The following is a 144,179-nucleotide window of genomic DNA, read 5'->3' as shown; positions in this document are numbered from 1 at the left end:
GGCATTCAATTGAAAAGTACCCACATCAAAAAAATCCCGTCCCTGGATTGATTTTCCTCAGGTTTTTGCCTGCCATATCAGTTCTGTTATACCCACAGACATTATTTTAACCGTTTTGGAAACTTTAGAGTGTTTTCTATCCAAATCTACCAGTTATATGCATATCCTAGCTTCTAGGCATCTTCCAGATGTCGAAATACTGCCCCCAAGCCATAAGAAGTTTTAAGGCAGTTTATACAATTTTAAAATCATACAATACATTCACATATTTCACAACACACTGTGTGCCCTCAGGCCCCTACTCCACCACTATCACATATCTACAGTACTAAATCCATGTGTATGTATTGTGTGCGTGTGTGTGTGTGTGTGTGTGTGTGTGTGTGTGTGTGTGTGTGTGTGTGTGTGTGTGTGTGTGTGTGTGTGTGTGTGTGTGTGTGTGTGTGTGTGTGTGTTGCTTCACAGTCCCCGCTGTTCAACAATGTGTTTTTTAATCTGTTTTTTAAATGCGTCAGTTACTTGATGTGGAATAGAGTTCCATGTAGTCATGGCTCTATGTAGTACTGTGTGCCTCCCATAGTCTGTTCTGGACTTGGGGACTGTGAAGAGACCTCTTGTGGCATGTCTTGTGGGGTATGCATGGGTGTCCGAGCTGTGTGCCAGTAGTTTAGACAGACAGCTCGGTGAATTCAAAATGTTAATACCTCTCATAAATAAAAGTAGTAATGAAGTCAATATCTCCTCCACTTTCAGCCAGGAGAGATTGACATGTATATTATTAATATTAGCTCTCTGTGTACATCCAGGGGCCAGGCGTGCTGCCCTGTTCTGAGCCAATTGCAATTTCCTTAAGTTCTTCTTTGTGGCACCTGACCACACGACTGAACAGTAGTCAAGGTGCGACAAAACTAGGGCCTGTAGGACCTGCCTTGTTGATAGTGTTGTTAAGAAGGCAGAGCATCACTTTATTATAGACAGGTTATAAATACCTAGCAGCACTTTATACTCCACCCACTCCAATGGTCCCAATGCAATACACCCCTTAAGTGATAATTCCCGTCGGTGTTAGGAGGATATATTGGCACGGGTGTTGTTAGGCCCGAGACGAAGTCGATGGCCAGCTAACCTTGCCAATATATCCTCCAAACACTTGCTTTGAGGGCATTATCATTTTTATACAACGGTTTATCAACAATTCCAAATAATTGACATATTTTAATTAAAAATGTTATTTTGATGAATTTACTCATACTATTTCATCCTTCCAAAAGACATAGTCCCGACACAAATCTAGGGTTACTACCCAAGCCGGCTGGTTGTTCTATTGGTTCGGTTGCTAGAGACGTGACTCAGTTGTTCAGTCTTTTTGTTCTGCATCTATGCAGTCGTTCGTTCTAAATGTTTCATTGCCATACTAGCTGGCAACATTCTTATCCCTTGCTTGCTAGCTAGCCAACTACGGCTAATTTACAGTCACGTCAAAAGTGCAGCCAGAATAACACCAAAGTAGCTGCATTTGTGTAATGCATACTCAGGGAGAACAAGGTGTAGATTCACGTGCCGCGATCGGCAGATGTTTCTTAAGCCTTCGCAGAAGGCAGGAATTGTGGTCTCAGGCAGGCAATGGTCAGCCACAGGTAGGCAGTCAAAAACAAACAATACCTCACAACCATACAAACAGAAAGAACTGAACTAAATAGGAAGCTGATGAGACGAGGTGAGAAGAGAACACAGGTGAAATCAATGAACAAAAATTAAAGACAGAGTTACGTTCCAGAACACAAAGAAAAAGAACACAAGGTTAACTAAGAAAAGAAAAGCAGAACCTTGCAGTTCCCCTCCCAAGCGAGGCTCCTGACGACCCAACGGCAACGGAGGGTGGGGCGGGCGGGGAAGCAGAGGTGGATGCCTACATCGGGGTCGAGGTTTGACAGGCTGGTTCAACGAGGTCGTGGACTGACCCAACATTCTGCATCAAGGCTGATGTCCAGTGGGTCTGTTCGGGGGTCGACCCTGAGGTCGGGGAGTGGGACGAACCGGACGGTTATGGTGAAATGCCTGAATCATCTCTGGGTCAAGGATGTCTTGGTCGGGGACCCAGGACCGGTCTTCAGGCCCATAACCTTCCCGGTCCAATAGGTAGTGGATGCGACCTCTCAGGCGTTTGGAATCAAGGATGAGGGGTGGAACCCGGAGGAGAGGCTGAGGGAGACCGACAGGGCGACCCCCAGTCGGTTACAGAAGGCTCGCCACACCCAGGAGACAAACTGGGGCCCGCGGTCAGAGACGATGTACTCCGGAATCCCATATAGACAGAACACTTGTTGAAACATACATTCCGCCAATTCCACGTGTTGGATAGATGAGGAAGAGGAACCAGATGACACATTTTTGAAAAACGGTCTACTATGACAAGGAAGGTGGTGTTAGAGGATTCAGGAAAGTCTGTGATGAAGTCAACAGCTATGTGGAACCAGGGTCTGTGAGGGATTGGCAGAGGTTGAAGCTTCGCGGAAGGGAGATGGAGGGCTTTTGGTTTGGGCGCAGACTGGACAGGAGAGTACGTAAATCCCTTACGTCAGATGCCAGTGAGGACCACCAAACTTCTAGCCCGGAAGTTCTGGTGGTCCTCACTGGCATCTGACGTAAGGGATTTACGTAATGCCCGGATGTCCTGACCCCAAGTGCGTGTGACACCATTGCAACAGTTGGGGTGTAGGGTCTGAGTTACTGGTTGGAAGGTCAAACTGGTGGGAGAGAGCGTCAGCTAATAGATTTTTCTTTCCAGGGATGTAAGTAATATGAAAATGGAAGCATGGTGCCAGTGGTGCCACTCCTCGAGGTCCAGCTTGATGGCGAGGAGTTCTGTTCCCCACATCGTAATTCCTCTCAGCAGGGGATAACTTCCTGGAGAACAGGGATGTGATTCTGGATGTGTTCCCACCCGCTGAGAGAGTATGGCTCCTACTCCTACTTCGGAGGCATCCACCTCCAGGGTAAAAGGAAGGGTTGGATCATGTTAGCGAAGGGCAAGAGCTGAGGTGAAGAGGTATTTCAAGTTGTTGAACACAGTCACGGCGGTATCAGTCCATTGAAGGGTCCGGGTATTTTGTCTGGTAAGGGCAGTGAGGGAAGCGGCAGTAGAACTGAAGTTCCGAATGAACCAGCGATAGAAGTTGGAGAACTCAATGAAACGTTGGAGTTCCTTAAAACCAGTTGCGACGAGCAAACCCGTATCCGGGAGCGTAATCATATTCTCAAATGCATTAGCATAACGCAACGGACATAAATACACCTAGAAACTTTTCCTATTCATGAAAATCGCAAATGAAATGACATAAATATATTCAAACACAAGCTTAGCCTTTTGTTAACAACACTGTCATCTCAGATTTTCAAAATATACGTTACAGCCAACGCTAGACAAGCATTTGTGTAAGTTTATCATGGCATAATGCTATGCTAGGCTCTGCTGGCAGCAGGCAACATTTTCACGAAAATAAGACAAGCAACTAAATTAAATAATTTACCTTTGAAGAACTTCGGATGCTTTCACTCAGGAGACTCCCAGTTAGATAGCAAATGTTCATTTTTTCTAAAAATATTATTTTTGTAGGCGAAAAAGCTACCGTTTCTTCACCATGCTTGGTTGAGAAATCGACCGAAAAATGCTACAACTATAATGCCAAACTTTTTTCAAAATTAGCTACATAATATCGACAGAAACACGGCAAACGTTGTTTAGGATCCATCCTCAAGGTGTTTTTAACAAATATATTTGATAATATATCCGTCGAGGCAGTTGGTTTCTCATAAGAAGCGATTGGAAAAATGGCTACTTCAGTATTTTACGCAATGTTTTCTGCGGTAGACACCATGTGACCACATGCCATATATGGTCCCTTACAGCCATTCTTCAAGGGAAATGCCTAAAAAGATGTCACAATGCTGTAGACACCTTGGGGAAAACGTGGAAACGTAAGCTCATTCACAGCCATATAAGGAGTCATTGGCATGAGGCGGTTTTAAAAAAAGTGGCACTTCCTGGTTTAATTTTTATCTGGGTTTCACCTGTAACATCAGTTCTGTGGCACTCACAGACAATATCTTTGCAGTTTTGGGAACGTCAGAGTGGCTTCTTTCCAAAGCTGTCAATTATATGCATAGTCGAGCATATTTTCGTGACAAAATATCTTGTTTAACACGGGAACGTTTTTCATCCAAAAATTTAAATAGCACCCCCTAAATCCAACTGGTTAACGGTGGTGGGTTTGGGCCAGTTACTGACGGCGGTGACTTTGTTCTCATCCATGCTGACCCCTCCAGGTGTCAGTACGAAGCCGGGGAAATTTACCGAGGTTACATGGAAGGCACTATTTTCCGTTTTCACATAAAGGTTATGGTCAAGGAGTCGTTGAAGAACCTTTTGCACATGCTGTATGTGTTCCTTCAGGGAGTAAATCAGGATGTCATCAATGTAGACAATGAGAAAGCGGTTGATCATCTCCTGGAAAACCTTGTTCATAAAGGATTGGAAGACGGCCGGCGCGTCCGTAAGGCATGACCAGGTATTCATAGTGCCCTCGAGCGGTGATAAAGGCTGTCTTCCATTCGTCGCCTACATGGATGGAGACCGTCATCCTTTCTTCCAACGAAGAAGAAGCTGGATGCAGCTGGGGAAGAAGAAGGATGAATGAAACCGTTTGTGTGATTCATCAATGTAGTTCTCCATTGCCTCATTTTCCGGGATAGATAGGGGGTAAACACGGCCCATTCCAGGGATTAAGTCAATCGCACAGTCTCCTGGGCGATGTGGTGGTGCCTTAATTTCTCTGAAGATGTCGCTGTACTGGGCCTATTCAGATGGTATGGTGGGTGGTACTGCCGAAGCAGAGTCCTCAATGGTGGTGGCTCTGCAGTGTAGGCTGAGACAACTGGTGAAGCAGGTAGAAGACCAGGACAGTAGTTCACCTTGTTGCCACGATTTGGCAGGGTTGTGATGACAAAGCCATGGGTGTCTGAGGATGAGTGGCTTTTTGGGGGATGAGAGTTCCATGAGTTGAATGGTTTCGGTGTGGTGACGCTCTGTGTCAGGTGCATGATGAAGCCTGAGCTCAATGGCTGCCCGTCCAGGGTGTTAATCCTTAAGGGAGGGCTGACAGGTGTTAGAGCAATGTCAAGCTCTTGTACTAGCGGATGATCGATAAAATTACCTGCTGCCCACGAATCTATCAAGCCTTCTACGTACTTGGTAACCCCCTTCAAGGTTATCAATACTGGGACGGAGAATTGCTTCTGGGAGATATTTAGAAATAAGGACACACCTACCTTTATGGCAGCAGGGGGACCCTTCTCCTCTCTCCGTGGGAGGCGAACAGGGCAATGGCTGAGTAGATGATCTTTCCCTCCACAGTATAGGCAGAGCACTTCTTGGATCCGCTTTTGACGTTTGATACACAGGAGAGGAGCATGGCCCAACTGTATGAAACAATGTTGCAAATGTCGGAGAGAGACAGAACATTTTATTGAAACCTCCACTGTTGAAAACTAAATGTTAGTCTAAAAGAAATGTGAGATAATGTCTGGATACTCTTTATAGTGGAGATCAAGTTTGTAAAGTGCCTGGCAGGGCTGATGAGATAGTGTATTGTGCAGTCAGGACAGAGTAAATAGGCATTTTAAGTCATAGATTTAGCCGGTGGTAACTTGTGGAATAGACACCAGCTGGATTGCGGTTTCAATCAATCAGCATTCAGGATTAGACTCAACCAATTACATATTGGCCTATAGAGAAAAATCTAAATGTGCCGAAGTAAAAGTGGGGTTAGGATTACTCAGTAGGGATCTGTAGAATCTATATATGGTGTTATTTATTGTGGGACTGTGGCCTAAATACCCAGCAGCACTTTCTACTCCACCCATTCCGTTCACTGCATCTCATTTCCTTCTAGCAACAAACGTTCCTACAACTTTAGAGAACGTTCCCTTAAGGTCATTAACTAACATTTTCATAGGAATGTTCCCATGATACAGGGATTGTTTCCAAGAGACCATTCCCTTAATGTCAAATAGAACTTATGGAATAGACAACGGGTGGAAATTATAGGCATTTAGCAAGACACCCCCAACAAAGGAGTGGTTCTGCAGGTGGTGACCAGGATACTTCTCAGTTCCTATGCTTCCTGGCTGATGTTTTGGTCACTTTTGAATGCTTGCAGTACTTTCACTCTAGTGGTTGCATGAGACAGTGTCTACAACCCACACAAGTGGCTCAGGTAGTGCAGCTCATCCAGGATGGCACATCAATGCAAGCTGTGGCAAGAAGGTTTACTGCGTCTGTCAGCGTAGTGTCCAGAGCATGGTGGCGCTACCAGGAGACAGGCCAGTACATCAGGAGACGTGGAGGAGGCCGTAGGAGGGCAACAACCCAGCAGCACGACCGCTACCTCCACCTTTGTGCAAGGAGGAGCAGGAGGAGCACTGCCAGAGCCCTGCAAAATGACCTCCAGCAGGCCACAAATGTGCATGTGTCTGCTCAAATGGTCAGAAACAGACTCCATGAGGGTGGTATGAGGGCCCGACGTCCACAGGTGGGGGTTTTGCTTACAGCCCAACACAGTGCAGGACGTTTGGCATTTGCCAGAGAACACCAAGATTGGCAAATTCGCCACTGGCGCCCTGTGCTCTTCACAGATGAAAGCAGTGTGACTTGAGTGTGACTCCAAATCCAGACCTCCATGGGTTGATAAATTTGATTTCCATTGATAATTGTTGTGTAATTTTGTTGTCGGCACATTCAACTATGTAAAGAAAAAAATATTTAATAAGAATATTTCATTCATTCAGATCTAGGATGTGTTATTTTAGTGTTCCCTTTATTTTTTTGAGCAGTGTATTTGATACACGTGATTATATTGTGCATGTTTATTTATACAGTAATTATTATGTCCTTTGAAATCACAACCTCTTGATTCATGGTACTCCGATCTTCCCACTATGCCACCATGTCCATGTCAGGTATCGGTTAATCTGACTATTCTCATAATGCATTTGATTACATATTTCAGCAATTAATGGGCTTTCTGTAAAGTTGTCTCATGTTGGTGGGGCATGTTAACCTGTTTTAATGATACTCGTGAATCACATGGTCAATAAAATAGTTTTTCATGAGTGTACTTTTAATAGAGTTGAGATTTACTTCAAAGTGCATTCACCCAATTGCTTACATCTATCAAGTTGTTTCATCTACATAAGTGCTTAGGGAGGAGGCGTTAGGGTTTCTTCTGGACAAGGCCTAACTTTACTAGCCCAATAAGTTAATGCCCTAGAGATATCCCTTGGGACAGTGGTTAGGGTGTTCGATGTTGGTGGCCTGTGTTCGAGAACCGCTAGGGGAATCAACCTATTCTCACTTTCTTTGCATTATATGTTAATGCAATTATTTGGTAACAGTTACAACACACCTATCTGATCAAATTTGTTTGTCAATGACACATTTGTTCTACATTGTATATGTGCTCTAGATTCTTTTTTTTAAACGATAGAGAAACTCATTTGAATTACATCAGATAGATTTGTTGTAACTTTTGCCTAATGTAATGAACATATTTTGCTAAGAATGTCAGAGTAGGATGATCACACAGCAATTTAGATGGTACAATGATTCCCTACAGTAGTCAGTGCTTCCCATTTTGACAACAAAAGCTGTCCCGGCAAGATAAATCAATAGGGGAATATCACAGGCAATCATTCCAATGATCATTGCAGATATATTATGTATTATGTACTTTATTACAATGTAATATAATGTAATATAAGCCAAGCTGGTTCATGAAGTAACTCCCTTTCCAGCCTTGGCACACACTTTTTATACAGGTTTCATCCTTATGTCACACACACACAGTAACTACTCTTTATGTTAATAGTTCATCCCCTCTGGCATTTAGCCACTGTAATCTTTTTGCCTTGCACTAATTTTAGTTTGGTTTCACATTAGGCCATAGCAATTGTACAAAAATAAACAGACTTGCCCACTCTCAAGACAGGTGCATGTCTAATGCTGCCTAATGACCTAGACACACATATAGAGTGCACTTATTTTACTCTAAGATGTCACACATGTCTGGAACATTTCCAATACTATTTCAATTAGCGGTGAGTAGGTAAGTTTGGAAGCAAGCCAGAAAAAAAATCCATATTACAACCTTGCTTTCTCTGCAACCTGTTAGTTCATATGCCTTCCCACTGTGATATATAGGCCTAAGGCCGAGACAGAATACATTCAACCACACCTTTGTTTCATCACCCGAGGGCCAGTCCACAAAGCATATGCATGTAAGAAACAGTTACTTGACCTACAGCATGGTCAACCAAGTTAAAACCTGTTATGGCTAGCGTTCCCCTAGGGGAACAACCCCCCCATTCAGCTGGAAAGGTGGCGCGGGAAATTCAAAAAATATTATTTCGAAATATTTAACTTTCACACATTAACAAGTCCAATGCAGCAAATGAAAGATAAACATCTTGTTAATCTACCCATCGTGTCCGATTTTTTAAATGTTTTACAGCGAAAATACAACATTTATGTTAGATCACCACCAAATTCAAAAACACACAGCCATTTTTCACAGTCACAAAAGCAGAAATATAGATAAAATGAATCACTAACCTTTGATTATCTCCATCAGCTGATAGGACATCATGTTATACATGTATTGTGTGTTTTGTTCAATAATGTGCATATATATATATATATATATATATATATATATATATATATATATATATATAAAAATCTCAGAGTACATTGCGTTACGTGCAGTAATGCGTTACGTGCAGTAATGTTTTGATTCCAAAACATCCAGTGATTTTGCAGAAATACTCACGATAAACATTGATAAAAGATGCAAGTGTTATTCACAGAATTAAAGATAAACGTATCCTCTATGCAACCGCTGTCAGATATAAAAAAAACTTTACGGAAAAATAATAATCTGAGAACGGCGCTCAGAACCCCAATTAGCCAAAGAAATAGCAGCCATTTTGGCATCAACAGAAGCTACAAAAAACACTATAAATATTCACTTACCTTTGAATATCTTCATCAGAAGTCAGTTCCAGGAATCCCAGTTCGACAATAAATGACTGATTTGTTCCATAAAGTTCCATAAAGCCCATAATTTAGCCACTTGTTGTTAGCTTGTTCAGCCCAGCATTCAATCCTCAAAAAGCATGAGCAATTCCTCCAGACAAAAACTCAAAAAGTTCCGTTACAGGTCGTAGAAACAAGTCAAATGATGTATGCAATCCATATTTAGGATGTTTTAAACATTAATCAGCAATAAGTTTCCAACCGGAGAATTTCATTGTCTGAAGAAACGCATTGGAATGGAAGAACACTCTCTCATGACTGCGCGCAATGAGACTGTGGCTTTCTGCCAGACCACCCACTCAAAGAGCTATTATGAGCCCCTCCTTTACAGTAGAATCATACAACCAAAATCTAAAGACGGTGGCATCTTGTGGAAACCTTAGGAAGTGCATGCTCATCCATATCTAAGATGGACATCAAATGGCACTGTTTTCAAAATTGAGTTCTCACTTCCTGTTTAGATTTCTTCTCAGGTTTATGTCTGCCATATGAGTTCTGTTATACTCACAGACATAATTCAAACAGTTTTAGAAACTTCAGAGTGTTTTCTGTCCACCAGCAATAATAATATGCATATATTCCCATCTGGGAAAGAGTAGGAGGCAGTTTACTCTGGGCACGCCTTTCATCCAAAAGTGAAAATGCTGCCCCTAGCCCCAACAAGTTGTTTCCAACATTTTCGGACCACTAAACAATTTCAAAAAGGCTTTACGGCGAAAGCATAATATGCGATTATCTGAGGACAGCACCCCACGTACAAAAGCATTACAAACATTTTCCAAACAAGCAGAGGCGTCACGAAAGTCATAAATAGCGCTAAAATAAATCACTTACCTTTGAAGATCTTCCTCTGTTTATAATCCCAAGGGTCCCAGCTACATAACAAATGGTCCTTTTGTTCCATAAAGTCCTTCTTTATATCCCCAAAAAGTCAGTTTAGTTGGAGCGCTTGATTCAGTAATCCACCGGTTTCCCTCATTCAAAATGCATACAAATGAATCCCAAAAGTTACCAATAAACTTTGTCCAAGTCAAACGACGTTTCTAATCAATCCTCAGGTACCCTAATATGTAATAAACAATAAAATTTAAGACAGAGAATAGTATGTTCATTACCGGAGATAAATAACGAAGTGCGCACCCTCATCCACGCGCGCCACAATACTACAGCCAAAATGGGAGCCACCTAGAAAAACTACAAATTCGAGCTAATTTTAAAAAAAAACAAGCCTGCAACTCTTTCTAAAGACTGTTGACATCTACTGGGAACTGAAATCTGGGATGTATTCCATTGATTTTCCCATAGACTGCCATTACAATGAGTGGTGGGCTCAATAACAACAAAAAAATTCCAGATAGATTCTCCTCGGGTTTTCACCTGCCATATTAGTTCTGTTATACTCTGTTATACTTATAGACATTATTGTAACAGTTGTAGAAACTTTAGAGTGTTTTCTATCCAATACTACCAATTATATGCATATCTTAGCTTCTGGGCCTGAGTAACAGGCAGTTTACTTTAGGCACCTCAGATATCCAAACTTCCGAATACAGTCCACTATCCCTAAGAAGTTTTTAATTTCAATGGGATACAATCCGCACTGCTGCAACTCATCTGCCATACATTTTTATTTTATTTTTTATTTCACCTTTATTTAACCAGGTAGGCTAGTTGAGAACAAGTTCTCATTTACAACTGCGACCTGGCCAAGATAAAGCATAGCAGTGTGAACAGACAACACAGAGCTACACATGGAGTAAACAATTAACAAGTCAATAACACAGTAGAAAAAAAAGAAAAAAAAGAGAGTCTATATACATTGTGTGCAAAAGGCATGAGGAGGTAGGCGAATAATTACAATTTTGCAGATTAACACTGGAGTGATAAATGATCAGATGGTCATGTACAGGTAGAGATACTGGTGTGCAAAGGAGCAGAAAAATAAATAAATATAAACAGTATGGGGATGAGGTAGGTAAATTGGGTGGGCTATTTACCGATAGACTATGTACAGCTGCAGTGATTGGTTAGCTGCTCAGATAGCAGATGTTTGAAGTTGGTGAGGGAGATAAAAGTCTCCAACTTCAGCGATTTTTGCAATTCGTTCCAGTCACAGGCGGCAGAGAACTGGAACGAAAGGCGGCCAAATGAGGTGTTGGCTTTAGGGATGATCAGTGAGATACACCTGCTGGAGCGCGTGCTACGGGTGGGTGTTGCCATCGTGACCAGTGAACTGAGATAAGGCGGCGCTTTACCTAGCATGGACTTGTAGATGACCTGGAGCCAGTGGGTCTGGCGACGAATATGTAGCGAGGGCCATCCAACTAGAGCATACAGGTCGCAGTGGTGGGTGGTATAAGGTGCTTTAGTAACAAAACGGATGGCACTGTGATAAATTGCATTCAGTTTGCTGAGTAGAGTATTGGAAGCTATTTTGTAGATGATATCACCAAAGTCGAGCTGGACTAGGCTGCCGTGCGTGCATGCTTTGGATATTTCCAACTTGTACAGTGCCTTACAATTTACCACAGGTGGACTCCAATCAAGTTGTAGCATGTAGTCTCATAGCAAAGGGTCTGAATACTTGTGTAAATAAAGTATTCATTTTTTATTTTATTTAATCCATTTTAGAATAAGGCTGTAACTTAGGGGGTCTGAATACTTTTTCGAAGGCACTGTATGTCGGTTTGCCATGTCGTCACAGAAACTGAATAGATAGATAAACCACTGAAGAAGGTGCTTATGTGTAGCTTTCAGCTTTGTGTCTACAATATTATTATTTTTTGCAGTATTTAGGGTATATTTAAGAGGGACATTTTCACAGGAAATGTATATATAGGCTATTTCACTGAACAGTTTTCATTCATCTACCACAGTAGCTAGGTTTCCATCCAATTGGTGACAGGTTTTCATGCTAATAATCTAATACTGTATAAAAAATAATATGCACATTTTCCACCAGAGATGTTTCCACTGACTTGCGTGATGATGTAGTGAACATAAAAATACATTCATAACGTATTTCATCTGTAGCCTAATAAACTGCATGCTTCAGTGGGAGGACCACACAACATGTCATCACGTGTCTCCAAGTTTACTTCGCTGGTCTATCAATAGATGCGCATAAAAGCATTTCTCCTGACAATTATTTAATTTTACCAACCGTAAAATCCCACCTTTTTCTAGCGTATTTTGTTTTGTCAACATCTGGAAAGAAAATGTTTCCATCAGCCCTGTCATGACATTTTTTTAATTCGACATGTAGGCCTACTTTACTCACATAAAAAGGTTGGATGGAAACTTGGTTAGTTGAGACCGAAGTTTAGGAAGCTCCAGCTCCTTGTTTGAGGACAATAACGCCCGTCGGCGCCCTAGGTCTTTCTGGGTCCAGCTGCTGCTGCAGACCAGAAAGCAGCATGGGGAGTAAAATCGGCTGGTCATGGAACTACGCCTTTTTGGAGAGGAATTACAAAGGTACTTTTGACTTGACCAGGGCCAGTTTGACCTACTCACCAAGATAGGAGCAAGCATTGGGTAAACTGTGTACACTCTGTCACGTTCTGACCTTAGTTCTTTTGTTATGTCTTTGTTTTAGAATGGTCAGGGTGTGAGTTGGGTGGGTTGTCTATGTTTGTTTTTCTATGAGTTGGTATTTCTGTGTTTGGCCTGATATGGTTCTCAATCAGAGGCAGCTGTCAATCGTTGTCCCTGATTGAGAACCATACTTAGGAAGCCTGTTTTCACCCTTGATTTGTGGGTGATTATTTTTTATGTCTGTGTTCTACACGGAACTGTTTCGTTTTTTTTGTTATTTCACGTTATTTTGTATTTTTCAGTTTTCTATTAAAAGAATCATGAACACGTACGACGCTGCGCATTGGTCCTCCAATCCTTCCTACTACTCCTCTTCAGAGGAGGAAGAAGACCGTTACACACTCAATATGTATCTGCTTAATTAATAGTTGACTGCTGATTACAAAAATACCAATTGTAAATTAAACTATTGACATTGGAAGCTGAAATCTACTAGCCTATAATGAGTTTAGTATAGCCTACAATAATACAGCAAGAAACAATATTTTGCCCATGGTACATGAACCTATCAATGTTGGAAGCAGTGTCAGAAAGGTACAGAACGGCAGGCAGGCTCAGGGTCAGGGCAGACAGAAAGGTCAAAACCGGAATAACTAGAAAACAGAGACTAGAGCAAACAGGAGTACGGGAAAAAACACACGCTGGTAGGCTTGACGAGACAAGACGAACTGGCAACAGACAAACAGAAAACACAGGTATAAATGAACAGGGGATAATGGGCGACACCTGGAGGAGGTGGAGACAAGCACAAGATGTTAGGGTTTTCTTCCGATGAAGGAGAGGCGGACCAAAATGCTGCGTGGTAATTTTCATACATCTTTAATAAAGATGAAAAACAAACAATACAAAAACAAGAACCGTAACACAAAACCCTATACAGCCTATCTGGTGCAAACAAACACAGAGACAGGAACAATCACCCACGAAACACTCAAAGAATATGGCTACCTAAATATGGTTCCCAATCAGAGACAACGATAAACACCTGCCTCTGATTGAGAACCACTTCAGGCAACCATAGACTTTTCTAAACAACCCCACTATACCACAATTCCAATACCTACCAAAACCACAAGACAAAACACACCACATAATAAACCCATGTCACACCCTGGCCTGACCAAAATAATAAAGAAAACACAAAATACTAAGACCAGGGCGTGACACAAGACAGGTGAAACAGATCAGGGTGTGAAACATTTGGCCAATAAACCTTTTTTCCATAACGTTACGGAGCGAATTAAGAAGGAATTTTGATTTAGCTTCTAACGACCTAAGAATCTAAATTTGCTTTTCCATTAAAATAATAATTATTGCAGACTAATGTGACTAATAAAGGAATTTGAATATGTAAGATAAGAGAAAATATTATCCGCCCTTACTAAACTTAAGTAATGTTAGGCTATTTTCTGGCAATTGTGCCATTATTATGTGTCAGATGTTAAGACTACAAACCATTATGAAAGGCCTAATAGCGAGATTGAATTGTCATTTCAATAAGCATAGGCTAGGCCAACAGACTAAAATGTGGGTTTATGATTGTAATTAAACTTTGCCATGGTTTGGTTAACTAGATGCAGGTAGCTTTCGGAAAATATTCAGACCCCTTGACTTTTTATACATTTTGTTAGGTTACAGCCTGATGACAAAATTGATTTAAAAAAATGGTTTTACTCATCAATCTACACACACTTGCGTCTTCTTGGGTATGACGCCACAAGCTTGGCACACCTGTATTTGGGGAGTTCCTCCCATTCTTCTCTGCAGATCCTCTCAAGCTCTGTCAGGTTGGATGGGGAGTGTTGCTGCACAGATAATTTTAGGTCTCCCCACAGATGTTTGATCGGGTTCAAGTCTGGGCCCTGACTGGGCCACTCAAGGCCAGTCAGAGACTTGTCCCGAAGCCACTCCTGCGTTGTCTTGGCTGTGTGCTTATGGTCGTTGTCCTGTTGGAAGGTGAACCTTCGCACCAGTCTGAGGTCCTGAGTGCTCTGGGGCAGGTTTTCATCAAGGATCTCTCTGTACTTTGCTCTGTTCATCGTTCCCTCAATCCTGACTAGATTCCCAGTCCCTGCCGCTGAAAAACATCCCCAAAGCATGATGCTGCCACCCCCATGCTTCACCGTAGGAATGGTACCAGGTTTCCTCCAGATGTGATGCTTAGCATTCAGGCCAAAGAGTTAAATCTTGGTTTCATCAGACCATGTTGTTTCTCATGGCCTGAGAGGCTTTAGGTGCCTTTTGGCAAACTCCAAGTGGGCTGTCATGTGCCTTTTACTGAGGAGTGGCTTCCGTCTGGCCACTCTACCATAAAGGCCTGATTGGTGGACTGCTGCAGAGATGGTGAACAGCAGTTTTCAATTCTTTCCACAGATTCTCGATTGGATTCAGGTCTGGACTTTGACTTGGCCATTCTAACACCTGGATATGTTTATTTTTGAACCATTCCATTGTAGATTTTGCTTTATGTTTTGGATCATTGTCTTGTTGGAAGACAAATCTCCATCCCAGTCTCAGGTCTTTTGCAGACTCCATCAGGTTTTCTTCCAGAATGGTCCTGTATTTGGTTCCATCCATCTTCCCATCAATTTTAACCATCTTCCCTGTTGAAGATTGGGCCTGCTGAAGAAAAGCAGGCCCAAACCATGATGCTGCCACCACCATGTTTGACAGTGGGGATGGTGTGTTCAGCTGTGTTGCTTTTACGCCAAACATAACGTTTTGCATTGTTGCCAAAAAGTTCAATTTTGGTTTCATCTGACCAGAGCACCTTCTTCCACATGTTTGGTGTGTCTCCCAGGTGGCTTGTGGCAAACTTTAAACAACACTTTTTTATGGATATCTTTAAGAAATGGCTTTCTTCTTGCCACTCTTCCATAAAGGCCAGATTTGTGCAATATCTGACTGATTGTTGTCCTATGGACAGAGTCTCCCACCTCAGCTGTAGATCTCTGCAGTTCATCCAGAGTGATCATGGGCCTCTTGGCTGCATCTCTGATCAGTCTTCTCCTTGTATGAGCTGAAAGTTTAGAGGGCTGGCCAGGTCTTGGTAGATTTGCAGTGGTCTGATACGCCTTCCATTTCAATATTATCGCTTGCACAGTGCTCCTTGGGATGTTTAAAGCTTGGGAAATATTTTTGTATCCAAATCCGGCTTTAAACTTCTTCACAACAGTATCTCGGACCTGCCTGGTGTGTTCCTTGTTCTTCATGATGCTCTCTGCGCTTTTAATGGACCTCTGAGACTATCACAGTGCAGGTGCATTTATACGGAGACTTGATTACACACAGGTAGATTGTATTTATCATCATTAGTCATTTAGGTCAACATTGGATCATTCAGAGATCCTCACTGAACTTCTGGAGAGAGTTTGCTGCACTGAAAGTAAAGGGGCTGAATAATTTTGCACGCCCAATTTTTCAGTTTTTGATTTGTTAAAAAAGTTTGAAATATCCAATAAATGTTGTTCCACTTCATGATTGTGTCACACTTGTTGATTCTTCACAAAAAAATACAGTTTTATATCTTTATGTTTGAAGCCTGAAATGTGGCAAAAGGTCGCAAAGTTCAAGGGGGCCGAATACTTTCGCAAGGCACTGTATATGGCCGAACGGCATAGGCAAGATGCAGTTGATGGTATAGAGTACAGTATATACATATGAGATGAGTAGTGTAGGGTATGTAAGCATTATATGAAGTGGCATAGTTTAAAGTGACTAGTGATACATTTATTACATCCAATTTATTATTATTAAAGTGGCTAGAGATTGAGTCAGTATGTTGGCAGCAGCCACTCAATGTTAGTGATGGCTGTTTAACAGTCTGATGGCCTTGAGATAGAAGCTGTTTTTCAGTCTCTCGGTCTCAGCTTTGATGGACCTGTACTGACCTCGCCTTCTGGATGATAGCGCGGTGAATAGGCAGTGTCTCGGGTGGTTGTTGTCCTTGATTATCTTTTTGGCCTTCCTGTGACATCCAGGTGTCCTGGAGAGCAGGTAGTTAGCCCCTGGTGATACGTTGTGCAGACCTCACTACCCTCTGGAGAGCCTTACGGTTGTGTGCGGAGCAGTTGCCGTACCAGGCGGTGATACAGCCTGTGCATCTGTAAAAGTTTGTGAGTGATTTTGGTGACAAGCCAAATTTCTTCAGCCTCCTGAGATTGAAGAGGCAATGTTGCGCCTTCTTCACCACACTGTCTGTGTGGGTGGACCATTTTAGTTTGTCCGTGATGTGTACGCCGAGGAACTTAAAACTTTCCACCTTCTCCACCACTGTCCCGTCGATGTGAATAGGGGATGCTCCCTCTGCTGTTTCCTGAAGTCCACGATCATCTCCTTAGTTTTGTTGACGTTGAGTGTGAGGTTAATTTCCTGACACCACACTCCAAGGGCCCTCACCCCCTCCCTGTAGGCCGTCTCGTCGTTGTTGGTAATCAAGCCTACCACTGTAGTGTCGTCGTCAAACTTGATGATTGAGTTGGAGGCGTGCATGGCCACGCAGTCATGAGTGAACAGGGAGTACAGGAGTACGGATTATTCCTTCGACCTCATGGTGTGGTTTTTGCTCTGACATGCACTCTCAATTGTGGGACATTATATAGACAGGTGTTCACCTTTCCAAATCATGTCCAATCAATTTAATTTACCACAGGTGGACTCCAATCAAGTTGTAGAAACAACTCAAGGATGATCAATGGAAACAAGATGCACCCGAGCTCAATTTCGAATCTCATAGCAAAGGGTCTGAATAAGGTATTTAATGTATTCTGTTTATTTTTTGGCAAAAATTCTAAATATCTGTTTTCGCTTTGTTATTATGGGGTATTGTGAGTAATTTGCTAAGGATATCTTCTTTAAAAAAAATCTGTGGAAAGGCTGTGGAAATGTGGAAAGGCTGTGGAAATAGTTAATTGGTCTGAATACTTTCCGAAGGCACTGTAATTTCAGTAGCCTTGGTAAAATGAACAATTTTGCAGCTTGCTTAGTTCAAATTGACAGACTAATTTATTAATCATGAACAGCGAGGCGATTTCAAGGTAAGAAATGCTTCCGTTGCCCAATAGCCTGCTGGATTAGGCTACTAAGGATGGGGTCGTAATTTCAATCACTGGATCAAATATTAAAATGTGGACATGAACTGAATAGGCCTAGGCTTGTCAACAACAACCAAGTTGTTTTTTTACCTGTAGCCTAATCTGATTGACTGTTACCTTCAATCTAATGCATTCGAACAACAGCTGATCGGCAATTGCAATAGAACTGTGACCATGATCACAATTGATAAATTCCCATTTCATTAACTTAACATGGCCAGTAATAATTGCATAATAACACAAGGCTAAAACAACAATACACTGAAGTTACAGGCTAATTGATGGCCAGCAGATTGAGGACTTTTCCCCATCCCCGTCAGTAGAGGATGCCTGGATATTTTTTTAAAATGCCTTCCTAACCATCTTAAATAAACATGCCCCATTCAAGAAATTTAGAACCAGGAACAGATATAGCCCTTGGTTCTCCCCAGACCTGACTGCCCTTAACCAACACAAAAACATCCTATGGCGTTCTGCATTAGCATCGAACAGCCCCCGTGATATGCAGCTGTTCAGGGAAGCTAGAAACCATTATACACAGGCAGTTAGAAAAGCCAAGGCTAGCTTTTTCAAGCAGAAATTTGCTTCTTGCAACACTAAGTCAAAAAAGTTCTGGGACACTGTAAAGTCCATGGAGAATAAGAACACCTCCTCCCAGCTGCCCACTGCACTGAAGATAGGAAACACTGTCACCACTGATAAATCCACCATAATTGAACATTTCAATAAGCATTTTTCTACTGCTGGCCATGCTTTCCACCTGGCTACTCCTACCCCTGTCAACAGCACTGCACCCCCAACAGCAACTCGCCCAAGCCTTCCCCATTTCTCCTTCTCCCAAATCCATTCAGCTGATGTTCTGAAAGAGCTGCAAAATCTGGACCCCTACAAATCAGCCGGGCTAGACAATCTGGACCCTTTCTTTCTAAAATTATCTGCCGAAATTGTTGCCACCCCTATTACTAGCCTGTTCAACCTCTCTTTCGTGTCGTCTGAGATTCCCAAAGATTGGAAAGCAGCTGCGGTCATCCCCCTCTTCAAAGGGGGGGACACTCTTGACCCAAACTGCTACAGACCTATATCTATCCTACCATGCCTTTCTAAGGTCTTCGAAAGCCAAGTCAACAAACAGATTACCGACCATTTTGAATCTCACCATACCTTCTCTGCTATGCAATCTGGTTTCAGAGCTGGTCATGGGTGCACCTCAGCCACGCTCAAGGTCCTAAACGATATCTTAACCGCCATCGATAAGAAACATTACTGTGCAGCCGTAATCATTGATCTGGCCAAGGCTTTCGACTCTGTCAATCACCACATCCTCATCGGCAGACTCAACAGCCTTGGTTTCTCAAATGATTGCCTTGCCTGGTTCACCAACTACTTCTCTGATAGAGTTCAGTGTGTCAAATCGGAGGGTCTGTTGTCCGGACCTCTGGCAGTCTCTATGGGGGTGCCACAGGGTTCAATTCTTGGACTCTCTTCTCTGTATACATCAATGAGGTCGCTCTTGCTGCTGGTGAGTCTCTGATCCACCTCTACGCAGACGACACCATTCTGTATACTTCCGGCCCCTTCTTTGGACACTGTGTTAACAACCCTCCAGACAAGCTTCAATGCCATACAACTCTCCTTCCGTGGCCTCCAATTGCTCTTAAATACAAGTAAAACTAAATGCATGCTCTTCAACCGATCGCTACCTGCACCTACCCGCCTGTCCAACATCACTACTCTGGACGGCTCTGACTTAGAATACGTGGACAACTACAAATACTTAGGTGTCTGGTTAGACTGTAAACTCTCCTTCCAGACCCATATCAAACATCTCCAATCCAAAGTTAAATCTAGAATTGGCTTCCTATTTCGCAACAAAGCATCCTTCACTCATGCTGCCAAACATACCCTTGTAAAACTGACCATCCTACCAATCCTCGACTTTGGCGATGTCATTTACAAAATAGCCTCCAATACCCTACTCAACAAATTGGATGCAGTCTATCACAGTGCAATCCGTTTTGTCACCAAAGCCCCATATACTACCCACCATTGCGACCTGTATGCTCTCGTTGGCTGGCCCTCGCTTCATACTCGTCGCCAAACCCACTGGCTCCATGTCATCTACAAGACCCTGCTAGGTAAAGTCCCCCCTTATCTCAGCTCGCTGGTCACCATAGCATCTCCCACCTGTAGCACACGCTCCAGCAGGTATATCTCTCTAGTCACCCCCAAAACCAATTATTTCTTTGGCCGCCTCTCTTTCCAGTTCTCTGCTGCCAATGACTGGAACGAACTACAAAAATCTCTGGAAACTGGAAACACTTATCTCCCTCACTAGCTTTAAGCACCAACTGTCAGAGCAGCTCACAGATTACTGCACCTGTACATAGCCCACCTATAATTTAGCCCTAACAACTACCTCTTTCCCAACTGTATTTAATTAATTAATTTATTTTGCTCCTTTGCACCCCATTATTTTTATTTCTACTTTGCACATTCTTCCATTGCAAAACTACCATTCCAGTGTTTTACTTGCTATATTGTATTTACCTTGCCACCATGGCCTTTTTTGCCTTTACCTCCCTTCTCACCTCATTTGCTCACATTGTATATAGACTTGTTTATACTGTATTATTGACTGTATGTTTGTTTTACTCCATGTGTAACTCTGTGTCGTTGTATCTGTTGAACTGCTTTGCTTTATCTTGGCCAGGTCGCAATTGTAAATGAGAACTTGTTCTCAACTTGCCTACCTGGTTAAATAAAGGTAAAATAAAATAAATAAATAAATAACAGAAGCACTTGAGGGAGTTCCATAACTTCCATTTCAAATGTCCATTTCATGCGTAAAACCCTTTGCTTGATATGGTTTTCCATAAGCAAAGTCGACATTAGAATGCAAATTAAACCCCCTCCAAGCGAATTTAGTCCAAATTCGTTTTCCTGTGCATTGTCACCATTATTTCTTGAGTTCTAGAGCGTTAATATGTTTTATGGAAAAAGTGTTGGAAATAAGTGTCTCCATAATGACAATCTTAATAACCTACCCACAACTGGTAAAAAGTTGTTGCTACATGCTTGTATGCTGCTCTTTCTCTCCGCACACTCACTAGACTCACTTACTTGTACATTAGTATGTATGGGGGGTGATAGAGGCCTAAATTCAGCCTAGGCAACAGTACCACCGTGTGGCTGTTGTTTACCATTGAACATCTGACTGACATAAAATGATACCAACGCCGTACTAACATCTGCGTGACGCCTGAGTGTTAATAAAATTATGCTGTCACCTACCATTGAACATTTAACTAGCATGTCGTCATACCAACGCCTTACTAACGCCTGCATGTTAATTAAAGTCATAAGGTGCATAGTTTATATTGATATTAATTCAATATAAACCATAAATGTTAGAAACTTACCGTTTTCCCCATGCAAGCCAACATTCCCATGTAACCACCTTGAGCTATAGTGTAGCTTACAGCTTCTGTATTTCCTGTTATCACTCATGGCCTAGAAAAGATCATGTTCAATTTCTTTCCCGCAACAACTCATGGGATGGTATGTTATCTTGTCTCGCTGTATACAGATCTATCTGTTAGCCAATCACAGACTGTGTTGTTACCAGTTCCCAGTAACCTACATCAGACAACCAATAAGAATTGTGTCCATTTCTTTCAGTTGAATACACAAGTTCATAGGCTTTCCCAGAGGGTCCGTGCTATTCAGAATCCTCGGGATGTCCTTATCTCAATTAAGTAGAAACGTAACATGGTTAAGATGAGGGTTAAGCTGAGTGTTAGGTAAGGGTTATGGTTTAGGGTTCAGGGTAGGGATGTCCCAAGGAATCCGGTTAGCAGTGGCCTTCATAAAGTGAGAGACGGGCAAAGTATTTGAGGGCTTGGCAGCGACATAGACATTCATTTGTTTTCTTACAAGCAGCAGACGTGATTTTCGAGAGTGTCTGCCCAAGATAGTTTTCTTAGAGACTATGAAAATAATTACCAAGATTTCCTTGATTCGATTGAGGAGTAAGTAGGCTATATTTAAGTTGTGATATCGTTAGGAAATATTTAGTCCCACTGTGTTAATGCCAATACGGAGGACTATCAGATGCTTCTCAAATATGTCCTCTGGTGGTCAAACTAGCACTAACTTGCATTAACAGAAAAAATGGCTGACAAATAGATAACGTGCCACAAAATGCTGCAGCAGCCCGCAAGATGTGCTGCAGTATGACACAACTTTTAAAGGAGGAACCACTGTATAGGGCTCTGGTCAAAAGTAGTGCATTATGTAGAGAATAGGGTGGCATTTGTGGGGCAACCTAAGAACCCTAAGCATAGAATGTTTGTAAGTGTCATGTATACTCCCTCTCCGGCCTCTAGGTCATCAGGCTGCTGATTTTCCCACACACCTGTCACCGTCATCTCCCGCACCTGCGCCTCATGACACCCACCCTGTTTATCTTCCATAAATCTGTCACTCCCCTTGGTTCTTTCTTCAGGTGTTATTGACTATGTTTCATGTTGGTGCGTTGTTTGTGTTTCGTGTTTGTTGTGTTTATTCATTAAAACACTCCCTGTACTTGCTTCCCGACTAAGTATATTTTTATGCATTGGTTTATCTTCAGCACCTCTTTTATATGTACTCTTTTCCGCAATAACCTGTTGTAGACATACACAGAATTATGTCTGGCAGTCTCTTGTTGAAGAAAGGCACTGAGACAAAAATAGCCACCAGGTCAAATACAATGGTTGCAGGAACAAAAAACTACAATGTTCTTCTGTCCATATCCTCTGTCCCCATGCTCATTCAGATAATTAATTACTAATTACATTTCTTTTCTGGCTGTAAGATTCCTTTTGGGAAGTAAACGTGTTCAACAGTGTCTTCGATTGGTCTTATGGTTAGTGCCAATGGCGCCGTTCCCAGAACACATAATATACCAGTGTTGATGTGTGGTGGGGCACTTCTGACACACTCCTCTCCAACCTTTCCTGTCTCTCTCCAACTGTCTATGTATCCCATAAAATACATCAAATGGTCAAACAGAAGAAGTAATTGCAGTACGTTTTTAGCCAAGTTATTCCAAGTTACACTCCTTGATTAGGATGATAAACTCCTAATAATATTAAAAAATCCAAAACGTTCTATATAACCTACACTTTCTCTGGCTGAACTTCTAACACAAGTGGGGCGGTGGCTTCATGACAATTATCACAAGAGCATTTGTTCAACAATTTGACAGATCCAACACAGTTCCACCTCAGACATCGAGAAAGGTCTATCTGCAGACCGTGTTTACTACATGCCACACCCACTACTTGCTGCATCCACTTCTCATCACTTACTGCATACTGCTTGCAAACTAGCTAGCTAGGACACTGGCACACAGTGTCCTTCACCCCCGCCAGCCAAACACTGCTTTCCTGCAGTTATTTTAACATTACAGCAAGGGTAATCACTACCCAGTAGTGCGCTAGTGCCACACAAGTGTTGTTTTTTTCTTACACCTTTATTTAACTAGGCAAGTCCGTTAAGAACAAATTCTTATTTTCAATGACAGACTAGGAACGGTGGGTTAACTGCCTTGTTCAGGGGCAGAACGACAGATTTTTACCTTGTCAGCTTGGGGATTCAATCTTGCAACCTTTCGGTTACAAGTCCAAGCCCCGTTGGCTACACGAGCTAGCTACTTCCCTCACTGTAACGTGAAAGGGGGGGCTGTTCCATTAAACAAAGTTGAAGTCTTTTTCCCTACATGGCTCTGGTACTTTCAACCCATGCAAGTGTTTGTGTGCAGGTGGTTGACATCATTCAGTGTTTGAATTTTTATTTATCTGAAAAGAGTCAAGAGCTGTTTTTCTACCACCAATGCAGTTGTCATTTTTGCCCCAGGCTTACAAATCACTGTGGCACTGGGAAAGATACTCCATTAGGTTCCAGCTCTGAGTAAAATCAATGCATGACTTATCAAATTAAACAGGGGATTGAGGGGGTAATCACCTGGCAAACGCTGCTGAAATTGTAATTATCTTGAGCGCACACATCCACACGCACACACATACACACACACACCGCACAGATTGAGGTGACCAAACTACTTGTAATAACAAGGTGTTTGTTTGAATTCAAGACCAGATTGATCTCAATTTGCCAGTTGGCCTGGCTACCCAATCCCCTTGCTCTGGCCAAACTCTACGCCACACCTACGGACGTTAGTTTCTTCTCCACAATGAGTCTGGATCTGAGTATCACCCAGACCTCCTTCACTGAATGCGAACACATTCAGGGCTGTCTGAATGGTCCAGAAACTGATGGGTCTAATATTAAATCTAATATTAAATCTAACGTCACATCTAACCAAACCAACTGTGCTGAAAGATGTGAGCATTAGATCCAATACTACCCTCAACCGGTGGACCGGGACACTTACAATACAATTGAAGATCACTCTTTTTGAGATCACTCTTTTAAGACTATTGCTCCCTCTGCTACTTAAATTGTGATATCATTTGATTTTATGGTACAAAAATGGCCTCATCTTTAAATAAACAACATGATGAAATGATAACAACACAATATTGACTATGTACTTATTGGTTTCTTTGGGAATTATTGCAACAGGCATCACTTGGCACCATTGGAACCAGGAAGTTACCAATTGTGTAAGGTCTTTGAAGTACAGTGCCTCCAGAAAGTATTCACTCTTGACTTGTTGCACATTTTGTCATGTTTTCAGCCTGAATTTAACATGAATTAAATTGAGATTTTGTGTCACTAACCTACACACAATACCCCATAATGTCAAAGTGGAATTATGTTTTTAGACATTTTTACAAATGAATAAATAATGAAAAAATGAAATGTCTTGAGTAAATAAGTATTCAACCCCTTTGTTAAGGTATGCCTAAATAAGTTCAGGGGTAACATAATAAGTTGCATGGACTCACTCTGTGTGCAATAATAGTGTTTAACATGGTTTTTGAATGACTACTCATTTCTGTACCCCACACATACAATTATCTGTAAGGTCCCTCAGTCGAGCAGTACATTTCAAACACAGATTCAACCACAAAGACCAGGGAGGTTTTTCCAATGCCTTACAAAGAAGGGCACCTATTGATAGATAGGACCATCTGTTTTTCCATGTATGAGTCTGTAATTCATTGTGTTTCCATGGGCTAATAACAGTAAGGCCAACTTCAATGTTTCACCAAATCATTTTGTATACATATTTTTTTTAATACCTAAACGGGTCCTAAATCAAATAGTTAAATGATCCTTGGTATGTCAATCTTAAAACAATTCCAGGATGAGTTTTTACTATAAAAATACATAGAATTGTATTATATTTATTTATTTATTATTTTTTATTGAACCTTTATTTAATTATGCAAGTCAGTAAAGAACAAATTCTTATTTACAATGATCGCCTACCACAGCCAAAGCCAAAGCCAAACCCGGACGATGCTGGGCCGCCTAATGTGTCTCCCGGTCACAGCCGGCTGTGACACAGCATGGAATCGAACCCGGGTCTGTAGTGACGCCTCAAGCACTGCGATACAGATTCACCTTTCAGCAGGACAATAACCTAAAACACAAGGCCAAATATGCACTGGAGTTGCTTACCAAGACAACACTGAATGTTACTGAGTGACTTAGTTCCAGTATTGACTTAAATCGGCTTGAAAATCTATGGCAAAACATGAACATGTCTGTCTAGCAATAATCGACAACCAACTTGACAGAGTTTTCAGAATTTTAAAAAGAAAAATGTTTTTTAAAAATGTATAATCCAGGTGTGCAAAGCTCTTAGATTTACCCAGAAAGACTAATAACTGTAATCACTGCCAAAGTTGACTAACATGTATTGACTGAGGGGTGTGAATACTTATGTACAGTGGATTCGGAAATTATTCAGACCCTTTGACTTTTCCCACTTTTTTCTAAAATTTATTCTAAAATTGATTAAATATTTTTTTTTACTCATCAATTTACACACATGACAAAGCAAAAACAGTATTTCTACATTTTTGAAAATGTATAAAAAACAGAAATACCTTATTTACATAAGTATTCAGACCGTTTGCTATGAGACTTTTAGCTCAGGTGCATCCTATTTCCATTGATCATTCTTGAAATGTTTCGACAGCGTGATTGGAGTCCACCTGTGTTAAATTCAATTGATTGAACATGATTTGGAAAGCCACACACCTGTCTATATAAGGACCCACAGTTGACGGTGTATGTCAGAGCAAAAACCAAACCATGAGGTCAAAGAAATTGTCCGTAGGGCTCCGAGACAGGATTGTGTCGAGGCACAGATCTGGGGAAGGGTACCAAAACATTTCTGCAGCATTGAAGGTCCTCAAGAACACAGTGCCTCCATCATTCTTAAACGGAAGAAGTGTGGACTCCTCCTAGAGCTGGCCGCACAGCCAAACTGAGCAATCGGGGGCGGTAAGTTAGCCTAGTGGTTAGAGCGTTTGTTAAGGGAATTTTTATCAATGATGACTAATTATGTATACATTTCAATCAGAACTGACTAATCAGAATACTATTATGTTACTGTATATGTACTAATCAGAATACTATTATGTTACTGTATATGTATGAATTTTATTTTTAATCTTAGTACTGAATATAATGTGTGGAAATATAATCAAGAATTAGAACAATGACTGTCTGTACCATGGTAGAAATGAATGAACTCATAGCCAGACTGGCTAGAATGCTTATCTACACAAGCTGTCCTGAGCTCAGGTCGTATATTATCTTAATAGGGAGAGACGATGTGAGAACCATGCAGCCTTTGTATTAGAAAGGAGATGGCACGGGTTGGTACTGGAACTAATGACGTCATTTTCAGTTTATAACCTGTGGTAAACTGTATCGTGTTCAGTACTCTCGTGAATAAATTCTGCTGTTTGACTTTAAGACTGGGCTCTGTCCATTACTATAGAATAAGGGTCTTGAGTGTTTAATTTTAATTGGGTGTTAAAACATAGAGCAATTTAATTCCTGCAACAGCGTTGGGCTAGTAACCAAAAGGTTGCTAGATCGAATCCCTGAAATGACAAGGTAAAAATCTGTCTTTCTGACCCTAAACAAGGCAGTTAACCCACTGTTCCTAGGCTGTCATTGTAAATAAGAATTTGTTCTTAACTGACTTGCCTACTTACATAAAGGTAAAATAAAAAAAATTGGGGAGAAGGGCCTTGGTCAGGGAGGTAACCAAGAACCTGATGGACACTCTGACAGAGCTCCAGAGTGCCTCTGTGGAGATGGGAGAACCTTACAGAAGGACAACCATCTCTGCAGCACGCCACCAATCAGGCCTTTATGATAGAGTGGCCAGACGGAAGCCACTCTTCAGTAAAAGGCACATGACAGCCTGCTTGGAGTATGCCAAAAGGCACTCTCAGACCATGAGAAACAAGACCACAGACCAGCCTGATTGCCAAGAATCACATCTGGAGGAAACCTGGCATCATCCCTATGGTGAACCATGGTGGCAGCATCATGTTGTGGGAATGTTTTTTTCAGCGGCAGTGACTGGGAGACTAGTCAGGATCTAGCGAAAGATGAACAGAGCAAAGTCCAGAGAGATCCTTGATGAAAACCTGCTCCGGAGCGCTCAAGACCTCAAAATTAGGCGATGGTTCACCTTCCAAAAAGGCAACAACCCTAAGCACACAGCCAAGACAACGCAGAAGTGGCTTCGGACAAGTCTCTGAATTCCCTTGAGTGGCCCAGCCAGAGTCTGAACTCGAACCCGATCGAACATCTCTGGAGAGACTTGAAAATAGCTGTGCAGCTGGACTCGAGGCTGTAATCGTTGCCAAAGTTGCTTCAAAAAAGTACTGAGTAAAGGGTCTGATGTACATGTGATATTTCAGATTTAAATTTTTTCAAACTTTACAAACATTTCTAAGCTTGTTTTTGCTTTGTCATTATGGGGTATTGTGTGTAGATTTATGAGGGGGAAAAACTATTTAATCCATTCTAGAATAAGGCTGTAATTGAACAAAATGTGAAACATTTTAGAAAACATTTGCAAAAATGTCTAAAAACATATTTTCACTTCATCATTATGCGGTATTGGGTGTAGATGGGTGAGAAAAAACATACATTTAATACATTTTTTAATTCAAGCTGTAACACAACGAAATATGCAAAAAGTCAAAGGGTATGAATACTTTCTGAAGGCACTGTAAATACAAGAAAGCATCCATTGCTATCTTGTAGCTTCCTAGTAAGTACCAGGTACATACCAGGTAAATTCTGCACTGTAAAATAAAGTACTATCCAAATTATGTTCTGCTCTACACTTTAGCACTTTACATAAAGGAATACATAGGTAATAACATATTACAACTGTGTTAAATAGTTGTAATAACCTACTGGTCTTTATTATAACCATATTAAGTGCCTTGTAATAGATCCTTTTTAAAAACACTGTTTCATAGAAATAAAAAAAATTCACATTAAAGCGATAATCTGCAGTTTCTACATCATTTTTTGGACTTTGAAATGAATTATACATTACCAGTCAAAAGTTTTGGAACACCTACTCTTTCAAGGGTTTTTCTTTACCTTTACTATTTTCTACATTGTAGAATAATATTGAAGACATCAAAACTATGGCTTAACACATATGGAATCATGTAGTAACCAAAAAAGTGTTAAACAATATATTTTATATTTGAGATTCTTCAAATACCCACCCTTTGCCTTGATGACAGCTTTGCACACTCTTGGCATCCTCTCAACCAGCTTCATGAGGTAGTCACCTGGAAGGAATTTCATTAACAGGTGTGCCTTCTTAAAAGTTCATTTGTGGATTTTTTTCTTCTTAATGCATTTGAGACAATCAGTTGTGTTGTGACATGGTAGGGGGGTATACAGAAGCTAGCAATATTTGGTGAAATACCAAGTCCATATTATGTAAGAACAGTTCAAATAGGCAAAGAGAAACGACAGTCCATCTTCACTTTTAGAGACGAAGGTCAGTCAAAACGGAACATTTCAAGAACTTTGTACGTTTCTTCAAGTCTAGTCACAAAAACCATCAAGCGCTGTGATGAAACTGGCTCTCATGAGGACCGCCACAGGAATGGAAGACCCTCAGTTACCTCTGCTGCAGAAGATACTGTCACGCCCTGGCCTTAGAGATCCTTATTTATTCTCTATGTTTGGTTAGGTCAGGGTGTGACTCGGGTGGGAAAATCTATGTTTCCTATTTCTTTTCTTTTTTTTTGTGTGGTTCCCAATCAGAGGCAGCTGTCTATCGTTGTCTCTGATTGGGGATCATTGTGATTTTCCGTTTGGGTTTTGTGGGGTGTTATTTTCTGTTTAGTGTCTGTGCCTGACGGAACTGTTCGCTTTCGTTTTAGGATTTGTTATTTTTGTTTGAGTGTTTCTTGAAAATAAATATCATGAACACTTTCCACGCTGCGCTTTGGACCACTCTTCCTTCCACCGACAACGAGCGTTACAGATACGTTCATTAGTTACCCACCTCAGAAATTGCAGCCCGAATAAATGCTTCACAGAGTTCAAGTAACAGACACGTCTCCATATCAACTGTTCAGAGGAGACTGTGTGAATCAGGCCTTCATAGTAGAATTTCTGCAAAGAAACCACAACTAAAGGACACCAATAAGAAGAGACTTGCGTGAGCCAAGAAACACGAGCAACGGACATTAACCAGATGGAAATTTGTCCTTTGGTATGGATTTTTGCAAATGTTTTAAAAATAAAACTGAAATATCACAGTCATCATCAAGTCAGAGCTAAATGGTAGAATGCAGATGAGGCAGACATCATTGAACGACACACCATTTCTCCATTATATTAATAATCTATTGTCAATGTATGGCCAGCTTCAGCCGAGGGAGGATTTTCACCCTTAGGATCTTCACCCATTTGATCTTCAGTGGTGGGATTTTCGAGGGATCTTCAGCTATGGGATCTTCAGTCGTAGGATCTTCAGCGATGAGACCTTCACCCATCGGATCTTCCATCGTGGGATCTTTAGTTTGGGGACCTCCATCTTGTGGAGGTCTTCATTCATTATGTGGGAATCTTCAGCCATGGGATGGTCAATCGTCAAAGCATTGTCAGCCATGGCATCTTCAAGTCTGGTTGCATCACCATTCATGGTACCTTCATCTGTAAGGACACATGACCAAAGCTTTTCAAATAACTTTGAATGCTTCTTCTGTCAGCACCAACGGAGAAACAGTCCGAAGCCAAAGAGCCATGGTCCTAGTGAGCCTAGTCAGCTGGGAGAGAGAGACAAGACAACTCAGTTAAACTCAGTTAACTTCAGTTCAGCTTTTTTCAGTTCTATTCCATTCATTTGAATTAAAAACAATCACAGAAAGGTACTTAATTCTTACCCAGAAATGATTTGATATTGAGATAAAAATGGCTGCATTGGACCTTTAATATGTCCTAAGGCTCATGGCATTGATATAGTGTAATGAGACATTAGGCCATCATTGTAAATAAGAATTTGTTCAAAACTGAGTTGTCTAGTTAAAAAAAAGGTTAAATAAAATAAAGATTTCAGATGCAAATAATTGTATCACTTCCCAGGATGAGTCCTCATTTCATCGCATTGCTTTCCCACAAAAAACTCTGGTTGTGTCCCAAATGGCACTATATTCTCTGTATGGTGCACTACCCATAGGGCTCTGGTCTAAAGTAGTGCAATATAAATGGAAAAGGATGCCATTTGTGACGCCCCCTCTCTCTGCTGCAGGTGATAAAAGGGTCAGACTCTGGGAACCCAGACCCTAGACTGCTTGGAGTTGTAGCGTAATCAGTGACACCATGGCTGTGTGTCGCTCTGTCACCTTTCTCAGGCCAGTGTCAATGATCACACCCTCCCATTTCACACACTTACCGGGCCAGTCACTCCTCTAGCACAGGTTCACACTTGCAGTCAGCCACACTTTCCAAATGTACAGTACAAGCTTATGCAGATTGAACAGTTAAACACGTATCTACAGTTGGAGTCTGACGTTTACATACACCTTAGCCAAATACATTTAAACTCAGTTTTTCACAATTCCTGACATTTAATCCCAGTAAACATTCCCTGTTTTAGGTCAGTTAGGATCACCACTTTATTTTAAGAATGTGAAATGTTAGAATAGTAGTAGAGAGAATTATTTATTTCAGCTTTTATTTATTTCATCATATTCCCAGTGGGTCAGAAGTTAGTCAATTAGTATTTGGTAGCATTGTCTTTAAATGGTTTAACTTGGGTCAAACGTTTCGGGTAGTCTTCCACAAGCTATTTTGGCCCATTCCTCCTGACAGAGCTGGTGTAGCGGAATCAGGTTTGTCAGCCTCCTTGCTCGCACACACTTTTTCAGTTCTGCCCACACATTTTCTATGGGATTGAGGTAAGGGTTTTGTGATGGCCACTCCAATACCTTGACTTTGTTGCCCTAAAGGGAGCAGGGAGTTGTGTCATGTGTCATTTCCGGTCACAACTTGCAGACTTGTTTACGTGCTGCTGTGCGTTTTGTTGCTAACCTTACTTTGCTACCTGACAACTTTACGGTGTTTACTTTTAATTCCCGTTTATATATTCAGTTTTTCCCTCACTTTTTTTTCATTTAACTTTTTCACTCCGGACGCTTTAGCTGGACATGGTTCATCAGGACTTCCAACAGCCGAAGCTAAGTAGTAACATTAACATGATGCCTTCTGATTGCAGTCGTTGTACTCATAATATACAGGAGAACGATCGCCTTATGGTAGCTTCAGATGCAATTGTTAGGCAAGAGTAATTTCTGTGTAGGAAAAGATGAAACAGCGTCTGTGCCACCAGTAAGTACAGATAGTAGTATAAATCCTCAGGGAAATGCGGTAGGAATGCTCAACCAGTGTCGCTTGCTCCGACAGAAACTTTCAACCAGTTCTCCCCATTAAGCAGCGAGTCGGAGTCAGAAGCTGAGCCTTCTCTGGTCTCTACTCCTCCCATTACGGGGTCTGAGATGCCAAAGCCTCCCACCATTAGCTCTGACAAATTGAAAACCCTAGTCATTGGCGACTCCATTACCCGCAGTATTAGACTTAAAACTTAAATCATCCAGCGATCATACACTGTTTACCAGGGGGCAGGGCTACTGACGTTAAGGCTAATCTGAAGATGGTGCTGGCTAAAGCTAAACCTGGCGAGTGTAGAGAGTATAGGGATATTGATATCCACGTCGGCACCAACAATGTTAGGATGAAACAGTCAGACGTCACCAAGCGCAACATAGCTTCAGCGTGTAAATCAGCTAGAAAGATGTGTTGGCATCGAGTAATTGTCTCTGGCCTCCTCCCAGTTAGGGGGAGTGATGAGCTCTACAGCAGTCTCAACTCAATCACTGGTTGAAAACTGTTTTCTGTCCCTCCCAAAAGATAGAATTTGTAGGCAATTGGTCCTCTTTCTGGGACTCACCCACAAACAGGGCCAAGCCTGGCCTGTTGAGGAGTGACGGACTCCATCCTAGCTGGAGGGGTGCTCTCATCTTATCTACGAACATAGACAGGGCTCTAACTCCCCTAGCTCCACAATGAAATAGGGTGCAGGCCAGGCTGTTAGCCAGCCTGCCAGTTTAGTGGAGTCTGCCACTGGCACAGTCAGAGTGTAGTCAGCTCAGCTATCCCCAATGAGACCGTGTCTGTGCCTCGACCTAGGTTGGGCAAAACTAAAATAGGGCTACTTCTGCAGTTATAGTCAATGAACTAGAAAATAAAGGAGAGCCGTACTCCTCTTTAAATCTGCATATTCCTCCAAAGCTCAGTTGTCCTGAGTCTGCACAACTCTGCCAGGACCTAGGATCAAGGCAGACACTCAAGTGTTTTAGTACTATATCTCTTGACACAATGATGGAAATAATCATGGCCTCTAAACCTTCAAGCTGCATACTGGACCCTATTCCAACTACACTACAGAAAGAGCTGCTTCCTGTGCTTGTCCATGGTTTTAGACCACATCATAGCACTGAGACTGCACTTGTTAAGGTGGTAAATGACCTTTTAATGGCGTCAGACCGAGGCTCTGTACCTGTCATTGTGCTCCTAGACCTTAGTGCTGCTTTTTGATACCATCGATCACCACATTCTTTTGGAGAGATTGGAAACCCAAATTAGTCTACACGGACAAGTTCTGGCCTGGTTTAGATCTTATCTGTCTGAAAGATATCAGTTTGTCTCTTTGGATGGTTTGTCCTCTGACAAATCAACTGTATTTTTTGGTGTTCCTCAAGGTTCCGTTTTTGGCCCACTATTGTTTTCACTATATATTTTACCTCTTGGGGATGTCATTCGAAAACATAATGTTAACTTTCACTGCTATGCGGATGACACACAGCTGTACATTTCAATGAAACATGGTGAAGCCCCAAAATTGCCCTTGCTGGAAGCCTGTGTTTCAGACATAAGGAAGTGGATGGCTGTAAATGTTCTACTTTTAAACTTGGACAAAACAGAGATGCTTGTTCTAGGTCCCAAGAAACAAAGAGATCTTCTGTTGAATCTGACAATTAATCTTGGTTGTACTGTCATCTCAAATAAAACTGTGAAGGACCTCGGCGTTACTCTGGACCAGATCTCTCTTTTGACGAACATTTCAATACTGTTTCAAGGAGAGCTTTATTCCATCTACGTAACATTGCAAAAATCCGAAATGTTCTGTCCAAAAATGATGCAGAAAACTGTATCCATGCTTTTGTTACTTCTAGGTTAGACTACTGCAATGCTATACTTTCCTGCTACCCGGATAAAGCACTAAATAAACTTCAGTTAGTGCTAAATACGGCTCCTAGAATCCTGACTAGAACCAAAATAATGTATCATATTACTACTCCCTACACTGGTTTCCTGTTAAGGCAAGGGCTGATTTCAAGGTTTTACTGCTAACCTACAAAGCATTACATGTTGTGCTTCTACCTATCTTTCCGATTTGGTCCTGCCGTACATGCCTACACGTATGCCCACATGCCTACATGCCTACACGTATGCTACGATCACAAGATGCAGGCCTCCTAATTGTCCCTAGAATTTCTAAGCAAACAGCTGGAGGCAGGGCTTTCTCCTATAGAGCTCCATATTTATGGATTGGTCTGCCTACCCATGTGAGAGACGCAGACTCGGTCTCAACCTTTAACCTCTTGAGTGTAGGGGGCAGTATTTTGATGTTTGGATGAAAAACGTACCCAAATGAAACTGCCTATTTCTCAGGCCCAGAATCTAGAATATGCATATAATTGTCAGATTATGATAGAAAACACTCTAAAGTCTCCAAAACTGTCAAAATATTGTCTGTGAGTATAACAGAACTGATATTGCAGGCGAAAACCTGAGGAAAATCCAACCCTGAAGTGCTGTTTTTCCTGAAAGCTCTCTGTTCCATTGCCTGCCTTCGCTCCATTTAAAGGAATATCAACCAGATTCCTTTTCCTATGGCTTCCCCATGGTGTGAACATTCTTTAGACATAGTTTCAGGCTTTTATTTAAAAAAATTAGCGAGAAAGATCACATCGCGTCATGCAGCGGTTTGCATGCGCAACTGCTTGGAGTAGACATTTTCTCTCTCTCTCTCTCGTATTGAAGAAGCTACAGTCATTTATTGTGTCACTTTTAGTCCCGTGAGTGCAAACATCCGAAGATCATCAAAGGTAAGCGACCAATCTACTTGGTCACGAAGCTGTTTGTAATGTTTTGTCTACTGGGAGAGATGTCCTTAAGTAAGAGTGTGTATGATATCTGTATAAGAGTAAGACTATAATGTCTGACGTACAAATAAATAATAACTCCGCCAATTTGCATGGTTAAGTGTCTATGTGTGTAAGATGTAGTGCGTATAGTCTTAATATTCATGATGATAATTGTAATCCATATTGTATCACCATCATATTTGCATCCTAATTACCTTTAACATAATTGAAAAACACATCCCAGCATTTCCACAGCAATTGACATTTCACATGATCATGAAAGAGACCTTGCATTACTATAGATAAAGCTTCACTACAGTACAAATGTATCCCGTACAATATGTTATTATTTCTTTTTTTTGGAACCTGAAGTCCCTGTAGAATTTAGTACAGCCATGGTGTTATGGAGCAGTCTCATTTTGCAATGATCGGTCTGGGACACTTGGTCTTGTTGCTCCGAGCTCCAAGTCTGTGTACTCAGTGGAAAGCCACCTTGTTTACAGTCTCTAGAGGAAGTTTCAAGGCGGATTGCATAAACTCTCTGATTGCGCCCTCTGGATTATTGGATGCATCCTCAGGAATTCCAGAAAATATTAGATTTTCACGCATGCTACGACTTTGTATGTCTATTAGCGACTCCTTCGTCAATCTGTTTTCCCTGAGTAGACAATCCATTATAGAATCGTGGATTTTTACCTTGGCTGCGAGTGCCTTGTTCTCTTCTTGGAGCGTGAGAATTTCACTCTGGCCAAACTCCAAACTACCCCTCAGCCCTGCTACCTCCTCACACAACTTTTACAGTGTTGCATAGATTCCATGGATTAAACAGACACTTAAACTAACACGACATGTAAGTGTCGGGTTTACACAACCTGAAAGCATGATGTACACATAGATGTCATGTAGACGTTAAGGCGTTCATGGTGATATCTTTCATAATAAACTTACACAAACTGACGTGTCAGTGCCACGTTACACGACGTGAACACTATGTCAACATGACATGAACGTGGCGTGAACGCGTCGGCATTTTGACGCCTTAGAACAAAACTTCTCCATTGACAATCCATGTTAATTCATGACGGTATTTTACATCGCTAGGAATATGTTAGGTGACTTAGTGAGAGGTATCAGTAGCTTCACTAGGTTGAATTCTGGCCTGAATCACTCCCAAAGTACGTGGTAAATTGCAGCATGTTGCTCCTGCCGCCCATATGGCTCGCTTGTGGGTGTGCTGGCAGCATATAGGTTATTAAATGGGTAAATAGTTTAATCCATTCTCTATTTCATGAATTTATTCACTGGTAAATATTATCTAAGCCAATCTGGTGACAAACAAACTTGTTTCCAATCGTCCACAAGGCTGGGAAAACCTATTCAAGTAAGTAAATACTATAGTGTAGGCTAACTCAATTGAGTGGCTAACATAGCTACCTAGCTATCTAGCCAACTTTACAAAATGTATAGCTAGCTAGCTAAGTGAATTAAATATTACCAGCTACCTAACTTCATATTAGCTAACTATCTTGATGTATTTAATAACATCCAATATCATACACATCAACTTACTCAGGTTTACTACACACATAATATCTTGTCTCAATTTTCTAACATCTGTGGCATTGGCTCACAGGCAACAGGCAAGGGAATAAAACATATATTGCTAGAACCTATTGCTTGAATCCAAAATATCGGACATTTGAAAGCTCTAGTTTTGACCGTCATAACACCTCTGATGGCAGTAACTTTACAACCACTTTTTATGGTCAATTTAGACTGAGAATAGTATCTAGTTATGGTAAAGGGTGAAATAAGTAAAGCCAGTTGTAATTGTAACGATTTAGCAGATTATAAAAAAAGATTAGTCTTTACGTGGCTAAAAGGAAAGGTATATAACATATCCTGTTTACAGGAAACTCACTCTACATCCTTAGATGAAGTTGCGTGGAAATAATGTTGATCTGAATGTGCAAATAGTTAGGAATGATTTGCAAGGAAGGTGGATATTTTTTAATATGAAAGTGGACGAAAAAGAGATTTGGCTCATTAAGCAAATCAAATCAAATGTATTTATATAGCCCTTCTTAGATCAGCTGATATCTCAAAGTGCAGTACAGAAACCCAACCTAAAACCCAAAATAGCAAGCAATGCAGGTGTAGAAGCACAGTGGCTAGGAAAAACTCCCTAGAAAGGCCAAAACCTAGGAAGAAACCTAGAGAGGAACCAGGCTATGAGGGGTGGCCAGTCCTCTTCTGGCTGTACCGTGTGGAAATTATGTTCATAAAATGTTCATAAATGACCAGCATGGTCAAATAATAGTAATCACAGTACTTGTCGAGGTTGCAACAGCTCCTCAGGAGTAAATGTCAGATGGCTTTTCATAGCCGATCATTGAGAGTATCTCCACCACTCCTGCTCTCTCTAGACAGTTGAAAACAGCAGGTCAGGGACAGGTAGCATGTCCGGTGAACAGGTCCGGGTTCCATAGCCGCAGGCAGAACAGTTGAAACTGGATCAGCAGCATGGCCAGGTGGACTGGGGACAGCAAGGCGTCATCATGCCAGGTAGTCCTGAGGCATGGTACTAGGGCTCAGGTCCTCCGAGAGAAGGAAAGAAAGAAAGAAATAGAGAATTCGAGAGAGCATACTTAAATTCACACAGGACACAGGATAAAACAGGATAAATACTCCAGATATAACAGACTGACCCAAGCCCCCCGACACAAACTACTGCAGCATAAATACTGGAGGCTAAGACAGGAGGGATCAGAAGACACTGTGGCCCCATCCGATGATACCCCCGGACAGTGCCAAACAGGCAGGATATAACCCCACCCACTTTGCCAAAGCACAGCCCCCACACCACTAGAGGGATATCTTCAACCACCAACTTACCACCCTGAGACAAGGCCGAGTATAGCCCACAAAGATCTCCGCCACGGCACAGTCCAAGGGGGGGGCGCCAACCCAGACAGGAAGACCACATCAGTGACTCAACCCACTCAAGTGACGCACCCCTCCTAGGGATGGCATGGAAGAGCACCAGTAAGCCAGTGACTCAGCCCCTGTAATAGGGTTAGAGGCAGAGAATCCCAGTGGAGAGAGGGGAACCGGCCAGGCAGAGACAGCAAGGGCGGTTCGTTGCTCCAGTGCCTTTCCGTTCACCTTCAAACTCCTGGGCCAGACTACACTCAATCATAGGACCTACTGAAGAGATGCGTCTTCAACGAAGACTTCTTGATGCACCCATCCCGTTAGCGGGATCATTTTCGTCAACATCCGCTGAATTGCAAAGCGCCAAATTCAAATTAAATTACTAAAAACAAGCTTAGCTTGTTGTTAATCCACCTGGCGTGTCAGATTTCAAAAAACTTTTTGGCAAAAGCGTACTAAGCGTTTATTTAACCTTTCTGATCTCCCTATCCCGGATCCGGGATCGTGAATACAGACTCAAGCTCATTACCATAACGCAACGTTAACTATTCATGAAAATCGCAAATGAAATGAAATAAATATGCTAGCTCTCAAGCTTAGCATTTTGTTAACAACACTGTCATCTCAGATTTTCAAAATATGCTTCTCAACCATTGCAAAACAAGCATTTGTGTAACAGTATTGATGGCTAACGTAGCATTTAGCGTAGCATTTAGCGTTAGCATTCAGCTGGCAACATTTACACAAAAAAACAGAAAAGCATTCAAATAAAATAATTTACCTTTGAAGAACTTCAGATGTTTTCAATGAGGAGACTCTCAGATAGCAAATGTTCAGTTTTTCCTGAAAGATTATTTGTTTAGGACAAATCGCTCCGTTTTCTGCGTCACGTTTAGCTACGAAAAAAACCCTGTATCCAGGATTGTGTAAATCTATCAGCAAGCTCATTAGCATAACACAACGTTAACTATTCATGAAAATGGCTAATGAAATGAAATTAATCTATTTGCTCTCAAGCTTAGCCTTTTGTTAACAACACTGTCATCTCAGATTTTCAAAATATGCTTTTGAACCATAGCTAAACAAGCATTTGTGTAAGAGTATTGATAGCCTACCATTGCATTAAGCCTAGCATTCAGCATGCAACATTTTCCACAAAAAAACATAAAAGCATTCAAATAAAATAATTTACCTTTGAAGAACTTCAGATGTTTTCAATGAGGAGACTCTGTTAGATAGCAAATGTTCCGTTTTACAAAAAATATTATTTGTGTCGACTAATCACTCCGTTTTGTTCATCACGTTTGGGTAAGAAAAAAAAAAAAGAAAAAAATCATTAAAACGCGAACTTTTTTCCAAATTAACTCCATAATATCGACAGAAACATGGCAAACGATGTTTAGAATCAATCCTCAAGGTGTTTTTCACATATCTATCGACGATAAAATCCATCGTGGCAGTTTACTTTCAATTCTGAAGAAATGGAATGCGCATGGACTTACTGATTACGCACACAGGACACCGGGCGGGACACCAGGTAAATGTAGTCTCTTATGGTCAATCTTCCAATGATATGCCTACAAACACAAACACCTCGGGAATATACAGAAAGCGCAGGCTCATTCCTGGCGCATTCACAGCCATATAAGGAGACATTGGAACACAGCGCCTTCAGAATCCGGGGCATTTCCTGTATGAAACATAATCTTGGTTTCGCCTGTTGCATTAGTTCTGGGGCACGCACAGATAATATCTTTGCAGTTTTGGAGACGTCAGAGTTGTGTCTTTCCAAGGCTGTCAATTCCATGCATAGTCGAGCATCTTTTCGTGACAAAATATTGCGCTTAAAACGGGCACGTCTTTTTATCCAATAATGACACAGCGCCCCTATAGGTTCAAGAGGTTAAAACTTCTTCAGGATCGGTGGGTCCCCCACGGGACGGTTGAGCTAACGTAGGCTAATGCGATTAACATGAGGTTGTAAGTAACAAGAACATTTCCCAGGACATAGACATATCTGTAATGGGCAGAAAGCTTAAATTCTTGTTAATCTAACTGCACTGTCCAATTTACAGTAGTTATTACAGTGAAATAATACCATGCTATTGTTTGAAAAGAGTGCACAGTTATGAACTTGAAAAGTTATTAATAAACCAATTAGGCACATTTGGGCAGTCTTGAAACAAAATTTTTAACAGAAATGCAATGGTTCATTGGATCAGTCTAAAACGTTGTGCATACACTGCTGCCATCTAGTGGCCAAAATCTAAATTGCAACTGGGCTGGAATAATACATTATGGCCTTTCGCTTGCATTTCAAAGATGATGGTACAATTTTTTTTTTTTTTTTTTTATTATTTTTTTCTTTGTATTTTTTTTTATTACCAGATCTAAGGTGTTATATTCTCCTACATTAATTTCACATTTCCACAAACTTCCTTTCAAAGTTTCCTTTCAAATGGTATCAAGAATATGTATATCCTTGCTTCAATGCCTGAGCTACTGGCAGTGAGATTTGGATATTTCATTCGAGGGAAAATTGAAAAAAAGGGTGGATCCTTTTAAGTAAAAAATAGGATTTTTACATTTTTAAAGTAACAAATAATTAAACAGCAGCAGTAAAACAACAAGCGAGGCTATAATCTGGGGGTACCAGTACAGAGTCAATATGCGGGGGTACCGGTTAGTCGAGGTAATTGAGGTAATATGTACATGTAGGTAGAGTTAAAGTGACTATGCATAGATTATAAACAGAGAGTAGCAGCAGCGTAAAAGAGGGGTCTGAGTAGCTATTAGCTGTTCAGGAGTCTTATGACTTGGGGGTAGAAGCTGTTAAGAAGCCTTTTGGACCTAGACTTGGCGCTCCGGTACCACTTGCCGTGTGGTAGCAGAGAGAACAGTCTATGACTATGGTGGCTGGGGTCTTTGACAATTTTTAGGGTCTTCCTCTGACACTCCCTGGAGGTCCTGGATGGCAGGACGTACTGGGCCATATGCACTACTGGGCCGTACGATGTACTGGGCCGTATGCACTACCCTCTGTAGTGCCTTGTGGTCAGAAGCCGAGCAGTTGCCATACCAGGCAGTGATGCAACCAGTCAGGATGCTCTCGATAGGGCAGCTGTAGATCCTTTTGAGGATCTGAGGACCCATGCCAAATCATTTCAGTCTCCTGAGGGTGAATAGGCTTTGTCGTGCCCTCTTCATGACTGTCTTAGTGTGTTTGAACCATGATAGTTTGTTGGTGATGTGGACACCAAGAAACTTGAAGCTGTCAACCTGTTCCACTACAGCCCTGTCGATGAGAATGGGAGCGTGCTCGGTCCTCCTTTTCCACAATCATCTCCTTTGTCTTGATCACGTTGAGGGAGAGGTTGTTGTCCTTAAACCACACGGTCAGGTCTCTGACCTCCTCCCTCATCATTGTCGGTGATCAGGAATATCACTGTTGTGTCATCGGCAAACTTGATGATGGTGTTGGAGTCGTGCCTGGCCATGCATTCATGAGTAAACAGGGAGTACAGGACGGGACTGAGCACGCACCCCTGAGCGGCCCCCGTGTTGAGGATCAGCATGGCGGATGTGTTGTTCCCTACCCTTATCACCTGGGGGTGGCTCGTCAGGAAGTCCAAGATCCAGTTGCAGAGGGAGGTTGTTTAGGCCAAGCTCCCTGCCATCCAGGACCTCTATACCAGGCGGTGTCAGAGGAAGGCCCTAAAAATTGTCAAAGACTCCAGCCACCCGAGTCATAGACTGTCCTCTCTGCTACTGCACAGCAAGCTGTACCGGACCACCAAGTCTACGTCCAAGAGGCTTCTAAACGGCTTCTACCCCCAAGCCATAAGACTCCTGAACAGCTAATCAAATGGCTACTCAGACTATTCGCATTGACCCCCCCTCTTTTACACCACTGCTACTCTCTGTTGTTATCATCTATGCATAGTCACTTTATTAACTGTACCTACATATTACCTCAACTAACCGGTGTCCCCGCACATTGATCCTGTACCGGTACCCCCCTATATATAGTCTTGCTATTGTTATTTTACTGCTGCTCTTCAATTACTTGTTACTATTATTTCTTATTCTTATCCATATTTTTTTTTAACTGCATTGTTGGTTAGGGGCTCATATGTAAACATTTCACTGTAAGATGTACAACTGTTGTATTCGGCGCATGTGACTAATATACTTTGATTTGATTTAAATGTGACCAATTAAAATTTATTTGAGAGAATTCCAAGAGTGTGCAAAGCTGTCATCAAGGCAAAGGGTGGCTACTTTCAAGAATCTCAAATACAAAAATATATATTTTGATTTGTTTAACACTATATTGGTTACTAAATGATTCCATATGTGTTATTTCATAGTTTTGATATCTTCACTATTATTCAACAATGTATAAAATTGTGAAGACAAAGAAAAACCCTGGAATGAGTATGTGTGTCTAAACGTTGGTACTGTTTATGTTGAAGAAATTGCCATGGCGGTGCAATTTAGAAGTAGCACAAAAACCCGCAACTAGCGACCAATACATTTTCACCCCCGACATCGTTTTCAAAGTGGCCCAATTTCAGGAAAGCTGCAGACATGACAACCCTGAGTGTGGTTTGAATTGGGACAATTGCGTAATATGTACCATACGGCAACGTGATTACGCAAAATGTGTGCACGCTGTGTCTCTCTGAGGGAAATTAATGGCGTTTTTGTATGTGTTTTGGATAAACACCGAAAATAAGTTATGTGGTAATAACATGCTTAGGATATGTTACACGTTTTGTTCTATGACATCATATTCATCAGCTAACGTCACTTATTGTGAATTTTGACAAATGTATGTAATAATAAAATAAAACTAATCACAAAGGCTTCATAATTCATTAAGGTCATGTTAACTGATTTATGTCAGAAAAAACGCATAGGATGTCCTAAACCTGTGTTAACCTCAAACCTTATTTTCAGTGTGTATTGCAAAGCCCTATTCTTTCCCAAAAGGGATGGCTGAACGAACCAGAGCGAACTCATTTCCGGGATTTAGGACTACAACTATAGTGAAAAAAAAGATATAGTGGTGAGTGGTTTCTGAAGGATAATTCTAATTGTTTCGTAAATTCCTTCTTGTGTTTGAATATAAGCACAATACAAATTGACATGGATTCAAATTTAATATTTTTAATGAGTTATCCACAATGTAAACGTGACGTCATCATTTGTGCTGCAGGCAGAATACTCAGTCGCACATAAAGGAAATTTGTCAACATACAAGTCGACGAGAAGTTATGGCGGAATTGAATCGAAGTCTTCAAGAATATCTGGCCCAGTCTAAAGGTGGTGCCAAGACGATATCTCAGTCCAGCTCAAGTACGACCATAGATATCGAATCCACTTCAGTAGCTGGGAGCTGGTTCGGTAGCTGGTCGAGCCCGTTCTCTGGTTCCAGCAGTCGCGGCGGAGGTTCGACAGGCCAAGGGTTAGGCAGCGGCTATTCCTGGCCGTGGTCTACGGAGCCAGACCCATGTCTTCCGGGAATGAGTCGCTCGCAACGACTGGTCGCTTTCGGAGTGTGTATTGCGTTCTCAGCGTTGTGCTTTGGACTGTCCGCCCTGTACGCACCCTTGTTGCTGTTGTATGCGCGCAAATTTGCCCTTCTCTGGTCTCTCGGCTCTCTTTTCGCGATTCTGGGAGCAGCCATACTGCGGGGACCCAGCAAGCTTATAGCGAGGCCGACTCCCAGCGCGTTGGTGTATCTGTGCTCTATTGGAGGTACACTTTATGCAGCGCTCAGCCTTCACAGCACCATACTTACCGCCGTCGGAGCCATTGTCCAGGTTGCCGTAATCGTTGGGTACATCGTCTCTTTGCTGCCGGGCGGTAGCGCAGGAATTCGATTCATGGGAGGGATGGCAGTGTCTGCTATCAAAAGGACTGTCACGGGTAAAACGATGCCAATTTAACCACCACTTCAATTAATCCGAACGGACTTTTGCCCTCTTGTGAATAGGACTGAATGACTAGTTTAGAGTGCACTAGCAAAACAATGTCATAATGTGGCCCATGACAATGGTGTTAATTCCTTTTCTCTTGTAATTTACTTCTGATGGACCAACATGCCCAGTAATATATCAGAATAAGACTCAAATGGAACAGACCAGCAGAGAACTATGAAGCCTCATGTCTTTTTTTCAACTAATAAAATGTACAATCTTACCATGGAATGTATTTTCTATCCTGAACCAAGGGATAGAATATTGGCCTAGAGTGAATGAAATACTTGGTGCAGGACCAAGGGAATAGCACCAAAAGTACCAATTCTGCATGCCAGGCAAGCTAAATCAAGCGTATTTCTAAAACCGTAGGCTATTTGAAAGTCTGTATTCAGGTCTGGCTAGTTTAAAATGCATATTTCCTGTCTTTCCTTGAGGTTTTACTTATCCTAACTTCCTCCTTTAGGTTATCACTTATTGAGACTATCCAAAAAGGCTATGTATGGTCTTAGGTTCTGATTCAATATAACCCTTCCTTGATAATGGTGTCTCAATTAACGGTTAATGTGATGACGTGGGCTCTACTAGCCTGGTTCCATATATTTATGGTCATTGTCACTCCAAACCAGGGAGATGGCAAGACCGGTCTAGGACCAGGCTATGGGTGTACAAGTACACACTCCCCCCCCCTGTACAAAGAATGAAAGACCAGAAACGAGGGTGACATTTTGCACACATTTCTATTAGTCTCATACAAAAAAATGGACAAAAGCAATATGACAATCTCATGACAAACTGTACATTTAGAAAGAGAGGAAGGCCGCCTCGATATTCAGGGGAGCCCGGCGATGAGACAGTGATTCTTCTTCTCTCCATTATTGGACATTTAAAAATGAACTTAAATAAATGGAGCCGAGGACTTGGGGGGAATAACATATTCAACGCCCTGTTCTGTTTGTTAACTACCAGTGACAAACAGGACTTCTGAGCATCCCAAATAGCACCCTATTCCCTATATAGTGCATTACTTTTGACCATACCCCTATGGGCCATGTTAAAAAGTAGTGCTTCATATAGGGAATAGGGTGCCATTTGGGATGCACCCATATAGCCAAGGACCAAATCCTCTCCTGGAATAATGAATCTTGAAACGTGGGCATTTTCAGTGTGGCGCCACACCCTCTGAACATTTTCAGATATAAATGTAATGTACAAAGTGGACATGGTTCTCTATTCTTCCCAAAACAAACAAAAGTTGTCTGATCTGTACATTGTATTCCTATCTGCAAAGTTCAAGATCCTGGACTCTTTCTATTATGTGTGATTGATACAGTACATGTAGAAAAGAGAAACTATGGGCAGTTCACATTATCACATGAAGTGTGTCCAGGGGTTTATTCAGGAGGGTGCAGCATTACAAAACATTCAGACAGAAATATGTTGAGAACAGACAATTCTTTCTAATGCAGAATGAGGAATCCTACCAATGCCTATCTGCAATGTTCTAAACGTTGCACCCTCCTGAATAAATCCCAGGTTTCTTGCCTGTTACAATGCTTTGTTCAAACCACACTGACAAAAAACATTCTGTTATGTGGCCCATGTCTGAACTTGGAATAGAAACCTTGACCAATCAGTGATTGCTTCAGCTTGCAATATCCACCCTGCGACCAATCAGGATGAGTATGGCAAAGAGCCATAGGGCGGAATCTGTCGTCTAAAGGATCCAAATGTAAAGATAGCAACTCATCCATCTCGTAGTGAGAGACCTGAGGCTTTCGACACATACAGCAATAAAGGCCCTTTCCCACTCCACGAGGCCCCTATACACACAGTAAACAATCCATCCTCCAGCCTTACAAGCAGGCCTGAAGAGGTGTAGTCTGAGCCCAGAGATGATCCACTGATCTGGGGGACAGGAGGTGGCGGTAGTGGTTGTGTATCTCTTTTTGGTCCCTGTCCTCTTTGCGGGGGGGTGAATAGGAGAGAAAAGGGGATGGGGAGGTAAGAGAGTGGAGGTTTGGTGGGGAGCAGGTAGGTCGATTGGTAGCGAGTTGTTCCTTCAGTCCTACCGGCCACGCCCTCCTCCCCTGGAGGCCCCGCGGGGCGCCCCCCTCCAGCCCCCTCTGCCGCCGCGGGTCGAGGGGCCGTAGCCGCCTTCCTCTCTCTGGGGCGGTCGGCCTGGAGAGAGCAGAGGGAGAAGAGACTGGGGTTGGACTCCGTTCCATTTCAAAATAGGACATAAAACCACTTACCCCTAATAACAACAAAGAATGACATGCAAAGACAGATTATAGTCTCAATACAGTGCATTCGGAAAGTATTCAGACGCCTTGACCTTTTCCACTTTGTTACGTTAGTCTTATTCTAAAATATATTTAAATAATAAAAACAATCTACACACAATACACCATAATGATAAAGCAAAAACAGGTTATACATTTTAGCAAAACTATATAAAAACAAGTTCTCATTTACAACTGCGACCTGGCCAAGATAAAGCAAAGCAGTTTGACAAACAACAACATAGAGTTACACATGGAATAAACAAACATACAGTCAATAACACAATGGAAAAGTCTATATACAGTGTGTGCAAATTAAGTAAGATTAGGGAGGTAAAGGCAATAAATAGGCCACAGTGGTGAAATAATTACAATTTAGCAATTAAACACTGAAGTGTTAGATGTGCAGAAAATGAATGTGCATAACAAAATGTGGAAAATGTCAAGGGGTCTGAATACCTTCCGAATGCACTGTGTACTGTAAGAGAAATAAAGGCATGGTGGGCTAGGCTAGTAGTTGAAAGTCTCCATGACATGACAAGTAATGGATACATGAATCACAGCCTTAGCATCAGTCATTGTCACATTAACACGCACACACAAATACCCCCCCTAACCCCTCTCCCATGTATACCTGTTGTCCTGTCCTCTACCCCTGCTCCCGGGGAGTCTTGGTCTCCGGTGCCCGGGCCGTCGTGCCACGGGCGTTTGCGTGGGGGCAGCGAGGCCATGTCCATGCCCTGCAGGGAGGAGGAGCGCTCACGGCTGGCAGGGGACGGGCTGTCATGCAGTGGGCCGTGCTCGGGGCGCTGGCCTTCTCTGTATGCCTCGTGACCTGGGAGCACACAGGCACACACACACAGACGCACACACATGCAATTACATGAATTCAGTAATTTCCCAACAGGGTCCAAATGGGGGAGATGTGGATAAAACGAACACTATTACTCACACTACGTGTGGCACTATTCATTTCATAACCTGGCGCTGAGCTGTCAAAATGAACCCCTAAAAAATGAATTCCTTAGTAGTGTCGCACTAAAAATCCTCTGGGGCTGCCATATACATTGATTAGCCCTTTCACTATCTTGAACGTATACATTACGTGGAGTGAGACTGGCTGCTAGCCATGATTTCTGTAAGGGTTAGCCTACTATGCTATTATTTCCTTGTGGCTAGCGTTGGGAGCTGTTGGCCTGCCACGCAACCCTGGTTCGATAAGACAGCCCCTTTACCTTGATCTTGCCCGCCCTCCCAGGCCTCCTGACTTCTGCCTCCCTCATAGTGTGGGGGGAACTCATCAGGGGTGGGGAGCAAGCCCTGGCGTCCACCACCACCACCTGAGGTAACAACCGAGGGATGAATGAAAGATAGGACCCATAGATTGATGGACAGATACAGACAGACGAGAAAGAGGTAGAGAGAGAACTAGATAAGGACAGAGACAGATAGATCATAAAAGAGGGACAGACAACACAAACTCAGCTGGTCTCACCTCCTCCTCTGGGTGGGCCCCCTCCTCGGGGGGGTCTCCCCCTCCCTCCGTTGTCCCAACCTCCGGCCATCTCATTTGAGGTGTCAAAGTTCTCTTCCTGCCCACCAAACTCATCAGGGAACCCCCTCCCCCCAGGGCGACCCTGTCCAACCCCTCTGTACCTGCACAGAAAAGAGACGCCGTTTGAGTGGAGATACAGAAGGCCCGATGAAACATCCATGCTCCACTGTCCATGCTTTACCCTTTCCTTCGAAAAAGGAGAGGTTCACACTTCAGGACACTAAGGCTATAAAGCAAATCACATATGATTGTGCTTACTCTCAGCAGTGTGATATGTGATACTGCAACTGCTAGTCAAAATACATGATTCAAAACAGAACCTCCGCTGCTGTTTTTTAGAGGAAACATCCACTAAGATAACTTGGGAAATTAAAAAGCAGTGCACTAGACAGCCGACAACACACCTTTTAAATTCATTTTCCCAGACATTTGCAGCGATTGCATTCAGGGTGAACTATGCACATGTCGGCTCAAGAGTAAATTACCTTTAAAAGTCTGTTATAATGCACTGCTCTATAATGCGACTTGGATTGAATCCTGGCCTTGGTATGCATAATATCTGTGTTCTAGTTTTTACAGTGTATTTTGACAGTACGTAGTTAGTAGGAAAGTTGGTCTGCGGGTTAGTCGACGAGTTTGTAGGAAGGCTAGGTTGCCAGTTAGGACAGTTTGTGAGTCAGTAGAAAAGCTGGTTGGCGAGTTGGTAGGTACAGTGAGTTAGTAGGCGAGTTAGTAGGAAAGTTAGACCCACGTGTCGTCTGAGTCCTGGCCATGCCTTGGTGGAGGCAGTCTGTCTCTCTGCCTCTGGTCAAACTCCTCTCCTGGACTCCCATAACCACCAAACCTGACATGCACACACGCACATAAGCCCATAGTTTGAGCAACCCGAGGCAGAAGCAACTCATAGATCCACTAATATAGTAAGTTAAGGGTCAGAGCAAAGGTAGGTTTGAAAGAGGGGGTTCCCTGATGACGAAGGTTTGGGTTAAGATGAGAATGATGAAAAAGTAGGTAAGAGGTGAGATTTAAGGTGTAGAGGTACAGGTAAACACTATGAGAGCTTAGGTGAGATTTCAAGTAAGTATAAAGATGTAGGTTAGAGAGCCGGTAGAGGTGGCGGCACGGACGTAAGTTTAGACAGACGCGAGGTTAAAGGTCACAACCAAAAAGCAAGGTAAGCTCACCTGTCGTCCCTGCGACCTCGGAACTCTCCTCCATCACGGGGGAATCTTTCCTCAGAAGAGCCCCAGTTTCCCCCATTTCCCCCTCCTCCCCCTTGCCCCCCTCCTCTGTGGCCTCCCTGGTATTCCTGGCTGGACCCTCTCCTCCAGCTCTCCTCTCCCCGTCCGTGGAAGTCCTGGCCACCTTCATTGAAGTCGTTGGATCGGCGCCCCTGCTGAGAGTCTCCCCAGTAAGAACCAGAGCCCTGGTCAGGGCCCCCAGGGCCGCCCTGCCCCTGGCCCCCAGGTGGAGGACCCATGTGGTGGTTGGGGGGCCCTCGGGTATCTCCTTGGGAGAATCGGAGACATCACAACAGAGGGCACATACTGAAATATAAGTCATCCTCTATAACGACTGCTGTACACATCTTTACTATTCATATACTGTCTTTACGCATCATTATATGTAAACTCTGCAAAAAAAGAAAAGTCCTCTCACTGTTATTTTCAGCAAACTTAACATGTGTAAATATGTGTATGAACATAACAAGATTCAACAACTGAGACAAACTGAAATAGTTCCACAGACATGTGACTAACAGAAATGGAATAATGTGTCCCTGAACAAAGGGGGGGTTAAAATCAAAAGTAACAGTCAGTATCTGGTGTGACCACCAGCTGCATTAAGTACTGCCGTGCATCTCCTCCTCATGAACTGCACCAGATTAGACAGTTCTGGCTGTGAGATGTTACCCCAATAGGCAACGGTGAGTTTGTGCCCATAGGCAACAGTGAGTTTGTGCCCATAGGCAACAGTGAGTTTGTGCCCATAGGCAACAGTGAGTTTGTGCCCATAGGCAATGGTGAGTTTATGCCCATAGGCGACGTTGTTGCCGGTGATGTCTGGTGAGGACCTGCCTTACAACAGGCCTACAAGCCCTCAGTCCAGCCTCTCTCAGCCTATTGCGGACAGTCTGAGCACTGATGGAGGGATTGTGTGTTCCTGGTGTAACTCGGGCAGTTGTTGCCATCCTGTACCTGTCCCGCAGGTGTGATGTTCGGATGTACCGATCCTGTGCAGGTGTTGTTACACGTGGTCTGCCACTGTCTCCCTGTAGCGCTGTCTTAGGCGTCTCACAGTACTGACATTGCAATTTATTTCCCTGGCCACATCTGCAGTCCTCATGCCTTCACGCAGATGAGCAGGGACTCTGGGCATCTTTCTTTTGGTGTTTTTCAGAGTCAGTAGAAAGGCCTCTTTAGTGTCCTATGTTTTCATAACTGTGACCTTAATTGCCTACCGTCTGTCAGCTGGTAGTGTCTTAACGACCGTTCCACAGGTGCATGTTCATTAATTGTTTATGGTTCATTGAACAAGCATGGGAAACCTGCCTAGAAGGCCAGTATCCTGGAGTTGCCTCTTCACTGTTGACATTGAGACTGGTGTTTTGCGGGTACTATTTAATGAAGCTGCCAGTTGAGGACTAGTGAGGTGTTTCTCAAACTAGACACCCCAATGTACTTGTCCTCTTGCTCTGTTGTGGACCGGGGCCTCCCACTCTTTCTATTCTGGTTAAAGCCAGTTTGCGCTGTTCTGTGAAGGGAGTAGTACACAGCGTTGTTTCCAGCTACAATAGTCATTTACAACATTAACAATGTCTACACTGTGTTTCTGATCAATTTGATGTTATTTTAATGGACAAAAAAAATATATATATTTCTAAGTGACCCCAAACTTTTGAACGGTGGTGTATATATACACATATACAGTGCCTTGCGAAAGTATTCGGCCCCCTTGAACTTTGCGACCTTTTGCCACATTTCAGGCTTCAAACATAAAGATATAAAACTGTATTTTTTTGTGAAGAATCAACAACAAGTGGGACACAATCATGAAGTGGAACGACATTTATTGGATATTTCAAACTTTTTTAACAAATCAAAAACTGAAAAATTGGGCGTGCAAAATTATTCAGCCCCCTTAAGTTAATACTTTGTAGCGCCACCTTTTGCTGCGATTACAGCTGTAAGTCGCTTGGGGTATGTCTCTATCAGTTTTGCACATCGAGAGACTGACATTTTTTCCCATTCCTCCTTGCAAAACAGCTCGAGCTCAGTGAGGTTGGATGGAGAGCATTTGTGAACAGCAGTTTTCAGTTCTTTCCACAGATTCTCGATTGGATTCAGGTCTGGACTTTGACTTGGCCATTCTAACAGCTGGATATGTTTATTTTTGAACCATTCCAATATAGATTTTGCTTTATGTTTTGGATCATTGTCTTGTTGGAAGACAAATCTCCGTCCCAGTCTCAGGTCTTTTGCAGACTCCATCAGGTTTTCTTCCAGAATGGTCCTGTATTTGGTTCCATCCATCTTCCCATCAATTTTAACCATCTTCCCTGTCCCTGCTGAAGAAAAGCAGGCCCAAACCATGATGCTGCCACCACCATGTTTGACAGTGGGGATGGTGTGTTCAGCTGTATTGCTTTTACGCCAAACATAACGTTTTGCATTGTTGCCAAAAAGTTCAATTTTGGTTTCATCTGACCAGAGCACCTTCTTCCACATGTTTGGTGTGTCTCCCAGGTGGCTTGTGGCAAACTTTAAACGACACTTTTTATGGATATCTTTAAGAAATGGCTTTCTTCTTGCCACTCTTCCATAAAGGCCAGATTTGTGCAATATACGACTGATTGTTGTCCTATGGACAGAGTCTCCCACCTCAGATGTAGATCTCTGCAGTTCATCCAGAGTGATCATGGGCCTCTTGGCTGCATCTCTGATCAGTCTTCTCCTTGTATGAGCTGAAAGTTTAGAGGGACGGCCAGGTCTTGGTAGATTTGCAATGGTCTGATACTCCTTCCATTTCAATGTTATCGCTTGCACAGTGCTCCTTGGGATGTTTAAAGCTTGGGAAATATGTTTGTATCCAAATCCGGCTTTAAACTTCTTCACAACAGTATCTCGGACCTGCCTGGTGTGTTCCTTGTTCTTCATGATGCTCTCTGCGCTTTTAACGGACCTCTGAGACTATCACAGTGCAGGTGCATTTATACGGAGACTTGATTACACACAGGTGGATTGTATTTATCATCATTAGTCATTTAGGTCAACATTGGATCATTCAGAGATCCTCACTGAACTTCTGGAGAGAGTTTGCTGCACTGAAAGTAAAGGGGCTGAATAATTTTGCACGCCCAATTTTTCAGTTTTTGATTTGTTAAAAAAGTTTGAAATATCCAATAAATGTCGTTCCACTTCATGATTGTGTCACACTTGTTGTTGATTCTTCACAAAAAAATACAGTTTTATATCTTTATGTTTGAAGCCTGAAATGTGGCAAAAGGTCGCAAAGTTCAAGGGGGCCGAATACTTTCGCAAGGCACTGTACACACACACGCCACATACTTCTGCCTCTACTCTTCTGTGAAAGCTTTCCACTAGTTGTTGGAACATTGCTGCGGGGACGTGCTTCCATTCAAGACCATTAGACCATTAGTGAGGTTGGGCACTGATGTTGGGCAATTAGACCTGGCTCGCAGTTAGCATTCCAATTCATCCCCAAAGGTGTTTGATGGAGTTGAGGTCAGGGCTCTGTGCAGGCCATTCAAGTTCTTCCACACAGATCTCAACAAACCATTTCTGTATGGACCTCACTTTTTTCAAGAGGGCATTGTCATGCTGAAAGAGGAAAGGGCCTTCCCCAAACTGTCATTGCATGCTAATTTCCCTTCACTGGAACTAAGGGGCCTAGCTCAAACCATGAAAAAACACCCCCAGAACATTATTCCTCCACCAACAAACTTGACAGTTGGAACTATGCATTGGGGCAGGTAGCGTTCTCCTGATATCTGCCAAACTCAGATTTGTCCGTGGGACCGCCAGAAAATGAATTTCCACTGCTCCAGAGCCGACGCTTGGCATTGTGCATCGTGATTTTAGGCTTGGCCATGGAAACCCATTTCATGAAGCTCACAAAGAACAGTTGATGCTGATGTTGCTTCCAGAGGCAGTTTGGAAATTGGTAGTGAGTGTTGCAACTGAGGAGAGGCAATTTTTACACGCTACAGCACACGGTGTTCCTGTTTTGTCAGCTTGTGTGACTAGACCACTTCACAGCTGAGCCATTGTTGCGCCTAAACGTTTCCACTTCACAATAACAGCACTTACAGTTGCCCCGGGCAGCTCTAGCAGGGCAGAAATTTGACAAACGGACTGGTGGCAAACTGACGCTGCCCCGGTGAATGTCACTGAGCTCTTCAGTACGGGCCATTCTAATGCCAATGTTTATCGATGGAGATTGCATGGCTGTGAACTTGATTTTATAAACCTGTCAGCAACGGGTGTGGCTGAAATAGCCGAATCCATTAATTTCAAAGGTTGTCCAAATACCTTTGGCCATGTAGTGTATTTTGTTCCGGTCTCTGACATTGCGCGTTCAGATGTTTTTTCTGGATTATGTGTATATAGTTTATTTTTTTACTGCTAGGTATTACTGCACTGTTGAAGATAGAAACACAAGCATTTCACTGCAACTGCGATAACATCTGCAAATCTGTGTAAGCGACCAAAAAACGTTATCTTAGACTCGTGAGAATTTGTGTTCACCTACCTTTGCCATTGGGTCCTTGCTGTCCCATCCCATGCATCATGGGGCCAGTGTTTTGTCCCACCTGTGTGAAGTGGTGTTTTTAGGATTTGAGACTTTTTGTAAACAACACAAAGAGGCGTTTCAGTAAGCATTGAATTGAACCATCTTGGATCATTTCATGTTGCAACACAAACAGCCCTACTGCTTAAATTTTTTATTTTGAACTCAATGTAGCTAGCAAGTTGGCTAACCAACAAGACAATGTTGCTACAATTTCCACCACTGAACTACCCACCCCAGACCTCTTTAGATTCAACAAAAGCTCTTGCCACATTCTTATGAAATGAGCCTACCTTCATATTTCTGACATTTATTTTGTTTTACAGCTAGTTTGACAATCTCACCTGGTGCTGCATGTAGGATGGAGGCCCCTGCATGTTGCCTGGTGGGCCCTGCATATTGCCTGGGGGTCCTTGCATGTTTCCAGGGGGTCCCTGCATGTTCCCGGGGGGTCCTTGCATGTTACCCAGTGGGGGCCCGTGCATCCCACCTGGGGGTGGCCCCTGCATGTTGCCCATCCCATGCATGCCCCCCATGCCTGGCATGTTGCCGTGTGTCCTGGGAGGGTTCTGCATGGGAGGCCCCATTCCCACCCCGCCCTGCATGGGTCCCTGTGGGCCCATCATATTCCCCTGAGGGGGCATCATGCCCCCCTGTGGTGGAGGTCCCTGGCCTCGAGGAGGGGGCCCCATCATTCCTCCCGGTGGGGGGCCCTGCATGTTTCCGGGGGGGCCCTGCATCCCTCTGGGTCCGGGAGGCATGCCGTGAGGCCCCTGGGGGCCCATGTTTCTGTGGGGGCCGGGGTGCCTCTGCATGCCTTGGGGCCCATGGAGGTCAGGGGGACCCATCATGCCCTGAGGAGGCCCCTGGTGGTGCTGGGACCCTGGAGGGGGGCCCATCTGGCCCGGACGCATGAACGGAGCCTGCATGACGCCAGGGCCCATGGGGGGCCCCATGTTGTGGGGCATCTGCTGAGGGGGCATGGACTGGGGGAAGCCCTGAGGAGGTGGGGGCATGGTTCCTCCCTGGCCAGGGAAAGGTGGCATGGGTCCTTGTGGACCTCCTGGGGGAGGCATGTTCCCGTCCATCTGATTCATACGGTCCATCTTCATTTGCTGGGGAAAATGATTCAGCCTATCATTCCTGATTCAGCGTATCATTTAAAAGGATAGTTCACGTTAAATCTATATCTGAGTAAAATTACACTTCACTTCAGTTGTGTCTGTCTGAAGGACCATGTTGAAATAATCCATAATAATCTATTCTATTATTATTTCTAATAATCTATTATTTTCGTCAGATTTCATGAACGTAAACAGCCGAGCTGGAACGTCCTCAAAAACACTAGCGTCGATACTTGCAAGAACCTGTCCATGTTTTCTTTCCCACGAGAATGTTATTTTTGCAATGAAACTTAAAAAATGTAATGCTCTGATACTTCCTATGTTCACGGGTCAGTTTTGTTCACATCTGAAAAGCAATACAGGTCTAAGAGAGGAACACAGAGGAATGACGTCATCCGTGGAAGATGCATACAGATGCTCTGTGCTGTGGCTACGTGAGGACATAGTTCCAGTTCTGAGTAACCAAATTCCAGCAATTAATTCAGCAGTATGCACGTAAAAAAAATCCCCGCTACCTCCAACTATCAGACTTAGTTTGAAGTATTTTTTAGGGAGTTTCGGCTTGTAGTGCAGTTCTGCTAACATCGGTCCGGCCGTTTCCGTTCATGAAATCTGACAATGGTAGCCTGAAGTAAATAATGGATTATTGTGGATTTTGTCACCATGGCCCTTCAGACACAACTCAAGTTAAGGCCCAAATATAGACTTTGCATGAACTAGCCTTTTAATCTGAAACAAATGCCTGTAGCTGCACTGCAGGGCAAGGTTTGTTGACCTTTGACCTAAAATGCATTTCTCTTGCACATTTTTGTCACTGACACTTTTGTCACATTTTTTTGTTTCAAAGAGGACCTCACCTCTAGCATCATCGGGTTGGTGTTTGTCTTCCCTTCCATTTTCTTCTCATCCATCCTTTCTTTCTTCTCTCCTCCCGGTGGCACAAGAGGCACCTTATTGTCCGCCCAGGCCTGAAGGAAGGAAAGGGGGAGGAGACAAAGGGAGAAAGAGTGAGAAATGTCACAGAGCAAATACTCAAATTTACTCACAACAGACCCGTCTTGCTTCTTTTTCTTGCTTCTTGCATACAAAAGTGACTCAAGACTAAGTTACCTGTTGGAATTGGGCAGGGATGGGTTTGGCATAGGGGACCTTCTTCTGTGGCACCTTCTTCTGGTCTTTCTGTAAAATCTCCTCAATCCCCCAATCCAGACCCGGGATGCTCATCTCCTCCTCGGCTGCAGTCTCTTTATCTTGAGAAAACATAATTACCCATAGTCCACCAATCTACCACTCCAACCTTGCTGGAACTGTATAGACTGTGGAAATCACAGCCCATTGCTGCAACCTTATTAGAGCTAATTCAACTGCAAAAGTAAACCTTAAACCCCCCCCCCAAACCATCTCTTTGACTTAGATGAGACAAAGATTTGTTTGAGAAGTGTTAATGTGTGTACGTGTGTGTCCTCACCGCTTGCCTCTTGTTCCATGGCAGCTTTGAGCTGATCGGGGATCCCCATGCCAGGAATTGCAGCTAAGCTGTTTGGCTCCATGTCATCTGGAAAACAAACAGACCCAGAACCACAAGTCAAATGGTGACATCATGTAACCTTGACCGGACACGTGTCTGGCTGCAGTTAAAAAACTTTTTTTCTATAGTACTTCAAACACCTACTATAGAAAACATTCTTTAAGGTGATCAACGTGTGTTTTCCAAATTCTGCCAAATATTTCTGTTTTTAACTAGATAGTTCAGTTCTTCAGTTTGTTATTGAGGGTGAATACAAGGCTTTCCAATTGATAGCTATACATTTCTTTGCAGCAATAAAACCTAGCTTACAGAACTTTCGAGACACAATGAAATGATAGCACATACTGTACATTATCCCAAAATGACCATGCAATAGAGTTCCTTTTTGCATCTCCAACAGAGATGTGACATTTCTGGGTGCATTACATGCATTCTGGCAGGAGTGCATGAAATGTCCTATGAATGATCTTAAATTGCAGTAGTTAATGCATTACGAGCAGGTATGAGCATTTTCACATACAGTGGGGCAAAAAAGTATTTAGTCAGCCACCAATTGTGAAAGTTCTCCCACTTAAAAAGATGAGGCCTGTAATTTTCATCATAGGTACACTTCAATTATGACAGACAAATTGAGAAAAAAAATCCAGAAAATCACATTGTAGGATTTTTAATGAATTTATTTGCAAATTATGGTGGAAAATAAGTATTTGGTGACCTACAAACAAGCAAGATTTCTGGCTCTCAGAGACCTGTAACTTCTTTAACTTCTTCGATATAGGGGGCGCTCTTTTAATTTTTGGATAAAAAAACGTTCCCGTTTTAAACAAGATATTTTGTCACGAAAAGATGCTCGACTATGCATATAATTGACAGCTTTGGAAAGAAAACACTCTGACGTTTCCAAATCTGCAAAGATATTATCTGTGAGTGCCACAGAACTGATGCTACAGGCGAATCCAAGATGAAATTTCAAACAGGAAATGCCCCAGATTTTGAAGGCGCTGTGTTCCAATGTCTCCTTATATGGCTGTGAATGCGCAAGGAATGAGCTTACACTTTCTGTCGTTTCCCCAATATGTCTGCAGCATTGTGACGTATTTGTAGGCATATCATTGGAAGATTGACCATAAGAGACTACATTTACCAGGTGCTCGCTTGGTGTCCTCCGTTGCAATTATTGCGTAATCTCCACCTGCGTGTATTTTTCCATTTGCTTCAGAGGAGAAACTCAACTGCCACGAATGACTTATCATCGAATAGATATGTGAAAAACACCTTGAGGATTGATTCTAAACAACATTTGCTATGTTTCTGTCGATATTATGGAGGTAATTTGGAAAAAAGTTTGCCGTTGTAATGACTGAATTTTCGTTTTTTTTTCTTAGCCAAACGTGATGAACAAAACGGAGCGATTTCTCCTACACAAATAATATTTTTGGAAAAACTGAACATTTGCTATCTAACTGAGAGTCTCCTCATTGAAAACATCCGAAGTTCTTCAAAGGTAAATGATTTTATTTGAATGCTTTTCTTGTTTTTGTGAAAATGTTGCCTGCTGAATGCTAGGCTTAATGCTATGCTAGCTATCAATACTCTTACACAAATGCTTGTGTAGCTATGGTTGAAAAGCATATTTTGAAAATCTGAGATGACAGTGTTGTTAACAAAAGGCTAAGCTTGTGAGCCAATATATTTATTTCATTTCATTTGCGATTTTCATGAATAGTTAATGTTGCGTTATGGTAATGAGCTTGAGGCTATGATTACGCTCCCGGATACGAGATTGCTCGTCGCTAGAGGTTAAGAGGCTCCTCTGTCCTCCACTCGTTACCTGTATTAATGGCACCTGTTTGAACTTGTTATCAGTATAAAAAACACCTGTCCACAACCTCAAACAGTCACACTCCAAACTCCACTATGGCCAAGACCAAAGAGCTGTCAAAGGACACCAGAAACAAAATTGTAGACCTGCACCAGGCTGGGAAGACCGAATTTGCAATAGGTAAGCAGCTTGGTTTGAAGAAATCATCTGTGGGAGCAAATATTAGGAAATGGAAGACATACAAGACCACTGATAATCTCCCTCGATCTGGGGCTCCACGCAAGATCTCACCCCGTGGGGTCAAAATGATCACAAGAACGGTGAGCAAAAATCCCAGAACCACACAGGGGGGCCTAGTGAATGACCTGCAGAGAGCTGGGACCAAAGTAGCAAAGCCTACCATCAGTAACACACTACGCCGCCAGGGACTCAAATCCTGCAGTGCCAGATGTGTCATGTCCAGGCCCGTCTGAAGTTTGCTAGAGAGCATTTGGATGATCCAGAAGAAGATTGGGAGAATGTCATATGGTCAGATGAAACCAAAATAGAACGTTTTGGTAAAAACTCAACTCGTCGTGTTTGGAGGACAAAGAATGCTAAGTTGCATCCAAAGAACACCATACCTACTGTGAAACATGGGGGTGGAAACATCATGCTTTGGGGCTGTTTTTCTGCAAAGGGACCAGGACGACTGATCCGTGTAAAGGAAAGAATGAATGGGGCCATGTATCGTGAGATTTTGAGTGAAAACCTCCTTCCATCAGCAAGGGCATTGAAGATGAAAAGTGGCTGGGTCTTTCAGCATAACAATGATCCCAAAAACACCGCCCGGGCAACGAAAGAGTGGCTTCGTAAGAAGCATTTCAAGGTCCTGGAGTGGCCTAGCCAGTCTCCAGATCTCAACCCCATAGAAAATCTTTGGAGGGAGTTGAAAGTCCGTGTTGCCCAGCAACAGCCCCAAAACATCAGTTCATCCAGATTCTGTTGAAGTGATTGTACATAAAGAAATCGGCCTTGGATAAGCCAACTCTTTCTTTCTTGTAATTGATTGAATGACAGTAGAGATCCATCATAGTATGTTCAAAAGTCATGATGCCACTTTGGTGCCAGGACTTAAGGGTGTTGTCATTAAACACTAGAGGTAAAGTGGGGTTATTCCAAATAGGGTTGCCTGGCGATATTGGTTCTTTTCACCTCATTAACTCTCCCAAACACAAATGGAATTGAGAATCATTGGATTGTCTGTTTCTTTCTTCCACGCCTTGGACCCGAAGTCGTGAATCTATTTTAGATCATAAAGTATAACATTTATGGCTTAGATAATCCTCCCTGCACAAGGATAATCTGCTGTCCATTGCCTAGTGAACACAGTTGTGCAGCCCAGTAATCGAGTACCACAGTTTGAGTCATAATACCCATAAAACCTAGCGGTCAAACAAGGAAATTGTTCCAATAATTTTTCTACCATACATTTTTCGATAGGGGATTTTAGAAACACTTAAAACAAGAGCTGTGTTTCCTGTAGGTTTACCCTGGCGTGACGTTTTCATAACCGTGTAAATCTCTCTTGGACAAGGTGACTTTTATCAATATATTCGCCTGTATTTACCCCAAAAAAACAAACGCTAATTAGCTGCTAATGTGGCCATCAAAGAACTACAAGTGCCATGATGATCTGGCATTTGACTGCCGAATCGAGACAAAGGTAAGAATGTCTGGATTAACTATCTGATGTTAGCGAAATTGTAATAAATAAACTGGGGAAATTTAATTAAATTGACAATTCTGTGAACTGTCTTATGCAAGTTTTAAATTGACACAACTGTTAGCAAAGATGTCTGCTAGAGATGACGTGTAGGAGCTTGCAGGGATTTGTAGTCTTGCATGTCTACTTTGATGGTAATTAGCATTTTGGAAACAGAGTAAATAGAGCCGAACATATTGATAAAAGTCACCTTGTCCTATAGAGATTTACATGGTTATCAAAACATTATGCCAGGGCAAGCCTACACTAAACACATTCCTTATTTTAAGTGATTCTAAAATCCCCTACAGGCAAAATTAATTGTGGAAAAAAGATTGGAAGCATTTCCCTGTTTGACTGCTAGGTTTTCTGGGTATTATAACACCTCCACTGTGGGGCTCTATACACAGACACATTCAAACACACACACACACACACACACACACTTACTTACACCTCACACATACTTAACACCTCACACAAAATATTCCTACACATCATACCGTATTCCACTCCATCCTCTGACATCCCAGGTAACAAATTCAGATTGTATCTGTCCCTCATCTTGTCCCCTGGCCGATTCCTCGTCCAGAATTTACTGAAAGGGATATAAATCATGCAGGAAATACTTCAAAGCACACCAGAACAGACATCCAAAATAACAATAATTTGTCCTATTTCACAGGTGTATATTATATACTCATGTGTGAATTGGAAATGTGTTTTTTTTTGCATATCCCACCTACCCTGAGACACCCTTGGAGAGTGGGGTCCGAGCAGGGTCTGCCATTATCAACGGCGACCCTGGAGCAATTAGGATTAAGTGCCTTGCACAAGGGCATAGACAACTTTTCACCTGGTCGGCTCGTGATTTCGAACTAGAGGCCTTTAGGTTAATGGCCCCACGCTATCTGCCGCACCTCGCGACACATTCAGTATGCGGCCAATGTGGAAATCAAACCCAAAACCTACCAACAGAGCCATTAGCAAACCATGGGACAATGGAAATATGGGAGAAAGGTCTATCAATAGGGGTGTGCAAGACAAGATAATTCAAGAGCAATGTAGGCTCCGATATGATACAGGAACGATACGTTTTAGTTGAAACTGATCAGTTGAGATTCGATGCACTAACATTTGTTGCATTTAAACATGAGTTTTCCATTCTAAATTAAGGCCTACCTCTCGCTGGAAGCTGTGCACCATGCGTAGAAATGTTACAACGGATAATGACAGCTATTGGGGTGGCTCGGCATGTGAGATGACTTGTAGATCCATTACTGTCATAGACAGTTACACATGGGAGAGGGCGCCCCAGTTCAGTCAGAAAAGACAATCATTTTTGGAAGGGAAAAGGGAAGTAACGCGAGTAAAAAACATTAGTGAACCGGTGGTTGGTAAAGTTAATTGGTTTTCTGACCGATACATGCCACATTTGGATCAGTTAAGAGTCCCACGGACCAACGTGCTCGTATCTTAAACCTTTGAACCGGATTCCGATCTAGATCAGTGAATTGTTAAACCCTCATCTTTCAACCTTATGAACAATTCCATTTAGTCTTGCTTCCCTGTCTACACGGAACAAAAATATAAAACGCAACATAAGTGTTAGTCCTATGTTTCATTAGCTGAAATAAAAAATCCAGGGAAATGTTCCATATTCACAAAAAGTTTATTTCTCTAACATGTTGTGCACAAATGTTTACATTCCTGTTAGTGAGCATTTCTCCTTAACAAGGATAATCCATCCACCTTACAGGTGTGGCATATCAAGAAGCTGATTAAACAGCATGCTCATTACACAGGGGCACCTTGTGCTGGGGACAATAAAAGGCCACTAAAATGTGCAGTTTTGTCACAACACAATGCCACAGATGTCTCAAGTTTTGAGGGAGCGTGCAATTGGCCTGCTGACTGTAGGAATGTCCACCGGAGCTGTTGCCAGATAATCTAATGTTCCTTTCTCGACTATAAGCCACCTCCAACGTTGTTTTGAGAATTTCGCAGTATGTCCAACCAGAATGAATCACAACCGCAGACCAAGTGTATGGCGTCATGTGGGTGAGCGGTTTTCTGATGTCAACGTTGTGGTGGCGGTGGGGTTACGGTATGGGCAGACATAAGCTACAGACAACGAACAAAATTGCATTTTATCAATGGCAATTTGAATGCACAAAAATAATGTGACAAGATCCTGAGGCCATTGTAATGCCATTCATTTGCCGGCATCACCTAATTTTTCAGCACGATAATGTACGGCCCCATGATGCAAAGATCTGTACACAATTCCTGGAAGCTGAACATTTCCTAGTTATTCCATGGCTTCCAGACTCAGACATGTCACCCATTGAGAATGTTTTGGATGCTCTGGATCGACATGTACCACAGTGTGTTCCAGTTCTCGCCAATATCCAGCAACTTCGCATAGCCATTGAAGTGGAGTTGGACAACATTCCAAAAATCAACAGCCTGATCAACTGTACGCCAAGGCGATGTGTCACGCCTCATGAGGCAAATGGTGGTCACACCATTTGTTGCGTTGATATTTTTGTTCCATATAAACTCTGGTATGGGTGGAGAGTTCGTGTACAACCATTGTTGTGATTCTCTATGTCTTGTGTAAACAGTGCATTCGGAAAGTATTCAGACCCCTTGAGTTTTCCATACTTTATTATGTTACAGCCTTACTCAAAAATGTATTACATTGTTTCCCCCCCTAAATCTACACACAATACTCCAAAATGACAAAGCAAAAATATGTTTAGAAATTGTATCAAATGTATTAAAAATAAAAAGCTGAAATATCACTTTAACGTAAGTATTCAGACCCTTTACTCAATAATTTGTTGAAGCACCTTTGGCAACGATTACATGCTTGAATCTTCTTGGGTATGACACTACAAGCTTGGCACACCTGTATTTGGGGAGAATCTCCCATTCTTCTCTACAGATCCTCTCAAACTGTGTCAAGTTTGATGGGGAGCATCGCTGCACAGATATTTTCAGGTCTCTCCAGAGATGTTCGATCGGGTTCAAGTCCGGGGTCTGGCCATTGTGTTCTTGGGGACCTTTAATGCTGCAGACATTTTTTGGTACCCTTCCCCAGATCTGTGCCTCGACACAATCCTGTCTCGGAGCTCTATGGACAATTCCTTCGACCACATGGCTTGGTTTTTGTTCAGACATGCACTGTCAACTGTGGGACTGTATATAGACAGGTGTGTGCCTTTGCAAATCATGTCCAATCAAATATCTCATGGATGATTAATAGAAACAGGATGCACATGAGCTCAAATTTCAAGGGACTGAATACTTATGTAAATAAGGTATCTATTTACTATTTTTAATACATTTGCAGAAATGTATAAAAAACTGTTTTTGCTTTGTCATCATGGGGTATTGAGTGTAGATTGAGGAAAATGTTGTATTTAATCAATTTTATAATAAGGCTCTAATGTAACAAAACGTGGAAAACGTCAACAGGACTGAATACTTTCAGAATGCACTGTATGCAACTTGTAAGCTTACCTGGTGTGGTCGTTGGATCCCGAGCAGAGGATGTGCCCGAGCGGGTGCCACGCCAGGCTCCAGATCATGCCCTCATGGGCCATCTCCATTCCGCCCACCTCCTTCTCCACACTGACAGAAAGCACAGTAGGAATAAATGATAAGAGCAGGATGTGACATGAAACAGTCATAATTGGTAATGAACCCAGTCCTTTGTAACAAGTCTAATGTCATGACTATAGGTTGTGTAGGAATTATCACTTCCAGAGGTATCCAGACTACATTTATGAGCATTGCCTCTTACACACGATTAATGCTTGCAATCTGATTTTTTTTTTTTTAAACGTTGTTCGTTGAAATGACAGTCTGGCAAAGGAATCAAACCTCTGGCAAGTGATTGGTAGAGGAAATGAGATCCTGTGTGTCGATTTGAGGCTGGAGCTGTCACTCTTACCCTACGTTCCAGAAGAGGAGGGATCCATCCGAGCCTCCGCTGGCGAACAGGCCTTCGTGGACAGGGTGCCACGCTACAGCTGGAGACAGGAGACAAAGGGTTAACACACATATTTCACTAACATAAGTTTAATGTCTCAAACTCAGGATCACCACAAAAATAAAGTGGTCTGTCAACTCAAGGAGTTGCTCCTGCACCAGTAAAAACGATAGAGGACGTATTCACACCCTTGACAGAGCACAGCAGAAACAATCCATAGAAACACTCATGATATTCATCCACACACACACATGCATACAGAGGGTATCTACTGTATCTTGCCTATGCCGCTCTGTACCATCACTCATTCATATATCTTTATGTACATATTCTTTATCCCCTTACACTTGTAAGGTAGTAGTTTTGGAATTGTTAGCTAGATTACTTGTTGATTATTACCGCATTGTTGGAACTAGAAGCACAAGCATTTCGCTACACTCGCATTAACATCTGCTAACCATGTGTATGTGACAAATAAAATTTGATTTGAAGGGTAAATAAACTAAGAAACATTTGGCATAACAATCCTCTAACTACAGCAGAGGCCATTTGCTGAACTAGGTGCTAAATGGAATAGGCCAAGTCAAGTCAGTCAAGCCAAAGCATACCTGTGGCCTCTTTCTTGTGGCCCCGGAACACCTGCAGCTCCTCCTTGAGGTTGCGGATGTCAAAGAGCTTACACAGGTGGTCGCGGGACGCTGTCAGCAGCCAGTTACCGTTCAGGTTCCACTTCACTTCCATCACCGTGTTCTTATGGGCGTGACTGACAGAGAGGTAGGGTGAAAGATGGGAAGAGAGTAAGGTACTGACACTTTTTACACACTACTAAGCAGAGCCGAGCTGTGCAGGCTTGGTTGTGCATCAGGTTGCTGCCTGAACCGTGTGGAAAGGACGAATATCAGAGCCAGCACAGTACATATCAGCTTGGCACGGTAGTGTAAAAGGGTATGAGTTTCTTTCTATCCTCCAAGTTGCCTCAAGCATTTTAAAAAGGATTGAACTATTTTACAGCTCCTTTTACCAACAGTCATCTACTGAGAAACTACATAGTAACAACAATTTTAACAAGAAAGCACAAATTGTTACGGAGAAGTAACACATTTTGTTAGATCATTTCTCAGGCGGCTCTAGGTTTTGGGGATGGGGTGCTTCATGCCGCTTTCCGATGCCTTTGGGTAAAACTCACAGTGTGGCCAAACTCTGTCCGGTCTTGGGATCCCAGAATTTTATTGGCTGCTGGCTATCTTTGCTCCCAGAAACCACCAGGCCTTTAGTGGGATGCCAGTCCACGCACTTCACGTCAGCTCCATGACCTGTTGAGGAAGAACACCTTTAGTATCTGTAGGTGTGTGTCAGAGGCAAAAGGACAGGACAAATATACTATCGTTCACTTGTATGTGAATGTAAGAGGTGGTGCGGTCCACGGGTGTGTGTGACAAAGACGGTGTGTTTAGGGGGGTCACTCAATTCCACCCTCACTCACTGTGGGGTGAGTAAACATACAACTTGGGCAATATACTTGTACCAATGCACATACATTATTAAAATAGTAGATTTGGAGGCAGACCAAATCCAAAGTAATTACACATACCGGAAGATTGCAAAGTGTGTGTGTGTATGCCAAGAGAGAGCAAAAGAGGTGAACAAACGTAATTGAGACACCAACAAGGTTTAACAATGTGTACATTTGTGTGATAGGAGATACATGAGTGTACAAACCATTGGTGATAACATGACTGGTTGATCTTGTAAAAATTTGGAACAAATTAACCAAGCCAATTCCTCTGGGTGTTAGGCACTCAACAATTTTACCTTTTGATTCTACAAGTAGTAAGTAAGTCCTTCTTCAGGTCTACATAAGCACTACATGACACCAAATAAACGTTGCCTTTGTTTTACCTGACATTGCTATAAGCAGTTTAACATCCTACAAACAAATATGTTGGGATTTATGACAGTTCACATCAAGTGATTGTGAGCAGTGCATTCTTGCGCGTAACCCTTTCGGCCTAAATATTTACATGAAAGCACACACAGGGGTTCCATTTCAAGAATATGTGCACAGGTAGATAGATATATGCTTGTGATAATGTACTTCCATGTAAAAACAAAACATGGTGAAGGATTGAGAAGACATTCACTTTGTCTGGCTTTAAATGGGTGCAGATTGACTGTGTGTGAATGTGTGTGTGTGTGTGTAAATCATCTGCACACCAGAAATTGGATACCCTGCGATTCAGCATCCTCACAGTCTAAGACACATCTTAGATAATCATGGCTTGACACATTCCAACTAGCTTAGATTGATAGCTTTTAAAAACATGTTCAACTTAACTCAAAATTATACAAATACAAGGTACATTGAAAATAATGTCCTCAGTCTGCTGGGTCCTTCATACCGGTGTTAATGTTTGAATCAACTCCATCTCACATAACACAAATGCCTTGTGGTTCCCTTACTAAACCAGACAATATCAGGGGGAGGGGAGGGAGGTACTTACTACATTAACTTAGTTAAAAGCTGCTAATTTTGCCTTTTGACTATATAGTAAAATAGTACAAAATTCATTTTTACCTAGAAGTGCAGCAAGGCATTTCCGCTGTAAAAGCACATTATTTGAATAAGAACATAAGACAAATTGGTAAATTGATAGCTACATCACCAATCAATTTATTAAGTGGAAACAAAACTAAGGGAGTAGTGAAATATACTCAACAAAAAAAGAAACGTCCCTTTTTCAGGACCCTGTCTTTCGAAGATAATTCGTAAAATCCAAATAACTTCACAGATCTTCATTGTAAAGGGTTTTAAACACCGTTTCCAATGCTTGTTCAATGAACCATAAACAATTCATGAACATGCACCTGTGGAACGGTCGTTAAGACACTAACAGCTTACAGATGGTAGGCAATTAAGGTCACAGTTATAAAAACTTAGGACACTAAAGAGGCCTTTCTACTGACACTGAACAATACCAAAAGTGGGCCTCCCGGGTGGCGCAGTGGTTAAGGGCGCTGTACTGCAGCGCCAGCTGTGCCATCAGAGTCCCTGGGTTCGGGAGGGCTTGGTCGGTAGGGGTGTCCTTGTCTCATCGCGCACCAGCGACTCCTGTGGCGGGCGCAGTGTGCGCTAACCAAGGTGGCCAGGTGCACGGTGTTTCCTCCGGCGCATTGGTGCGGCTGGCTTCCGGGTTGGATGCACGCTGTGTTAAGAAGCAGTGCGGCTTGGTTGGGTTGTGTATCGGAGGACGCATGACTTTCAACCTTCGTCTCTCCCGAGCCCATACGGGAGTTGTAGCGATGAGACAAGATAGTAGCTACTACAACAATTGGATACCACAAAATTGGGGAGAAAAAAAGGGTAAAGTTCAAAACAAAAAACAAACAAACAAAACAAATACCAAAAGAAAGATGCCCAGGGTCCCTGCTCATCTGCGTGAACGTGCCTTAGGCATGCTGCAAGGAGACATGAGGACTGCAGATGTGGCCAGGGCAATAAATTGCAAAGTCCGTACTGTGAGACGCCTAAGACAGCGCTACAGGGAGACAGAACGGACAGCTGATCGTCCTTGCAGTGGCAGACCACGTGTAACAACACCTGCACATGTTCGGTACATCTGAACATCACACCTGTGGGACAGGTACAGGATGGCAACAACTGCCCAAGTTACACCAGGAACGCACAATCCCTCCATCAGTGCTCAGACTGTCCGCAATAGGCTGAGAGAGGCTGTACTGAGGGCTTGTAGGCCTGTTGTAAGGCAGGTCCTCACCAGACATCACCGGCAACAACGTCGCTTATGGGCACAAACCCACCCTCGCTGGACCAGACAGGACTGGCAAAAAGTGCTCTTCACTGTCGAGTTGTGGTTTTGTCTCACTAGGGGTGATGGTCGGATTCAAGTTTTTCGTCGGAGGAATGAGCTGTACTTTGGAGCAGGATCGATTTGGAGGTGGCGAGTCAGTCATGGTCTGTGGCGGTGTGACACAGCATCATCGGACTGAGCTTGTCATTGCAGGCAATCTCAACGCTGTGCATTACAGGGAAGACATCCTCCTCCCTCAAGTGGCACCCTTCCTGCAGGCTCATCCTGACATGACCCTCCAGCATGACAATGCCACCAGCCATACTGCTCGTTCTGTGCGCGATTTCCAGCAAGACAGGAATGTCAGTGTTCTGCCATGGCCAGCGAAGAGCCCGGATCTCAATCCCATTGCGCACGTCTGGGACCTGTTGGATCGGAGGGTGAAGGCTAGGGCCATTCCCCCCAGAAATGTCTGGGAACTTGCAGGTGCCTTGGTGGAAGAATGGGGTAACATCTCACAGCAAGAACTGGCAAATCTGGTGCAGTCCATGAGGAGGAGATGCACTGCAGTACTTAATGCAGCTGGTGGCCACACCAGATACTGACTGTTACTTTTGATTTTGACCACCCCTTTGTTCAGGGACACATTATTCCATTTCTGTTAGTCACATGTCTGTGGAACTATTTCAGTTTATGTCTCAGTTGTTGAATCTTGTTATGTTCATACACATATTTACACATGTTAAGTTTGCTGAAAATAAACGCAGTTGACAGAGAGAGGACATTTCTTTTTTTGCTTAGTGTATATAAACTAAAAGTCAATTCACTCAAGATTTGCACAAATCTTTGAGTGTATCTCTAGTTATGGTACACAAGGCTTCTCAATACCCACAAATCAAAACAACCGTTGTCAACCAACGGTAATGCATTAGGTTATATTCAAAATTTCAGGGTGTCTACTAGAGGAAAAAGAAACTGCAAACTTGTTAAGTAAAAGTAAAACTCTGCATTTATTCTTCAATGAGCACAGAAAAGTTTAGTTTATTGAAAGGCTAAAAAAAAACAAAAGCAAGACAAACTGTTTTCAAGTAGGCTAAGTGATAATTTATGCATTATTCTTCAATGAGCACAGTAAAAACTATTTTGTTACAAAATAAATAAAGCAAGCAGAAGGGCCTTAACCGAAGTTGGACGACAAGTAAACTTGCACACACGGTACAGAATCTGTGAATAAGCCAATTGCAGATTAGGCCTAAACTTTCTGCATGGCCTGTGAATAGTTAACGTACACAAATTGTCAGACTGCAACTGCGAACATATTAGCATAATACTAAAACAAGATGTTTGCTTTATTCATACTTGGCTGAAAGCATTTTATTCAATTCGCACAAGGATGCAAACATGCACTACAATGAATTACCCCCAATCCCTTCGCTAGTCTGAGTATCTGTCTAACATTCCACTCACTCCTTGTACTCCGTGTCATGTGCCAAAGACAAACTACACAGAGTGGAATGTAATAGCTGAACAGAGACCAGCAACAAGGCTATCCCTTCCCAGCAATTATTAAAAGAAATCAAAGCATGTTATCAAGGAGGAATGTTTCTTCCTGACTATGGTGTTTATGCAACAAAGACTTGATGTGACTGTGAATCATGCTGAACCATCCTGATCCTGACACACGACAGAAAACACACCAAACCATGTACTCTTATGATGTACTACAAGGAGGTGGGACACTGAAACCAGTTCCTGTGGATATAGTATACCATCACTAATAAATCCTGCTCAGCCTACAGTGCATTCGGAAAGTATTTTCCACATTTTGTTATGATACAGCCTTATTCTAAAATGCATTAAATGTTTTTTTTTCCCGCTCATCAATATACACACAATAATGACAATGCAAACACAGGTCTCAAGAAATGTTTGCAAATTTATACAAAATAAAAAACTGAAATATCACATTTACATAAGTATTCAGAACTTTTACTCAGTACTTTGTTGAATCACCTTTTGGCAGCGATTACAGCCTCGACTCTTCTGGAGTATGACTATACAAGCTTCTTCCATTTTTCATTGCAGATCAGGTTGGATAGGGAGCGTCGCTGCACAGCTATATTTAGATCTCTCCAGAGATATTCGATTGAGTTCAAGTCCGGGCCACTCAAGGACATTAAGACTTGTCCCGGAAGCCACTCCTGCGTTGTCTTGGCTGTCTGCTTACGGTCATTGTATAGTTAGGTGAACCTTTGCCCCAGTCCGAGGTCCTGGGTGCTCTGGAGCAGGTTTTCATTAATGATCTCTCTGTAGTTTGCTCTGTTCCACTTTCCCTAGATCCTGACTAGTCTCCCAGTCCCTGCTGCTGAAAATCATCCCCACAACATGATACTGCCACCACCATGCTTCACCTTAGGGATAATGCCAGGTCTCCTCCAGAAGTGACGTTTGGCATTGATGCCAAAGAGTTCAATCTTGGTTTCATCAAACCAGAGAATCTTGTTCGGCAAACTCCAAGCGGGCTGTCATGTGCCTTTTACTGAGGAGTGAATTCTGTCTAGCTACGCTACCATAAAGGCCTGATTGTTGGAGTGCTGCAGAGATGGTTGTCCTTCTAGAAGTTTGTCCTTCTAGAAGTTTCTCCCAATCTCCACAGAGGAACTCAAGAGCCCTGTCGGAGTGACCATCGGGTTCTTGGTCACCTCCCTGACCAAGGAAGGGCATTCTCCCCAGATTGCGCAGTTTGGCCGGGCAGCCAGCTCTTGGAAGTCTTGGTGGTTCCAAACTTCTTCCATTTAAGAATGATGAAGGCCACTGTGTTCTTAGGGACCTCCAATGCTGGAGACATTTTTTGGTATCCTTCCCCAGACCTGTGCCTCGACACAATCTCTACGGACAATTCCTTCGACCTCATGGCTTGGTTTTTGATCTGACATGCACTGTCAACTGTGGGACTTTATATAGACAGGTGTGTGCCTTTCCAAAATACATCCAATCAATTTAATTTACCACAGGTGGACTCCAATGAAGTTGTAGAAACATCCCAAGGATGATCAATGGAAACAAAATGCACCTGAGCTCAATTTCAAGTCTTATAGCAAAGGGTCTGAATACTTAAGTAAATAAGGTCTGTTTTTATTTATATAAATTTGCAAACATTTCTAAAAACCTATTTTCGCTTTGTTATTATGGGGTATTATGTGGAGATTGTTGGAAAAAAATATTGAATACATTTTAGAATAAGGCTGCAGCGTAACAAAATATGGAAAAAGTCAAAGAGCCTGAATACTTTCCGTATGCACTGTATTAGTGCATGAAATGGTGTTGAAAGATGAACAATAAAGGGGAAGTTCAGTATTGTACAACTTAATGTAAGATAGTTGCTCATGAAAGTAGTTGATGGACCAGTACAAAATGTAAACAGCAACTACAAACTTCAGCCATCGTTATCTAAAAATCTAAATGGGAGTGGTTACATGCGGTTCCCGGGGGGAAATTTTTTCAAATCACCTTAAAGTAATATCAAATGATTAAGCTATTTGGCAATTCAATTTTTAACGGGTGCAACTTGCCCCATTACTCCCATTGATTTTTAGCTGGCTGTGGCAAAAGTTAGCTCAAGTTTGTGGTAGCTGTTAAAAAATATATATATATAAATGAACCATGGATTACAGTTTCTCCTGGCCCATAGACTACTTCAGGGGAAGAACCATTAAACGTAAAGAAATATTAAGGAAAACATTAAGAAACCATCTAACATTAAGGTGCAAAATATGAACTTCCGTTTTAAAACAGTGAATCATTTTGTAATTCTGATATTAAAAGATGAGCGCCCAACATAAGCAGTATTGAGACCAAAGATGATCAGTTATGCTTTTCCCTAGATGACCACTACTGTACAACAAAATAAAAACAAACTAACTTTTTACGTAATATAGACATTAAGTCAGTAGTACGCTGCTTAAAAATGATTAATGGCAAACTCACTTCTAGCTAGCTAGATAAAAAGAAGCAGCTGTTATTTACTGCAGATAGTGGTGTGAACTGTAACTGCAGCTTCAAAAACCTAGCTATGGTTTATCTAACGCCATAAGTATGGTGTATCAAAAATAATAAACATGAAATAATATGCTAATGATAGCATGCTAAGTGTCAATACTTCTGTACTGCAGAGCCCAAAGTATTTCACTCATTCAATAACTATTGGAATAACTGTTACTAACCAACTTCACCACGTAAAATACGTACGACATATATGTTTGGAAATTGAACTAGCTTTAGCCTTTATAGCTATATTATATAAAATACAAGTAATGAAATTAAAAGTCAATGCTCATGCAACGTGCCTAGTTGGTGTTGGTCTAGGCCTACCTATACAATCACCAAGGTTTGTGTTCATGGATGGTTCAGACTTATGATTACAGTAAAGGTACATGTTGCGGTGCAGTCACCGAAAAGTGTCTGCAGGAGTATCTTTTTCGGAGGAGGGTGAGTCAGTGTTCAGTGACGTGTATCAATTAGGTACAGCTGTATGTGTATTCAACAGAAAACATACCTCTGAGAATTCTCTCCTCGTGACAGCGTAGAAAGTCCCAGATGCGTACGGTTCCGTCATCAGAGCAAGTGGCAAATTTATTATCCGTAGGTGAGAAACTGAAGACAGAGTGAGGCAGGAAGAGAATCAACAATGCAGGAAGACACAGTTGGGCTCCCAGGGTTTACAACAGGGTCAAATCCTAGTACAACTTAGTACCGTACAACCACTTAGGGGGGCATCTCCTGGGCACAACAGCAACCTCTCCCATCAAGCTGTGCAGTGGCATTTAACAAAATTCACAAAACTTGGCCGGACCAGTAATGGAAACTCAAGACAAATACTATTTCATTCAACAGTCTTTCCCCACAACTAACACGTTGAGTCAATAACACTAGAACGTATCTATCCAAAATGAAACACATACACTATATATACACAAACGTATGTGGACACCCCTTCAAAAGAGTGGATTTGGCTATTTCAGCCACTGCCGTGGCTGACCGGTATATAAAATCGAGCACACAGCCATGCAATTTCCAGACAAACATTGGCAGTAGATTGGCCTTAATGAAGAGCTCAGTGACTTAACGTGGCACCGTCATAAGATGCCACCTTTCCAACAAGTCAGTTCATCATATTTCTGCCCTACTAGAGCTGTCCCGGTCAACTGTAAGTGCTGTTATTGTGAAGTGGAAACGTCTAGGAGCAACAACGGATCAGCCGCGAAGTGGTAGACCACACAAGCTCACAGAACAGGATTGCCAAGCGCTGAAGCGCGTAAAAATCTTCTGTCCTCGGTTGCAACACTCACTACCGACTTCCAAACGGCCTCTGGAACCAACGTCTGCACAAGAACTGCTCGACGGAAACTTAATGAAATGGGTTTCCATGGAAGAGCAGCCGCACACAAGCCTAAGAGCACCATGCGCAATGCCAAGCGTCAGCTGGAGAGGTGTAAAGCTTGCCGCTAATGGACTCTGGAGCAGTGGAAACGCCTTCTCTGGAGTGATAATCATGCTTCACCATCTGGCAGTCCGGACGAACGAATCTGGGTTTGGCAGATGCCAGGAGAACGCTACCTTCTCCAATGCATAGTGACAACTGTAAAGTTTGGTGGAGGAAGAATAATGGTCTGGGGCTGTTTTTCATGGTTCAGGTTAGGCCCCTTAGTTCCAGTGAAGGGAAATCTTAAAGCTACAGCATACAATGACATTCTAGACAATTCTGTTCTTCCAACTTTGTGGCAACAGCTTGGGGGAAGGCCCTTTCCCGCTTCAGCATGACAATGCCCTCGTGCACAAAGCAAGGTCCATACAGAAATGGTTTGTTGAGATCGGTGTGGAAGAACTTGACTGGCCTGCACAGAGCCCTGACCTCAACCCCATTGAACACCTTTGGGATGAACTGGAATGCCGACAGAGCCAGGCCTAATTGCCCAACATCAGTGTCCAACCTCACTAATGCTCTTGTGGCTGAATGGATGTATGTCCCCGCAGCAATGTTCCAACATCTCGTGGAAAGCCTTCCCAGAAGAGTGGAGGCTGTTATAGCAGCAAAGGGGGAACTCCATATTAATGCTGGATTTTGGAATGAGATGTTCGATGAGCAGGTGTCCACATACATATGTATAACAATAAAAATTAAAAAACACAATCCGGTCTAAACTGTAACCCAAAAGCAAGCTTCACACTAGACATAAACCCAAGTTCAATTAATCTTTCTCAGTTTACACAAGCATTACCATCTATACTCCACCACAAATTACCAATACCTACAATAAGTGCATTTGTCTTGGCCTTACACTAAAGCAACAGTAAGCAAGCCAGCTAAAAATCGAAGTTCTGTTGAAATTCAAAATGAAATCTAAACATGCCCTTCTTATCAACATGCACAATATCTGCAAGTGATTCATGATCTTCAACAACTCTTAGTCAGTCCCATTGCGGTCCTACCCACCTCAATTCCTATTCCCTTCAGTGGAATAATGCGCATTAACTAATCAGATTTGTGCACACAAACAAGTAGAAGCTAGGGGAAAATGTAACTCGGATGTCTAGTGTGAGATTATAGAGCAGTAGTATTTGACCAACTGAACTTCTGTAGAGATATGTCCCAGGTGGTCTGTTTTGTGGATCAAGAATTATACACTTTACAAAATGATGGAAATGATAAGCAGTGGCACCATATTATTTCCAGATTTGCTTAGGCCTAGGTCTGAAAACAGACAAACTGATTTATTTTTACAGCGTCATGAGGTAGTGCATTCCTGTTAGTCAATCAGATAATATGGCTCCATCTGTAGTTGGAGCAACAGTTGTAACATGGTGATGAACTAACATACTAGAGCCCCCCTGACCACCCAGCCTATAGGCCCGAACTTGACTCATACCAACAGCAAAGACAGCCTACACCTGACATAACAGACACCTGAGGAACTTCTTGACTAGTTCCCTAATTGCAATCTTCAGTTTGAGCATAGCCATCAATGCTTGTATGATGGCAGTGCCCTTATCCTCCTGTTACAATTTTCTCAGGGCTACGGCCACAGCCCTGAGACACTTTATTTTCAATTGGTCCTGGAGATTCAATGCACGTTAAAAACATTAACAACAAGACAGTAAAAGTGTCTCACAAACATTAACAGTCAAAGAAAATAAGTTGTGGCATTGAGAAATGATGTATTCAAAAGGTGAAGCTTTAAGTTGTTTTAGGTCAGAGATAAACCCAGCATAAAACCCTATTCATGATCTTTATTGAATATTTTCGTAAAGCTCCATGAAGGCAACCACCACCAAAGGTAGAAATATACACAATGGCAACCTTTTATTCAATAAATCCCTCTAACTCCACCGCCCCATTCAATGTAGATATTAGAGCTGCAATATGTAACTTTTTGGCTGACCCAACCAAATGCACATAGAAAAGTGTGTCATAGATCAATCACTCATTGAAAGCAAGTCTAAGAAGCGGTAGATTTGTTCTATGTGCACTATTTCTATACTTCCCGTTCTTAAGTTTCGTTTTTGCATCTTTTACTTTCGGTTCTGTACACAAGCTTCAAACAGCTGAAAATACAATATTTCACAGCGGTTTAGATGGTACAATGATTCTCTACACTATACTTGCTTGTTTTGTCACAACCTGACAATTAGGCGAACTGTTCGAATTTTAGCAACGAAAGAGCGATTTCGGCATAGTGCATTTTTTACTTTGAATATAGCAGGGTTATTGGAGTGGTGGGAAGGTGGGTGGTCGAAGCAACCGTGTGGGTAGCATAGGAATTATAAGTGAAGGGTGATAGCCAACTGCTCTAACCCCAGAGGAAATTTGGTTGCGTGTTCAACAGAAATAAAGTCTTTATTCAAGAAGCTATGGGGTCACTTGTGGATGTGGGTTTTGTTACTGGGATAAATTAAATGGGAGACAACATGGGAGTGGCAATATTGGTGGATTCAAAAGGTGGGAATTGTAGATATGCATTTGCCTACATCGCAAAAAACTTCAAACCAACCATGGGACTGTGGTAAAGTGTGTGCATGGAGAGACCCTATGTGTGTCCATAAGAGGGATAATACTGTCCCCTTGTGGAAGTGCGCCACATTCAAAACTCCCTATGCAGCAACGTCAAGTGCAACCTCTCCACTTTATTCGGTATTAGTCTGTCCCCCTGGGCTCATCTATGTAAACCAGTAGTCTTTTAACGTGCGCCAATACCTTTTGAATATAGATATAGATCAACACTTTATTTAACAACACCGTGAAAATCAACCTTTTCTGTACATAGTAGTTATGTATAGAAAAAATCAAGATACACAACTCATCATGAGCCACAGGCAATGATGATGGCAATAAGAAAAGATCAGTGCAGTGTTGCGACAGCACAGACGTACATTTATCAATCATTTTCAGGGGAAACAGCAATAACAACAGTAATAGGCTGGGGTTAACTACAGAAAATGGTAGATTGTGTATAGACCTGGCCTCTCTAATCGCCTCCTTGTGAGCCTGGAACATCTTGACGTTGTTCATGTTGGACTGCCAGTACTTGACATAGCCGCCGTGGTCAGCCGTCAGCATCCACATGTCGTTGTGAGACCAGGTCATGGCCCGCACAGGGCTGTCATGGGCCTGAGGGGAGTAGAGAGAGACGTAGTCAGAGAGAGCACTAGGACCAAAAACACAGGGCTGGAGACACATTTCTAGAAGACAGTGGATATACAGCTGACATTTCTCCCATGCCTAACCTTAAACTTTTTTTTAAGAAAGTGTATTCAGCCGGCGGAGCCAAAGGTTAAGTTAATTGTAAAGTGTTATAGGAGGGAGGATTCAATGTTCACCTGTAAGATGGTCTCAAAGTTGAAGGTGAGTCCGTTCCACAAGGTGAACTCCCCACTGGAGGCTCCTGTGACAAGACGCCTCCCCTCAGGAGTCCACTATGAACGAGGGAGAGTGATGGAGGAGACATGGAGAAAGGGAGGAATAGTTTGATCAATTAAACGGGTAATGAAGAAGGGAACAAAAAATAGGCAAGAAAAGGAAGAGAGTGAGACTGAACTTAGCAATCACATTCTGAAGTGCCCATTTATATTCTGCAGAAAACTAATTTCCTGGTGGGCCAAGTGTGTGGCTTTTGGCCTATCCCTTGTACTTGATTGATCAGTGCAAGAGCTATGTTTCCATAAACTTATCCAATGATTTTTGTCGACATTTAAAAAGTTTGCATAGAAAATGGATGCAACAAATGGCTGCTACGTTGCATTTCCATTGAACTGTTGTGTCGATAAAAACAGCTGGACGTAATGACAAAAAAAGTCAGCTAAAACCTTGTGTCGAATAAAAATGTAGTGGTTGAAGTGTTTCCAAAATTGCGCATTAGTGACTGCCCTCCCACCTAACTGTTTCATGTCTCAGGTAGCCCACAAAAGTCAGCATGGATACAATGCAAGAATTGACTAATATTTGCCATATTCTAATAATTCTCATGTGCCAACATATCGCCACGGTCCGTGCCATGGTGTAACTTGCCCTCCCCGGGGCACAACTGAGACAGAGGACAAGTACATTACAGTGTATAGTTTGAGAAACAGACGCCTCACAAGTCCTCAACTAGCAGCTTCATTAAATAGTATCCGCAAAACACCAGGATCAATGTCAACAGTGAAGAGGCGACTCCGGCAGAGTTTCTCTGTCCAGTGTCTGTGTTCTTTTGCCCATCTTTTTCTTTTCTTTTTATTGGCCAGTCTGAGATACGCCTCTTCACTGTTGACGTTCAGACTGGTGTTTTGCGGGTACTATTTAATGAAGCTGCCAGTTGACTTGTGAGGAGTCTGTCCAGTTTTAGAAACATTCTAATGTACTTGTCCTCTTGCTCAGTTGTGCACCGGGGCCTCCCACTCCACTTTCTATTCTGGTTAGAGACCGTTTGTGCTGTTCTGTGAAGGGAGTAGTACACAGCGTTGTACAAGATCTTCAGTTTCTTGGCAATTTCTCGAATGGAATAGCCTTCCATTCGTAGAACAAAAATAGACTGACGAGTTTCAGGCCATTTTGAGCCTGTAATCGAACCCACAAATTCTGATGCTCCGGATACTCAACTAGTCTAAATAAGGACAGTTTTATTGCTTCTTTAATCAGAACAAGTTTTCAGCTGTGCTAACACATTTGCAAAAGGGTTTTCTAATGATCAATTAGCCTTTCAAAATTATAAACTTGGATAAGCTAAAACAACGTGCCTTTGGAACACAGGAGTGATGGTTACTGATAATGGGCCTCTGTACGCCTATGTCGATATTTCATTAAAACAACTGCAGTTTCCAGCTACAATAATAATTTACAACATTAACAATGTCCACATTGTATTTCTGAGCAAATTAATGTTATTTAAATGGAAAAATGTTGCTTTTCTTTCAAAAACAAGGACATTTCTAAGTGAACCCCAACTTTGAACGGTGGTGTATGTTTTAGCACGATGTTCCAAATGCTTGTATCGCAAGAATCAAGGTATTTTTCTTAGTGTCTCTCTTTTTGGTCTCGTTTCCTTCGCTCCATCTGTGCTGTGTGCACCTTCCCCCTCGCACAGACACCAAGCCCCTCCCCCTGCCACTCACAAAAAAAGGGACGAAAGATCACTTCTTTCTCTCTGACAACAAGCCGTTTCAACTCGCTATTTGCATTTAAGGTATGTCCCAACATGTAATAAGAGGAGAACTTAACCTTTGTAACAATACCCTTAAACATAAAGGATTAGCTGGCTACTCACAAGCGGAAAGGCACACACCTGTCTATGTAAGATCCCACAGTTGACAGTGAATGTCAGAGCAAAAACCAGGCCAAGAGGAGGTCGGAGGAATTGTCCATAGCGCTCCGAGACAGGATTGTGTCGAGGCACAGTTCTGGGGAAGGGTATCAAAAAATGTCTGCAGCATTGAAGTCTCCTAAAGAACAAAGTGGCCTCAATCATTCAATCATTCTTAAATGGTTTCTCTGTGGAGATGGGAGAACCTTCCAGAAGGACCACCATCTCTGCAGCACTCCACCAATCAGGCCTTTATGGGAGAGTGGCCAGACAGAAGCCACTCCTCATTGAAAGGCACATGACAGCCTGCTTAGAGTTTGCCAAAAGGCCACAGAAGGACTCTCAGACCATGAAAAACAAGATTCTCTGTTCTGATGAAACCAAGATTGAACTCTTTGGTCTGAATGCCAAGTGTCGCGCCTGGAAGAAACCTAGCACCATCGCTACGGTGAAGCATGGTGGTGGCAGCATCACGCTGTGGGGATTCTTTTAATTGTCAGGGACTGGGAGACTAGTCAAGATCGAGGAAAAGATGAACGGAGTGAAAACCTGCTCAGGACTTCAGACTGGAGTGAAGGTTGACCTTCCAACAGGAAAATGACCCTACACAGGAGTGGCTTCGGCACAAGTCTTTGAATGTTCTTGAGTGGCCCAGCCAGAGCATGAACCCGATCGAACATCTCTGGAGAGACCTGAAAATAGCTGTGCAGAGACACTTCCCATCCAACTGGACAAAGCTTGAGAGGATCTGCAGAGAAGAGTTGGGAGAATCTCCCCAAATACAAGTGTGACAAGCTCTTAGCGTCATACCCAAGAAGATTCGAGGCTATAGTCATTGCCAAAGGTGCTTCAACACAGTACTGAGTAAAGAGTCTGAATACTTATGTAAACATGATATCCTTTTTTTTTTCTTCTAAAAACCTGTTCTTGCTTAGTCATTATGGGTATTGTGTGTAGATTGATGAAAAAATATATACATTTATCAATTTTAGAAAAGGATGTGACGTAACAAAATGTGGAAAAAGGCAAGGGAACTGAATACTTTCCGAATGCACTGTATATCATGAATTGCCCATTAGTTTAAATAATAATAATAATAATAATAATAATAATAATAATGTAATAAAAGCTTTTTAGGCCTTATAGCCCAGCCCTAATTCAGAGGTGAAACTTGCATCCAGCCAACCAGAAAAGCAAGGCGAAGATATTCAGGCATTCTTGAAAGTCAGAAAAATCCTTCTCCAGCAAATAAAATTAGATTTAGCAAGCAGTAGGCATTTAATTTAAAATGTGGACTGGAGCTATATAGATACGCGTACCTTCAAATACCTTCAAAACTATTCGGCAATTATTTTTATTTTTTTAAACACAGTTTCCATCATTTGTCGCAGTAAAAAAAGTTAAGCAAAATAAAATCCATCCGCTGATCAGAAGAACTTTGTCCATCTTAGGAACATTTCTGCTATAGCCGCCTTTTCCATTACACATGTCACAATGTTTTTTGCGTCATTGCTGTCTATGGAAACCTGCCTAATGATTAGTTAGGAACTCCCTTCACCTGGTTGTCTCGGTCTTAATTGGACATAAAATGAACAGAAACAACCCTTGTAATATGGGCTTCACATGGTCTCAGAAAAATACAAGTAGTCTGCCCTGAACAAGTGCGGAAAGTGTGAGGGAAAAGAAACTTACCCTTATGACAAAGACAGGGCACTTCACTTTGTTCGTGGAAGTTCGGACAAACTTTGTGGTAACTGCATTCATGGGGTTACTCAAGATGCCCACAGGAGGAACCAGCTACAAGAGCCAGAGGAATAAAGGGAGATGACTGAGAAAAATACACACATTTCAGCATATTGTCTACAAATGGGTACAACATTTATCAGATCTAGCCAGGAACAAGGACTTGCTAACACCCTGACACAGATTCATTGATAGCATATTTTCTTCTTAGATTACAGACACCAGAAGGTCAAAATCACAGTTTTAACTGTAAATCATATAAGCCTAGTATCTGTCCACACTTACATCATTGTAGCATCCTGCATCTGGTTGGATGGCACGGAAATCTCTGTGGTCTCGCTGCCACAAACGATTCTGCAGTCAAGAAAAAAAGAGAGCATTTAAGGAACCATGAAAAAAAATGGACAAAGGTCTTCGCATTTAAACACATTTTAGCCAAATACATACAGTTCAATCGGAAAGTATTCAGTCCCCTTTACTTCTTTCACATTTTGTTATGTTATAGCCTTATTCTACAATGGATTAAATAAAACATTTTCCTCAATCTACACACAACACACCATAATGACAAAGCTAAAAACAGGTTTAGACATTTTTGCAAATGCATTAAAAATAGCAAAAATACTTTACATAAGTATTCAGACCATTTGCTATAAGACTCAAAATTGAGCTCAGGTGCATCCTGTTTCCATTGATCGTCCTTGAGATGTTTCTACAACTTGGAGTCCACCTGTGGTCAATTCAATTGATTGGACATGATTTGAGTGGTGCAAGCGGCTCCCAAGAGGCGCAGCAGTCTAAGGCACTGCATCTCAGTGCAAGAGGCTTCAGTACAATCCCTGGTTCGAATCCAGGCTGTATCGCATCTGGCCGTGATTGGGAGTCCCATAGGGCGACGCACAATTGGCTCAGCATCGTCCGGGTTTGGCCAGGGTAGGCCGTCATTGAAAATAAGACTTTGTTCCTATCTGACTTGCCTAGTTAAATAAAGGTTACATTTAAAACCGAGCCATGATGTCGAAGGTAGATCTCCGTGACATGATTGTGTCTAGGCACAGATCTGTGGAAGGAAAATGTCTGCAGCATTGATGGTCCCCAAGAACACAGGGGCATCTACCATTCTTAAAAATAAGAAGTTTGTAACCACCAAGACTCTTCCTAGAGCTGGCCGCCCAGCCAAACTGAGCAATCGGGTGAGAAGGGCCTTCGTCAGGGAGATGACCATGAACCGAATGGTCACTGACAGAGCTCCAGAGTTTATCTGTGGAGATGGGAGAACCTTCCATAAGGACAACCATCTCTGCAGCACTCCAAAAATCAGGCCTTTATGGGAAAGTGGCCAGACGGAAGCCCCTCAGTAGAAGGCATATGACAACCTGCTTGGAGTTTTCCAAAAGGCACCTATAGGACTCTCAGATCATGAGAAATAAGATTCTCTGGTCTGATGAGACCAAGATTGAACACTTTGGCCTGAATGCCAAGCGACACGTCTAGAGGAAACCTGGCACCATCCCTACGGTGAAGCATGGTGGTGGCAGCATCATGCTGTGGGGATGTTTTTCAGCGGCAGAGACTGGAAGACTAGTCAGGTTTGAGGGAAAGATGAACAAAGCAAAGTACAGAGAGATCCTTGTTGAAAACCTGCTTCCGAGCACTCAGGACAGACTGGGGCGAAGGTTCACCTTCCAACAGGACAGCGACCCTAAGCACACAGCCAAGACAACGCAGGAGTAGCTTCGGGACAAGTCTCAATGTCCTTGAGTGGCCAGGCCAGAACCCAGACTTGAACCCGATCGACCATTTCAGGAGACAGCTGTGCAGCAACGCTCCCCATCCAACCTGACAGAGCTTGAGGATCTGCAGCAAAGTGGGAGAAACTCCACAAATACAGGTGTGCCAAGCCTGTAGCGTCATAGCAAAGAAGACTCGAGGCTGTAATCGCTGCCAAAGGTGCATCAAAAAAGTACTGAGTAAAGGGCCTCTATACTTATGTAAATTATACTTTTTTTTATTATTATAAATTAGCTGATTTGATTTTTTACAAAAACAGTTTTTGCTTTGTCATTATGGGGTATTGTGTGTAGATTGGTTAGGGGGATTTTTTTTAAATCGATTTTAGAATAAGGCTGTAACGTAACAAAATGTGGAAAAGGGGAAGGGTTCTGAATACTTTCCAAATGCAATGTACATACGTGGGAGTGAGTGCTCAAGTACAGCTCTCCACGTTCATTGTCATGTCTGCGTGTGGATATTAGAAACTGGCCGTGTCTGAATACCCGTACTTGCATTCTAAATAGAAGTAATGTTGGGTATGGGCAAAAATTAAGCTTTTATAACATTTTGAAAATGTAGTATCCTTTAAATGCCAGGATGTCATACTCATTTAGGCTTTTCATATAGTAAAATTTGCTGCACACTATTGAGGAAGACAAACATCAATGAAGACAGTTGTCAGCTGGTCAGCGCATGCTCAGAGTACGCGTCCTGGTAATCCGCCTGGCCCTGTGGCCTTGTGAGTAAGACCTTTAAACAGGTCGACATTCACATTGGCTATGGACAGTGTGATCACTTAGTCCCCTGGAACAGGTGGTGCTCTCATGCATGGTTTCATGTTTGCCTCGAAGCGAGCATAGAAAGAATTCAGCTCGTCTGGTAGGGTTGCGTCACTGGGCAGCTTCTGGCTGGGTTTCCCTTTGTAATTTGTGATAGTTTGCCAGCCCTGCCACATCCAATGAGCCAAAGAGCGTCAGAGAAGTTGTAGTAGGATTCGATCGTTCATAATATTTGTCAAACATTACCAGCATTTAGCCTATATTTATGTAATTAAAATCTTAAAAAGGTTAGGCTACTTTTTCTGTCACCTCCCTCGTGTCAGCATCGGTTTGGACATGACACTGTAAGCCAATATCACCTACATATTACCTACTCTTTGACATGCAGGCTTTTTTTTTTATGTATGTTTAGGCCTACATGAAAAACAGATTTGAATATTATTCCAATGTTGGCCTTTGATCAGAATAAATTGTTTGATAGTGACTTGTGTATTTATTTTATTTCTTGGATGATTTTTATTTTACTTGTCTTGGAAAATAGGACAAGTGTTAATGTTGAGCCCTGAGCTGCTATCCAATGCAGCGCCATTACTCTGTGCACAAAGTCCAGTTTCTCTAGAAACACGCCTGTGCTTTGGTAGCTGGAAAAATGTTGTTCATTGAGTGGGTCACAAGAGAACTCAAAAGTTTGGTCACAAAATAACTGATGCTTCAGGTCACGTCCATTACCTCCAGGTGTCTAATGACCGAGGGGTTGTAGTCGATGGTCTTGCGGTTGACAGCCTTGCGCATGCGCTTGCCGTCGAAGGTGAGCTGCTGCATCGCCTGCTGCTGGGCGAAGTCGGGGCGCTTGTAGAAGAGCTGCCGTGGTGCCTGGTGCTGGAACCGTGGCATGTGGAAGAACCGTGGCGGGGAGCTGGTGTCCGTCGCCATGGTCAATCTGCTGCTCCTTTAAACCTGGAAAGAGATGGAAAATGGGGGCGGAGGTGAGAGGCAATTGATCGGTTGGTTGAAAAGTAATGTGTCATGAGTACAGAGAAAATGCTAAACAACACAATATTCTCACAAAACACTTGGACAGTGCTTCTTCAAAATATAGCGTACTAAATCAATTTTGAAAGGGCATCAAAGCCATCTCATCGGGTCTAACAGGTTTGTGCAGCCATTATTTAGGAGATTAATTATACTGTAACTACAGATGACAAATTCAGCTTCGGCCCATGTAACTGATTGGGCATGGAATTTGCAACATTCCTCTACCAAGAAGCTTTATCACCACCAACATCCACAATATACAATTCTCAGAACAGTCAACTTATAAGTAGACGCTGTTTAATTGCAGAGTTCTGTCTTTTCAAAAAACAAGACATGACACCTCCCCTGACTGGACAGGCACAGCTGAAACTGCGAACATATACCACAGGTGGGAAGTGATCACAGTTTTAGACAAATCTAGGATCAGCCGATCCAACCCCAAATTCGAACAACCTTAAAGTAGGCATATTTATTAGGGCCGGGATGATACCAATTAGTATCGTGGCAAGAAAACAAACAAAGCAGATATGAACTTATTTAGGAAATCAGCCCTAATGTTGGAAACAAACATTATGTTGTCATCCAGTCACATTTATTTAATTTTCCAAGCTATAGCACAATATTTCACATACAGCAGGTTCTTAAAGAATCAAAGAGTTTGGTGTGCTTCGTGTTTTCACCTTTGTCATGGAAAAAAACTATGTTGCGATACTGATACCTTCACAGGCCTACTATTCAGGTCAATAAAAACATCTGACCCTGGACTAGCAGTGACTGATGTAAATCAGTTCAGATGAGTTCTAGTTTGATGAGCTTGCAAATATGGGCAAGTCTAAATAAATGAGTGTCAAAAGGGATGTTGTTGCAACAGGTTTCCAGGTTTTTGTTGAACGTCTCTCATAACAAGAGGGATTGAAACAAACAAAAAAACATGGCTTCAGTCATACCATCTTGCAAGCATCAATTATAGGTTACATTTAAACGTTGTTCTGTCATACTATCGTAAACAAGCTTATTAATCTGTACATTGAACCTATGGTGAACCTAGGTGTACAGCAAGCCTGCCATGAACACAATTCAAACTAAGAATGCAACAGTCAGTCTACGCTACTTCACTGTGACATTCATGTATGCCGCATGTAAGCAGTACCTAAGTGAGCTTTGAGCACCCCACTTTCCACACAAACTCAATTTAGGTAAATTAGCCTATGTATAGGCCTACGAGAGCAACAACATTCAGTACTGTACACACATTTGCAGAAAACATCTCAATGACACCAAAGAAACCACTCCCGGCTGCCTTCTGCCTTTTATCCACAGCATAGGCATAAGGCTGGGTTTTACATAAAGGAAAATGACCAGAAACATCAAAACACAAACATATCCTACAACTAGAAGTGATACTAATATGTTTATGATCAGATTGGGACCACTTATAATAATTGGGCAATATTCCAACATGCTCTGGTCCCACACTGTAGCCAACTCCTTTATCAATGTCATACATGTTATGTCATACCTGTTTAGCATGAAACGTGTTTGGCATGACAATGAATGAACACAGTTGCTTAAAGAACAAACAAAATGTATCACAAGGCTAATCAAAGTGCATTTCATTACACTTTCACATGTAAATAACTAAATGAACAGACATTTTACATAATGTGGTAATAAAAACAGAACCCACTGGCAGTAATACCCTTTATCAAACGTTAAGCTCAGAAACGTCACAAAATGACTCGTATCAAACAGGCTAGTTGACAAAATTGTCTCATGTCATTCTTTTCAATACATCAACATTTTCCCAACATGTGTCCATATTAAAATCCACTTTATTTTGTGCATAAGGACACTCCATTATAACCAGGACACTAGTGAGGAAATATGCAGTGATTCGGTGTGCAATTGTTCCTTGTTGGATTTGTATATTTGACAACTTCCACGAAAGTCCAAAAGTAAGCGATACAGCGGTTTAATTGACAAACATAACTAACTACCTTGTGAGGGCAACAAATGCAACTATTCAAACAACTTTATTTGTACCCCTAGCCCGGGTCCAAAATATAGCATACTGCGGTGTCCAAAGCCAGCATGGTTGGGAGGAGGCTAGCTAGCTAACGTCAACTGGAATCTGCTTCTAGGCTAATTGATTAGCTAACTAAAATTACCCGAAAAGTTATCACGTCCAGAGTCAGAGATGTAGCTAACTACCAGTAGTTAACTAAGGTTGGTTAGCTATTGGTTACTAAGACAGCTAGCTAAATGTATAAGCTATCTGGCTACTGTTTCAGTTCCAAGAGTCTGAATTTCTTGCCGCGGTAACGTTATCTAGCTAGCAGCACACGAGGTTTCTATGCTAGTTAGCGAACCAGCTAATGCTAGCAAGCGCACAGTAGATCCTGGCAACCAGTGATCGGCTGATTAGCTAAATTAACGTGAAGTTACACTGGCTGGTTTGGTTGTTATCCAAGTTGTTGACCAACTGCAATAGTCAAGACCCCAATAATATTTTATTTGGGGGAAACTAAGCCTAAAGTTAGCCAACTAGTTAAATTGATGTCAACAAGCCATTAACGTTACTAGTCTTGGAAATGGACGAGGTGGTGGCTAGCCAGCTAACGTTAACGCTTGCTAGCTAATTCTTAGCTAACACGCTAACGTAGGTCAATATGAATAACAAAGAAAAACGTTAGTTAGCTGCCAAACTATTAAGGGATTAGTTTACGGTGTATGGATGGATAGTAAGCTATTTCAAGGTTTGTGTCTAACACGAAAATAGACATCACAATCCGTTCCTCTTCAAATTGATGTTTTGTTCCTGACTTGACAACGTAATTAAATGGCGCCCGGTGGAAGTCGTCTTTACAACAACAACGCGATGCTTAGAAACTCACCAACAATATCCAATGCAGAGTTATCTAGCTATGGATAACTAGATTCTTCTCAGATATACTCTTTTTGAGAATCATAAGCGCCTCAAAGTTTATTGAAAATGTATCGGTTTGTCACTTCTCGTGTTTAGCCACCTACGCCGGCCTCCATTTCGGCGCTTTCTCCTCGTTCAGCTTCTATTTTTTTTCAACACGACTGACTACATTACGCCTGCGGTTGGAGTTTCAAACGTCATCACGTAATTAGGGTACTGGTACTACTACTACTACAACTAATAATAATAATAACAATAAGAGGATTCGATCATCTGGACCAGGCGCCCGGGTAGGCGTCTATTGCACCCTTACAAAAAAGATTGCAGTTTTAAAATCTGCATTAACTGCAGTCAACTGTGTTATTTTGGACGCATTAATCGCAGAATAACTGCAGTTGAACCGCAGTTATACTGCAAAATTACTGAAGTAAAGAAAATGTTATTTTGGACGCAGCATACTACAGTTATAATGCACTCTAACTGCAGTTATTCTGCATTCTAACTGCAGTTATACTGCACTCTTATTGCAATCGTTTTCCTCAAGGGTGAAAAGTTGATTACATTTTTGTTCAATATGACTGACTACATTAAGCCTGCAGTAAAAGATTCCTAATGTCATCACATAATTAGAGTACTGTTACTACTACTACTAGCTACAACTGTCACGAGTCCGATCGAGGGTGGCTCCCCTTCCCGTTCGGGTGGCGCTCGGCGGTCGTCGTTGCCGGCCTATTAGCTGCCACTGATTTTCTTTCCTCCCCCTCCTTGTATGTTTATTGTTAGCACCTGTTAGTTAATGATTAGTTGGGCTTTATTAGACAGCCGGGCCGCCTGTTTCTTTGTGCGGGATTACTTATTGTAACCTTTGTGTATGTAGTAGACGAACGTGTTGTTCCTGGTCATGTAGTCTGCTGTACTGTTCTCGTACCCCGTGTTTGGGGCATTTGTTTTTGAGCACCCAATGTTTCGTGAGTGCATTAAATAGCACAGTAGTGAACTCTCTGTTTCCTGCGTCTGACTCGACACCCGGAGCGTTACAACTACTACAAATAATAAGGGTATTCAATTAATCTGGACCGGGCGCCGCCTGTTGCACCTGCGCCCTTACAAAAAAATATTGTAGTTTTGAAACTGCGGTCAAATCAAATATTATTTGTCACATACACAAGGTTAGCAGATTTTATTGCGAGTGTAGCAAAATGCTTGTGCTTCTAGTTCCGACAGTGCAGCAATATCTAACAAGTAATATCTAACAATTCCACAACAAATACGTAATACACACAAATCTATGTAATGGCATAAGAGTATATAAATATATGGATGAACAATGACAGAGTGGCATAGGCTAAGATGCAATAGATAGTATGGAATACGGTATATACATATGAGATGAGTAATGCAAGATAAACTCAGCAAAAAAAGAAACGTCCTCTCACTGTCAAGTGCGTTTATTTTCAGCAAACTTAACGTGTAAATATTTGTATGAACATAACAAGATTCAACCTCCAAATCGATCCCGCTCCAAAGTACAGGCATCGGTGTAACGCTCATTCCTTCAACGATAAACGCGAATCCGACCACCACCCCCGGTGAGACAAAACCACGACAGTGAAGAGCACTTTTTACCAGTCCTGTCTGGTCCACCCCTGGTGGGTTTGTGCCCATAGGCGACGTAGTTGCCGGTAATGTCTGGTGAGGACCTGCCATACAACAGGCCTAAAAGCCCTCAGTCCAGCCTCTCTCAGCCTATTGCGGATAGTCTGAGCACTGATGGAGGGATTGTGCGTTCCTGGTGTACCTCGGGCAGTTGTTGTTGCCATCCTGTACCTGTCCCACAGGTGTGATGTTCGGATGTACCGATCCTGTGCAGGTGTTGATACACGTGGTCTGCCACTGCAAGGACGATCAGCTGTCCGTCCTGTCTCCCTGTAGCACTGTCTTAGGCGTCTCACAGTACTGACATTGCAATGTATTGCGCTGTTGCGCCTTCTTCACCACACTGTCTCTTTGAAGATAGAATTTTACAGTGCTTGGTTACTAGCTTCTTCATTCATCTCTTTCTCTCTCTCTCTCTCGCTCCCTCACTCTCAGCTAAATATGCCTACAGACAACTGAGATCAGTGCTTCTCTTTTCCTCTCTCTCTCGCCACACGTGTTGACCCATCAGACTCTTCGCGCATTTGGGTGGAAGTGTCTGGGAACTAAATTAAATCAAACACAACTGAGAACACACATTAACTTCATAGAACAGTGAAAACACTTGTCTCTCACAGGAAACAGTTTTATGTGTAGGGCAGACTAAAACAACTGACACACATACAGATATATAGAGGTTGAGATGTGCGTGTCCTAGTGAAAGGAGAGGAAGGTTATGTTTTTCGGGACGTTCTTCCTCAGAGGGTGCAGCAGGCTAGAACCCTCACACACTAACCCCTTCAGAGAGGACAGAGGATACAACACAGTCCGCCTTCTCACTTCAGACAGACAGACAGACAGATAAATACTGTAAGCTATGGATGGGCTTGAGTAGGCATCAGGCAATTGCTGAGTCAGTCAGAGTTTCACCTCCAAAGTCTAGTGATGATGAAGCAGGAGGATAGGATGGTGGTGACACAGCAAACAGGACAGCTGCACAGACTGGCACCAAGTCTGTGTGTGTCCATGTCTCTGAATCAATGTGATTCTGATTAGTTCATAGGATATCAGTGAATTTATGATTGTGGAATACTGGTGTGTTTATGGTCATAATGAATTGAATTATTAATGTGTTTTCCATCATGCATAACCAGCTTCAAATGTGTGCTTTTTTGTATAGTTCATATCCCCCACTGTGTGAATTTATACTCTTTTAATATATATAATTCAATCTCCTCTCTGATCTACTCTTCAGATGTGTGTGTGTTGTGCATATGTGTGGGTGCACACTGCATGACCACTACACTAAAAAAAGTGATTACCTACTCTATTAAATCTACCCGCAGCTCATCACATAGAATATGAATCACTGTGGATCCTTTGAACGTGAACTAAACTGGTGTTAGGACCCAGGGAGTGCCTGACCGTGGACCTGCCTACCCCCTACAATAAATATAGCTTGCTATTAGGACAGAGTCAGATGGCCAGAGCTGACCGACATGACAACCCCCACATGCCATAGCCTGAAGGAGAGACAGTTTCCCTATGAAGAGTGTGTGTTGCAGTGAGAGAGCAAGTGCGTAGATGGTTTTAGTGAGTGTATGTATGTTTGTGGAATTGATGAATGTCACTGGAAGTGTGATTGGATGTGTTTATATTGTCATTGGGGGGGTGCACGAGAAAAGTGTGAATCTACTTGTGTGCAGTGTGTAGGCTACTGTTATTTATTTGTGTGTGTAGTGTGAGAAAGATACAAGTCAAAAGTGTTGTACACAAGTGCATGTATGTATGTGAAATAGGAGAAAGGAAAGTTGACCTTGGTGTGAGTGAGTGTGTGAGCGCAGCGCAGGCTTAGTTAGCAAAGGTCGACGTGTCACCAGGGTCAAAGGTCATCCGTCGAAGATGCTCCAGCCGCAGCTCCAGCTGTGCAAGGTCACCAACGCGCTGTTCATCAGCAACGCACGATCGGCCTGCACTGACGACCTCATCCAGCAGGAGGCAGTGACGCTGTGCATCAACGTGTCCAAGCAGCAGCCCTTCCCCGAGTCGTCACGCATCGCTGCGCTGCGTGTGCCCGTCTATGACGACCCCACTGAGGACCTGTACCGCTACTTCGATAGCTGTGCAGACGCTATCCGGGACGAGGCATCCAAGGGAGGCCACACCGTCGTCTATTGCAAGAACGGCCGCAGCCGCTCGGCCACCATCTGCGTGGCGTACCTCATGAAGTACCGCAAGCTCTCATTGGCTGAAGCGTTTACGGTAGGTGACAAAAAGAGGGAGGGAGGAGAGGATGGGAGTGATGGGTTAAAGATGGCTTTTGGTCTAATTGTCATTTTAATGTAACTGTTCTTCTTTCCAGGGCTAGATGGTTGCTAGCTCTGTCAATTCACAAAGTGAATCCTCAAAATCCTAATTGACAATAACTGGGACTTTTCCATTGACCTCCTGAATAGACTGAATTTAAATTGAATTCACCCAAACTCAGCCTCTAATGCAAAGTAGAATAATCAACTGATTATCTGTCTATCTTTGTTTTTCTGGTTGTAAAAGTATGAGTGCATCTCACACTCAAAGGCCTCAGCATTCTTCAGTTCGCCTGGCACCTAGCTGAACTCTGCTAGGCGAACCGAACCGAAGTGGTCTGGCATGCTCCCCTAAAAGACTTTTACATGAACAACGAGAAAAAAAGGGTCAATGGTACTGTTTGTCCATTTTGAGATGCCGTAGCCAGTATACGCTTCCTCAAAATAGTCAGAATTCATTTATAAGATAACTCAAGAAAAGTGACATACATGTTTTAAGTTTTTGCTGAGGAGATCTTAGTTGCGCAATTTTAAATGTTTGGTGCATTATTTGTCAATGAAAAATGTGCATGGAAATGACTCGTCTCTCATTGAATGACAACAAATACTTTATTGAAGAATCCCTACTGTTGACCAATCACAGATGAAGGGGCATAGACTTCGGCTACAGACTTTGGCTTGCCCAGAGAAAAAATGTGTGCCCAAACAGCTGAAAAAACCCTTGACCGAAGTCCAAAACGAACAATATACACTACCGGTCAAAAGTTTGGACACACCTACTCATTCCAAGGTATTTTCTTTATTTTTACTATTTCCTAAATTGTAAAATAATAGTGAAGACATCAAATCTATAAAATAACACATATGGAATCATGTAGTAGTTGATGACAGCTTTGCACACTCTTGGCATTCTCTCAACCAGCTTCATGAGGTAGTCACCTGGAATGCATTTCAATTAACAGGTGTGCCTTGTTAAAAGTTAATTTGTGGAATTTCTTTCCTTAATGCGTTTGAGCACATCAGTTGTGTTATGACAAGGTAGGGATGGTATGCAGAACACTTTAATAATGTCTACATGTCTTGCATTACCCATCTCATATGTAGATACTGTATCCTATACAGTAGGTATATTATTCTACGACATTGCTCGTCCACATATTTGTATATTCTTAATTCCATTCCTTTACTAGATGTGTGTGTATTGGGTATATGTTGTGTAATTATTAGATATTACTTGTTAGACATTACTGCACTGTCGAAGCTAGAAGCACAAGCATTTCGCTACACCAGCAATAACATCTGCTAAACACGTGTATGTGACCAATAAAATTTGATTTGATTACAGACAGGGTTGGGGAGTAACAGATTACATCTAAAATATTGTAATCGGATTACAGATACTTTTGAAAAACTAGATGATTACTTCAAGTATTACTTTTCAATTCAGAAAGGATGTTTGCAAAAAAAATATTTGACAGTTCTCTGTTTTCTCAATGACATTCAAATCAGCATTTAAAAAAGGCGCAAGTTTAAGTTTGTTCCACTTGAGTGAGTCTGACCACAAGTCAGAGACCACTATGATGACACACCAAATGGGTTTTATGGATCGTGGGAAAAGAGAAGGAATAGGTTTTTGTAGGCTACAGTCCAAGCTATGTCTTCCAATGGTGTGACTACTGTTGGCATCCAAAGATTATCCAATTTAAATATACGTTTGGAGGTAAGGATGACAAGTGAGGTCTACCGCGATACGGATATCACAAATTATTCAAATCTACATTGCACATTGATGTGAATCACACTGCTGCCTTCTCATTTAGCTATTTGCGCTTTATGGATTGTGGTTGTTGTGGATAGCTGTTCATAAATCTAAATGTGTATTTGAACCCAATAATGGTTGAATTCAAGAAGTGTTAACTGCCTATCAATCATTGCTTTTTAAAATCAGTGGACAGCCGGTGAAAAATGCGCTCTTGCAACGGATCCCAGTCTATGGAATAAAAGTGGGGCTTTTATAGCTCAATCTAATTCCTGCTGATAAAAACAATCCATAGGCCTAATGGACACATGCTCAAACTCACACACTTTTGATAGACTTAAAGGGGCAATCTGTAGTTGCTACATCCATTTTGGGATTTATGTAGAAAATAGTAAAAAATATATAGAGAAAAAAAAAAAATATATATATATATATATACACAGTACCAGTCAAAAAGTTTGGACACACCTACTCATTCAAAGGTTTTTCTTTATTTTTACTATTTTCTACATTGTAGAATAATAGTGAAGACATCAACACTTTGAAATAACCCATATGGAATCATGAAGTAACCAAAAAAAGTGTTAAACAAATCAAAATATATATATTTTTATATTCTTCAAAGTAGACACCCTTTTCCTTGATGACAGCTTTGCACACTCTTAGCATTCTCTGAACCAGCTTCACCTGGAATGCTTTTCCAACAGTCTGGAAGGAGTGCCGTCATATGCTGAGCACTTGTTGGCTGCTTTTCCTTCACTCTGCAGTTCAACTCATCCCAAACCATCTCAGTTGGGTTGAGGTCGGGTGATTGTGGAGGCCAGGTCATCTGATGCAGCACTCCATCACTCCCCTTCTTGATCAGATAGGCCTTACACAGCCTGGAGGTGATGTAATAATGAAACCGCCGACTCAAGTCTTGACTGTTGGCTCGAGAGCCTACCCTTTACAGACCATGCTGTTGCTTAAATACCTGATACCAAGATTGCTCAGTCACAGCTGGTTCAACCCCCCATATAGATTGGGGGCACCATAAGCCACTTTGGGTTCATCCTCTGGTCTATTAAATAAAACAACCATTTGGTGAATAAATATAACAATCTTGGGATTAAAAAATAAATAAAAACAATATAGGACAAAACACACATCACAAGAGAAACAATACACTCCTTCATTTTTCACTCAATACATATCAGTCATGGTGTGTAAACTTCAATCCAAAAAACCTCAAGGTGGGTAATTCCCCATTTTGACACAAGACTCATCATAGTGACTGTAAAAACAACACTATTGGTTAAGAAATAAAACAAAACAATTTAAAATAACAAAATATCATTAGAATCACTACCCATAATAACTCCATAATGTACTGGAGCGGTGAGTCGTAAGCAGGTGCAATGTTTTAATAAAACAACAAAACCAAGAACACGACACTAACATAAGGCAGAACGCTGATACACAAGAACAGCACCAACTGGTGAGTGAACATGGCAGAGTGACATATAAAGAGGAGGAGATGATGAAGGTAATGGAGTTCAGGTGTGAATCATAATGATTAATAAGTACGCGTAATAATGGGTCCCAGGTGTGCGTAATGATGAATCCAGGATCGGTGGTTAGTACTCTGGCGACGTCGTAGGCCGGAGGGGAGGAGCAGGAGCAGACGTGACACATAAAGAAAAACTTGGACCCATAACTTGATTCAAGGAATAGAAAAATAGACTAGAGACATGGTCCGAATTACATAGAGAACAATTAATTATAACCTCCTTCGTAATTATCATCAGTACAAATTACCTTAAATTCATCATCTAACATCTTTTGGCTTTCCAGTGAGAATGATCAAACCACACTAGAAAGTCAGGACAGAGGTCATTCAAACCCTTTAAATAAGTGTTTCTTACTACATTAGACTAATTCATGAAAAACAATAAAACATTTCATACATTTTGTATCCCAGGTTTACAGTAAGTTTACAGTACATTTCTTATCAAAATAATTCACATGCGGTCAATTAAAACTCTGAAAAAAACCTTCAGGAAATTCCATTTGTCTGCCCTTTTAAGATACCTTGGCACTAACCCATATTTATAACTAGTAAGTTGTGTGCCTGCTGGTGTGTGTGTCTTAAAACATATGGCAAAAAAAAATGGCCAGGCCTTATTTATTTGGTAATTTACAGCCTAATCCAGATACCTTTATACTAACGACACTGCAGAATTTAACTCACTGCTCTCTCCCAAAAACCATAGCCTTGGGAAACATTTCAAAGAGAGAGAAAAAAAATTACTGCCCCCATTCTCCTGGAAAAAAGTGTCAATTTATTTAGCATAAGGAATCAGGGATATTTGATCCCAGGCATCTATTAAAAAGTTGTTTGAGACGTGATCTCCTACTGTCAGGGATCTCGTCCTCCTCTTCTGAGGAGGAGTAGCGAGAAGGATCGGAGAACCAAAACGCAGCGTGGTAAGTGTCCATAATTTAATGAAGCAAAATGAACACTGAACAAAACCAATAAACAACAAACGAACAGTCCCGTAAGGTGAATGACAAACACTAAACAGGAAATAAACACCCCCCAAACCCAGGTGGGAAAAGGCTACCTAAGTATGATTCTCAATCAGAGACAACTAACGACACCTGCCTCTGATTGAGAACCATACTAGGCCGAACACAAAAACCAACATAGAAAAACAAACAGACTGCCCACCCCAACTCACACCCTGACCATAAAACAAAGACAAAACAAAGGAACTAAGGTCAGAACATGACACCTACGTCTACCTTAACATAAAGACCGTAATCTCTATGAACCACTATTGATCTAACTGAGGCCGTACACCGCTATGTACCATTTCCTTGTCCTGCTGCTTTCAAGAGGATTTGTTGCTTCTCTTTTGAAAAGATGCTACGGCTTGCATCGCAGCATCCCCCCCAAATGCAGCGGGCGCAGTAGTCTCCATTACCACTCTACTCATTATTTCACCCTGTACCTTGTTTTACTAAAATATCGCATCATTAGAGTGCCATCAAAAAACTCACAAATAACATATTACCATTCACATATTGTCAACACTCATTAAGTGTACATCAACCCTCTTTAATGTTTTTGTTCACTGTCATACATCGTAAGGTTTAGAAAATAAAAGAAACCAAACCATGATTATTCTCTCCTTACTAGAAGACAATGCGCCAAATGTATAAAATATATCAGCAAATTCATAAGGCAAAAACACATTTCGGTGGGCACAGCCTCATACCACCCAAAACTTCGATCCATTGCTGTTGTAGCCTTGTTTTATCATGGTCACAGCTCTATTGCAATTGCCTACCTGCTATTATCAGAATTCATTAGATTTAGGCAACTGTCTCTCCTGAGTAGGCTACAAGTAAGAAAACAAACACTTGCAATTGTTTACAAGCATGATTCAGTGATTCAAATACGACTCCATTCTCACAAGGTTATTCCCGCAGACCATTTAGGCGACACAACGTATTACATCGAAATCCCCTCGCTATTAAATTAGCCTTTCAATTATAGTCAAAGCAAACATAACGTCTGTTCACAGGGAGGCCACTTTAATATGTTATCTCTTATCCACTGTCCTTGATTCTCACAAGGATTATTCAACCCCAAAATCTGCTAAGGAGCAAAGATGATCTTGATCCAACTCTCATAATACTTTTATATAATATAATATATATATATATAATATAATACTTTTCTTGCCTCACACCAAAGCTAACTGGCGAAAGTTGGCTATCTTGCTAGCTAAGGCTACTTCCAGACACAAACAAGAGAATACGTCTTCACTCTCCATTCTACTCATCTAGCAGAGCTGGCTAGTCTTTTTTCATGTCTTCACTATTTTTCATTGATGTCTTCACTATTATTTCATATTGTAGAAAATAGTAACGATAAAGGAAAATCCTTGAATGAGTAGGTGTGTTCAAACTTTTGACTGGTACTGTATGCACAAACTCTTCCGAACTGTTTCAGCTGGGAAGCATGCCTCTAGTCTCCTGTCCTCGTCTCCTGTCTTTCATCTTCAATGATCTCTTAATGAACCACAGCTGAGTAAAAGCTATATCAAGGATGCTTACCAAGACTTTGCTTGCTTGAAATACCTGCCCAGTTCTTTAATGTCATTGCATCAGGAGTAGAGGAAGTCATATTAGAGTATTGAGATGCACCCAATGTGTTGCGTGATTCAGGTACAGTATGTGTGTACCAGGGCTGATCAGGTAACTGATTACCATTATACACTCCTTTTCTTCACCTTCTTCTCCAGAAAGTGAGGACTTCACGCTCAGTGGTGGACCCCAACTCGGGATTCTGGGCCCAGCTGGAAAGATATGAGCAAGAGCTGAAAAAGAGGCAGGGGGAGGTGGACAACGCCCCAACCTAATGTTGTGCCAAATTCCTCACCCTCTAGGACCCTGCAGCTCTCCACCGTAAACCACTGTCCTGAAACTCTTTGGGCCAGTTTCCCGGACACAGATTAAGCCTAATCCTAGATTAAAAACCATGGTCAATGGAACATCTCCATTTTAAATTCAGGACTAGGTTTAATGATACATGAGTTTTACATAGCATTTCTAAAGGACATCTATGTCTGGGAAACTAGCATTGTATCTAAAGACCAGCCTCCGGTCTAGAGGAGCCCCCACCTCTGGAGATGGTAGAAGTTTCCCCTATAATCGCTGGGCCAGGGTCCGATATTTTCCATCCTCCTAATGGTTAAGGTTATGATTTTGGGTTGGGTAATCTGATCCTAGATCTGTGGTAGGCTAGGGGCTACTTCTACATCGAGCTCCACCCTGTTGGACCCTGGCCCCCTCTACCCCTTAGAGAAACAAAGAGAAGTGTTACTTTTTACCCTCAAAATTATGCTCCATTTGTTCATTACAAAGCCAATGCATTACAAAGCCACATGCTTTGTAATGCATTCTAGATACATTACAAGTATGAATTTATATAACTTCTTATAAGAAGCCATATGGAGTCCTTTTATCAAAAATATGTCTATGTATATGTATTATTAATACATGTGTAGCCTTTAGGCATTTAAAAAGCCTGCTGAAAGGAGCAATGCACTGATATGAATGCTTGTAGCAAGTCATATAATGGAAAAAAGGTATTATAATGCACAAGTGGGTGATAATAGACAATGTAAGGGCCATCATAATGCATTATGTACAGTTGGTTCATAAATCAACCCAATCTTTTAAATGAGATGTCACAATAATGTATATTTCCATGGGGTTGCATAGAGAGTGTTACTCTGGCTCTATAGTCATTGACAGCACTTATGTACCCTTGTACAAACAATGAAGAGGCTGTTGCAGTGCCACCTTTAACCTCTAGAGGGAAGTATTACAATGGAATAGAGTCAAAAACATGACAAACCAGATGGGATGCTTTGTGGAGATGTACTACCACAGACTTTTTGCGTTGAAATCTCTACAGCTCAGAAACGTTTCTCCTCTGCACATGAAATATTTATCTGAGCAATACTGAATCTTAACTCTGCAGGGATTTAACGAGTCTTAGCCATTAAACGTTCGTTATAGCAGCTAATGTAGAGCAGGTGCAATGAATGACCTGTGCTCAGGTAATACAACACGTTACAATAGAGGGCTGCTATTGACTAGATAAAGCAGCAAATCAAATCAAATTTTATTGGTCGCGTACACATATTTGGCAGATGTTATCGCGGGTGTAGCGAAATGCATATGTTCCTATCTCCAACACTGCAGTAATACCTAACAATACAAAACAATACATGCAAATCCCCAAAATAAAAAGAAAGCAATATAGAAATATTAGAACAAGCAATGTCAGAGTCCTGAATATAAATATATATATGTATATTATGGTGTGTATAGACATTATGGACAGTATATGAATAGAACATGTGTGTACAGCAGTAGTTACTGTATATATATTCTGGACACTGACATTGCTTGTTCTGATATTTCTTAATTTCTTTCATTACATTTTTTTCATTTGTGTGTATGGTTTTGCATTGTTCGGTGTACTGCACTGTTGGAGCTAGAAACGTAAGCATTCTGCTGCACCTGCGATAAAATTGACAAAGTATGTGTACGTGACCAATAAAGTTTGATTTGCTTTGGCTGTTGGGGTTCTTATATGGCGCTTATATGGGTGCCCACTTGCCCCCTGATTTGTTATTGGGAGTGCATCCCAGCACCCATTTTATGTAAATCTGTCTGCAACCATGATCAGATGTTCCCCTTCTATGGTTATGATGCAAGTGGTAGCAAAGCGGTTAGAGCATAGAGCCAGTAACTGAAAGGTCACTGGTTTAAATCCCCAAGCCAACTATGTGAAAAATCTGTCGACGTACCCTTAAGGAAGGCACTTTGCACTAATTGCTTCTGAATAAGACTGTCTGCTGAACGTATACATGGGGGACATCTTGGTTGCTTTCAGACATTTTCAACACTCTGTTCCCTTTGTCAGTTTTTGTTTAATGTTGTTCATTGCTATAGGTTCATCTATGACCTGTCTTTGGTGTTACATGATTTATGTTTAGATGCATTATGTGCCATGCGCTGCTTGTGTCGCCTAAAATATTTGAGACTTTACTGAAGCTATGTGTCTGACATGTTTAAGCCATAAAAAAAATCAAGACAAGAGACAAAAAAACTAGACTAGAGAAAATAATTCAACCATATGAAAATTGAGACTGCATATCTGTGAATTTCTAAAAGAAATAGTTGTACAACTGTTTGTACAAGTGCTGGCCTTTAACTGTGATACTCTATGTGCTACAACAAGGTAGAAATAGCCAATAGAAAAAATACTTCTGTACGAACTAGGGCTGAATATTAGGCAACTACAATCCCTTTAAGAAAGTATATCACTGTAAATCTCATAGGAAAACCTTAACCCTTATCCTAACCCTAAACTTAACCCTTAACCTAACCCTAACCCTTACCCTTTACTCTAAACTTGTAACCCTAACCTTACCAAGCAGTTGCTTATCAACAAATAGTTTTTTTAAAATAGTATGACCATCTGTAGATCATCTTTATGGGACTATCCAAATAAAGTGTGAATAGAATCTCTATCCTGGTGGTCTAGTGGTTAGGATTTGGTGCCTTCACCATTGCGGCCCGGGGTCAATTCCCGGTCGGGATGAATAGCTTTGGGCTCCCGAGTGGTGCAGCGGTCTATCTTAGTGCTAGAGGCATCACTGCAGATCCTGGTTTGATTCCAGGCTGTATCACAACTGGCTGTGATAGGGGGTCCCATAGTGCACAATTGGCCCAGCAATGTTAGACTTTAGCTGGAGTAGGCCGTCTTCTTAAATAAGAATTTGTTCTTAACTGAATTGCCTAGTTAAATAAAATAAAACATGTGAATTATACCAAAGGCCAGTATTCTACTGTACCTTTGTTTGTAAAGATGACAAAATAACAAATCTGCCAAGTAACATTAAAGAAAAACTGTGAAACTTGAGAATGTGTTGATTTATTTCACAAAGCATGTTACATATCTATACTGTAGCCGGGTGGATAGACTCAGTAGGGAGGATGGACGGAAGGAATTGGAAGCGTAGAGGGACTTGTCTTAGGGCTCAGTAGCTTTGTCTCACCCCTTCCGCACACTCTCAATCCACTCATTGTAGTTGGACACCTTGGTGTAGATGCCCAGTTTGTCCTCGTCACCACAGCCCTCACCCCAGGACACTAGGCCGATGAGGAACCAGGTATCACGGTACAAGGTGACCATTGGGCCGCCACTGTCGCCCTCGCATGCGTCCTCCCGCCGTCCTAACACACCGGCGCACAGAACATTGCCTGTCACGTTGTTGACCATCTGACGGGCACACAGCTCATGCTCCACCAGCGGCACCTCGATGAAGTTGAGGGCTGAGGTGAAACGCTGGGAGTTCTGCTCCTCCTTGCCCCAACCCGTCACCACTGTGCGTGTGCCGTTGAGGTGGAGCACACCCTGGGCCAGAGCGCGGCTAGGGAGGCATGCCGGGAGGATGTACTCGGAGAAGGAGACAGGAGAGGCCAGGCGCAACAGGGCGATGTCGTTGTCCACCGTGACTTTGTCATAGTTCGGGTGAGAGAAGGTCTTGATCACCGGCACGGTGACTTCGGTGCCCTCCAACTTATAGCGCTCGTAGTCACCTGTTGTTGAAATAGTAGATGAGTGAAAGTTAAATATGGATAATCAGTGATAAAGAGCGGGTTGCAGCAACATAGGATAAAGTGTTTTACAGCCACTGATAAGAAACACTCATTTTCCATTGCAATTGGTTTTAAACTTTTCTTTTGCATGCCCTATTGAACACTAACCTAATCTGGCCATGTATAGGGAGAAGAAGGTGAGAAGGATTGGTCTGCGAAGTGTATAATAATAATTATCATAATAATCAACTCACCTTGTATCGGGTTAGTGATGAAGGTATAATGTGACTTACCCAGTCTGACGCTGAAGCGAAGGCTACTGGTCAGGCAATGGGCTGCGGTGAGGACCCAGTTCTTATCAATTAAGACCCCGCCGCAGTGAAACTTTCCCTTTGCATTCAACACAAGAGCCTAAGACACACACACACACACACACACAAACAACTTTATGAATTTTTAAAGCCGTATTACACTCCTAAATGTATGTTCGTCAGATGTTTTCAGATTTCCGCCGTAGTCTAATGTCAACATGATTCCACATCCCACGTCATTGGTTGTATAGGTCCAGTTAGATGTTTCAACCCCAAATGAATGAAAAAGATAATATTGCCCTGAAAATCTGGAAATGTCTATCTTTTCCCTTTATGGGCTGGGAAGTGGAATCATCTTGACACTAGACTACTTTTGATGTCAGTTGTAGTGCATGGGTACTGAAACAGATTCAATGTATGGGTAGTGTATGGATCAAGGTATGGATGGTACCTGCCAGGGGCTCTCCCCCTTCTTGCCCATTTCTCCCCCTACCAGCCAGGGCAGTAGTCCTTGAATGGGTTTACTGTAGGAGGTCTTGGCCACCAGTATCTGCCCACAGGAGTGGGCACCTAAAGGTAAGAAGGAATGGAGAGAGACTGTACTGTACACTAAAACACAAGCAGTCACACATTAATGTGTCAGTGGAGGCTCCTCAGAGGAGGAAGGGGAGGGCCATCCTCCTGAGTGAATTTCATAAAGATTTAAAAAGTTAAAAAACGTTTCAAAAGTTATAATTTTTAGATAAAACTATACTAAATATAACAATAAAAAAAATATATAACTTTCAGTTTCACTTTCTTAGCTAGCAAATAGTTTAGCCTACTGAAACACCCTGCTCAAACAGAGCTATGTTAGCTAGCTGGCTATAACACATTATTTTTGTTGTTGTATTTTTCACCCCTTTTTTCTCCCCAATTGGTAGGAGTTACAGTCTTGTCTCGCCGCTACAACTCCTGCACGGACTCAGGAGAGGCGAAGGTCAAGAGCCATGCATCCTCCAAAACACAACCCCATACTGCTTCTTGACACAATGCCCATCCAACCCAGAAGCCAGCCGCACCAATGTATTGGAGGGAACACCATACACCTGGCGACCGTGTCAGCGTGCACTGTGCCCGGCCCGCCACAGGAGAGCTAGTGCGCGATGAGACAAGGATATCCCTGCCGGCCAAGCCCTCCCTAACCCGGATGACACTTGGGCCTATTGTGCGCCGCCCCATGGGCCTCCCGGTCGCTGCCGGCTGCGACACAGCCTGGACTCGAACCAAGAATCTCTAGTGGCACAGCTAGAGTAGATGTAGATGCCCAGTTTGTCCTCGTTACTGACTGTAGACCACTGCGCCACTACAGAAGGCCCTGGCTATGACTTTTCAACACAACACTAGAACTCTTCCAACTCAAGGTAAGATTTTGGTATTACTAATTTATTGCCACCGGGCCCACTGGTGTAACTGCTTACTGACTGTACACCGTAACGTTACTGCATGAATGCAGCGGCCTAATATGGCGACAACGATGTAGGCTGTGTGTAGCGGTTTGGCTTGGAAAGTTTTTTTTGCCTGGTCACATACAGCTGATGTGTTGTGCATTGAGGTCCACAAGCAAAGGGAAGAGGTGAGAGGAGGAGAGTGCATATATGCGAGAAGGAATACAACGTGCCTGCTATGAAAGTGAACTGTGTTTACACGTGATCAGGGGTGTATTCATTCCGCCGATTCTGTTGAAAAAGTTTCTTAAACGCAAGCAAATGGAACAAAACAGGGATAAACATACCTGAATTTGTCCAATAGAAAATTGTTTGCAACTGTTGGACTAATGATTACACCCTATATCAGCTAGGTGCAGGCAAGAGTGTGCAAGGCGGTATTGAATGTCACTGTGTGCCATGTATCACTGTTACCTCAAATTTGTCTCTCGACCTGTGGGCACCTATGTTGTAAACTTTCATTCATAGGCTAGGGTGTAGCAACCATGATGGGTATAGGGAAAATTGTAGTATCAGGTAGTAGCCTAAACCTATCGCTGTCACATTGAACTGGGTGACTAGAGTATGAATGAGAGTCATCCAATATGCTGTAATAGAAATAAGGCCATTTTGTCCACCCTTTAATGTCACTGACCCCCACTGGTGTGTGTGATTTATTTTAGAATGCATTGTTTTGAATTATAAACTGGGTGGGTCGAGCCCTGAATGCTGATTGGCTGACAGCTGTGGTATATCAGACCACAGGCATGACAAAACAGTTATTTTTACTGCTCGAATTACGTTGGTAAACAGGTTATAATAGCAATAAGGCTCCTCTGGGATTTGTGATAAGGCACTCCGCATTGCGTCGTGCTAGAGGACAGCCCTTAGCCGTGGTATATTGGCCATATACCACACCCCCCCGTTCCTTATTGCTTAATTATAATGACCCAACCGAAGCACGTGGGTGGGTTGTTCACTTTGATGCCTCGCTCAATTAGAACGTATCTCTATTTTCATTTATTTGGGCACCGTAGACACACAAAACACAAAACATTTTGTCATTATGAACTTTTTTTTTGCTCAAATTGAAGAGGTATCTAAGGGTTGAGGCGTTACCATACATGCTAAATTAGACCAATTTATCCACACAACACAACATAGCTGTCAGCAAAGATGGAAACACAACATCGCTGTCCCATCCTTTCCACCTGTCTCATTCTGCTTTCTCCACCAGCTCGAGTTTTTAGTTTAAGACACACATGGATGAACATTTCCAAAACACTGTGTACTCTTGTACACATTTTTACAACACATACTTACAAGTTAGACAATCCCCTACATAAATGTTATCCCGTTTGAGGAGAATTCCCTGTACCACAGAAAAGAGCCAGGCATAGCCAGGATTGTTTCTAAACAGGGCCCCAGAGTAATTCTTACCTTCGGGGACACAGTGTCTAGAGTTTTGGTGGAGACGGTATCCCTGGACACAGCTGCACGTACGCCTCAGGCCATCCTTGTGGTTTTGGCACTCATGGTCACAACCACCGTTGGCTATTGCACAATTAGTGGCTGTGCTAGCTAAACACAACAGACCGTATCAAAGCCAAAACACAAAGAAGCACTGACACAAGGAACAGAACCAGAACCAGAGACGTAACAAGTACTCTCCCAGACAAAACACACAAATCAGAAAAGATGTTTCACATCACAGACATGACAAACACATGTTAATGTTTGTTTCTCATATATTAGAAAACAGAAAGTTGATCACAGAAAAAGCTACACAACAAACACTCAAAAGTCAAGAACATCGCAGGTGCAAACGTATAAAACACAGCGGTGTCAGGGGCTCACGTTGGTCGCAGTCTTTTCCCTCAAATCCTAGATTGCAGCGGCAGGCATAGGACTGGTAGAGGTCCACACAGGTCCCATTCACACATGGGTTTGAAATGCACTGATTTCCATCTAAGATACACACCAAAGACAGATGTAACCCTGAACAAAAGCAGCCCAAACAACATGGCAACATTTTCTCTCCATCACAGGACAGAAGCTTTGTACGCTGTGTCTGAGAGGTACAGTACATTGACACAGGGAGACCGACAGTGAAGCTGTTTTGGTAGAAAACATTTGCTTGTAGTTTAAACATTGTGTAGATAGATATCTGTTTGTTCATTCAACTGATTCCCGAATATACATGTTTGCCAATGTCCTTACAAAGTGTACAACATAAATAGTATAAAATGCAAGGCAGTTAGAAGGATATATGAGTCTATTCGGAAACAAAAGACTTCACTGACCTGTATAAACCGTCCAGAATTCCAACTGAAAAGTAGTAGAAAACTGTCAATGTCTATTATTCCTTACAGAAATGGTATACTCAAAAACGTAACATGTAATTGAATTAAAAACAGCTTACCGTGGCTTCCCTGGCTATGAAAATCTCCCTTGCCTCCTCAAACTCACATCTCTCCTCCAGGCATTCCCGCTCCATCGATGGAGGCTTCAGTTCCTCCAGGAAGGTGTTGGCCCTTTTGGAGCGCAGAAGCATGTGGGCCTCAGGACCACTGGAAAACACTGACCAACAAAACCAGGTATGTTCATAACAGGGAGGGACTACCAGGGAGGGACTACCATGTACCAGTGGTAAGCTGTCTCAGGATGGTAAGTTGGTGGTTGAATATATCCCTCTAGTGGTGTGGGGGCTGTGCTTTGGCAAAGTGGGTGGGGTTATATCCTTCCTGTTTGGCCCTGTCCGGGTGTGTCCTCGGATGGGGCCACAGTGTCTCCTGACCCATCCTGTCTCAGCCTCCAGTATTTATGCTGCAGTAGTTTATGTGTCGGGGGGCTAGGGTCAGTTTGTTATATCTGGAGTACTTCTCCTGTCCTATTCAGTGTCCTGTGTGAATCTAAGTGTGCGTTCTCTAATTCTCTCCTTCTCTCTTTCTTTCTCTCTCTCGGAGGACCTGAGCCCTAGGACCATGCCCCAGGACTACCTGACATGATGACTCCTTGCTGTCCCCAGTTCACCTGGCCGTGCTGCTGCTCCAGTTTCAACTGTTCTGCCTTATTATTATTCGACCATGCTGGTCATTTATGAACATTTGAACATCTTGGCCATGTTCTGTTATAATCTCCACCCGGCACAGCCAAAAGAGGACTGGCCATCCCACATATGCTCTCTCTAATTCTCTCTTTCTTTCTCTCCCTCGGAGGACCTGAGCCCTAGGACCATGCCCCAGGAATACCTGACATGATGACTCCTTGCTGTCCCCAGTCCACCTGACTGTGCTGCTGCTCCAGTTTCAACTGTTCTGCCTTATTATTATTCGACCATGCTGGTCATTTATGAACATTTGAACATCTTGGCCATGTTCTGTTATAATCTCCACCCGGCACAGCCAGAAGAGGACTGGCCACCCCACATAGCCTGGTTCCTCTCTAGGTTTCTTCCTAGGTTTTGGCCTTTCTAGGGAGTTTTTCCTAGCCACCGTGCTTCTACACCTGCATTGCTTGCTGTTTGGGGTTTTAGGCTGGGTTTCTGTACAGCACTTTGAGATATCAGCTGATGTACGAAGGGCTATATAAATACATTTGATTTGATTTGATTTGTGTAAAGTACTTAAGTAAAAATACTTTAAAGCACAACTTAAGTAGATTTTTTGGGGTATCTGTACTATACTTTACTATTTAGATTTTTGACAACTACTTTTACTTCACTACATTCCTAAAGAAAATAATGTACTTTTTACTCCATACATTTACCCTTACACCCAAAATACTTGTTACATTTTAACAGGAAAATGGTCCAATTTATCCACTTAAAAAGAAAACATCCCTGGTCATCCCTACTGCCTCTGATCTGGTGGACTCACTAAACACAAATGCTTCATTTTAAAAATAATGTCTGACTGTTGGAGTGTGCCCCTGGCTATCAGTAAAAAAAAATAAAACACAAGAAAATGTGCCTTCTGGTGTGCACACCATAAGGAATTTGAAATTATTCACAGTTTTACTTTTGATACTTTATATTTTATATATATTTGAGCAATTCCATTTACTTTTAATACTTAAGTATATTTAAAACCAAATACTTTTAGACTTTTACTCAAGTAGTATTTCAATGAGTGACTTTCACTTTTACTTGAGTCATTTTCTATGAAGGTTTCTTTACTTTTACTACAGTATGACATTTGGGTACTTTTTCCCACCACTGCCATGTACTTGTCCAATATGAAACTTTCATTTTTGCTTTGCATTGCCATTGGCAACTTCTATTAGACCTCAATGAACTGTCTTGTAAGGTTAGAATGTTATTCAATGTGCTTGTGCAACATGGCACACAAGCTTTCAGGAAATGTAACTCTTTAAGCACCAGAACTGTGCATTGTTGTAGTCCTGTGATATTTGGAATTACAACACCTTTGCTATCTACACACAACCCAATCACTGGTTTCTCCTATTGCACATGCAGTACTATTATATACTATATAGAAACATGACAAAAATACATAAACATTTTGCAGTGTTTGTCCGTACAGCTGTGACCTTACAGGCGATTGCATCATATTGGTGGTGGACAATATGTTTAATGCCATTGAAAAACGTGCTACTGGGTCTTCAGATTATACATTTTTTTACCTGATGTGCTGAGAGCTGAAGCCGACCACAAAGCGAGAGCCACAGTCACACAGAGGAAAAGCTCGCCCATGATGTCTACAGAACCTGCAGCCAATGGAAACTGTCCACAGGGAACACATTTGTGAATGGTAGCATAGAGATGTATGTTTACGTTAATCTGATGTTCACACAGTAGCTGTACACTCAGTATTTATTAACAAGTTCTATTGGTATGAGATCTATATCTTCATTAAACCACATTAATTACTGCTAAATAAAAATAGAGGTCCCATACCAAACTCAATTATCTCCACTTCAATGTTTTTCTTTAAGACACAGAGATTCAAATATTAGTGATGTATAGAGAAACACAAACTGGTGTGCTAATTCCCTATGCTTTGGGTTACTTCGGTTGCATCTTTCCTCATGCAACGTTTATAAAGATATGACTAGCGACTGTGGAATCTCCACAAACATGGCCCTATCCAAATGATAGGAGGAGGGACACATGCCCATAGAGTGAATTAGCATTGACTCATGACCTTGCCATCAACTAATAAAAACATATCATTGATCAAACCAGACAATTTTCAGATGAAAAAGAGAAGTGCCAAAACAAAGCATTCATTAAAATATATATTTTTTACTCACATCTTCAGAAACAAGGCCGGGACAGGACTGACGGGATGTGCTGTTTAAACTGTGTTAATGACTAACTACAGATGTTTACTGTGAGTCCACAGTCTGTGTTACTAATGTCCAGCTCAGTCAGTGTTCCCTAACACAATACTCACCTCCCATTCTAACATGAGCACGCACAAATGAGCAAAAGCACACGCAAGCCACACATGAATACACATTAATTATGGTCATACACATAAAATCAAATGTTGTCATTAATATGTACATACATCTTGTTATATAATGTACTAAATTCTGTTAAATCATTCATAGTTATTAAGTAAGAAACATGTAAGAGATACATGACAAAATAGTACAAACAAGCATGCTCCCTGCTCATAATACTTTATGTATGTAATTATAGATGTTTATGAGCAGCTATTAGCAACTCTGTTGTTGATAGTGCATTATGCATAGCTCATAAGGCATTGTGAATGTGCTTATAATGCATAATGGAGAAGGAATTCATATGAAGGGTTACCAATACCTTCAAAAAATTCTGTTAAGTTGGGTCAAAAGTGGATAACGATGCTACAAACTCAAATCATCCCTGTCCATGAAAGGCATGAAGATATGAATGATTGCCACGACTTCCCTCTCTTTGTCCGGGCGGTGTTCGGCGGTCGATGTCACCGGCCTTCTAGCCAACACTGATCCATTTTTCATTTTCCATTGGTTTTGTCTTGTCTTCCTTCACACCTGGTTCCAATCCCATCAATTACATGTTGTGTATTTAACCCTCTGATTCCCCTCATGTCCTTGTCGGAGATTGTTTGATTGTATGTGATGTGCCTGTATTATGTTGGTGTGCAACGGGTTTTGTACCCACTTTTGTTATTTTGTACATTTCATTTTTTTTTTTGTTTTATCAACATTTATTAAACACACTCCGTTTTTACCAAGTTCGTTCTCCTGCGCTTGACTTCCCTGCCACCAACACACACCCTTTACAATGATAACTCAAATTTTTCAATTATGTAACACACACTCCCATGCAAATTCACAACTCAGAAAGAGGGAAGGCATCAAATAGCCTCCTTAAAATACTACTGTCCTTCTCAACACAAAAGCTTAGGAAGCCTCAATTTAAAGCTCAAAGTACTTGAAACTTAAACACATAGGACTAGATATAGACGAACAATAGAGCACAGAGAAAAGCATGAATAAATGTGTGCGCACACGCGCATCCACACACATACATACGAGTACACACACACATAGACATACTACACCTTCGATATACTGTTGAAATGGCACAAAGATGAGAAAGAGCAGAGGGTACTAGAAACCAGAGGCACATTGACAACAACACATCACCTTCGGTTGGCCTGTATTTGTGTCTGAGAGCGTGGAAATGAGGCCAGTTATTGGGGTTAGCCATTCATCCTCCATTATCCTCATTGTGCTTGAGCCTTGTTTCTATGGCTCAGGTTTCTGTTGTATCCACACTGTTGATTTATTACAGAACCGGCCTGGATAATAGAGTTCTGCGGGGGGAACAAAGGTGTTTGGAGCAAAGGTTGCGGTTATTCCCCAGGACACTATGGGTACAGAACTGGCCGTCCCGCTAGGCGGTCCCCCACGCGTAACAGGGTCAGGGGTTTGTTTCGGTCGCTAGGGGCCTGTTTTGTGTCCCAGACCAGTTTACCGGTCCACCCTAATCCTCTTTCCCTGAAACATGTGAGAAGCACAGTCATCATTGGTGGGGCTTCATTCGTACCCACAAAATGTGAATGCGCAGATTTGATCGTAAAGACATACAGTATATCACAAAAGTGAGTACACCCCTCACATTTTTGTCAATATTTGAGTATATTTTTTCATGTGACAACACTGAAGAAATGACACTTTGCTACAATGTAAAGTAGTGAGTGTACAGCTTGTATAACAGTGTAAATTTGCTGTCCCCTCAAAATAACTCAACACACAGCCATTAATGTCTAAACCGCTGGCAACAAAAGTGAGTACACCCCTAAGTGAAAATGTCCAAAATGGGCCCAATTAGCCATTTTCCCTCCCCGGTGTCATGTGACTCGTTAGTGTTACAAGGTCTTAGGTGTGAATGGGGAGCAGGTGTGTTAAATTTGGTGTCATTGCTCTCACACTCCTTCATACTGAATGGTCACTGGAAGTTCAACATGGCACCTCATGGCAAAGAACTCTCTGAGGATCTGAAAAAAATAATTGTTGCTCTACATAAAGATGGCCTGGGCTATAAGAAGATTGCCAAGACCCTGAAACTGAGCTGCAGCACGGTGGCCAAGACCATACAGCGGTTTAACTGGACAGGTTCCACTCAGAACAGGCCTCGCCATGGTCGACCAAAGAAGTTGAGTGCACGTGCTCAGTGTCATATCCAGAGGTTGTCTTTGGGAAATGGACGTATGAGTGCTGCCAGCATTGCTGCAGAGGTTGAAGGGGTGGGGGGTCTGCCTGTCAGTGCTCAGACCATACGCCGTACACTGCATCAAATTGGTCTGCATGGCTGTCGTCCCAGAAGGAAGCCTCTTCAAAAGATGATGCACAAGAGAGCCCACAAACAGTTTGCTGAAGACAAGCAGACTAAGGACATGGATTACTGGAACCATGTCCTGTGGTCTGATGAGACCAAGATAAACTTATTTGGTTCAGATGTTATTTGGTTCAGATATTTGGTTCAGGTGTCAAGCGTGTGTGATGGAAACCAGGTGAAGAGCACAAAGACAAGTGTGTCTTGCCTACAGTCAAGCATGGTGGTGGGAGTGTCATGGTCTGGGGCTGCATGAGTGCTGCTGGCACTGGGGAGCTATAGTTCATTGAGGGAACCATGAATGCCAACATGTACTGTGACATACTGAAGCAGATCATGACCCCCTCCCTTTTGGAGACTGGGCCACAGGGTAGTATTCCAACATGATAACGACCGCAAACACACTTCCAAGACGACCACTGCCTTGCTAAAGAAGCTGTGGGTAAAGGTGGTGGACTGGCCAAGCATGTCTCCAGACCTAAACCCTATTGAGCATCTGTGGGGCATCCTCAAACGGAAGGTGGAGGAGTGCAAGGTCTCTAACATCCACCAGCTCCGTGATGTCGTCATGGAGGAGTGGAAGAGGACTCCAGTGGCAACCTGTGAAGCTCTGGTGAACTCCATGCCCAAGAGGCTTAAGGCAGTGCTGGAAAATGAAGTTGGCCACACAAAATATTGACACTTTGGGCCCAATTTGGACATTTTCACTTAGCGGTGTACTCACTTTTGTTGCCAGTGGTTTAGACATTAATGGCTGTGTGTTGAGTTATTTTGAAGGGACAGCTTATTCAAGCTGTACACACTACTTTACATTGTAGCAAAGTGTGATTTCTTCAGTGTTGTCACATGAAAAGATATACTCAAATATTTACAAAAATGTGAGGGGTGTACTCACTTTTGTGATATTCTGTAAATCCTCAACTCATGAAATACATGATTTACTTTGACTTAATATATTAAAGCTGCAATTATGTTACTTTTTTCATGACACAACAAAATTCACATAGAAATGTGGGTTATAGATATGTCATTCTCATTGTAAGCAAGTTGGTAGATCTGTTCAAGCGGTAGATCTGTTCTATGCGTGTTTGATTTTGCATCTTTTACTTTCGGTTTTGTACACAAGCTTCAAACAGCTGAAAATACTATATTTTTAGTTATTGAAAATATATTTCACTGCGGTTAAGATGGTACAATGATTCTCTACACTATACAGTACTTGCTTGTTTTGTCTGAAACTGAAATGAGGTAAACTATCAGGATTTTAGCAACCAGGAAAAGAGCAGAGCAATTTCTGCATAGTGCATCTTTTATTATGCTTATATGATGGAATTAACATTATTGATGAACATAACATTATTAATCCATACAGACATTTTACAAATAATTGTCACACAAATTCTCTGAACTATTGCCGTTAATTAATTTGCCTTAGGGTCATATTTCTACAAAAGTTTCCTTTTCTCTGAAAAACCCAAAGACAAGACCATGTCACCCTTCTCTTACTTTAAACAAGACTTTAAACAAGACTTCAACATATGCCAAGACCATGTCACCCTTCTCGTACTTTAAACAAGACTTCAACATATGCTTCCTCAATAAAAGTGTGTCAATACAATATTTTATCATATTGGGGGATATTGGAAAATATTACAGACATACCAATGTCTTTGAGCAAGTCCTGGATATAAAATAATTATTATACAAGAGACTCCACACACTGCAATCGCTCCAATGTGGTTTATCAGAGCCTGTATTCATAAAGAATCTCAAGGTATGAGTGCTGATCTCGGATATGGTCACCCCCTGTCAATCCAATCTGATTCATTATGATCTAAAAGGCTAAACAGATCCTAGGTGAGTTATTCTACTCTGAGATTCTTTATGAATATGGGCCCAGGTCTATATTGGGGGGTCCTGACATTTCCTGTTAAGGGCCTACAGCAGTCCAGTCCATAAACAGACACGAGCTGAAATAGGCCAGTGGAGCCGCTTGTGTCTCTGGAGTGCTGGTTACAACAGACCCAGCTGTCTGAAATAGATCTGCTTTCTGTCTGAGCTCCTTATCTCTCCATCAACACCTTCTCTGAAACCTGGTAGAGGTGGAGAGAGAGAGGCAGAGAATGAGAGGGAAAGGGAGATGGGGAGATAGTGGAAAAGGGGAAGAAAGTAGAGGTGATAGAAAAGGAGAGAGAGAAGAGAGAGAGGAAGACTGACATTAAGGGAGAGAAGTGAGAGGTGAGAGGAAAAGGGAAGAGATAGCAAGGTGGAGGGAGTCATGGGACAAGGAATAGGGTGGAATATACTGTAGCAACACGGGTGACGCCTCTCTCTCACTTTTTTTACCCATCTATTGTTTTTATTATAATTCTGTGGACCATGCTGTCGATCGCTAATGAGGTCATCTTACAGGTAGAAGCCCTAGTTACTCTGTCCACAGCACAATGAAGTATCTCTTCCTCCTCCCACCCTCCATTCCTCCCTCCTATCCTTTGTCTGCAGGTCTAGAGGGTGCGAGGTGGACCCAAAGAAGTGTTGTTTTGTGCAAGGCCTATATATTGATCAATGCTTCTGTCCTGCTCATCATTCCACCAGCATCTCTCATCCTGCACATGATGACACAAGACTCCAAAGGAATGGTGAGTGCAACTCTTTAAATTGTGAGTGGGTTCTTTGGGGCTTTTCACACTACTGAGCAGAACTGAGCTGAGCCAAACCAAGTTGTACTGAGTTGGCCTAGTTGTATACATCTACCACAGTTGCTGGAACTTTGCTGAAAAGGACCATGTAAAAATGAAAGAGTCAGCACAGTTTGGTTTGAAATGTAAAGGTAGTGTGAAAAGGATATCTGTGGTGGTTGAAAACCCGCACGGAGCACTCACTGGTAACAGTCTTTTGAAAAATGGAAAACTTCAAAAGACCAGTGAGTCAAGGCTGTTGGTTAGGACCGTTGATCGTTTGGGCTGTTCTTGTACGAGTATTGACCAATGGGATTGGTGAGTCGTGAATGATGGATGAGTGGTACAATTGATGTGTTGATAAGTGTTTTGGTGATTGATGTGTTATTGGTTGGTAGGGATTGCGTGGTCCTATAGTAAGAAGCAAATTTGTTTTGTTGCATTATCTGTAGTAGATGATAGTCTTCATGGTGAACTTTAATAAATTGGTTAGACATTAGTGTGCAGTGATTGGTAAGGGATTGGTGGATAATTCTCAGGAAACAAGTACATTAGTCACTAATCACTATTATAACTTTGCGATAAACAAAATTAAGTATGTTATAGGTTAACTGAAAACATCCCACTGGGCACACCACATAATTTCAGCATGGAGATTTGGGTAATATTTGGTTGAGACGTTGATCAATGAGATTTCATGCTTTATTCACACAAAAGACAGCCAGAAGTTTGTTGAATTCGAATGTTTTACCACTATGCTTTCAACCATCTTAAAGCACATCCAAATTTCTATGGAAAAACCATGTCTGATTGGTCATCGAAATGTGTTGTCATTGCGGTTTCAACCATTTAAAAACACAACAAAGTTCAAATGGGAATACAATGTCAGATAGATTTACAACAACTTAACGTGTTATCACCATGCTTCATTTAATAGCACAACCAAATGACCTGGATTGCAGTTGAGATTACATCAATGCTGTTCAAGATTCTCAATAGATTACTTTAGCAATTGTGAAGATCTCCACAGACCTGTGACCTTTGCATGCTATCTTGAACATGCACGCTTTCTAGGATTACATAAGAAGACATTTATAGTAATCTTAAAATGTGGCCATGGGTGTGTTGCTCATTTTAAGGTTGAATAAATACTGTCACATTAATTTGTAAGATAGTTTTAACTAAAGTGATTTTGAATTGTTGTCAACGCAACCTAATATCAACATTTGAAGGAGATGTACCTTTTGTGCCCCTGACCTAGTCTGGTCTTTTCAAGTTTGTCTACAGATGAATAATTGATATGTTGGATACATGTCTCCATCTCAACCATAAATCTAAATTAAAGAATAGTACTGAATTAGATTTTTGGCTGAGATAGAGACATGACTCCAACATATAAATTATGAATTTGTAGACAAACTGGAATTAAAGCCAGGCTAAGTCTGAGGCACAGATGGACATTTCCAAGTAGAATATACATCTCCTTCAAATGTTGATATTCGGCTGCATTGACAACCAAACACAATTCAATATCCAGTTTGTCTACAAATTCATAATTGATATGTTGGAGTGGCTACTGACTGGCACAAGTTTTGCCCGAAAAACAATTCTCATCCTAAATGATATCACAAAATGCTTAATGATATGACGTGATTATTGTTTGGATCCCCACCGACCATTCCAAACATTTGGATTCCAAAACTAATATTCCAATGTCCAATCAATTGATGTTAAGGTTTTTAGCAAGAGTCTCTCTTCTGTAACACTCAGACATTCCATTCTCAATACGGCAAAGTCAAATAGAGAAAGTTAACGACCGGCGTTAAGTCATAAAACCGTCCGAGAGTCACGACAATGTCTCCAGCTCAATCAAAATCAAAAGTTCAAGAATATAGGACAAAATCAAATCAAACTTTAAATGCACTTTAAAATAAAGTTTGATTTAGTCCTATTCTTGAACTATTTTTGAGATCTCTCAGTAATCATTCTCATGATACAACATCTGTAGTAGTCAGTGACAAATATCGAAGCTGGGATTGGTTAAAATCCTGGATGAGAGACCAAATGGATAGCTCTAGATAGATCAGCTTTCCAGTAGGAGATGCTGCCCAGCCTATTGTTTTTTTCTTCTGATATAACGTTGAAGATCTGACGTTGTTTCAAAGGTACAAGTTCAACATATTTTATACAAGGTTTGTCTATGTTGAAAATTGGTTACCATGATGACAAAATCCTGTGGTTGAAGTTTCACCCTCAAAAAAACAGTTTACGTTAAGGACTTTTTTCAAATCCAATGTATTTTCCACGTAGATGCCATGTCACAAATTATGTTGAAACAATGTTGATTTAACCAGTTTGTGCCCGATGAGATACCACTGTATTTTTCTTCCCATTTTGTAGCAAAAATAAGTTTTGGGTCATTGTTTGAAGAACTGAAATTGATTAAGTAGTTCTCTTGAATGATTATCATATTAGACAAAAATCATGAAAACAACTGGACATCTGTTTCTCTCTTTCTCTCTCTCTCTCTCTCTCTCTTTCTCTCCCTCCCTCTCTCTCTCTCTGTCTCTCTCTCTCTCTGTCTCTCTCTCAGACTACCAGTCTGCTGGGACTGCTCCTATGCACCACCATCTCCTCTGCGATGCATACTTCACCCACAGGGGGATACAACGAGATGCCCCCTCTCCCGTTCACAGGCTCCCAAGACAGTCCCATCCCCCCTACGGACCTCCACATGTACCCAATGCGATCTGACTACCCTATGCCCACCAACAACCAGAACATGAATGCCCGCAGCGGTCCAATGCCCCCCTCCGACTACCCCAATCCTGGCTTCCCCATGCCACCAAGCACTCACATGAACATGACTGGGAACTGGCGAACTGGGGAACTGCTGGTAGTTGAGGCCGGGTCGGAGCCGGACATGTCGTACTGCCAGACACTTCTGGATGTGCCAGTGCCGCCCCCCATGGACCAGGTGCCCTGGTTCTGTGTCTGCTCCCGCTGCAAGGCCAGCGTGGGACCCAAAGGGGACAGAGGAGACAGGGGCCTGCCAGGTATGTAGAAAGGCATAGAATAGTATACATTTTTATTTCACCTTTATTTTACCAGGTAGTTCCATTAGAAGTAGAAAAAGAGATGTACACTCTCTTAAAATTGTTCATCAGAAATGGATCAAAAACATGTCGTTTTTTCACCCTAATTAGTAGTGTGGACCTTTTCTTTTGGTGTGTAGATGGTGTGTATTTTAGGTCTACACACCATCTAAACTTACTAAACAAATGATATAACTAGCTGCATCCACAGTCTTTGCCTCATTCTCTGTTCTCTTTCTGCCACTCTCAAGCATAGAAATAATATATTAAATACAGTATGTTAGCTAGCCACATATTGTTTACGTCATTGTTCTTAACCCACAAAGGTATTCCAGGAAGTCCTGGTAGAAGAGGACTCACAGGGTTCAGAGGTCGGCCTGGGTTCGTGGGCCGCCAAGGACTGAAGGGTAAGTGATACTTGTCAATTCTGTTAAGACTAAAAAAAAAGCAAAAAAACTGTGGACTGTTCCATGTCTGAGCAATGACAGTAATACAAGCTTGCAGAAAATGATTTGCAACTTCGTTCTCTCTTTCTCTTACTTTCTACCTATTTGTTACAGGTCAGAAGGGTGATGAAAATGAGAAGGGAGAACGTGGGCTAGTGGGTTTCACCGGCACCAAGGGGGCCCGCGGCTTCAAAGGTCAGTCAAACAACAGATGCAGAACATAAACTCATCTCTCCATCATCCAACTTTGGAACTTTAGATCTCATCTATGTGTATGTATGTATGTATGTATGTATGTGTGTATGTGTGTGTGTTGTGCATTTTTGTATGTTTCAGGGGACAAAGGGGACCAGGGTCTGGAGGGTGCACAGGGAGAGATGGGGCCCCAGGGAGCGGAAGGGACCTGTCCTGCGTCCTGTGAAAGTGTTCAGGGCCGTGCAGGACAACCAGGGATACCCGGACCGGCTGGGGCCAGGGGTCTCCCCGGAGTAGCAGGCCCTCCAGGGACTACGGGGACCAAGGGTGAAACAGGGCACATGGGTTCCCCTGGGGTCCCCGGAACGAATGGTGAGAAAGGTGAACTGGGGGCGAAGGGCGAGTGCAACTGCACTAATGGAGCAGACGGGGCAGACGGTCAACAAGGGATCCGTGGGCCCAAGGGAGAGCAAGGTGAGTTGGGCCCTAAGGGTGCTGTGGGTCTCAACGGTAAAAAGGGAGACCAGGGTGACCTCGGTATGACGGGCATTCCCGGGCCATGCTCTCCAGCCATCCAGTCCTCATTCACCGCCGCACTCGGCACAATTTACCCGCTACCGGACAAGCCCGTGCCGTTCACCGAAGTCATCACCAACCAGCAGTTTCATTTCGACCCCATCACAGGCATCTACAGGGCACCAGTGAACGGCACCTATGTCTTCAGCTACCACCTGATGGTGTTCAACAAGGTGCTGAAGGTGGGTCTGTTCCATAATTTCAACTCTATCGTGAAGACCACGGAGCCAGCCCAACTGGGCACTGCTAGCCACCAGGTGGTGCTCCACCTGGTCATGGGCGACCGGGTGTGGCTGCAGGTGAAGGACAACATCACCAACGGCATGTATGCTGACAATGAGAGCAGAAGCACCTTCTCTGGCTTCCTGCTCTACCCCGACTCTTGCGACTTGCCCTTGTTCCGAGACTTTCCTCCAGCAGGCGCTCCAGGTGGGGACGAGGGGAACTATAGTTGGGGGTAGATAGAGGGGCCATCCACCACCCCATCGCCTTAGTCCGTGAGAGTCAGTTACACAGACACAGGTTACATACACATATAATTGGAAGACACACAATCCACACACACATACATTAACAAAGTTCTCGAAGTTAACACCAACAGAGCACCTTCTATAAATCAAAAGCCATCTACAATGGCCTGTTAGCTCTGGGCAGTTTCCTATAACATTAATGAATAAAATTTCCTACAAAACGACCTATTTGTTTGACTGATTTGTTGATTTTAATGAGTGAGAGTGTGCTCATGATTGTATTGCTTAGCAAAATCGCGTATTCTTGCATAGTGCAGATTTAGGATATTTCATTCCTGGAGGTTTGTGACCTCCACGTTCACACATAAGCTCCATATATGAGAACAGAATCTCAGTTAGCTAGTTTGAATTTATCTTCTTTTTGATACAAAAATCCAACTTCATGTCGCTCACATGTTTACGATATTAGCGGTCTGATAATAAGAGCTATATTTTTGGGATTCAACATTAGAGCTATTGTAAAATTTAAAAAAAATAAAAACCTGCATAAGACGGATAATATTTTCGACTGCATGAATACATTTTTCATGTCGTCCACAAGATTTCATTAATGAACAGAGACGGTATGGGTGTAGAGCAGGAGCTGCAACAGGATACGTGTGCTAGCTGTTTTCAAAGTAAAAGCTGTGTGACTATCTGACGTTACCTGACCATCGCTCCAGCTAGCTAGCTGTCGCCAGGTTAGTTATAAATAAGGGCCACCAACAAGCAACGTCAGTTCATTAGCTAGCTAACTAGCCAGCTGCCTTCCTTCAATACTTGGTTGCTTTTCTGACAGACAAGACAGGGAGCTTATATTTAAAGCCACAAAGCATTGAGCTAAAGGCTAAAGCTAGCGAGCTATCATGCCAAACAATTGTGTGTGTGTGTCTGTAGACTGTACACGGCTCGTTCAAGACAATCCAGCCCCAGCTAACAAGGCTTGACATACCAAGTTTTGAGCATCACCCTCTCTCTGTCATGAGGTGAGTACTAAATAAGTATCAACAATTGCTGTAGGTATCTAGCTATATATAGGTGGTTATTCCCTCCACCTAATAATGGCAGAGATGAAAGGAATTCGGATGGATCGTTAAATTGTTCAATCATTCAATTATTCTCAATAATAATTAGTGAGTATAGGTGAGTATATCTGTAGAGGAAAAATAGGTGGGAATACTGAGTATGCCAGCATATGGCCACCAATATACCTGCACCACTGGGTGAGATTGAAGCTGGCAGTGTTGACAGGGACACGACACTTAAAGGCTGAAACAACACTTATGCTATTTCTTGCCTTATGGCTTTGTACAGTGCATTCGGAAAGTATTCCGACCCTTTGACTTTTTCCAGATTTTGCTAAATTACAGCCTTATTCAAAAATTTATTAAATTGCTTTTTTCCTCATCAATCTGCACACAATATCACATAATGGCAAAGCAAAAACAGGTTTTTAGAATTTAAAACAAATTCTTTAAAAAATAAAAATAAATAACGAAATAACACATTTACATAAGCATTCAGACCCTTTACTCAGTACTTTGCAGAAGCACTTTGACAGTGATTACAGCCTCGAGTCTTCTTGGGTATGACACTACAAGCTTGGCATTCCTGTATTTGGGGAGTTTCTCCTATTCTTCTCTGCAGATCCTCTCAAGCTCTGTCAGGTTGGATGGGGAGCGTCGCTGCACAGCTATTTTCAGGTCTCTCAAGAACATTGAGACTTGTCCCGAAGCCGCTCCTGTGTTGTCTTGGTTTTTTGCTTAGGGTCGTTGTGCTGTTGGAAGGTGAACCTTCGCCCCAGTCTGAGGTCCCTTGCGCTCTAGAGCAGGTTTTCGTCAAGAATCTCTCTGCACTTTGCTCTGTTCATCTTTCCCATGATCCTAACTAGTCTCCTAGTCCCCGCCGCTGTCAAACATCCCCACAGCATGTTGCTGCCACCACCATGCTTCACCGTAGGGATGGTACCAGGTTTCCTTCAGACATGACGTTTGGCATTCGGGCCAAAGAGTTAAATCTTGGTTTCATCAGACCAGAGAATCTTGTTTCTTATTGTCTGAAGACCTTTAGACACAATCCAAGCAGGCTGTTATCTTCCTTTTACTGAGGAGTGGCTTCCTTCTGGCCATGATACCATAAATACCTAATTTGTGGAATGCTGCAGAGATGGTTGTCCTTCTGGAAGGTTCTCCCATCAAATCAAAATCAAATTCTTCTTACATCAGCTGATATATCAAAGTGCTGTACAGAAACCCAACCTAAAACCCCAAACAGCAAGCAATGCAGGTGTAGAAGCACGGTGGCTAGGAAAAACTCCATAGAAAGCCCAAAACCTAGGAAGAAAACTAAACAGAACCAGGCCCTCTTCTGGCTGTGCCGGGTGGAGATTATAACAGAACATGGCCAAGATGTTCAACTGTTCATAAATGACCAGCATGGTCAAATAATAGTAAGTGAACAGTGAACAGGTCAGGGTTCCATAGCCGCAGGCAGAACAGTTGAAACTGGAGCAGCAGCACGGCCAGGTGGACTGGGGACAACAAGGAGTCATCATGCCAGGTAGTCCTGAGGCATGGTCCTAGAGCTCAGGTCCTCCGAGAGAGAGAAAGAAAGAGAGAATTAGAGAAGGCATACTTAAATTCACACAGGACACCGGATGAGACAGGAGAAATACTCCAGATATAACAGACACATAAACTACTGCAGCATAAATACTGGAGGATGGGACAGGAGGAACTATAGAGCTCTGTCAGAGTGACCATCGGGTACTTGGTCATCTCCCTGACCAATTCCCTTCTCCCCCGTTTGCTCAGTCTCCCTCGAATGCTCTAGGAAGAGTCTTGGTGTTTCCAAACTTCTTCCATTTAATTAAGAATGATGGAGGCCACTGTGTTCTTGTGGACCTTCAATGTTGCAGAAAGATTTTGGTACCCCTCCCCAGATCGTGCCTCAACATAATCCTGTCTTGGCGCTCTACGGATAATTCCTTCAATCTCATGGCTTGGATTTTGCTCTGCCATTCACTGTCAACTATGGGACTTTACAGTGCCTTGCGAAAGTTTTCGGCCCCCTTGAACTTTGGGTCCTTTTGCCACATTTCAGGCTTCAAACATAAAGATATAAAACTGTATTTTTTTGTGAAGAATCAACAACAAGTGGGACACAATCATGAAGTGGAACGACATTTATTGGATATTTCAAACTTTTTTAACAAATCAAAAACTGAAAAATTGGGCGTGCAAAATTATTCAGCCCCCTTAAGTTAATACTTTGTAGCGCCACCTTTTGCTGCGATTACAGCTGTAAGTCGCTTGGGGTATGTCTATATCAGTTTTGCACATCGAGAGACTGACATTTTTTCCCATTCCTCCTTGCAAAACAGCTCGAGCTCAGTGAGGTTGGATGGAGAGCATTTGTGAACAGCAGTTTTCAGTTCTTTCCACAGATTCTCGATTGGATTCAGGTCTGGACTTTGACTTGGCCATTCTAACACCTGGATATGTTTATATTTGAACCATTCCATTGTAGATTTTGCTTTATGTTTTGGATCATTGTCTTGTTGGAAGACAAATCTCTGTCCCAGGCTCAGGTCTTTTGCAGACTCCATCAGGTTTTCTTCCAGAATGGTCCTGTATTTGGCTCCATCCATCTTCCCATCAATTTTAACCATCTTCCCTGTCCCTGATGAAGAAAAGCAGGCCCAAACCATGATGCTGCCACCACCATGTTTGACAGTGGGGATGGTGTGTTCAGGGTGATGAGCTGTGTTGCTTTTACGCCAAACATAACGTTTTGCATTGTTGCCAAAAAGTTCAATTTTGGTTTCATCTGACCAGAGCACCTTCTTCCACATGTTTGGTGTGTCTCCCAGGTGGCTTGTGGCAAGCTTTAAACAACACTTTTTATGGATATCTTTAAGAACTGGCTTTCTTCTTGCCACTCTTCCATAAAGGCCAGATTTGTGCAATATACGACTGATTGTTGTCCTATGGACAGAGTCTCCCACCTCAGCTGTAGATCTCTGCAGTTCATCCAGAGTGATCATGGGCCTCTTGGCTGCATCTCTGATCAGTCTTCTCCTTGTATGAGCTGAAAGTTTAGAGGGACGGCCAGGTCTTGGTAGATTTGCAGTGGTCTGATACTCCTTCCATTTCAATATTATCGCTTGCACAGTGCTCCTTGGGATGTTTAAAGTCTTTTTGTATCCAAATCCGGCATTAAACTTCTTCACAACAGTATCTCGGACCTGCCTGGTGTGTTCCTTGTTCTTCATGATGCTCTCTGCGCTTTTAACGGACCTCTGAGACTATCACAGTGCAGGTGCATTTATACGGAGACTTGATTACACACAGGTGGATTGTATTTATCATCATTAGTCATTTAGGTCAACATTGGATCATTCAGAGATCCTCACTGAACTTCTGGAGAGAGTTTGCTGCACTGAAAGTAAAGGGGCTGAATAATTTTGCACGCCCAATTTTTCAGTTTTTGATTTGTTAAAAAAGTTTGAAATATCCAATAAATGTCGTTCCACTTCATGATTGTGTCCCACTTGTTGTTGATTCTTCACGCAAAGTTCAAGGGGGCCGAATACTTTCGCAAGGCACTGTATATAGACAGTTGTGTGCCTTTCCAAATCATGTCCAATCAATTGAATTTACCACAGGTGGACTCCAATCAAGTTGTAGAAACATCTCAAGGATGATCAATGGAAACAGGATGCACCTGAGCTCAATTTCAAGTCTAATAACTTTTAAAAATTTACATTTGCAAAAATGTAGAAAAAAACTGTTTTCTCTTTGTCGTTATGGGGTTTTGTGTGTAGATTGCTGAATAATTTGTTTTATTTAATCAATTTTAGAATAAGGCTGCAAAATAACAAAATTTGGAAAAAGTCAAGGGGTCCGAATACTTTCCAAAGGCACTGTATGTGATGGGATGTATAGACATTATGGACAGTTTATGGATACAATATGTAGTGTATCTGTAGAATACGTAGGATAGAATGGTATATGTACAGCAAGAGTTAAATAGGATAGGACATAACTAGAATACAGTATATACATATGTGGGTCAAACAGTATGTAAACAATACTAAAGGGACCAGTGTTCCATGACTATGTACTTAGGGGCAGCAACCTCTAAGGTGCAGGGTTGAGGAACTGGGTGGTAGCCAGCTAGTTACAGCGACTAAAGTTCAGGGCAGGGTACTGTTCTGGGCAGAGGCCGGCAAGTGGTGACTATTTAACAGTCTGATGACCTGTACTGATCTCCCCTTCTGGATGGTAGTGGGGTTAACAGGCTGTGGCTCGGGTGGCTGAGGTCCTAGATGAACTTCTTGGCTTTCCTGTGACAGCAGGTGCTGTAAATGTCCTGGAGGGCAGGCAGTATGCCCCCAGTGATGCATTGGGCAGACAGCATCACCCTCTGGCGAGCCCTGCAGTTGCAGATGGTGCAGTTGCTGTTCCACGCAGTGATACATTTCCCGACAGGATGCTCTCAATGGTGCATCTGTAGAAATTTTTGAGGGTCTTAGTGGCCAAGCCGAATTTCTTCAGCCTCTATTGGTTGAAGAGGCGCTGTTGCACCTTGACCACACTGTGTGGGCGTACCATGTCATATGTACACAGAGGAACTTGAAGGTTTTCACCTTTTCGCTGATCTTTTTCAAGGGTGTCAAATGTTGGAACTGATTATATTTTTTCTTGACGTGAAGTTGTTTGACTTGAACTTGTTTGTTTTGTTAAATTTGTTTATGTTACAATAAACACATTGACTTGTTAGTACATGCAGCGGGTTCTGTACATTTATGAATCATTGTACATCTTTGCCAGCTGTCCGTTTTGTAATGAATTAATATGTATTAGGAGTATACATGATCATTTCCTAGGAAATAAGGGCAGTAAAGTTATCCAAACAATAGCATTAGTAACTTAATTCTTACAAATTTATGGGGTGATCACATCAGAGCAAAAGCAAAGTAGCAGTTACTAAAATGACCACAAAGTTCATAACAGAAATCAACCATGGAAAATATATAAGACACACTGTAACTAACTCTTGCGATTGCCATATCAACAGAGTTGATTGCCATATCAACAGAGTTGATTGCCATATCAACAGAGTTGATTGGAATTGTTTTCAGTGAAGCTCAGTCAAACAATAACGGTAAAACACTTCTCACAATTAAAATACAAAACTTCCATTAAAGCGTTAATATTTGATGATCGAGGGCCTCATGTTCATAATAATGACAAGAGTATTGTCCTCACTATAGTGCCTGTGAGAGGAAGCTAACAGACTATTGAGACCCAGCCAGTGTGTTGACAAGGAGAGGTGTTGAATGTGCCACCTGGAGGTAAGTGGGAAGAAAAAGGGGAGAAGTCCAAGACAAGACATTGCTCAGTTTTCATGGTGAAAGGAACTGCAAGAAGTTGGCCATCATGGCAAGGAGCTCCAGGTGCTGCTGCAGGTACAAGGCATGCTCCGCCTTCAACTCTTCCTGTAACACACACATCAGGTCATGTTGGAAATGTAGGGGTTAGCGGTTAAGTGTAAGGGGCTAGGTGAGAGTAGGGGGTAATGGTAGGGTGTAAGGAAAGACTAATTTGTCACCTTTCTGTCCAGAAACTTGAAGTGCATCTCCATGTCCTCCTCCCACACCAGACACCTCTTATCAAAGACTGTCTTACTATCCCTTAACTCTGACACACAACACACAAACATTTAAATAGGCTAGCATTCCTGCGTGTGTGTGTCTGTGTACCTATGTGTTTTTGGGGCTGGAGCAGCAGGATCCTCATGTTGACGGGAGAGCCAGCTGCACTCAGCTGGCCAGGTGCCTAAACAGGATATGTCATTACACAGAGAGAAAGAGAGGAAGGAACAGTGGTGCCCTGTATGTCCCGGGTTCCCCTGGTGTAGGCCGGGTTACTGTAAAAGCACTTTGTGACATCTGCTGGTGGGTAAAAAAAGCCATTGAAATTTGTTTGATTGATTGTATAAGTAGAAGTGATGTCAACTTACCCATCAGGTAAATGGCTGGGATGTCGTCCACTGAGTCCACCGTCCTCTCCACCCCAAACACCTCTACTTCGACCCCCAAACATCTGTTGTCTGCTGTCTGCACCCCAGCTCCTTCTGAACACAGTTTGAGGCGTTAGCTTACCAGACTCTTTTTGCATCTGGGCAGAAGTGTCTGAGAACGAGATCAAATCAAACACAACTGAGAATGCACATCAACTTCATAGAACAGTGAAAACACTTCTCACACCCACCACTTCTCTAGCCAACCTTTGCCTTGACAGCTTTGCACACACTTGGCAATCTCTCAACCAGCTTAAACTGGAATGCTTTTGCAACAGTATTGAAGTTTCCACATATGCTGAGCACTTGTTGGCTGCTTTTTCTTCACTCTGCGGTCCAACTCATCCCAAACCAACTCAATTTGGTTGAGGTCGGGTGATTGTGGAGGCCAGGTCATCTGATGCAGCACTCCATCACTCTCCTTCTTAGTCAAATATACCTTACAGAGCCTGGAGGTGTGTTGGGTCATTGTCCTGTTGAAAAACAAATGATAGTCCCACTAAGCGCATACCAGATGGGATGGCGTATCACTGCAGAATGCTGTGGTAGCTATGCTGATTAAGTGTTCCTTGAATTCTAAATAAATGACAGACAGTGTCACCAGCAAAGAACCCTCACACCATAACACCTGCTTCACGGTGGAAACCACACATGCAGAGATCATCCATTCACCTACTCTGCATCTCACAAAGACAAGGCAGTTGGAACCAAAATTCTCAAATTTGGGCTCATTAGACCAAAGGATAGATTTCTATCAGGTATGAAGGTTAGACCCAGATGCAGACCACGTCGAATAAATAATAGTTTAATATCCCAACAGGGGCCGTCAATAGACCGGTCAAGGCAGGCAGGGGTCAGTAAACCAGAGGTGGGGCAACAGTACCGGGCGGCAGGCAGGGTCAGGCAGAGGTCGGTAATTCAGAGGGGGGGCAAAGGTACAGGTTGGCGGTCAGGAAGGCGGGCTCAGAGTCAGGACAGGCAAGGGTCAAACCCAGGAGGGCGGGAAAAGAGAAACTGGAAAAGGCAGGAGCTGAGACACAAAACGCTGGTAGGCTTGAACAAACAAGACAGACTGGCAACAGACAAACAGGGGATAATGCACAGGGGATAATGGGGAAGATGGGCGACACCTGGGGGGTGGAGACAATCACAAAGACAGGTGAAACAGATCAGGGTGTGACAGATTTCCACCGTTCTAATGCCCATTGCTCATGTTTCTTGGCCCAAGCAAGTCTCTTCTTCTTATTGGTGTCCTTTAGTAGTGGTTTCTTTGCAGCAATTCCTGATTCACACAGTCTCCTCTGAACAGCTGATGTTGAGATGTGTCTGTTACTTTAACTCTGTGAAGCATTTATTTGGGCTGCAACTTCAGAGGCTGGAAACTCTAATGACCTTATAGTCAGGCGTGTGCTGAAGTCAGGTGCAGGAGAGCAGAGAATTGTGAACAGGCGCACACTTTATTTCGGCAGGAGAGAATATACAGACGGACGCAGCTGCGTCCAAAAATCTCCAACCAACAAGGCAAAGTGTAAAACGAGCACAAACAGTCACAACCGTCAAATGTATACAAACAGGCTTCATGGAATAACATGAGAGAAAACGCATGCAAGCCTAGTGCGTACAAAAACACGTATCACACAAACAATCTTACACAAATACATGAGGGGGAACAGAGGAATAAATACATGTAGATTGATTGGGAATGAAAACCAGGTGTGCAGGGAACAAGACAAAACAAATGAATACGTGAAAAATGGAGCAGCGATGGCTAGAAAGCCTGTGACATGGACCGCCGAACGCCGCCCGAACAAGGAAAGGAGCCGACTTCGGCGGAAGTTGTGACACTTATCCTCTGTAGCAGAGGTAACTTGGTCTTCCTTTCCTGTGGCGGTCCTCATGAGAGCCAGTTTCATCATAGGGCTTGATGTTTTTTGTGACTGCACTTGAACAAACTTTCATAGTTTTTTAAATGTTCCAGATTGACTGACCTTCATGTCTTAAAGTTATGATGGACTGTCATTTCTCTTTGCTTTTTTGAACTGTTCTTGCCATAATATGAACTTGGTATTTTACCAAATAGGGCTATATTCTCTATACCAACCCTACCTTGTAACAACACAACTGATTGTCTCAAACGCATTAAGAAGGAAATAAATTAGTCAAATTAACATTTAACCAAGGCACACCTAATTGAAATGAAGCTGGTTGAGAGAATGCTGACAGTGTGCTAAGCTGTCATCAAGGCAAAGGGTGTCTACTTGTAAGAATCTCAAATATAACATATTTTGATTTGTTTAGCAATTTCTTGGTTACTACATGGTTCCATATGTGTTATTTCATAGTTATGTCTTCACTATTATTCTACAATGTAGAAAATAGTTAAAATAAAGAAAAACCCTTGAATGAGTAGGTGTGTCCAAACTTTTGACTGGTATGTGGAGGTTGAGATGTGAGTGTCCTGGTAAAAGGAGATCAAGGTCATGTTTTTCGGGATGCTCTTCCTCAGAGGGAGTAGCATCAGAAGCAGTAGGCTAGAGCCTTCACAATAACCCCTTCAGAGAGGACACAGGGTACAACACAGTCTGCCTTTTCACTTACTACACACACACACACACACACACACACACACACACACACACACACACACACACACACACACACACACACACACACACACACACACACACACACACACACACACACACACACACACACACACACACACACACACACACACACAGGTTAGAGCCTTCAGATACATACCCTCTAACCGAGCACATTGGGAAACACTCTGCCCCCTTACGTACACACAACTCGTTACCTTACACCACACACAAATAAATCTCATAAGATCCTCGGTGCAGACTTTAAGCCTTTCTATCTGGAACTTATGACCATGTGTTTGTTTGTTTGTGTGCTCATCGATTCCTATGTGTGTGTGTTACCTGTAGGATGTGGTCTAGCTGCTTCAACAGCTCCATGTCTGTTGATGTTCTTCTCTACTGAACATGTGTAGGATGTGAGGGTTCGTAAGGTACTGTAATTCTGTATCCAGCATCTCTATGGAGAAATAATATTCTACACACAAGTCAAATACATTACATACTGTCCGGGTCCTTCTCTAGAAAAATAGAGGGAAATATGTAATTATACTCTAGTACAGGGGTATTCAACTCTTACCCTACGAGGTCCGGAGCTTGTTGGTCTTCTGTTCCACCTGATAATTCATTGTACCCTCCTGGTTTCCCAGGTATAAATCAGTCACTCATTAGAGGGAAACATTAAAAAAGGCAGTGGAACTGGTTTCAAGGTCCAAAATGTAGTTTGAGATCTCTAGTATATACAAAGTCATACCATGCAAGGCAGGGAATGGCAGAAGTGCTGTGCCTGCTTATATGTGTAGTGTCACTGTTAACACAGACAACTTCAATCTCACCCAGTGGTGCAGGTGTAGTGGTGGCTATATGGAGGCATACTCAGTATGCTCACCTATTTATCTGAAGACATACTAATTACCATTGAGAATAATTGAATGGTTGAACAATTTAATTTTTATTTATTTTTGTTTTACCTTTATTTAACTAGGCAAGTCAGTTAAGAACAAATTCTTATTTTCAATGACGGCCGAGGAACAGTGGGTTAACTGCCTGTTCAGGGGCAGAACGACAGATTTGTACCTTGTCAGCTCGGGGGTTTGAATTTGCAACCTTCCGGTTACTAGTCCAACGCTCTAACCACTAGGCTACCCTGCCGCCCCAATTGAACGATCCATCTTAATTACTTTCATCTCTGGCATTATTAAGTGGAGGAAAGGACTACCTATAGCTAGCTACCTACAGCATATAGACAATTGTTGATAATTAATTAATACTCACTCGATTGCAGTGTAATGGTCAAAACTTTGTGTGCCAAGCTGTGTATGCTGGGGCTGGATAGTCTTGAACAATCCTTGTACAGTGTACAGACGGACACGTGCAAGCACACACACACCTGTTTGGTATAATAGCTAGCTAGCTTTAGCCTTTAGCCTCTATGCTTTGTGGCTCCCTGTCGTCTGTCAGTAAAGCCACCGAGCATTGAAGTAAGACAGCTAGCTAGCTAACTAATATTACGAAAGCTGGCTAGCTAACTATTATTACGAAAGCTAGCTAGCTAACTAATATTACGAAAGCTAGCTAGCTAACTAATATTACGAAAGCTAGCTAGCTAACTAATATTACGAAAGCTAGCTAGCTCGAAAGATGGTCAGGTAACGTCGGATAGTCATACAGCTTTTGCTTTGAAAACAGCTAGCACACGTATCCTGTTGCAGACCTTCCTCTCTATGCCCACACCATTTTTTGTTCATTCATTTAATCTTGCGGACGGCATAAGAAAAATGAATTCATGCGGTCAAAATTATTATCTGTCTTAGTTGTTTAAGTTCGGATATTGATCGACTGAATTGTGAAGTAACCTTACAATATATTTGACTTACACTATATTTGGGTGAATTGAGACTCGGTGAAAGCAGAAGGGTATTGAAACATGTTTTGATGGAATATGGACCATTTGGTGCAGGTGGTTTTTGGAACAGATGTATACTCCTCAATAGTATCTAAAGTGATTGGTGATGCATTCTGATACAGGTAGATACAGTATGTTGTTTTGTGATTTGTAGTACATAGATTTGACGGTTGTTGCTTGTGTTTTGTTCTGTATAGTGCTCATCCTCGCCTAAATCAAATGTAAACTCTTGGTCTTTGTCTGTTTTTGATTGGTTTGACCGTGCGTCCGTCTTTGTGTCGTTCATACTTATTTGTGTGTGACTTGTTGAAGCACAAGGGACAAATCTGCCCTCAACAACACCTGTAAGGCAGCCCTACACTCTTACAAAAAAAGTGTTTCAAAATGGTTATTTAGCTGTCCCCATAGGAGAACCCTTTTTGGTTCCAGGTCAAATCTTTTTGGGTTCTAGGTTTAACCCTTTTGGGTTCCATGTAAAAACCCTCTGTAGAAAGAGTTCTAAATGGAACCCAAAAGGTTTATTCAAAGGGTTCTCCTTTGGGGACAGCCGAAGAACCCAATAGGGTTCTAGATAGCACCTTTTTTCTAAGAGTGTGCCTCCCAGGTAGATTTTAATCTAACCCCAGCTGTTACTGTTATAGGCTTGAGTAAAGCCTGCGTTGACAAAGTATCTTCCCTCTATGAAAGGATGCTATGAAAATGTAATACTATAGCTTTTGTGAGAACATCTCTAGCTTTTAATACCATAACGCAAGTACAAGACAGTTGGTCTTCACTGCAAGCACAAATATATGTCCAGTTATCTAGTGCACTACACTTTTATCTACTAGATAACGCTAATAATAGTCAATGTAACAGAGCATCTTTTACATGACTCAAAATGGCCACCATTCACCTCACAACATGGCTGCCAAACTCTTTATTAAAGACAGGGATGGATGTTACATTACCCAGTGCTCACGGTGACCATAAGACAGTGAGTGAAATCCTGCCGATTACAAAGCTGAAAGAGTCTACTGATGGTGAGGCTGAAATACAGACCCCCTAAGCTGTGAATAAACTATAAATTATCCACCAGCAATGTTCTAAACTACCTCTAAGGGTGACTCAAACACCTAACCACAATTGTTTTGACTGCTATCGTTATACTTTTTACTCAATACTATCCCCGTTTTCCATTCTCGTTGCATGGAGTACTGGAGGCAACCACAAGGGGTGCTGTGACAGAGGCTGCCTGGCCAGCGACGAGGGGCCCTGCTCAGGAAGCGGCGTCTCCTGTAGACACGTTGCCCTCCTCTTCATCGTCGGCCATCCCCTTCATGTAGGAGCGCTTGAACTCCTCAAACACCATCTCCTCTTCCAGCTCGCTGCTCCCAAGAAATGTGTGGATGGACAACCGGACAGATGTAAAGCCATAGAGGTGGCAAGACAAGAGGACAGTCAGATAAGCAAGAAGGTAGGTGTATGAAAAGACAGACAGGTGTATGAAAAGACAAACAGGTGTATGAAAAGACAGACAGGTGTATGAAAAGACAGACAGAGAGACACAGACACACAGACACACACGAGTCAGGTAGGCAGCCAGAAAGACAGACAAACAGTGATTGGAAATAAGCGGAAATACAGACAGAAAGAAATGAAAGACAGAAAGATAAGAGGAGGAAGACAGAGAGGCATGGTCAGAGAGAAACAAGAGAAAGACAGAAAGATAAGAGGATGAAGACACATGGTCAGAGAGAAACAAGAGAAAGACAGAAAGATAAGAGGATGAAGACACATGGTCAGAGTGAAACAAGAGAAAGACAGAAAGATAAGAGGATGAAGGCACATGGTCAGAGAGAAACAAGAGAAAGACAGAAAGAAAAGAGGAGGAAGACAGAGAGGCACGGTGAGAGAGAAACAAGAGAAAGACAGAAAGATAAGAGGAGGAAGACACATGGTCAGAGAGAAACAAGAGAAAGACAGAAAGAAAAGAGGAGGAAGACAGAGAGGCACGGTGAGAGAGAAACAAGAGAAAGACAGAAAGATAAGAGGAGGAAAACACATGGTCAGAGAGAAACAAGAGAAAGACAGAAAGATAAGAGGATGAAGACACATGGTCAGAGAGAAACAAGAGAAAGACAGAAAGATAAGAGGATGAAGACACATGGTCAGAGAGAAACAAGAGAAAGACAGAAAGATAAGAGGAGGAAGACATGATCAGAGAGAAACAAGAGAAAGACAGAAAGATAAGAGGATGAAGACACATGGTCAGAGAGAAACAAGAGAAAGACAGAGAGATAAAATGTGTCCAGGTGCATATTTAGAATATGACACCCTCCAAGGATTAATTGTTGATCAATCATGTAAACACATATGACTTCTAAGCAAAACATGGAGTAAAGACAATCCAATTTTACCTTTCCCTCACTTCAGAAGGCAAAAAATAACAACACAAGTGATTAGATTTCATGGGTTAGCTACTTTTGGACTATAGAGTGAAGCCTTGAAAACTTCAGAAAAATGCAACTCATGTAACTCATGACCACATATTGAAATAAAAATATTTGTACCTAGGTCAGGTTTTGGGTGCATCAGTGTGAGTGGCAGCTCTACTCCCACCTCACTGAAGTAAAACAAATAGGATACAGATTAACCGCACATATAATATAATCAACCATAACAAACACTCACACAAACACACACAACAGCACACACACACTCTTAGAAATGCAATGCTGAATAAGATAAAGCCATCATACCTAGATCCCAATATTCTACGAAAGCATAAAAGAGAAAAAACGTATTAAACATACAAAGTAAAGAACATAACCAATAACAAACCCAAGCATCAAACACAAACGCACACGCGCCGCACACGCACACAGTGGACTGACCCGCCAATGATGAGCTTAACCATGACTCTGTATGACACCAGGATTCCTAGAACCTCCTTCAGCACACCTTCTTTAACACTGTAGGGCACAATAGAGAGAGAGGGAGAGAGAGAGAGAGTGAGAGAGCGAGAGAGAGAGAGAGAGCGAGAGATGGAGAGAGAGAGAGAGAGAGAGAGAGAGAACGAGGTGAAAGAAATGGAAATGAAGAAAGAAGAAAGTGGAGACGTGTAATTAGGTCACCAGTATAAAAGGCTACTTGTATCAGCCCTATAGTGTTGCCTTTGTAGTATCCTATTAATGACACACTTTAATATGTTTCAATAAAGGATAACATTTGCGTTCAGGAAGCAACGCCATGAACGTGGCAGATAGAAATGACAAGAATAGAGGTTACATGATTATTTGTTTAGAGATAAATCCCAGCAAACAGGGAACATTCCATAAGATTCCCATTAAGTTCTAGTTAGAGTTTAATCTAACATTGGGATGATAACATCCCATAAACATTCAAAGAATGTATATATATATATATATATATATATATATATATATACACACAGTACTAGTGAAAAGTTTGGACACATTTGCCTGATGTTGCATGAATGTTCCCAGAGCACATTTTTCTGATCTTAAAAAGGTTCCCAGAATGTTTCATTCAAATCAAATCAAATTTTATTTGTCACATACACATGGTTAGCAGATGTTAATCCGAGTGTAGCGAAATGCTTGTACTTCTAGTTCCGACCATGCAGTAATATCTAACAAGTAATCTAACCTAACAATTTCACAACAACTACCTTATGCACACAAGTGTAAAGGAATTAATAAGAATATGTACATAAAAATATATGAATGAGTGATGGCCGAAAGGCATAGGCAAGATGCAGTAGATGGTATAGAGTACAGTATATACATATGAGATGAGTAATGTAGGGTATGTAAACATTATATAAAGTGGCATTGTTTAAAGTGGCTAGTGATACATTTATTACATTACTTTTTCCATTATTAAAGTGGCTGGAGTTGAGTCAGTATGTTGGCAGCAGCCACTCAATGTTAGTGATGGCTGTTTAACAGTCTGATGGCCTTGAGATAGAAGCCGTTTTTCAGTCTCTCTGTCCCAGCTTTGATGCACCTGTACTGACCTCGCCTTCTGGATGATAGCGGGATGAACAGGCAGTGGCTCGGGTGGTTGTTGTCCTTGATGATCTTTTTGGCCTTCCTGTGACATCGGGGGGTGTAGGTGTCCTGGAGGGCAGGTAGTTTTCCCCCGGTGATGTGCTGTGCAGACCTCACTACCCTTTGGAGAGCGTTACAGTTATGGGCGGAGCAGTGGCCGTACCAGGCGGTGATACAGCCCGACAGGATGCTCTCGATTGTGCATCTGTAAAAGTTTGTGAGTGTTTTTGGTGACAAGCCAAATTTCTTCAGCCTCCTGAGGTTGAAGAGGTTCTGCTGCACCTTCTTCACCATGCTGTCTGTGTGGGTGGACCATTTCAGTTTATCTGTGATGTGTACGCCGAGAAACTTAAAACTTTCCACCCTCTCCACTACTGTCCCGTCGATGTGGATAGAGGGCTGCTCCCTCTGCTGTTTCCTGAAGTCCACGATCAGCTCCTTTGTTTTGTTGACATTGAGTGTGAGGTTATTTTCCTGACACATTTTTCCTGTAAACTGTCTCGTCGTTGTTGGTAATCAAGCCTACCACTGTAGAGTCGTCTGCAAACTTGATGATTGAGTTGGAGGCGTGCATGGCCACGCAGTCGTGGGTGAACAGGGTGTACAGGAGAGGGCTGAGAATGCACCCTTGTGGGGCCCCAGTGAAGAGGAGGAGCGGGGTGGAGATGTTGTTACCTACCCAGTGTGTGATTGCAATTGCGTCGTCTGTGGACCTAAGCAAATTGGAGTGGGTCAAGGGTGTCAGTATGGTCCTTGACAAGTCTCTCAAAGCACTTCATGATGACGGAAGTGAGTGCTACGGGGCGGTAGTCATTTACCTCAGTTACCTTAGCTTTCTTGGGAACAGGAAAAATGGTGGCCCTCTTGAAGCATGTGGGGACAGCAGACTGGGATAAGGATTGATTGAATATGTCCGCAACCACACCAGCCAGCTGGTCTGCGTATGCTCTGAGGACGCGGCTGGGGATGCCGTCTGGGACTGCAGCCTTGCGAGGGTTAACATGTTTAAATGTTTTACTCATGTTGGGTGCAGTGAAGGAGAGCCCGCAGGTTTTGGTAGCGGGCCGTGTCAGTGGCACTGTATTGTCCTCAAAGCGAGCAAAGAAGTTGTTTAGTCTGTCTGGGAGCAAGACATCGTGGTGCAAGACATCGTGGTCCGCGACGGGGCTGGTTTTCCTTTTGTAGTCCGTGATGGACTGTAAACACTGCCACATACCTCTCGTGTTTGAGCCGTTGAATTGCGACTCTACTTTGTCTCTATACTGAAGCGTAGCTTTTTTGATTGCCTTGCGGAGGGAATGGCTACACTGTTTGTATTCGGTCATGTTTCCGGTCACCTGGCCCTGATTAAAAGCAGTGGTTCACACTTTCAGGTTTGCGCGAATGCTGCCATCAATCCACGGTTTCTGTTTGGGGAATGTTTTAATAGACGCTGTGGGTACACATCACCGATGCACTTGCTAATAAACTCGCTCACTGAATCAGCGTATTCATCAATGTTGTTGTTCGACACTATGTGGAACATATCCCAGTCCATGTAATTGAAGCAATCTTGAAGTGTGGAATCTGATTGGTCGGACCAGTGTTGAACAGACCTGAGCGCGGGTGCTTCCTGTTTTAGTTTCTGTCTTTTGGCTGGGAGCAACATAATGAAGTCGTGTTCAGATTTTCCAAAAGGATGGCAGGGGAGGGAAGTTAGAATAACATTGATCCAGGGTTTTGCCAGCCTGGGTTGCGCAATCGATATGCTGATAGAATTTAGGGAGCCTTGTTTTCAGATTAGCCTTGTTAAAATCCCCAGCTACAATGAATGCAGCCTCAGGATATGTGGTTTCCAGTTTACATAGTCGAATGAAGTTATTTTAGGGCTGTCGATGTGTCTGCTGAGGGGGAATATACACGACTGTGATTATGATCGAAGAGAATTCTCTTGGTAGATAATGTGGTCGGCATCTGAGTGTGAGGAATTCTAAGTCAGGGGAGCAAAAGGATTTGAGTTCTTGTATGTTGTTATGATCACACAACGTCTCGTTAATCATAAGGCATACACCCCCGCCCTTCTTCTTACCAGATTGATGCTTATTTCTGTCGGCGCAATGCGTGAAGAAGCCAGGTGGCTGTACCGACTCGAGTGAGCCATGTTTCCATGAAACAAAGAACGTTACAGTCTCTGATGTCTTTCTGGAAGGCAACCCTTGCTCGGATTTGGTCTACCTTGTTGTCAAGAGACTGGACATTGGCGAGTAGGATGCTCGCAGAGCAGTGCGCAATGTGCCCGTCTACGGAGCTTGACCAGAAGACCGCTCCGTCTGCCCCTTCTATGGCGCCATTGTTTGGGTCGCCGGCTGGGATCCGATCCATTGTCCTGGGTGGTGGGCCAAACAGAGGATCAGCTTCGGAAAAGTCGTATTCCTGGTCGTAATGTTGGTGAGTTGACGTTGCTCTTATATCCAATAGTTCCTCCCGACTGTGTGTAATAAAACCTAAGATTTCCTGGGGTAACAATGTAAGAAATAACACAATACTGTATAGTTTCCTAGGAACACGAAGCAATTTTCATTCAGGTGAGTTTTTGTGTTTTGGGAACATATATACAGTATATTTTGTGATGTCCCCATAATGTTCTCACCATCCTGTTCCCACAACCTAATGAAACATTCTGGGTACCTTTTACATAAACATAAAAAAACATTAAAAAAATGTCAGACAAATGTTTATAAAAACATTCTACTCTGAGAAAAAATATATGTAAAAGCAGCATGCAACAATTTCAAAGATTTTACTGTGTTACAGTTCATTTAAGAAAATCTGTGAAATGAAATAATTCATTAGGCCATAATCTATTGATTTCACATGACTGGGAATACAGATATGCATCTGTTGGTCACAAATACCTTAAAAAAGGTAAGTGTGTGGATCAGAAAACCAGTCAGTATCTGGTGTGACCACCATTTGCTTAATGTAGCGTGACACATCTCCTTCACATAAAGTTGATCAGGCTGTTGATTGGAATGTTGTCCCACTACTCTTTTTTATTTATTGAACCTTTATTTAACTAGACCAGTCAGTTAAGAGCTTATTTACAATGACGGCCTAGGAACAGTGGGTTAACTGTCTTGTTCAGGGTCAGAACAACAGCTTTTTACCTTGTCAACTCAGGGATTCGATCTAGCAACCTTTCGGTTATTGACCCAACGCACTAGGCTACCTGCCACCTCCTCTTCAACAAATGTGTGGAGTTGCTAGATATTGGCGGGAACTGGAACATGTGGTCGTACACGTCGATCTAGAGCATCCCAAACATGCTCAATGGGTGACATGTCTGGTGAGTATGCAGTCCATGGAAGAACTGGGACATTTTCTGCTTCCAGGAATTGTGTACAGATCTTTACAACATGTGGCCGTGTATTATCATGCTGAAACATGAGGTGATGGCGGTAGATTAATGGCACCACAACAGTCCTTTGGATCTCATCACGGTATCTCTGTGCATTCAAATGGCCATCGATAAAATGCATTTCTGTTCATTGTCCGTAGCTTATGCCAGCCCATATCATAACCCCACTGCAACCATTGGGCACTCTGTTCACAACGATGACATCAGCAAACCGTTTGCCCACATGACGCTCTACACACTGTCTGCCTTCTACGGTTGAAACCGGGATTCATTCGTGAAGAGCACACTTCTCCAGCTTTCCAAAAGCCATCAAAGGTGAGCATTTACCCACTGAAGTAAGATGTTAGTTTGCCAGTAACTCATCTATTTTATTGTCCAAAGATTGCACATTTGCTAGCAGAATGGAGGGAAGTGGGGGTTTATTCAATCGGGAAGTGGGGGCTTATTCGATTACACCCTCCCTCAAAACTTGAGATTCTGTAGCATTGTATTGTGTGCCAAAAGTGCACATTTTAGAGTGGCCTTTTATTGTCCACAAGCTGCACTTGTGTAATGATCATGCTGTTTAATCAGCTTCTTGATAATACCACACCTGTCAAGTGGATGGTTTATCTTGGCAAAGGAGAAATACTCACTAAAAAGGAATGTAAACAAATTTGTCAAAAACTTTAGAGAAATAAGCTTTTTGTGCATATCATACATTTCTGGGATCTTTTATTTCAGCTCATGAAATATGGGACCGACACTTTATATGTTGCATTTATATTTTTGTTCAGTGTATAATCATCAGCACAGCTGGACATTTTTGGTGTTTTGAGAACACACGACCTAACGAGTGTTCTGGGAACTTTCACATAACCAATTTTGGTTGCTGGGATGTCTGTTCTACACAATATATTTGAATGTTCCATAGTCGTGTTCAGTAGGCACAAACTAATGAAAATGTTGCGAAAGGTAAAGGGGAGGTACTATTTGAACTTGTCCAGTAAGAAGCGTTTCTCATTTTCCAAATGTTTTCTATGGAGTGTCCTAATGAACACGACCCAGATTGACCTCCAGCATCACCACTTGCTTTACTAGCTGGCGATGACTGACGGGATACTCACATGCTAGACGATGCCAGATTAGTGTCTTCATGCTTCAACTTGCCATCAAGAGCTATGCCCCGCCTCTCCCGGTTGCAGACCAATAGGGGAGTGAGGGAGTACACTTTCTTCAGGCTTGCACCAGCAGCAACAGCATCCCTAGACCAATGGGAGAGTCCTAGTTAGACATTTTGGGGTGCTATCCAGGTTGTATGTATTGCAGTCACACTGCATAGCTGATTCTAATTATTTAAATATAATTTCCATTGTGGTTTAGTGCATTTTAAACATGTATTTTAAACATGTATTCATTCAAAGGCTGGATGCTTACCCAGATTCCTCTAAGGCCACTGCCCTCACGTAGCTGTCATTGGAATACAACACCACAGTGGCCACCTGGTCCACTGAGAAATAAAATATAGAGAAAGAACGAGTATGACATCTCCAGTCACATTTCAAAACATTTTTACATTTACATTTTATCAGACATTCTTATCCAGACTTACAGTACTGAGTGCTTACATTTTCAAAGTTTTTCATACTGGTACCGCGTGGGGAATCAAACACATAACCCTAGCGCTGCAAGTGCCATGCTCTACCAACTGAGCCGCACAGGACACATAAAGTATTTTATAATGCCTAAATAGATACTTCACAAATCATTTAGCAATATAATAAGGGAGATATGATGTGTTCTTACATCTGGTGCTTTGCAAATTGCGGGGTACTGCTTTTTACAGTTTTGATATAATATTGAGTAGATATCTTGTTCGTTCTCATATGTGTCAGTTTGGAAAGTTTGCCACACGTGTTGGTCTTTCCTTACCAGAGACAATGATGTTCTTCACATTCTTGTTGGAGCTGTTTGTGACGTTGACACACACATTAATGGGCTCTCCATGGTAGTAGATCTGCAAGGGAAGGAAATAATGTCAGAGAGGAGGGCTCCTTGTGGCGGCCATTTTTTTTTGTGGCCATATGACCATATGGAACGCTCTGAAAAAATCCCATTGTCGAAGGTCTATAAATAACATTTATACCAGCAATGTTTGAAATGTTGGACCCCATTGAACAAGCCCCAGCACATGCAAAAGCTGGGATCGTGTGTATCAAGCTTCTCAGAGTTGGAGTGCTGATCTAGGATCAGTTTTTCATTTTAGATCACAGTGAAAAAGATAACATGACAGGGGGGACCTGATCCTATATAAGAAATCCTACTCTCAATACATACGACTGCTGGTCCCACTTTCAACAAACACTGTATATAGTGCATTCGAAAAGTATTCAGACCACTTGACTTTTTCAACATTTTGTTATGTTACCGCCTTATTCTAAAATGTATTAAATCGTTTTTTTCCCTTATCAGTCCACACACAATAGACCATAATGACAAAGCAAAAACCATTTTTTTGAAATTTGTGTATATGTTTTACGAATAAAAACATGCAATATCACATTTACATAAGTATTCAGACCCTTTACTCAGTACTTTGTTGAAGCACCTTTGGGAGCGATTACAGTCTTGAGTGTTCTTGAGTTTGAAGCTACAAGCTTGGAACCTGATTTGGGGAGTTTCTCCCATTCTTCTCTGCAGATCCTCTCAAGCTCTGTCAGGTTGGATGGGGAGCATCGCCTCACAGCTATTTTCAGCTCTCTCCAGAGATCGGGTTCGGGTTCAAGTCCAGGCTCTAGCTGGGTCACTCAAGGACATTCAGAGACTTGTCCCAAACCCCCTCCTGCGTTGTCTTTGCTGTGTGCTTAGGGTCATTGTCACTGAGCGCTCTGGAGTCAGTTTTCATCAAGGATCTCTCTGTACTTTGAGCTGCTCATCATTCCCTCGATCCTGACTAGTCTCCCAGTCCCTGCTGCTGAAAAACATCCCCACAGCATGATGCTGCCACCACCATGATTCACCGTAAGGATGGCGGCAGGTGTCTTCCAGGTGCAATGCTTGGCATTCAGACAAAAGAGTTCAATCTTGGTTTTATCAGACCAGAGAATCTTGTTTCTCATTGTCTGAGAGTCCTTTGGTGTCTTTTGGCAAACTCCAAGCGGGGTGTCATGTGCCTTTTACTGAGGAGTTGCTTATGTCCGGCCACTCTACCATAAAGGCCTGATTGGCGAAGTGCTGCAGAGATGGTTGTCCTTCTGGAAGTTTCTCCCATCTCCACAGAAGAAATCTGGAGCTCTGTTAGAGTGACCATCGGGTTCTTGGTCACCTCCCTGACCAACGCCCTTCTCCCCAATTTGCTCAGTTTGGCAAGGGCGTCCAGCTCTAGGAAGAGACTTGGTGGTTCCAAACTTCTTCCATTTAAGAATAATGAATGCCACTTTGTTCTTGGGGACCTTCAATGCTGCATAAATGTTTTGGTACCCTTTCCCAGATCTGTCCCTCAACACAATCCTGTCTCAGAGCTGTACGGACAATTCCTTCGACCTCATGGCTTGGTTTTTGTTCTGACATGTGCTGTTAACTGTGGGACCTTACATAGATAGGTGTGTGCGGCAAAACAATTGAATCCATTTTAGAACAAGGCTGTAATGTAAGAAAATGTGTAAAAAAAAAAGGGAAGGGGTCTGAATACTTTCCGAATGCACTGTAGATGCTTCACTAATCATTTATGAGCACATGCATCAAATCTAAGGCCAGTGATGTGTTGTTAACTCTAATGGTATCCTACCCACCTCCTTGTCAAGACTCGCCTCCAGGTGCAGGGGCTTGTCGGACATGACAAACTCACGGGTGGTCTTCACAGAGGGGGCCGTCCCGCTATTCTCCGGGGCATACTGCAGCTTCCGGATCATCAGATGCACGGTACTCCTATAGAGGAAGGGAGATGGGGAGAGAAAGGGAGGGAATGGATGAGATAGAACCATTGTTATGGAATATGTTAGGTAGTTTAGACAGCACGCTACAGCTCACTACCAATTCCACACTCCATTCCCCAAGGGAACCGTGTCCAGGTGCTGAGCCTGGTTGATAAGGAGACAGGTGCTGCCAATTATGTGATTGTCACTGACCCAGCTGGAAGGGCTGTGAAGCTGTTGGTTTAATTTGGTGTCCATGAGGCCTTTTGTTTCTTTTTGAGTCTTTAGTTTGGTCATGCCTTTTGTATTTTTTCTTTTCTACATATTTCTGTTTTGTCACCAACAGAACAAATAATAATCCGTTTGGACTGGCCGACCAAGAGATCAAGAAGGAGCTGGCTCTTTGCCTAAAGGAAAATGGCTGTCTCCCTGGGCACATGTGCATCCAACATGGTCCTCAAATGCTGATTTCTCACAAAAATGCACACATTCATTCAAGTTACAGACCATGTAACTAGGCCTAGGACCCCTAAACGAAGCAAGTGCAACAACATTGGTAGGCTAGTTATTGGTTTCGTGACACCATCCATCAACGTTTGTTGTGATATAGAGCCACAACCGGCTATTTCTGTTAAAGCCGCTCTACAGGGCCGATGGTGGATACTTGGGGTTAGGAATGGGGGTTATTTGGGACAGAGAAAACTCCACTGACCGTTTGCGGACTTTGGCCTCCTGGCTCTCCGCACTGAAGGCTTTGACCTCAAACTCCACGACACATTGCTATCAAGACAACAACAGAGCATGCTCACAATCAGAGATAGATTTTTCTTACTTTTTAGATTAAATGAACTGTATACGTCAATCGTCACAATATACTCAGAATAGAAAATAAATACAGTGTATGCATTTCAAATATAACGAACAAATATCACATAATAAAATGATGCAATGTAAGAGACAACCAGGTCAAGGTTCACAATCCTTACCTTCCCAGAATCATTAGGGCCAGGCTGCAAACCCACTGAACAAGGCAGGTTATCAGGGAACTGAAACACACAGACACACACACAAATGTTATTAAGATGAACGAGAGGCGTGTGTGTGTGTGTGTGTGTGTGTGTGTGTGTGTGTGTGTGTGTGTGTGTGTGTGTGTGTGTGTGTGTGTGTGTGTGTGTGTGTGTGTGTGTGTGTGTGTGTGTGTGTGTGTGTGTGTGTGTGTGTGTGTGTGTGTGTGTGTGTGTTTGCGCATAATGAGGCGAGTAGGCCTATGTGAGTTTTGTGTTTTCCTTGACATGTATATGTGTTTTTAATTTGCAATGTGCGTGTACAATAAAATGTTGGTATCTCTTGAGGTCCTTGGCCCTCACCTCGAAAAAGAAAGGGAAGGCATTGTCTCCCAGTTTGCGCAGCAGTTTGCCCTGCATCTTGGTGTGTGTGGACTGCTCCCTGTCCTGTATGGGCGGATACACCTGACGGATGGCTATGTAGATCTCCCTACGGAAGGCAATTCCCATCACGTCCATATCTTCACGACCGTACCGGAACGTGCAGGACAGCTGGACGAACGCTAGGGGGCGTCAAAAATATATGATTACGTCAAGTACTGCTATTTTCAATAGCTTCTCAATAAAAGTTGAAGTAAAAGCAATTTATTTTAAAAGTTGTTTTAAAAAAAAGTTGCATTAATTTTAATTCAGATCACTTTCTGAATTGACTGCCTTCAATTAAAATGGAGCCCAATTACCCTGTTCCACACACACAAGCACATACACTTGCCCATGTGCACATGCACACACACGCACACGTTTGGTGAGATGCAGACCTTTTTTTCCTTTGAGGACCTCAGGGTCAACCAGTATGACACCATCTATTGTGAGTGAAGAACAGCATAGGTTAGAATTTACAGCATTAGACAAGACAGCGGCCAGGATTCAAACCAATGCAGGTTAGCAACTTCTAAAGGCCGTTTCTCAGAGGTTTGTGGAGATCACATATTGGTTGTTTATCTGCAGGTAGTTTATCTGCGTTTGATTGATTCCTGGCCAAAGGCTCTGAAGAACTAATTACATTGATGTAAGTGTTTATTGCTAAGGCTCTTGTCTAAAGCAATACTGTGAATCCAGTAAGCCATTTGAATGAGGGGTTTCAATTAAAGGGACATTACAATATCTAAGTTTGTCAGATGTTTTCTGACCTCAAAAGTGGCCTTTGAGAAAATTCAACATCCTAAGTCATCTGTTATGTAGAGTCAACTAGATCTGGCAGCATTTTATCAATTGTGTGTTACATTGTTTGATTTGCAATGCCCTTAGTGTGTTATGTGTTTGCTGTGTAATGATTGGTTCGTTTTTGACTTGTTGAGTTGCTGATTGGTTCACGGCCGGATTGTTTTAATTGACGAAGAGAGTATGAGCTGAGCTTACCCACTGGCTCGACAGAGTCCACACGATCCACAAAGTCCCTCTTCGCCATGTATACTCCAACCTGATCAAGTACAAAACATAAAATCATACCTGAGGCCTTCACTTGGAATTATGTCAACACATTAGCGCATGCATGCACACAACACATAAACACTCAAACACATGTAAACACTTTCACAGCATTCTAAACCCACTTGCAAGCATTTTTTCCTTGGGGAAAATGTGTTGCGTATCCTTTAACACACACACACCTCAGAGGAGTAATACATTAATCTAATCTCAATGTAATCTGTCATACGCATGGCTTCATCCGTGTCACCTGTTAACGCCATCACTTTGCTAACGACAACACAGTCATGAAATATCTAAGTGAACAGTCTCTTTCCACAGCCACTTGACAAGCAACTATGGAAAGAGACTACTGAGGGATATGTAAGTGCTAAGTGAGCAGAACTATTGTTATGTTTGCTTGTCGAATATAAGTCAATGTGTGAAATATCAAGAATAGTCATATTTTGTTATTATTGCATTATGCCACTCTAACAATAATGCTTAGCACACAGACACACATGCGCACGCATACCTGCCAACACACGCACATACACACACACTCACCGACTTGTCCTTGGCCATCTTCTTGAAGATTACGTTCTTGGGACTCATGGTGGCAAACTGGAAAATCTATGAGTATGAGATCTATGGGTTTACGAAGAGAGAGAGAGAGAGAGAAGAGAGGGAGATAAATAATTGATTAGACAAATCCCCAATGCTTTCTTTACTAATGCCATTATTAATTTGAACAACCACCTGGTATTTACAGTTATGTAAAGAATATCCTAATTAACACAACACTGTGTGTATTTTGAACATGGTATCTCACAATGACATACAAACCCCTCCTGACACACAAACCCCAAATCAACATTAAATTGACATATGACATCTCAGCCCTGCCAAGCATCCAATACGATTGTTTCCCATCGTTCCCCTCACTGCCTAACTGCTATCCATCATTGTAACAAACTGTTTAATTTACAGTAGCCCAGTGTGACTGCATACACACTTAAAATGCACACACACACACACACACAAACAGACCTGTGTTGCTAGAGCAGGAGACAATCGGAGGAGAACAGTGGTGGAGGGACTTTTATTTGTACCCTGTGTCCGTCAATGTATTCCCTGACCAATCAGGTGAGTCTCTCTGCCTCACAATGACACTTAGACAGACAGACAGGCAGACACACACACAGATATGTTCACGCACACACGTATGTGCACACACACACACAGACTTCCTGGGCCCACTGTACCTAGTTGAGCGGATTGGGATTGGTTCCCCTTTGCTCAGCACAGGGTGGGATTAGAGAGAGAGAGAGACACACACACACACCACACACACACACACACACACACAGATGGTGTGAGAGGTCCCTCTGACACGAGGACACACACTCTCCAGTATTAGCCAGGAGTCACGCGCTACTCCTCTTCCTCACGTTCTACAGATAAAAAGCCTCACACCCTCCCCTTATCCCACTGATGTACAACCCAGCATGCCTGATTCTACTAATCATCTCATCGTAGTCTTCAATCAAAGCTTTGGTTAGTA

The 144,179-nt window shown here is 42.3% G+C and overlaps 6 protein-coding genes and 1 long non-coding RNA gene across 16 annotated transcripts; 3 read left to right on the top strand and 4 right to left on the bottom strand.

The window, feature by feature from the left end:
* Nucleotides 1–42,641: 42,641 nt before the first annotated feature.
* On the top strand, nucleotides 42,642–43,709 carry sft2d3 (SFT2 domain containing 3). Its single transcript, XM_021612654.2, has one exon. It carries the CDS (start codon nucleotides 42,782–42,784, stop codon nucleotides 43,454–43,456), a length of 675 nt encoding a protein of 224 aa, XP_021468329.1. The 5' UTR covers nucleotides 42,642–42,781; the 3' UTR covers nucleotides 43,457–43,709.
* Nucleotides 43,710–44,207: 498 nt separating this feature from the next.
* On the bottom strand, nucleotides 44,208–86,414 carry wdr33 (WD repeat domain 33). 5 transcript variants are annotated; one of them, XM_021612648.2, is made up of 23 exons: nucleotides 86,218–86,414; nucleotides 83,018–83,245; nucleotides 80,022–80,090; nucleotides 79,686–79,790; nucleotides 76,036–76,131; nucleotides 75,675–75,826; nucleotides 71,717–71,814; nucleotides 64,542–64,668; nucleotides 63,964–64,118; nucleotides 63,317–63,395; nucleotides 62,884–62,994; nucleotides 59,859–59,953; nucleotides 55,730–55,816; nucleotides 55,372–55,511; nucleotides 55,119–55,229; nucleotides 53,482–54,252; nucleotides 53,099–53,159; nucleotides 48,511–48,835; nucleotides 48,078–48,170; nucleotides 47,267–47,427; nucleotides 47,007–47,111; nucleotides 46,406–46,606; nucleotides 44,208–45,667 (listed from the first exon to the last, which is right to left on the bottom strand). In XM_021612648.2, the coding sequence occupies exons 2-23, from the start codon at nucleotides 83,219–83,221 to the stop codon at nucleotides 45,555–45,557; spliced, it is 3,459 nt and encodes a 1,152-aa protein (XP_021468323.1). In that variant the 5' UTR covers nucleotides 83,222–83,245; nucleotides 86,218–86,414; the 3' UTR covers nucleotides 44,208–45,554. The 5 variants fall into 5 exon arrangements, with proteins under 5 accessions (XP_021468323.1, XP_021468325.1, XP_021468326.1 ...); XM_021612650.2 differs by having other exon boundaries at nucleotides 48,511–48,832; XM_021612651.2 differs by having other exon boundaries at nucleotides 55,372–55,505.
* Nucleotides 86,415–88,754: 2,340 nt separating this feature from the next.
* Nucleotides 88,755–98,601, top strand: dusp28 (dual specificity phosphatase 28). The gene is made up of 2 exons (XM_021612647.2): nucleotides 88,755–90,146; nucleotides 96,242–98,601. The coding sequence occupies exons 1-2, from the start codon at nucleotides 89,787–89,789 to the stop codon at nucleotides 96,356–96,358; spliced, it is 477 nt and encodes a 158-aa protein (XP_021468322.1). The 5' UTR covers nucleotides 88,755–89,786; the 3' UTR covers nucleotides 96,359–98,601.
* Nucleotides 98,602–99,428: 827 nt separating this feature from the next.
* On the bottom strand, nucleotides 99,429–107,315 carry proca (protein C (inactivator of coagulation factors Va and VIIIa), a). The gene is made up of 9 exons (XM_021612646.2): nucleotides 107,170–107,315; nucleotides 106,540–106,639; nucleotides 104,318–104,475; nucleotides 104,199–104,223; nucleotides 103,753–103,863; nucleotides 103,336–103,476; nucleotides 100,881–100,999; nucleotides 100,412–100,529; nucleotides 99,429–100,118 (listed from the first exon to the last, which is right to left on the bottom strand). The coding sequence occupies exons 2-9, from the start codon at nucleotides 106,607–106,609 to the stop codon at nucleotides 99,571–99,573; spliced, it is 1,290 nt and encodes a 429-aa protein (XP_021468321.1). The 5' UTR covers nucleotides 106,610–106,639; nucleotides 107,170–107,315; the 3' UTR covers nucleotides 99,429–99,570.
* Nucleotides 107,316–111,215: 3,900 nt separating this feature from the next.
* On the top strand, nucleotides 111,216–117,392 carry LOC110529956 (adiponectin-like). 2 transcript variants are annotated; one of them, XM_036985502.1, is made up of 4 exons: nucleotides 111,216–112,347; nucleotides 114,980–115,888; nucleotides 116,042–116,122; nucleotides 116,264–117,392. In XM_036985502.1, exons 2-4 carry the CDS (start codon nucleotides 115,759–115,761, stop codon nucleotides 117,157–117,159), a joined length of 1,107 nt encoding a protein of 368 aa, XP_036841397.1. In that variant the 5' UTR covers nucleotides 111,216–112,347; nucleotides 114,980–115,758; the 3' UTR covers nucleotides 117,160–117,392. The 2 variants fall into 2 exon arrangements, with proteins under 2 accessions (XP_036841397.1, XP_036841396.1); XM_036985501.1 differs by having other exon boundaries at nucleotides 111,216–115,888.
* Nucleotides 117,393–122,079: 4,687 nt separating this feature from the next.
* LOC110529955 lies at nucleotides 122,080–127,895 on the bottom strand. 5 transcript variants are annotated; one of them, XR_002474463.2, is made up of 5 exons: nucleotides 127,474–127,893; nucleotides 127,239–127,371; nucleotides 124,234–124,405; nucleotides 123,823–124,049; nucleotides 122,080–123,709 (listed from the first exon to the last, which is right to left on the bottom strand). It is a non-coding gene; the product is annotated as an uncharacterized LOC110529955 (long non-coding RNA). The 5 variants fall into 5 exon arrangements; XR_002474464.2 differs by having other exon boundaries at nucleotides 123,974–124,049; nucleotides 127,474–127,890; XR_002474461.2 differs by having other exon boundaries at nucleotides 123,823–124,405; nucleotides 127,474–127,895.
* A 1,618-nt stretch (nucleotides 127,896–129,513) lies between these two features.
* On the bottom strand, nucleotides 129,514–143,689 carry saga (S-antigen; retina and pineal gland (arrestin) a). Its single transcript, XM_021612644.2, has 16 exons — nucleotides 143,666–143,689; nucleotides 143,183–143,263; nucleotides 142,568–142,628; nucleotides 141,967–142,011; nucleotides 141,512–141,711; nucleotides 141,131–141,190; nucleotides 140,857–140,924; nucleotides 140,022–140,157; nucleotides 138,163–138,247; nucleotides 137,668–137,740; nucleotides 137,358–137,495; nucleotides 131,676–131,753; nucleotides 131,541–131,555; nucleotides 131,352–131,404; nucleotides 131,199–131,208; nucleotides 129,514–130,166 (listed from the first exon to the last, which is right to left on the bottom strand). The coding sequence occupies exons 2-16, from the start codon at nucleotides 143,228–143,230 to the stop codon at nucleotides 130,058–130,060; spliced, it is 1,179 nt and encodes a 392-aa protein (XP_021468319.2). The 5' UTR covers nucleotides 143,231–143,263; nucleotides 143,666–143,689; the 3' UTR covers nucleotides 129,514–130,057.
* Between the last annotated feature and the right edge of the window lie 490 nt (nucleotides 143,690–144,179).

The sequence above is a fragment of the Oncorhynchus mykiss genome, chromosome 8, assembly GCF_013265735.2.
Source record: "Oncorhynchus mykiss isolate Arlee chromosome 8, USDA_OmykA_1.1, whole genome shotgun sequence".
NCBI lineage: Eukaryota > Metazoa > Chordata > Actinopteri > Salmoniformes > Salmonidae > Oncorhynchus > Oncorhynchus mykiss.
Note: the sequence above shows the minus strand (reverse complement) of the source record. Positions and strands in the feature narration are given on the sequence as shown.

What these genes read in the sequence shown, in the direction of transcription:
- sft2d3 (XM_021612654.2), top strand. Translation starts at nt 42,782, where the DNA reads ATGGCGGAATTGAATCGAAGTCTTCAAGAATATCTGGCCCAGTCTAAA.
- wdr33 (XM_021612648.2), bottom strand. Translation starts at nt 83,221, where the DNA reads ATGGCGACGGACACCAGCTCCCCGCCACGGTTCTTCCACATGCCACGG. An exon ending in CGGTCATTAGACACCTGGAG is followed by an intron (nt 80,091 to 83,017) that starts GTAATGGACGTG and finishes TCTTGACTGCAG; the next exon opens with AATCGTTTGTGGCAGCGAGA. An exon ending in CGAGGTCGCAGGGACGACAG is followed by an intron (nt 48,171 to 48,510) that starts GTGAGCTTACCT and finishes TGTGCATGTCAG; the next exon opens with GTTTGGTGGTTATGGGAGTC.
- dusp28 (XM_021612647.2), top strand. Translation starts at nt 89,787, where the DNA reads ATGCTCCAGCCGCAGCTCCAGCTGTGCAAGGTCACCAACGCGCTGTTC. An exon ending in CATTGGCTGAAGCGTTTACG is followed by an intron (nt 90,147 to 96,241) that starts GTAGGTGACAAA and finishes CTTCTTCTCCAG; the next exon opens with AAAGTGAGGACTTCACGCTC.
- proca (XM_021612646.2), bottom strand. Translation starts at nt 106,609, where the DNA reads ATGGGCGAGCTTTTCCTCTGTGTGACTGTGGCTCTCGCTTTGTGGTCG. An exon ending in TCATAGCCAGGGAAGCCACG is followed by an intron (nt 104,224 to 104,317) that starts GTAAGCTGTTTT and finishes ACTACTTTTCAG; the next exon opens with TTGGAATTCTGGACGGTTTA. An exon ending in TAGACACTGTGTCCCCGAAG is followed by an intron (nt 101,000 to 103,335) that starts GTAAGAATTACT and finishes TCTTACCTTTAG; the next exon opens with GTGCCCACTCCTGTGGGCAG.
- LOC110529956 (XM_036985502.1), top strand. Translation starts at nt 115,759, where the DNA reads ATGTTAGCTAGCCACATATTGTTTACGTCATTGTTCTTAACCCACAAA. An exon ending in GGGCCGCCAAGGACTGAAGG is followed by an intron (nt 115,889 to 116,041) that starts GTAAGTGATACT and finishes TATTTGTTACAG; the next exon opens with GTCAGAAGGGTGATGAAAAT. An exon ending in GGGGGCCCGCGGCTTCAAAG is followed by an intron (nt 116,123 to 116,263) that starts GTCAGTCAAACA and finishes TGTATGTTTCAG; the next exon opens with GGGACAAAGGGGACCAGGGT.
- saga (XM_021612644.2), bottom strand. Translation starts at nt 143,230, where the DNA reads ATGAGTCCCAAGAACGTAATCTTCAAGAAGATGGCCAAGGACAAGTCG. An exon ending in AGATGGCCAAGGACAAGTCG is followed by an intron (nt 142,629 to 143,182) that starts GTGAGTGTGTGT and finishes GTACTTGATCAG; the next exon opens with GTTGGAGTATACATGGCGAA. An exon ending in GCCCTAATGATTCTGGGAAG is followed by an intron (nt 140,925 to 141,130) that starts GTAAGGATTGTG and finishes TTGTCTTGATAG; the next exon opens with CAATGTGTCGTGGAGTTTGA.